Raw genomic sequence first — 144,179 nt, 5'->3', positions numbered from 1 at the left:
CGGCACCAGTGTTCTTAACCATTCTTCCTGGCCCTGCGGAATAAACATATGTGATCCTACCACAACTATGCTTGACAGTGAAAAGTATGTGATCAGTATCCCACCACACATTGAGGTTTTCATATATGTCACCTTCTGCTGTGTTCCTTGCATGATAAATTGAGACATGTGGCTTTCTTTCAACAGAAATTTACCTCCGTGGATTCTTCCACAAAGCCAGTACACAGCTAATAACTGTACTGTCAACGTTACCAACCACCTGAGCGTTGGGTCTTTGCAGCTCCCCAACAGTTGCCATGGCTGTTTTTCTGATTAATTCTCTTACTGTCTAGTCTGTCGGTTTTATTGGAAGAGCTGTGTTGTGGCAGGAATGTGCTTGTGGTCCTCAGTTCTCTGTTTTGGATGATGGAATGACCAACGCACTATGAGTTGTTGAAAACTTGGGATGTCTAATGACATCCAAGCTTATCGCTGCCCTGTCTGGTGTGTTCCTTGTCCTTCATGATGCTGTTTGTTCACTAATGTTCTCTAACCTTCTCAGATCAATTGTATTCATAGTGGGATTAAATTATGCCAAGGTGCAGTCTACTTACAGATTAGATGACTTCTAAAAGCAATGCATTGCACTGGACTTTATTAAAACAAAGGTCTGAATGCGGATGACACACATTTTAGCTTTTATTTGTAAAAAACAACAACCCAAAACCATGAATCATTCACCTTCCACTTCATATTTTGCTAAAGTATTTTCCTCCTTGGCTTTTTACCTATTTTGTTGCATTCCAACCTGTTTTTAAAATGTTTTTTAATCATATGTTATGTGATGGAGCTGAAAAACGTTAAGTGTAATAAGAGAATGTATATGTATGAAAAAAAAATGCCATGTGCATGTCTTCACCCCTTTTTCTATGAAGCCCCCCAAAAACTCTGGTGCAACCAATTACCTTCAAAAGTTACATAATTAGAGAAGTGTGAGTGACTTGATCTTCCTGTGTTTATACCTTTCCTTAGAGGCCCCCCCAGAGGCTGTAACAGCACTAAGCTAGAGGCATCACACCATCAATGGAGCTCTCCAAACAAGTCAGGGACAAAGTTGTTGAGAAGTACAAGTAACACTGAAGGTAACACAAGGTAACACTGAAGGAGTTGCAGGGTTCAACAGCAGAGACTGGAGCAGAGACTGGAGAATCTGTCTATAGGACCGCAACACGGCGCACACTTCACAGAGCAGCAAGAGTGGCCAGAAAAAAACAATTACCCTACTTGGTGTTAAAAACAAGAGGACACGTGATGGATTTGCCAAAATGCATATGTGGGCAACATTCCCAGATGTATGGAGAAAGTTGGTCTGGTCAGATAAGAAGAAAACTGAACTTTTTGTTCACCAAGGAAAACACATCCCATGACCCCAAGAACACAATCCCCACAGTGAAACATGTTGGGGGCAGTGTCGTGGGGATATTTTCCAGCTGCAGGGAATGGGAAACTGGTTCGAGTTGAGGGAAACATGGTGGGTGCTAAATACAAAGATACTTTTGAGCAAAACCTGAGTCAGCCTGCCAGTGAGAGACTGGGATCGAGGTTCACCTTGCTGCAGGACAATGACCCAAAGCATACTGCTAAAGCAACACTAGAATGCTTTAATGGGAAACATTTAAATCTGAAGGAATGGCCTAGTCAAAGTCCACACCTCAATCCAATAGAGAATCTGTAGCAAGACTTGAAGATCGCTGTTCACAAGTGAAAACCATGCAACAAGAAGGAGCTGAAAAGGAGCAAAAGGTGGCCCTACGTATGAAGTACTGACTGTGTGTGTGTGTGTGTGTGTGTGTGTGTGTGTGTGTGTGTGTGTGTGTGTGTGTGTGTGTGTGTGTGTGTGGGTGGATGAACAGTTTCGCATAATGAAGTTTTCTGTTATTTTGTCCTATTTGCATTTTGATTAACAAAAAGAAATAATACATCTTCAAAGTTGTCAACATCTACTGTAAATGAAATTGTGAAACCTGAAACACTTCATTTGAATTTCAGGATATGAGGCATCAAAACATGAAAAATGCCAGCGGGTGAATAATGATGCAAGGCATTGTGTTTTGTGCTGATCTAGATAATCCCAGCAGAGTGCATTGAAATGTTTGTTGGTATTTGACAAAATGTAGGAAACAAAAAAAAGTTCAAAAGATATAAATAGTTTTTTAGTGTGTTGCTCAGCACTTTGTGTTGCACCTGTTTAGAAAAATAGAAAAATAGTTAATAGTGTTTTACTGACAAAAGTTCGGCAATATTTTATTAGGAGTGAACTATGTGCGTTATACCTGAAACAATTTCAATGTGTTTAAGAATTATACATCTCATGTTTTTTTTCTGTTCCACTGACTCAAAATTATTTTTAGAATCTTTGCAAATGTAAGGGATCCAAACATGTTGCTCTTTAGTAATAGACTTTGGAGTTGGATTTCCCACACATATATCAAGAGGGCTACCCTGGGGGTCTTCTTGACTTGCACTCCCATGAAACTGCTGTTTCAACAGCTTGTTCTAATTCCCATTACTCCTCTTGGGGGGAAAAAGGGGAGGCGGAAGCACTGAAGGCCAACTTTGCAATAATAAGAGTAGCCTCGGGGGCACAAGGAGGAAAAGTGTCACAGTGAATCACAGTGGTGATAGAGGCACAGGAGAGAAGTCGCGAAAAAGAGAAGATGTCAGCTCACACCCTCATGTTGGGATTTTCTCATTTTAACAGGGAGCCTGGTCTTTTTCTCCTTTTACCCGAGCTGGCCCTCAGTCTCAGTAAGAGAGTTTTAAGCTCTTGTGAAATTAAAATCCTGGACTCTACTGAGTGCATGGGTCTTAACCTCAGATTTCCCTTGCTTTATGTTGGATCTCAGAGGCAATCAGTTGGGGTAATCTCGATAAAGCGGCGGGTTAGCCATCTAAAGCAGCGACACAAGAAAGAAACATCTATCTCTGAAGTCAAATTCTGGATTTGCTCCAATTCCTTAAAAAAACAAACCACTTCTCACAGGCCACAATCAGGCACCGCCACCCCTGTGGTTGCTGAAATCAAGGCAGCATGACTGAATGCAAAGCACAGTTTTTAAAAAAGGATCACATGTGATTCTCTGTACAGGGACATCAAAGAAGGGCAGAATGCAGCAAGTCCTTAGGAATCTTTTCATTTCCTTAAAAAAAAAAAAACAGAAGGTCTTTCCTTTGACACCACTGAAGGGGCTTGGGTGACTAATGCCTAGATTTCCTTTTCAGCACAAGCGGCACAGAGTACATTTTCCATCATGTCATGTCTTTCTCCAAGCAGGGCTGAGTGGATGGTTGAATCTACTGGATGATGGGGTTGGCCTGCACAGAAGAAGCACAGTTAGGAGAGTAGCTTTTGTGTGTGGAGAAGAAAAGGAAGTTTGACCTTGACAGAGATGAGTGAAACCTCTGGACAGGTGGCGGCTTTATTGTTAGACACACTGGGTTCGGACGTTCGGTCTTGCCTGCATGCATCTGTTGCTCTAAACCCGCTTTAATGAGGCTGAAAACCTTTTTTTCGTCTTTCTGTACCGATGAGGGCTGTGGCACAAACGCTGGCATGTTCAAAGCAACAAGAGCTCACAAACTGGCAGGAACACTGGACACACAATCCCGCTGATGACAGAAACACATGCTCTGTTTGGACCAGTCACTGGCTTCACGACGAAGGGTTCAGCCTGCTGCTTTGTGCACGGCAAACTGTTCCAACGCGCAGTCACCGGCAACATCCATCTCTCTCCGTCCTTCTGTAAGATGCCCTCTAGCTCTTCTTCGCAGAGGTCTCGGTAGCTCTGATGTCTCAGGGAGTGACCTCTCAGTGTGTCTCGTCTTGGACTCGCTGCTCCGCATCCAGATGGCGGGCTGTGTGTGTGTTTGTTTAGGCTGCTGGGTGCAGGGACTTCATGTGGGAAAAAACTGCTTTCTGCAACCGGATCGATGGCGAAGAGATAAGAATACTCATTGCCCTTGGGTCAACACGCAGAAAAATTCCTCTTTTGTGTGAGAACTTCTTTCCCTCATTGTGCTTTATCTCTTCTGATTATATAACGCAGCAAGGTCCTCATTCAAAGCCCCCATCAGAGCTGCGTGAAAAGTGGCGATTCAGATGCAAAAGAACACATATAAAAGATTTTTGCGCAGTTTCTTCTGTGGTTATGTTAGAGTCGCCATTTCACATATGGTTGTGTAACACGGAGCTAAAAACATAATTATTCTACAAGTCTCTTCCAGCTGTAACAGACTGGTTGCAAAAGTGCAAATCAAACCCATTATCCCTTTTGTATGTGTGAAATCTTTTTTTTTTTATAATTAGAGAGTTGCCAACACTACTTGACAGAAAAAAAAGAAATGGAAAAAGCAAGATTCAATGACACCGCATTACATTTTTCTTTCTCTGTGTGAATTAAAAATAGATTCTAAAACAGAAAATTAGCATTTGCAGTTTGTAATTGTGCCCATCTTTCTTTCCTTTGCGAAGCCGCAACTAATTTGTAAACGCCACAAGAATCCCGGAATTTGAGAGTGTCCCTGTATTTTTGGACCTTTCCCATCACCGCTGGTGCTCAGCGTGGGAATCAAGGGCAGAGATAGGAGAATGTGGGAGAAAAAGAACTCTCTGCTCTTCAAACATACTAACATTTAGAGGAAAGGGACACAGATTGGGGAAGGCACCCTAACCGTCTTTCTCTCCTCTAAGATCAAACCCTGTTCATAGTGCTAATAGGCCTCTGGGATCCCAACAGTCGATGTTACTGATAAGTTGCTAACCTGTCTATACGTGATCTTCCCCACAGTCCTATCAGGCAGATCACTATCTCTCGCCACACTTGAGTTCTCACAACACACTACGCTCTTCACGTGTGCTATCCCGCCGACTTGCTATTGCTAGATCACCCACAAGGACTGAAATTCTGAAAATGTGTTATTTCAGAACAGAGAGAAGAAGCTGCTGTATGGTGTCTTGTAAGCGCTGTTTTCCAACCTTGTTTTTTTTCCTCCTACATTCTGTCTGTATCAGTCAATAAGGATGGCCTTCTCATTCTGCCTAAAGGCAAAGATATATCATCTGAATGAGGCACGCCTTCCAGTATTACTATCGTGGAAAAACACAGAGGTGGTAGTCGCTGTTTTCAGGGAGCATAACAGCAGGGGGAAAAAAATATCAATCAAGACTAAAACCAATTAAGATATCACTACTAAGAGAAATAACCTTTAAAACAAAAGCACATTAAGACAATAACTGTTGTTTTAAATTACTATATTTACATTCTAAATAAGTAAAAAAAAAAAAAAAAAAACTCATAATGGGAGCATATGCAAAGTTTGTCAGCTGCTGTTCTGGTCCTCCTTTGTGGTGGTTGAAGAGGCCCTGTGTGTGGTCTGAGTGGCTCCCGTCTTTAAGGAGTGAGCCGATCCCTCAGACACTTCAGACTGCAGTCTCACACATGGCCACCGATCAGCGCAAAGAAGAAGAAGAAGTCCAATAAGCAGGGCCTGTTTGATCCGGCTGCAGCCAAGCAGCCTGCCAAGTTGCCTTTGTCTTAGAGAGCACACCGCAGACTGCTGTCTACCCGTTGCTCTCTGCTCCGGCGAGGGGCATCATTCACATGCTGCTGTGCCAAAGGCGGCCGGAGAGGGAAGGAGAAGAAAAAATAAAGCACAGAGAAGTTGGGAAGCAAAGACGACAATCGGGATTTGGATTGCATCATTATGTGGCCGAATGTAATTCTGTTTCTGCCCGATGCTCTCTGCGCAGTAACACAGAAACGGTTGTGCAACATGCAGGTGATTATATTGTCAAGCTTTTTCAGAGCTATTGCGCTTGGTCTGAGTCAAGCATGCTATTGAAACAGACCGTTGCTGTGTGGGAGACACTCGAGGGGGAATGAGTTTCTCTTGCAAAATACAAAGACATACAAAGCCAGATTCAGTAAATCTGATATATGACATAAGTGGAACCAGAATGTTTTGACCATTGTTCTCCTGGAAACAATACTGTAAAAATAAAAGTGATTCCTTTTGCTGCCATACTAAAAGAGACTAAGTTATATTATGGATAGCTGAATAAAATAGACACTCCGAGATTAAAAATACTCTGTGTTAAATGTTTTCTGTGCATGTGTGACTGGCTTCAGTTGACGGCGAGAGCACTGCTCTGCTCTCAAAGTTGGGTTAGATGTGTAAAACTATCCTGTTTCTGTTCAGACAACACAACACTCTAAAGAGAGTTTAGGATCAGGTGTAACAGCATGCCTATTTCCCACAGTCAAGACCCAGAATGCAACAGCTAGATATCTGACACTAATCACCCATTAAAACGAATACTGGTCCTGCCAGGCTAGAACGAGCGGCCCTGGCAGCTGTTGCTGCATCATCCAGCTAGGCAGAGAAAACACCTCCCTGGAAGATAAAGAATTAAGGATATTGCTTTTTTTTTTTTCATTTCCTAAAAATGTGACTCTACATTTCTGGTCAAGAATTTGAGTGTATGAGATTGATTTAAAAGGATAGAGTCATGGTTCTATGATGTACATTAAAATAGATCTTTAAGGTTCCAAAGGTTAAACAAACAAAATGAATTGTATGTTCATTGCTAAATCTTTGGCATTAGTTTGCTCTGTTTCCAGTCTGTTTTTTCTGTTGAAGCCGGATCCTCTGCCATCCTCCACTCTGGACACAGATGGTTGTTAGATTTTAACAACAAGCCTGCAGCAGTGCCATCAGACCAGTCTCTACAAGTAAAGATAAACTCTAAGACCGGGGTTTTAGGCACTTCTGGGGCACCTGTTGGGGCTCAGCTCAGACCCAGGATTCTGGCAGCCCATACCCATGCAGCTGTTGCCCCAATCTTGAACCTGAGCCAGGAACATCATCCTGGACCGGTCTTCTCTCCGCCGTCTGGCTCGTGATCTGAAAGCATGCACAACAATGAAGCTTCTCTGTGGGTGCTTTAACCTCAACAAGCCTGTAATCTCATGATATGGAATATGTCTGTGGTGATCTAGTGGGGTCTGGAATGCTTTCCAGCAAGGCCAGTGCAGTTTGAGACTGCAAGACAGCGACAAGCTCAGTATTTATCAGAACATTCTCACTGGGCTGTTTTCTTGCTATTTTTCTATCATTTCCTTCATTGTGTATACATAAATAAATATTAATGAAAACTTACTATCATAAGGATGTAAGCAGCTAAACAAGAGAAAAAAAACAAAACTGCTAAAGTTTACAAGCATATTAGACAATCTAAATCTGCATTGTAAACATCTCAAACATTCACATGGATTTTCTTCCCTTCCCTTCTCTCCTGAATGGAAAAATGTGTGGCCCCCAGCACCTCTCTGTCAGAACTCGGGTCTCTTGAGATGGGGGAATATTAAAGAGGCCAATGTGACTGGGCTGTCCTTTAAGGGCTGCCTTCTTGTGAATGTCCATTTATAACCAGATTGGTCCAAATAAGCAGAGGAAACGCTGCACTTTCCCACAGTACTGCAGGGGCACAACACGACTTCGCCTTTAGAGTTCATGGCTGCATGGAAACTGCACTCCCACTAAGCGCCCCCAGAATGGGCAAACTGGTGGAGCGTAGCAGCCAAGATAACTCGACTAACGCTGAATCTGATTAACCAACTCGCAATCAAGCATGCATTTTGTTCACAGCGCTGAATAAACTTACACATCAATGTGAAATTATATTCTATTTAAATGTCTCCTTTGTAAATCCTGCTTGTTGTAAACATCCATATTGCCTATCGTTAATTTCTAGTTTAGAACTCATCATATGCTACGGGATACAACAATGTAGTTTAACTTCCTCTAGAACCCTGATATTCGGGTCTGCTTAAAAGGTACAGGAAAACATGAAACATCTGTGCTGTGTTGAACCATGTGTTCTTTTTTTCAGCGACAGCTTCACTCCGCTACACTTTGAACTCATGAGTGCTCTGCAGGCCAGGTAACAGAATCTGACAGCCACCTGCTACCACCCACTTGATTCCTGCTTTGCTCTCTAAGACAAAGCCAGTGTGACCTCTACATTAGTCGATCCTCTGTTCTCTTCTCAACAAGACCCCTCATCTGCATGCCTGTGTATTTGACGAACCCTTTCTTCTTTTTTTTTTTTTTTTTTTCCAAGTCTGTTTTGTGGGTATCTGATTTCTAATGCTGCGCCTTGAGGCTTGCGGCTGGACCTCGACGTTTTCAAAAAACGTCTGCAGCAATACACTGGGGCAGGTCGCGACCTCTGCGTGCATGTGAGTGACAGGAAGGAACCGGGTCTTTTTAGGGGATTTACTGTGAATTAGCACGCTGATTTGATGCTCTTTTTCACTGAGCTGTCTTCCAGTCTGTGCCGGCCCCTGTACCGATGGGCAGATTTCCGTTTAACTAGCACATAAAAGTACGTGCAACTGAAAGCTCTGTTCTGTTCTGATCCCTGGTCTAAATTGACACGTTATCTGGATTTAATTGAGAACATTAGAGAAAAACGGTGAAAAACAGCACCAGAGCTGTGTTTTTCAGACTTTGCAGTAGCTGAGATTGGATGAAAGAGCACAATGGTGGCCGGTAAAGTGAGCCAGCTTGCTCTAATCAGTTCGGAGGGCAGCTGTGCAGCAAAGACTTTGACAGCAACCATCCAGCTGGCTCAGACTCTGGGAACCAGCAAGAAGAGCTAAGATGCACTTTATGTCATTACAGCAATGCATGGTCTCCATCTCTTAATTCTTTTTTTTCCTTCTTACTCTTTACTCACTAACTCACAGACATGCAAAGAACCCATCAGGATCACACCGTTTTTTTTTCTACACCGTTTTTTCTTCTCCTTTTACCCCCTGGTTAAACTGTAATCTGTGGTTCTCGTCCAGGCCTTCTTCCAGCATTTGCAACGTCATGTGGCTCGCGATTCCCACATTAGAGAGAGCTGCATGTGGTGTGGGATGCATGTTCCGCTTCCTGTAGATTAACTTTGTGAGGCTCTCTCCTCTCTTTACTGTGACAGACTGCATCAGGCTAATGTAAATAAGCATTCCCAACTTTCAACAAACCTATGGACCCCAAACCCCAGAAGCCCCTCATGGTTGAAAGTGGGAGAATTCCACCAGGAGACCTAAATTTCCCTCTTTCCCAGATCTCAAGCTTGCTCTTTTTCACTGACGCCTCAGGCTCAATGAGTTTGACTTCCCACATTCAAGAGTGCCTAAAAAAAGCATCCTCAAATTGCAACCATAAGTTGCCCCTCTAACCCTCCTCCCACACACACACACACACACGTTTCTACGATCCTGATGGGGGTCCTAAACACTTGGGAAATTCAATTCCCAAGTGAATAAATTAGTTGGATTTCCCATTTCGCCAGTCATTCCCAGCACAGTAACACTCTGAGAAAAGCCAGCAGTGTTGTTCTGTGGGATGCATACTGAGTTGGAGGCTCGAGGTAGAAAACAAAGGAGGAAGCTGTAGGCTCACTGCACAAAGGAGGCAGTGGTCCCCTTGCAGACATATAAGCCTGATTCCTCAGTAATACTGTATAAGGTCAATAAATTAATATAATCTTCTTTTAGTGCATTGTGAGGAGGAAGGAACATTTCAGAAGGTTAGTCTGCCACAGGATAAGCAATTAATCTGACAGTGAGAAATTATTTTGTGCATTTACTGTGAAGTCATATCCCTACCTTCTGTAAATGTATCTACACCGCAAGCTTCATCCTGCTCCAGTAGCCCTTTTTTTTTTTTTAGGTGTGCTATGGAACTTGATCTCTGTGAGACAGTTTGACAGTTTATCCTTCACACTCATTCCAGCAGAGAAAGAGGGGGAATCGAGTGTGTTAGGTGTGTTATTGTTGCACTTTCAGGAGAACTATGCTGGCTCATTCATGGGGCCTCTCAGATTAAGGTGGCACCAGACAAACGGTTCCACGTCCAAAGTCTTATCTCTCGTGCAATGACGTGGACCCACATCGGGGTTCATGAAAGTGCTTAAAAAAAGGCTTTTTTAAGCAAGAAAAGCTACTGACAGGAGAGAAGGGTGAAAATGCATCAGCGGTAGACGCTACACAGGATTGCGAAGGAGGTGGAAGACCACATGGTCAGCAAGAACAATATGCACCTGGACATTTGCAATGGAGTGGAACTCCACTCCTACTCCTGACAACTTTTGACCGATTTTCTGCTGTTTTCTATATTAAAACAGCAAAATATTTGCTTCCAGTTTAATTTCTTAGTGAAATATTAAAATGTGACTGAAATAACCACCTCCTTTTGCTAAAGTGTTAAGAAACAGGACTAAACAGGGCTGTATAAATGCTTTTATTTTTGCATGATTGAGCTGGCTATGGGAGAAAGCTAGAACATCAGGGGAGAACCGACACATGCACCAGATGACATGCACATTCCACACACAAAGTCCCCAGCCAGGATTTAAACTTCTTGTTCCAGTGAAACAACTGTAACGTCATGCTGCCAGAATATTTTTTATTTTCAAGCACCAAAGTCATCATGCACATGATTAAATGTTGCTTTAAAAACAGTTTCCTTCCTGTTTGTTAGTGTAAAACTGTGTAAAACAGAGTGCTGCATTTTGTTGCTTCACACTTGAAATGCTTATTATCAACGCATACATTTGTACAAAAGATGGTATCAGCATATTTTCCCTTGAGAAAAGTAAGACTGTAGCTCCTGGAAGTTGTAAATTATGCCTGAATTCATCTTTATAAATGTATTATTCTACAGCGTGAGTAGTCTATTTACTGTGTTTGTTTACTTATACATCCCCACACTGCAATGGGGCCCTTTGGTCGAAAAAAAAAAAAGCCTTTCAACTTTTTCTAAAGTTGGAAGCTGAGTATTTACAGTATATTGTAAATGTGGGTTACAGCTGAGAGTTTGAAGTCATGGTACAACTGTCAACAGCACCAAAAGCAATGTGTCACACATCACTGGTGCTGAAAGCCCCCCCTGTGTCCTCACGTTGAATGTTTCAAAAACACACAACTCGATGAGGGTCTTAGTCAAACAGAAATATTTAATAAAGTCTGTCATGGTCCATAACTCACAATCCAAATGACCCTCGGTGACCTTGTCTTCTTTGGAGCTCGGCGCATATAAACGTACTGCCCCAAAAACATCATTAGGCACTTGAAAGCAAAAGAATCATTGAGGTATAAAGCAGTTTCCTGCACACAACTTCAATTACGCAAGCAGCAGAGCGCATTTTCTGCCACAATAACCCCAAGCAACATACAAGCACCAAAAAAGATAAATACATTTCCTATTCTAGGAAATGATAAATACATATTTAGAGGTTGCTAGGCAGTGTCGACGGCAAAACAGCTTTGTGAGCTAGGAAGTAAACGAGCAGTATAAACAGAAAGAAAGATGCTTCTCAGGTTTTCTCTGCCCTACTGCTTTAATTCTTTTGTGCTTTTATGTGTGTGTATGAGGGGGGTGGGGTGGTCCAATGTTGTGTGTCAGACCTACGTTCAGACAAAGGAAATTGGAAAGGAAATATAGGTTATAACCTAATTTTTGGCCTTCTCTATCGAGGTTGTGAGAAAAGTTTCATTCCCGAGGGTCTCCCCTAGTTAACACCCCTGCCATACCTCCCATCCCTCTTCCTCTTCCATATATTTAAATGAAAATAAATAACAGACTTGTTACACTTCCAACATTTAACTCCTGTCATACGGCCTTGCTGCAGCGCAGAGAGCTTTGGAAGTTGGCGACGATTGTGAAAGTTGAGTCATGACTCTTTGGGTTGAGGCTTCAAATTTCCAAATGTAAAAATTGTTCAAGTAGTAGTCACAGCCTCAGACGTGCAGACACTCTCACACCCCTTCTCCTCCCCTTCTTTCTGACCGAAAGGCCAAAAACAACTAAAAGCCTCTCTTGGGCTTCATTAGACGGAAAAGCATAAAAGATAAATAAATGAACTAAAAGTCCAAAATTGTTGTGCTTGCGTGGGAGACTTCAGAATGGCCCAAAATAGCCTTTCGTAAGACAGGAGGAATGAGGGTCTGCGACTTTTCACCATACATGGGCCTGTTTTCTATACCACAGCCGAAACACTCCACCACCCTCACCACAGTGACCAGACTGCTGCCACAGGCCGCTGCGTCCTGCGCACATTTTCTTTGTGCTTTTGTTCCCGGAGCGTTGTCGTTTGTGTGAGCACACGGAGCCATATTTGATGGGGGCGTCCGTTTTTTTTGTTCCGCAGTATGTTCCTGGTTTCTATTGACTGGAGCGGCTCCTCGTCGGCTGGCTGTGTTGAAAGATGCTCCTGTCTCTGCACGCACATGCCGAGGCGCAAAACACAGAAACCGGGAGATGTGAGTCAGAAGGACGAATGGCGACAGGTTGCGCACGGCTCTTGAAGGGAGTGTGCGTTTAAAAAGCAAGCTGATGATTCGGTTGATTTGACACGAGCTGACGTGAGGAAGCCCTTTACTGCGTGGTAGCGGCCAAGCACTCCCGCAGTACTGACCTTTTACACAGAAAATTCATACAAGCATGCAACCCTCATCAGGTTCAGACAGCCTTTGTTTTGTTGCTTGAATCTGTCTGCAGAGACATTGCTCTGTGGGTATTTTAAGTGCGCCAGTGCCTTCGTGAAGCATCTGTCAGTCCTCTATTAAATATTTCAGTCAAAGCCTTTTTGCAAACATAATCAACCAACTATGATTGCTATGTTTATCTACCGATGACCCACAGATGGATCCCAGTGCTACAGAGGTACAGTTAGGGCCAACAGAAAAACATAGCGGGAGCAAGGGAGTCATGAAGGGGTAATCCTGTGTTCCTAGACCCTCTGACCTCCAGTTGTTTCGTAGTGTTGGCACGTAGCTGGAGCTGTCAGCCCACCATCTATGGGAGATCTGTGTTTAATTTGCAAAAGCGGACTTTGCCAGAATACTGAGAGAGAATAAAAAAAAAGAGGGAGCGGGTGGAGGGGGTAGGGGTGGAAGCCAGTACTTTTTCCTTTGTATTTGAGAGAACATTTCTCTGTTTCTGAATGCGCCTCGGAATGCTGATGAGGCTGAGGCTAGACATCTTTGGGTAATGCGACTGAGGTGTTTTGAGTCTTTATAGCAGCTCTTTGAATGTATTGTGCATGAAAGGGTTGTGTATGTTTTGTGCTAAGGTTTGTGTGTGTGTGTGTGTGTGTGTGTGTGTGTGTGTGTGAGAGAGAGAGAGAGCATGGGGAAAAGAGGTAGTTACAGCAAGCTGGTCTGTATTTTACTCCAAATTAATCTGCCGTGGGTCTGGGCCCACGCACAGCCGTTCACGATCAGCTTTGGGACGCCCTCACTGGATTATGTTTGTCACTAAACTGCATGTTGTGAACAAGACATGACGAATATTCCTCACAGAAAGTCAGATTTATTGTTTTAATCTCTGTCTCTTCGTTTATGTGTCCAGACTTGTGAAGAGGTGTGTTGGTGTATAGTAAGTCTTGGCATAAGAGTGACAAGTAACGGTGATTTCTGACAAGTTTTACTGGTTCTGGGTAGTGAATGAGGAGTCAAGCTGAGGCCTGTCCTCTTGCTTGGAGCCTGGGAACCAGAGCAGTGATTCCCGCTTGCCTAAGTGCGTGGATGCTCTCACTGGGAGCTGTTCCCATCCTACTCATCTGTTTATTATTTGCCTGTGAGGACTTGCGTTGTAAGAAGAGAAAGGAAGCGGGGTACGGGTGGTGGAGGTCAAGATGCAGGTTTCACCGACAGTCCTTCTGGAGAGTGGGATGATAGGCTTCGATTGTGAAGGAGTCATGAAACAAATGTCAAGCAAGTGTGAAAGATGTTATCCATGGAGCAAAACTCTTGTCACTGTTTGTTCCAAGAGCTCTGGATATTGGAGAGAGGGGTTTGGTGAGTTTGCCCAGTGATTGGATACAACATCATTCTCACACACAAGAAAGCTGCATTCAGCTAAATAAAAAGAGAATGGGAGGAAAACCAGAAGCAAAGATTTAAAGGGAACAACATACATTCAAGAATGCAACTGAGTCCATTTTACTCTTGTACTTTTAACTACTTTTACAGTTTGTTTAAACAACTACATCTGTAATAATAACAATAATAATAATAATAATAAGAAGAAGAAGATTAAAGAAGAAGAATTTGTTGCTGAAATCTAACTCCAACAATCAAGATGAGGGGCTTCAGGCTCTCTTTAACCTTCGCTGTAACATTCTCTCACAGATAAATCTGTTTTTGGTTGTTTTTTAGGCTGAGCACAGGAAGAATTGTATGGTATGCTGTCGCTTATTCCCACTCTTGCCCTCGGGGGTCTGTGGATGGAATTGCACCATCATCTGTGGGTTTTGTGCATTGCAGAGTGGGCACAGAGGACTTCTGACCCCTGACCTTCCCACAGCCTCAGGAGGAGAGGCTTTTTTCCTGAGAAAGGGAAGACCCTCTTACTGGTCCCACACAGTCCTCTCAAAGTCACATACCAGGGGATGCATTTCCCACCATGAACCGAACACATCACTCTGTTCTTTCCTGGTTTATAGCCAAGGGAGTGGGCGAGCTTATGAGTGGGGTCCTGCCCAGTGCTCATGGCAGACCTGACCTCCAGCAAATACCACAGTAAGGGCATTCTGTGTAGGTCAGGGGAAATATGGAGAGGGGAAAAGTCAAGTGCTGCTAAAAAGACAAAAACATTTTGTTCTTATTTCATCAAAAACGTTTTCATTTTCAAATGTTTTTATGACCCAATTTCAAGACATGAGATACCAACATTCGAAATGTATGATGAGCTTTATCATAAAAAACAAAACAAAAATGATGTGATAATACAGTTCATATTTTTCATTGTGGTTACAATTGAAGCAGCTTTTATAAACTTGGAGTAAGCAAAGAATAAACACAAGCAGCTGACATAGAGATTCCTTGACAAATTTCAGCTCAGGATCTATACATCCTTTGCGCACTTTAGAAAATATTGCCCCTCAATGACAAACATCCGCCATGGTTTAGATGCTTCCCTGGTTCAACACACATAAATCCAATGATGCTTCATTATTAGATTCATACAGAGATGGATTATATGCTGAGGATGATCCAGGCATTTGAATCAGCTGTGTTGGAGCACAGACACGTCTAAACCATGCAGGGCATTGGCCCTTGAACGGTCATTTGCCTCAACCAATTGGGGGTTAGAAAAGACAGAGCAGAGACACAAAAAGCACAGAAGCACACATTGATTCAGGAATCCTGAGTTTGGTAATAGCGGATGATCTGCCTTCCCTGGATGAAATCACAGCTAACGGAATGCCAGACCAGGTGTACTATGAAGAAGAAAATTAGAACAAAAAGTTAAAAGTTAAAATAACAACAAACAATGGCCCTTGGAGAACAGTAGGAGAACTCAGCCGAGTTAGAGAAATAGACCCTGATGTCCTCCAGCAGCCTAACCCCATAGCAGGATAACTACAGAGATAGCTGAGGGTAACCTAAGCCACTCTAACTGTAAGCTTTGTCAAAAAGGAAGGTTTTAAGCCTAGTCTTAAAAGTAGACAGGGTGTCTGCCCCACTCGACCAATACTGGGAGTTGGTTCCACAGGAGAGGAGCCTGATAGCTAAAGGATCTGCCTCCCATTCTACTTTTAAAGACTCTAGGAACCACCAGCAGACCTGCAGTCTGAGAGCGAAGTGCTCTGTTAGGAACATCCGGGGTAATCAGATCTCTGATGTATGATGGAGCTTGATTATTAAGGGCTTTATAAGTGAGAAGGAGCATTTTTAATTCTTGATTTATCAGGAAGCCAATGAAAGGAAGCTAAAGTAGGACAAATATGATTCCTGTCATGATTTGGGTTTTTGTTGATTTTTGCATTTGGGCTCTTCTAGACTTCTCTCATTTCGCCTGTCACCTCTCAGCCACCAGTCACTATCTAATCAGCTCAGTCTGCCTCCGGCCACCACCCTACTCTGGATCATCTCCACCTGTTGCCACTAATTAGATTCAACTCTGGTCACCTGTGCATCTGCTTACATATACCTGCCCCAGCCTACTCATCCTTGCCAGAACGTCTCACTCTCTTCACTCTTCTGGTATCGGATTATCCAGTGTGATGTGCCTTGCACTACCAGCTTATGTGTGCTCAGCCAGCTGGATTCTTCTGCTAAGGTTACCTGTGTCGCATGTTGCAGTTCTGCCTTTTTCCCAGTGAGCTCCAGCCGCTTGCTATGCTCGTTCTGATGGTTCCCTGGTTCACTTCGCCTGTTCAACTCTGCCTGCCTGCTCATTCAGCTAAATCAAGCCAAGCTAAGTTGCCAGTGTCTGCGTGCTGCAGCCCAGCCTGTTTCTCCGTAAGTCCCTGCCGCTTGGTTTCCTTGCATACACCACCTGTTCTGATTCCCTGCTCATCTCTGTTGGCCTGCTCATTCAGCTAAGACTCATCTGCCAAGACTGTTACTGCTTGCCTGCCTCATCCTCCATTATTCATCCTTTCAATAAACCTTTTAAACGCATCTCTGTTTCCAGCTGAGTATCGGGTTCACCTGCAGTAATTCATAACAAGCCCTCTTGTTGATTTTCATCAGAACTCTTGCTGCAGCATTTTGGATCAGCTGAAGGCTTCAAACAGCATTTTGTGGACTTCCTGATAGTAAAGAATTACAATAGTCCATGCCTAGAAGTAACAAATGCATGGACTAATTTTTCAGCATCAATCCTTGACAAAATATTTCTAATTTTGGCAATATTCCGGAGGTGAAAAAAGGAAACCCTGGAAACATGTTTAATATGGAATTTAAATGACATGTTTTGGTCAAAAATAACACCAAGGTTTTTTACTTTATTACCAGAAGCCAATTTAGTCCCATCCAGATTAAGTGATTGATTAAGAAGTTTATTTTTTGAGGACTCTGGTCCAAAGATTACAACTTCTGTCTTGTTAGAATTAAAAAGCAGGAAATTTAAAGTCATCCAGGTTTTGATGTCATCAAGACATGCCTGTAGTTGAAGTGATTGATTGGATTCATCAGGATTTATGGATAAATATAGCTGAGTGTCATCAGCAAAAGAGTGGAAATTAATCTGATGCTGTCAGGTAATTTTACCAATCGGCAGCATATATATAGTAAAGAGAATTGGTCCAAGGACTGAACCCTGTGGTACTCTACAGGTGACCCTAGAGTCTGAAGGAGATTTGTTATTAACATGAACAAACTGGAATCTGTCAGACAGATAAGATTTTAACCAGCCTAATGCTTTTCCTTTAAACTCTTCAACTCTTTCTAGGAGAATATTGTGATCAAAAGCAGCACTGAGATCTAACAGGACAAGTACAGACACAAGTCCATTATCTGAGGCCACGAGAATATCATTAGTGACCTTCACCAGAGCTGTTTCAGTGCTATGATGAGCTCTGAAGCCTGACTGAAACTCGTCAGATAGGTCATTACTTTATAAATGTTCACATACTTGATTAGCACCACTTTCTCAAGAATTTTAGATTAGAAAAGAAGATTAGATACAGGTCTGTAATTTATTAAGTAATCTTGATCAAGAGAGGGTTTCTTTAGTAAAGGTTTAATGACATCTACTATAAAAGCCTGTGGTACAAATCCATTTACTAATGATAGATTAATCATGTCTAAAATGGGGGCATTAATCAGAGGGAATACTTCCTTAAATAACTTGGTTGGGATTGAGTCTAACATACAAGTTGAAGGTTTAGATGAAGCTAAAATTCTAGATAACTCACAAAACTCTACTGCATCTAAACAGTTCAAACCCCGATAAGGTTTTAAATTATTAATCAGTAGGGGTGGAATTTACTAGCTTTATCAAAATGATGTTATATTGATTTGATAAGATGTGATATGGTATTTGCCGATATCACAAAGTCGGTTGCAATAGGATTTCCTTTAGATTGAATTCACAAGTCTGCTATCAATCGTTTGCCCACCTAACTCTATTATTTACATTGATATCAACTCACAAAACAACCAAACAAATGATCTGATTGATGAAATGATAATAATAATAACCTGTTCTCTATAGTCTCATGCCTTGCGAATTTTAAAATAAAGGTGATCAATCTTTTAATTTTACATAAATATAATTGGATCATTAATCAGTTATTTGATATATTGATGTGGGTCAATGTATTGTTACACTTCTATTTATCAGGTCAAAGCAAGGCCAGATAATTTGAATCCCTCTCCCAAGAGTGTGGTTAATCAGTCAATTCATCATTCAAAAAGATAAATAATTATATTTTCACATACATCCAACTTGGTTTGGTTAGGCCTTTCCCTTGTAAATAAAATCAACATCTGAATTTTGTATTTTATATTCATCCTGGCTATTTTTGTTGTAAACTAGAATATGTTTGATGAGCTAAAACATTTAGGTGTGACAAAAAAGTAAAAACAAAACTGTACAAGGGGCAAAAACTTTTTTAAGAAGACTATATCGCACAAGTAGAAGTTATCTCTCAAAGACAGGAGCAGCACAAACCACAGAACCTCAAAAAAAATCCCATTTTACACACACAGCTGAGGAGTAGACTGAATGGTGCTGACTCTGTGAAAGTGCTAATGTAATAGTTTGAACAAAGTTTCTTCCAAAATCACCAAAAGAAAATATACAATTTTTAATTTCCCCTACTGGATCGAGAAAGCTGTTTTAAAACCATTTTTCCGACATTTTCAAGACCGGATTCATTTGTTTTGCAAAACATAAAAATACAGCTGCACATCTATTATTATTAGTTTCACAGTAGGGCAGTTTGAAGCACTACTGCTTTGTAACAACAAGGTCCTTGGTTTGAATCATAGCCTGAGGTTTTCCTGCACGATGTTTACTTGTTTTCCCAGTTCAGGTACTCTGGCCTCCTTCCACAGTCCAACAACTTGACTCTAGCGTTAATTGATTCCTTAACGCCTTCCTTTTCACATTTGAATCACTTAGTTATGGTTTTTATAAAGCGGAACTGCAATGCTTTGGCATGAATTCCTCGTTTTGGATGCCCAACAGCCCCTCTTTTACTCCTGTTCTGAGGAGCGCCTGAGGCCACATCCACATGAGGCTGAACAAAGCCGTAATAGGCGTTGTAATATGCATGATACGCCAGTGGGTGGCGCAGTACCGTGGTAACCGAAGCAAAGGAAGTAAAGATAATTGCATTGCACATGTGCGGGGTAATTGCTGTAGGAATACCCAGTGTGTTCACCACCATCCAACCAGGACTCCTGAAAGACCAGCTGGAGCGGTCAGGGGTGGATCCCCAACTTCCGTGGTGGATCCTGGAATACTTTGCTGGTTGACTGCAGTATGTGAGGACACGGGGCTGTGTCTCTGACAGGCTGATCTGTAGCACGGGAGCACTGCAGGGAACTGTGCTGGCACCGCTTTTGTTCACCTTCTACACTGCAGACTTCTCCATCAACTCACCAGGCTGCCACCTGCAGATGTTCTCTGATGACTCTGCAATGGTCAGTCTCATCACAGATGAAGATGAGTCTGAGTACAGACAGGGGATCCAGAGCTTTGTAGACTGGTGCCAGCAGAACCATCTCATGTTAAATGCAGGGGAAACAAAGGAACTGGTGGTGCACTTTCGCAGGTGCAGACCCACCTCACTGACACAGGTGAACATCCAGGGAACCGATGTTGAGATAGTGGACTTTTATAAGTACCTCGGTGTTCACCAGAACCATAAACTGGACTGGACTCATAATACTGCAGTTATTTACAGGAAGGGTCAGAGCAGAATCTGCCTGCTGAGGAGGCTGAGGTCTTTTGGAGTGCAGTGGGTGCTCCTGAAGACCTTATTTAACTCTGTGGTGGCATCAGCCATCTACTATGGTTTGTTGGAGCAGCAACTTATCTGAAGCTGAGAGGAAGTGGCTGGATAAACTCATTAGGAGAGCCAGCCCTGTCCTAGGATACCCTTTTGGACCCAGTGCAGGTGTTGGGAGACCGAAGGACTGTAAGGAAAATTACATCTCTGATGGACAATGTCTCCCACCTTATGCATGAAGCTGTTGCAGAGCTGGAGAGCTCTTTCAGCGACAGACTGCTGCATCCCAGATGCTCAAAGGAGCATTTCCGCAGGTCGTTCCTCCCAGCTGCTGTTAGACTTTATAATCTTGGCTGCTCCCAACAGACATACTAATTGTTTACATCATACTAATAGTTGCACAGGTTCTGATTCAACCATTGATTGTTTACACTGTTAACAGATGCTAGGGAAACTTGCACATGCCTTAGCTAGTAATGCTGCTGCACTATTATGCATATTGCATATTATATTATCCTACGTTATGTAAATATTGCATATTCTACTATTGTGTGGTATGTCAATAGGCTGTATTTTTTTTTCCACGGTCAAATTGTTTTTCCTTTGTTCAATATTTACTCTGGTATTTACTCTTATCTTTTACTTTCTTTAGACCTAACTTTAGATTAGACTGGTTTGTGCTTTTTTTTCTTCTTCTCTTTTTTTCTCATTGTTAATAATTGTGTGTAATTATAATAATTGTCCCACTGCGGGACAATAAAGGAATTCTTATTCTTACATTAATTTCATGTAGCTGCACACTATAGTTGGTTTGATGGTGAGAAGTAGAGCCTTGATGTTTTCATTTTATTTTTTTGTCACAAGAAAACAACATGCTGACTATAACATACTTATGATTAAACCACGTTGCTTTTATCTAAAATACGGGACTTTACAGCTCTTCCCTCAAGCAACACAAACAAGGCAATGCACAAACAAGCAGAGTTGATGTATGTCACACCTTACTACACCTTACTATAGGGGAGACACCTATAATGTAGATGAGAACTTTAGATGGAAGTGAAAAAACTAAAGTACAAGAGAAAAACTAATTACAGCCTGGGGTGTGAGAAGAAGTTTGAAAAAAGCAAACATGCAATCTAAAAATTTCTTTTTTTGGGAGTGATTGCTGTACATGTTCAAATGCCCATAATCAAATGTCAGCATGTGAGGAAAACCTAAATTAAAATGAAGTGAGGAGGAGGAAAATCTTTTTGTTTGCAGTGTTGATAAATACAACATGAGGGAAAGGGGAAAATGTGGGGGTGGGAGGGACAGCAGCCAAATGACAGAGGCGTGTTTGTGTTCTGATTAGGCTGAGCCAAATGAAGGCGGCCCACCAATAGAGATAACAAACAAAGACATCCCTTTACATGGGACAAATCTGGAAACTTCTTTTAACAGTCAACAGAGGTGGGCACATTTGTATTTTCATGTAGAAAAATAAGAAAAGACAGCTTTTAGGGTTATTTCAGTCTGGTGTTCACGAGAACCATATACTTTATTCTTTATTTTAAAGCTGGCCCAAAAGATATGTTATTATGTTCTGATGAACTTCCACTCGGCATATCTATCCATTCTCACCCTGGCTGCCAAGATGAGATGCTCTCAAGCTGAATAAACAATGATGTGGGCTCTTTGAGCTAAGGCCGGCATCCTGGCATGGGTGTGCCTGCGCCCCGTTTGGTTTCTCATCTTTATGGTTTGGCGACAGTGAATAGATCAAATCAGTGTGGCTCTAATCCTGAGTGAAGTTTTCTCTCTGGCAGGGAAATGAGGCTGGGTATCAGCCAGGGTTGCCTTGCCTGGCAACCCTGGCTTGAATCCCAGGACACCACTGGTGTCTTGTCTTTTGAGTCTTGTCTGCCTGATTCATACACACATGCACACAAACACCCGGTAAGCTTAGGCTCACACAGCGAGAGGCATGATAGAAAAACAGTGCCATCCTTGGGAAACAAATTAATAGGATGATGTTCCCTTGGTTGAGAGTATTCCCCCATTGGTGTAGGTCAAACCAGAAAGGGAAGCATGTTGTAATTTGTCTGTAAATAAAAAAAAAAACCATCATATTCCCAGACATCTAATTATAACATTGAAAGAGAGAAACAACTGATCCGTGGTTGCAGAGGTTAAGAACCAAAAGAGAAATTATATGCTTGACAGAAAAATGTGAGGACAAATGTGAAAAGAGAGCATGCTTGTGCTCATGCTCACTTTATTCTTACTTTTCTTGTTTTCTATCTTGCTCTATTTTGTTTCATGTCGTTTAACTTAGTGAAGCATCTTGCCTTGTCTTGCAAAGAAACAGGAATATCAAGTTTTGAGCAATATCTCCACACAACAGCTTTGGTGTTCATTCAATGGAATATTACACCCATATGACCTCATAGAATAAAAAAAAAAAAAAAAACACACGATCAAGTTACCCCAACTCAGATTACATCATCTTTAAACCCCTGGACAATGAACCACTAAAGCTGTTCTTTTAAAATCTACTATGCATTTACCCAGGCTAAAACCTCTAATCACAGAGATTCACTCTGAATTGAACTGGTAGTTTTAAGAGAGTGAAAGGAGCGGGACAAAACAAGACGGACCCGAGGACGAACCCAAATCCCAGTCTGGAAATTCCTGTTGGATTGTTTATGTTCTGGAAAAGCAGTAGGGGAAAGAGAACAGCACTGATGTTGTAATGATTGTTACAATACAACCTCTGTGTCCTTAAAACAATGCGTATGGTTGGCCAGAGCGAGCCGAGATACTTCAGATTTACTTGTGCTCCAGTTGGCTCCCGGATGGCTTTACAAACAGGCAAATGGAGTCAGAATGAAAAATGATGACCACCCTATACATGTGTGAATTAACACAAGTGATCCACACTGGGTCTGGGAGAGGTTACTACGTGTGGAGTTATAGATGAAAAAGACGACAAATGGGCCTCAGAGAGAGTGAGGGTAAATGGGAAGAGAAATGGAGAGTAAGAAGGGACAGGGAAGAGACGAAGTTGTGTTTGTTTCTCCTTGTGGAGTCTGCTGTCACAGGGCAACCTGGGCTTCCCCCATTTTGACTGCATGAAGATTGATAGCCCCCGGTTAGGTCTGGGTTCAACTCTGTTGATAGTAATACGTCCCATGTGGCTACATTTGGAGACACATGCAGCCACGCTAAATGATGATTAACCCCCAATTTGTTTTTATTTTTTTTCCAGCGCTCATTTGTCTTTTCTTTGACATCAATTCTGTTACTGATTAAAACTACGATTTATTTAAACTGTTGGGTGAAAGCACCCAACAGAAACAGATAAGTAGGACATGATTTAGAAGCATTCCGACCTGGGAGCAGTCTGAAGCACGCTTGTCTAGACTCCAGCTCCACTTAACAGTAGCATTCAACCAACACTCTTATCTCTGGTGCCTCCTCTGTGAGATTTTCTCCTCTTCCACTTTGTCTTTTTAATGTTCGTTTCTTGCAATACTCTAACCTGGCATGGAAGAATACAAGCATGTTTTTAGTAGCTTGTCTTCTTTAGTAAAATGCATTATCCTTAAAAAAATGCAAATGACTCATTAGTGAGTACGGATGCAGACAACCCCAATGTCTGATAATCTACACAACTACATCAAGGTACCCCCATTATATTATAATGACATTCTTGATCGTAAAACAAAAGCACACAACAATGGTTTGATAAGACCTCTTGTTTGACGAGACTGCTGAAACTTCTGCATTTATTCAGCTTGGGAATAGGTCTTCCATTCATTTCCAGGCATCTCAGATCTCATTTTCCCAAGTTCAAAACAGCCTAGCCCTTGCAAACCAAAACTCTCTGCCCACCCCCTGCCAATAGCCTTCCATGTCCCACTTTGGGTCTTGGCACCCCTATGAACATTCAGGACATCAGGACTCCTCCCCCACCCTCCTCAGATTCCCATCCTCCTTCCTCACCAGTGTGCTCGCACACACACACACACACACACACACACACACACACACACACACACACGCACATTTGATTGTGATTGACAGTGTCTTTGTTCCATTGTGTGGAGCTGTCGCCTCTGATGAAGACACATGCTCAGAACCGAGGCACAGAATCCATTGTGCTCTACTCCAACACCACAGGTTTAGCACCAGTTGCACTATCCTCTTACAGTGAGCTCGGTGCATTCTCCCTGACTCAGTATAACTAACTTATTACTAAGGCATGAGTAGGAGTATGGCATGTTAAGTGAGTGTACGCTACACTGGACAGGCCACACGACTGCGGGGCCCATAGGAGTCCGGACCAGGACCCTGGGGTCCGGGCATGACGGGCTAAAGGGGCCAGCTGGAGAGGGAGGCTCAAGGGTGTGCAATGTGTCTGAGGTTGTCATTAGTTTTCACCCCTCCTCAGGGATGGGAACCAGGTCACATTCTCTCACACGGCACAAAACTGCGTGTGTGTGTGAGGGTTGGGGGTTCAAGGGAGGGATTCTGATGGGGTTGGGGACGTGTGGGGGGCAGGCCATGACCTCTTTATATCCATCAACAGATCACTAACTTGGCCCATAGGCATGCTCATACAACACATTCCCAAACACACACAGACACACACATTATCACGCATGCAAATGCATGCTAATATGTGCGCATGTGCACAACCAGGCACTCTCACAAAATGCATATGCAAAGACTAGAATGTGCTCTGCTGGTGGCCTAAAATGTGTGTTGTATGGAAATAAGTTCCAAACCTCTTTGTCTACTGAGATTTTTTTGTTTGTTGCTCAAATCTGCTCCTGACAAATATCGGTCTTCCAAAATGAATCAGTGAAAAAAAAAGTGGTGTATGTGTCCCTGCTTAGGGTGTATTGTTGAAAGAAGATTTGGTGAAAGACGAGTAAAATAATCCAGTCTGATTATGAACACATAATAGCTGCAACATATCGTAAAGACTGCACTTGTCTATTTCGGACAGCTAAACAGAGGACAGCAACACATCTACAGATTAAATGATAAACCAGACACAACATATACTAATGTCGCACGAAACTGTGTCCAGGAGTGCCAGTAATGAGCCATAAAAAAATGTAAGACTCTGAAACAAGTACATATAATTCAAACATATAATAAGACAATTGACAGTTTATAAATTCCGTCAGTGACAGTTAAACAGTAAAATACTGCCCCCTATTGGTACAACATATGTCCTTCAGCCTGAATTAAACACAGCTTTACCTTTTAGTTTGTAACCTAAAAAAAAAAAAAAAACCTAATGGGGTGAGTCAGAACACTGTTTATTTTAAAAATCAACCTTAAAATTAGAAAAAAAAGAATTCAGCTTAGACCTTTTTTGTACTTTTAAAACAGAACAAACAAAAAACAAACATTCAATTTACCAAAAAGATTAAAAACATGATCAAACAGCAGTTATGACCACAAGAACACTACAATAAAGCAAACATAGAATTACAGACACAATACATTAAAAGCATATTTGTTTATTCTGACTCTGTTAAAAACACAACAACTCTGAGTTTTAGCATAAAGTTATCCTGGCTGCAAGTTATCGCTAACCCGCTCTTTCTTATAATTTTATTGTTTCACATATTAACTGAGTTCAGTTTTTGTGCTTTTGCATTAGTCCATAAGATTTATACCTCATGTTTTTTTAATCATTTCCTCTGAGCTCCTCGTTTTAAGAAATCAGTAAAATATGGCTTTTTTCATGAAAATTTTTACAATAAGCCAATGTTTGTGTTGTTTGTATTGCTGTTGTGTGACATATGCCTTTCTACTTAGGGCGCCCTGGATTCGCCATCTCCTCAGAAGAAAACTTGTGCAATTGCGCGCATCGTCTGTCAAAGCTTATCATAGTAGTGTCTTAGAACTAAAAGTAGCCCCCTCACTTTGAGCTTCATGTTCTACATTACCTTCTCGGCACAGAAACTCAAATATAGACATCTAGGGGTGAGGGCAGAGGACACAACTGAACAGTGGATTCAGTTGGGAGAGATGGTGCGTCTGCGCAGGCAGCTACACGTCAGGCACTTCAGGATGCTCATGGTGATGTGCATGAGAGGGCCAAAATTGAAAAGCAGGTTGTAGAAGGTGTTCACAGACAGGCCGCCGGTCTCGTCTGCGTATTTTAAGGCCACAATGGGTGTGTAGAGGCTGTTGGTCAGATTCCTGAAGCGAGGCCTCTCCGACTCTATAACCATCTTAGTGCACTGGAGAAATAAAACAGTCAATTTTAGACGAGGATTATTCAGACTTCATATCAGTCAGTGCGCACGAAAGTTTAGCCAGACTCCCTCTAACTTACTTTAGCTATGTCCTCTGGAGTCTGGCCCATGGCTTCAAATATATCTATGGAAGATGGAAGGTAAACGTCTTTAAAATATCGAACTGTGTCTGCATCGACTCCCGGGAAATCCATCTTAGCCACGTCTTCCATCATTTTTGTCTCAAACTCAGTGTGCACAGGGCCAGGTTCAATCATGGACAACCTGAGGCAATCAGATACAGAGAGGAATAGAGAAAACACCAACAAAAACTCAGAACATAAATAAGCAAATATAGATAAACTTAGAAGATGGTAGAAAAAAAAAAGAGGTCAAGCTACCGGATATTGAACTTCATCAGCTGCACAGCCATACTCTCACAGAAGCCTTCCATTGCAAACTTCGAGGCTGTGTAAACATCATTGAACACCACTCCTGGTTTGAGAACAAGACACAAGGGAATAAAGGATATCAATTTATCATATTACTAAATCAGTAAAATACAGGTACATCTCAAAAAAATTAATATCACGAAAAAGTTCCAACATCTTTCCATACATATTTCAGAAAGTGAAACTCATCCAGTACGTATATTCTAGAGGTTTTTTATGCAGAGATTTAAATTTGTCAGGCCTTTATGTCTTGTAATTCTTATCATTATGGCTACAGATAATAAAACCACAAAATTCAGTGTCTCAGAAAAGTAGAATACTGTGAAAAACTAAAACATTGTCATACCTTAATGAGCTAATCAATTCTAAACATCTGCAAAGGTTCCCTGGACCTTTAATCGGTCTCTCAGGCTGGGAAGACAGTCAATGACAGTCTCCACAAGGAGGGCATGCCACAGTTGCTGAAGAAGTTAGTTGCTCACAGAGTGCTGTATCCAAGCATATTTATAGAAGGTCGAGTGGAAGGAAAAAGTGTGGTTGGACAAGATGCACCATCAACAGGGATAACCACATGTGCCCATGCTTTAACATCCAGGCTGATGTCTTCAGAATGTTGCTTCGATATATCCACACAACGATATTTCTTCACGATGGCATCTATTTTGTAAAGTACACAATTCATTCTTGCAACAGAACCCAAACTACAACAGGATGCTGCCAGTGCCACAATTTAAGGTTAAGCTTGTGTTGTCAGGCTTGCCAGCTTCCCCTGGCTGCGGATGGGAGACATTTACTAAAGGTGGAAATAGCCAGAGTGAATAGGAACGTGGGAGATTATGAAAATATGAAAAACGCAGATAGCATCATGCTGTAAGATCAGCAATAAAGTGCTAATAGTAAAATGACAGAACAGGGGAAATGAAGAGATAATGCTTTGCGTACCGACACGGCAGCCCCAGCAGGGGTCATCAGTCAATCGGCTGTCAGTTTTGTGCCTCCCCTGCCCACTTTTCCACAGAGACATCTGAAGAATACTTTTATGTTTGTCTAAGTCTAAATTGTTCAAGATAACCAGAAGAGCTGAGGTGAACAATGTCCCATGACCGGTCATCTCTCCAAAAAGTAAAATCTTTGCCCCTTTGTGGATTTGTTAACCGTAATCTGCCGTTGTTGTTGTTGTTGTTATTATTTTTTTGGAGTGCCATAATGGCGTAATTGCCTCAGTAGGTGACCTTTCAGCCAATATTGATTCAGAACTCATTTCACTGTGGAGGATGACTCTTTTACCAGCTTCAGCCAGCACACTGCAAAAATGGAACTAAAATTAAGTCAAATTTACTTGAAATAAGGGCATTTGTGCTTGATTTCAGCACACAAATAAGATGATCTGCCAATGGAATGAGTATTTTGATCCCTAAAATAAGATAATTGGATATAATGCACTCTAATTAAGACGATGGAGACGAAATGTTCCTATTTTAAGTGTAAAAATCTCATTCCATTGGCAGATCATCTTATTTATGAGCTCAAATCAAGGACAAATGCCCTAATTTCAAGATTTTACTTATTTTTAGTTCCATTTTTCCAGTGCAATCTTCACAAGGTCTTTTGCTTTTGTTCAGTGTTAATAAGCACCCTAATGCAGGTTCTTCTCTGGGACCTGAACGGAACGACGGCTGACCCTTCCCATGGGGTTTCTACTCATCTGTAATTGCTAGACCAGATGAATGTGGTGCCTTTGGGTATCATCGTGCTTTACCTGATTTCCACATGATGTCACACAAAAAGAACAAGCATTTCTGAAGTGTTACCCTGAAATGTATCCACAGGTGTATCTCCAATTCACTTAGGTGTTGTGAATTAACCTATAAGAAGCTTATGAAGCCATTTCAATACAAGTGTTATTCAAAAAAGATTTTGCACAAGCCTTTTTTCCCCCTGTTTGTAGAATCAACAACTACTTATTAAATAAAGAATGGAATTTAATCCCTGCCCCGTCACATAATCAATCTGTAAAAACTGTGTGCTACAAATGTGGCTTTAGCGTGTTCAACTACAATACAAAGTCTGATTAACAACAATCCGTATTTCAACCCCATTCTGTCACAGTAAGAATTGTGAGGTATGAACACCTCTTTCCGGGATTACGTTTGAGAACAAAGAGATTTTATTATACACGTTTGAGAGCTCATACCCTGGAGACCCATGACGCTGCTCATGACCACGATGTGTCCTGAACGCCTCTTCTTCATGTCTGGCATCACTTCTTTGATCATGCGTACCACACCAAAGAAGTTGGTGTCAAAAACTCCTTTCATCTCGTCGATGCTGATGCTCTCCACGGGTCCAAGCAAGCCCACGCCGGCATTGTTGACTGCAAACGACACGGACAGGACTCTCCTCATACAGGCAATACTCTAACAGTGTCAGCTTCTAAACAGTTGCAGTTTGTTTAGTCTGTCTCATAAGAATAAACACACATTAATCACAGAAGTCATTACTTGCTGGTGCCACCAGATGTCAGTGTGTGACAGTTTCAGGGAGGTGTGATGTAACAGAAGTCCTTGCTGAGGGGCCTCTGGGTTTTGAGTAATTATGTGAAGGGGGTGTAATAGGGGATGGGAACAGGTTTATAAATAGATGCTTTATCCAGACTAAAGGTTTTAACTACTACTGCAAAGAGGTTCTTGTTCAAGGGTCACTAATCTGAAAACATGCAACACACTGCTCATTAAAATCGATTAAAATGTGCCATTAACCAAACAAAACTTCTCAATTCTGTAAATATTTCCTGCTTAGCTTGTCCTTTAAGGTAACCAGTTAGGACAGTGAAGTTGCCTAAAGGCATGAAACTCTAGGATAGGTGTTTCTATCTATACGTGCGATGGTATGCAATAGCCTTTTTTGTCTGGGTGCAAAATCTATCTGGCCACTGGAATTTCAAGACTTCCATCCCCTCCTTCCACCCACTCAGCTGCAAAACCACAGTGAGTGAAACTGGGGCCTCAACGGTCCGAGACACTGCTGTTATAACACATTACAAGCTTTAATAGCAAGTCAATTATGAAAAGGTCGTGTCAAACAGTGAATATTCCTTTTTATATCATCTTCTACTGCCATCATACAGTTTATCCCGTGATCGTACAGCATTGTGTAGTCTGGTTTGTCCACCAAACAGGACAGGCCCAAACTGCCACAGACAATTAGATCTCCAGAGAGGAAAAAGGGCTACTAACAGATACCAAACAGCCTGATTAGGCAGCTACACTGCTGTGAACAACAATGTGCATACTCCCCTTTCAGACTTCAACACCTCCCCTTTTTCTTATGTCTACATAAAAAAAAAATAAAATACTGTTTTTATGTTGTATGCCAAAATGCTGTATGTTGTGAGCGCTGTAACCAAAGTCAAATTCCTTGACACAGTCATGGGCAAATAAAGATAATTCTGATTCTGACATAGCAGCAGGAAAGTGAGAGTATCTTCGCTATTGCTTATATGCGTTCGGAATAATACAGTACATCTATGTCCCGTTCTAAAATAAATAGCAAAAGACAAAACACATGTACAATAATATGTTTATACACACATGGATAGTAGATCTAAAAGGAAAGAGGTGGTGAGTCTTTGTTAGTGAATACCACTCACTCAGAATATCAATGTGGCGGTCCTTTACGTTGTTGATGCACTCCTTGACAGATTCCTCGCTGCACACATCTAGTGGCAGCAACATCAGGGTCTTCCCGTATGCATCTCCAGCTGCTTCCACAAGCTTATCCTTCTTCTTTAGGTCTCGCATGGTGGCGATGACTGGTTGACAAAGACAAAGGGTAATATATCAATAAAATGCCATAAAAACAATACAACTGAAAAGAAGGAATTGCATTTCATCTAGGGTTAATTGAAAATCATCCAACACTGTGCAAGATGGCTTTAACATGATTTCAAGTTGGAGGTTAGTCTGAGACCACTGTGGGACCACCACTAGTCAGGCTTTTTTTTTAGTCCCTTGTAAATGTTGACAAATGCAGCAATTTAGAGCCAGTGACTGTTCTGTTTAATCAGAATCAGAATCAGACATACTTTAATAATCCCAGAGGGAAATTGAGGCACCAACACAACTTGGGCCGGTCTGGGTTAAATAAAAGAACGAACCAAAATGATTTGGCATAAAAACTGAGAAAACTCTGGAAGTCTCTCAGTAATTTCCACTGAAACAACACCTGTTTCAATCACATGTCTTTTGTTTCCAAATGCGAATCTGTACCCCCCCCAGAGACTGTGCTGTTTCACCACAGCCTGCATCAGCAACTAACATGAATGGATATGCAGGACTCACTGATTTAGAAGATAATTACTTTCTGACGCCAGCAACGCTATTGATGAGTCACTGCAATTCGGACAGAGTGACACATAGGACTGCGCAAGCACCCGCGAATGAAACTTTCAGAATGGAAACATGAGCAAGAAAACGCTTGCATGCGGCGAGTGAGTGAGTGAGTGAAACAGCCGGGGGTTCAAAGTTCCTAACAGAGGGCCACACCTGCAGCAGGACACATAATTGATCTGCTCTGAACTTTAAACACAGGACAGGGCTAACCTAACACACTACGCAGAAATCTATCACAAATAGCAGTTATCAGCACAGTGCTGCCGGGGATTTGTTGGCTTCCTCCCCATCCTGTATTCTGATGTTGCCTAACAGGCGAAATGGGTGGCAGTGCTGTTGCACAACGACAATAAGCACAAGTAAGCAACTTTTTAATCCCACATTCATCGAAGTCTACCTGTTGTCCTTCGTAGATAAAAGCAAGGTCTAATCTGGTTCCTCTGTGAACATAACAGGTGAAAATGGGATTACTGGATACCAATTTTATGGCAATATCTCTTGAAGCATACCAACGAAGGTGGACCTGTATCTTCAAAATGATTTTCTGGTAAAAGTTGTATTATTTGTCTTCAAAGGCTGTTAAACATACACCATGTTCATTCAACATAAAGCTATTAAGCTTTATGTTGAATATTAAGAAGCAATCCTTGCTTCTTAATATTTAAGAAGCAAGGATCCGTGTAAGCAACAGAGGGATTTACGTGTTGAAAGAGAGGTAAACAAGGGATCCATTGTTCTTCTGGTTCCTGAAGGAAATAGTTCTGGGGTGCTCAAACAGTCTGGAAAGAGCCGCATTTAAGTGGGGGGGGAGAAAAAAAACAAAAACAAGAACAAAGGCTTTTCAGGGGCCTTCTTAAGAGTTTACTGCATGCCACTGCAGCTAATTGTTACTCACTGCACAATGCAATATCTAATCTCTGCTGGGCTTCCTAATGAACGGAGCAGATCAGTTCCATTTCTCAGATGAGGTTTTACTGAAAGCAGCTCACAGCGAGGAACACGCTCAGGCTGTGGTGGGAGGGTGGGAGCAGCGAGCTGTTTTTGTTTTGCTCATCCATTTCACAGCAATAAATTTCATCAGATCCCAACGGCTCAAAGAAGAAGAGGAGATCTAAAACCAAACGCCGCAGAGCTGTTCCAGCCTAAGCACTGGTAGCGACGGCTTCGTTCACCTATGATGGCAATTGCAGGACACGGGCGAGATGGATGGTTTCTCTGCCGGCACATTCATTGGAGAGCAACAAACAATATCGGTTCTGTGGAGATCCACAGCTAACGACAAAATCTTTTCACGTAGGATTTGAAGAAAACCTCCCACAGCGGGCTGGCACACTGAGCTGCTGCACAAAAGCAAAAAAAGAAAAAGAAGATTTTGAATTCAATTTAACGTCCTAAACTCAGATTAATGATGTCTACGGAGCTGAGATGAAACACACAGACAGACAATGTCAAAGTGGGACACCACAACTCCCCTGTGTACCAATGGAGACATCAAACGAGGCCCTTACTCCAGAGTGAACCCATACTTGTACAGGTCTCAAACTTTGTCCCCCCTTTTCACATTCGCTCCAGTGTGGGGACTATAGGCACATTAGACACGGCAGTAAACTGGAGCAGGCCCTCTACAATTCTCAGCAATAAAAGAGGGCTTTGTGCTGGAGAAGTCACTTGAAAGAGAACTGACAAGACTCCCTTTTTCTGAATCCTTGCCTGGCAAGCGGCATCCTTGCAGAGCCCTTACCCTGGAAGCAGCCCTTTCCGATGACAATAGGTGAGGCAAAGGGGCGACTGGATCTCAGCCCTGGCTAAACTGCATGATTCCCATGTTGGATTGGGCTCCACATAAAAATCACTTATGAGCGTGTGCAATCAAAACAAACTTAATAGGGGGTGAGACAGCAGAGTGTTGCAGGAAAGTAAACACGGACAAACTAGTCTTTCAAACCAACCACTATTAGAGCCCTGCTAAAGGTCCGATCAGATAAACAATAAAGAATAAGGCGTTTATTTTTTTTATTTTTTTTTTTTACCATGGTAACGCTTCTTTTCATCTTTGGCCAGCGTGACGGCGATTCGTAACCCGATGCCCGAGGAGCAGCCGGTGATCAGCACAACTTTCTGCCCGCTGTTCGCCATGATCCGTCCGGGTAGGCGCTGTGTTTTCCAGCGCTCCTCTGCCCCCGATGGTCGCCGAGCTGCTGCGGGAGCTACCGATCACCGGACTTTTAAAAAACTAAAGCGGATCATGAAGCAAGCCACTGCGGCCATGTGATTGCCCAGACCGGTCACATGTTCGTGTTGAGTGCAATCTGGAACCCAAAACGGCGTGACATAAGACCTGCTGCAGTTTACAGCTAAAATAGGTGTCTCTGGGCTGGAAAAGTGGAGCCTTGTTGATCCCGCAGAAAAGTGTGGACGTGCATGCGCGCAAGTGCGTGTATTTTTTTTTTTTTTTTGTGAGGGGGCAGAGCCTATTTGATTTGTGAGCTGTTGACCCCACCAACACATAACTGTAATGTTCACTCGGTATCCCCACACCATTTATCTAGTGTAAATACTGTATTTAATTAAAATGTGATGTCGATGTTTTAAACAAGAAGCTGAGGACATTTTTTAAGCAACATGTACTGATATATTTTTTATTTTTTTTCTCGAATCTGCAGTTTTGTTATTCCTATTTATAAAGTGTATTAGCAGCAATAATGGCTGCAATTATCTTTAGTTGTGTTTTTAATTCGCTTCAATGTGTTGTAGCTCATGACCTGTTGTTCTAAAGGTAGTGTAAAAATTTAACTATCTGTGCTGTACTGCCATCGTGTGTTTAGAAAGCGAGTTGCACCGTCAGGTCAGGTCTTCTCGATTAGCAAACTTTAGTTTAATAGTAGCCTAGGCTTTTAGAGGTCAAACTTGCCAAGATATGACTCCAGCCAAGTCTATCCTCCTTTTCTCCAGTGAAACCGTGAAGCCTCCTTAAGAAGCCTGTCTAGTCTGGGCTTGTTGCTAAATGTGATGCAATTGCATGCAAACTGCAGAATGCAGCTTCTGGTGTCCCGCTGATGAGATTTCAGTTGGGATCTTTGCTTCCCACAATCATAAATGAGCGAATGGTTTAAATAGCAGCCTTCTAATCTGCGCTGTTTGTAATTTATCATGACGCCAGCGTCATGTGTTTGTTAAGTCATTAAAAATCAGCAATTTACTTTCTGTCTCTCTGCGTTCATTTAGTGCTTTTTTTTTGCTTTCTTTCCTCGGGGTTAACTTTGTTCTAGCACACTGCTTATTGTACTCGTTTTCGGATGGTTTGGTTGCTTATAGACAAATTTCCTTCAACAAGAGAAAAAAGTTTGATCATGAAGTGCTGTTGTCATATGCCATGTATATGGTTAGAAAAAGGTAAAACCAAGGTCTTAATAATGAAAAAACAAAATAGAGCAAGGAACTTTACTGAATGAAAATCAGTATAGTTATATTGTGAGGAAAGAGTGGAAAATGACATTGGATTCAGGTGAGTTTATCAGGGGAACGTGGAACAGCCAAGGCAGAGAGAAAATCTGGAGGCCGAACGAAAGAGAGACTAATTCATACAGGAAGCTGAACTAGAAACAAAAAGTAGTTGCAAACCGAGGGGAAAAAAGCATTAATACTGACTTAAGAGAACACATTAAAATACATAAAGCAAAGAATACAAGAATTAAGTAAGAAACCAAACTTGAATACTGCAAGACCATCGTAATAATAAGAAAGAACCGAGAAGTGGACACCCATGGATCATGACACAGTCAAATTTATAAAATTAGAACATGTTTCTATGAAGCTTGTTTGTCACATTAAAAGTACCTTTTGATAATAACAACTCTTTAGCAAGCTTTGTATTAGGTCAAAATTTCTGTATTATAAATGCTTTTTATTAGTCTGATATAATACTGTAATATATTGAATAGGACTGTATATGTGAGTCTATGTGAGTTACCCTTTTGGTAACTATCTTATTAAAAAAAAAAACTCCCTTATTCAGGGGTCACCACAGCAAGTCATTGCAAGTTTCACACAAACTTGGCAGAGGTTTTCCACTGGATGTCTTTCCTGACGCAATCAGGAGTTGAGCCCAGGTCCCCGGTAAGATGTGGACTTTGCCCCCCACACCACCACAGAGGGAGGAGGGAGACTGTATGTGACACAGTGAATTATGCAACCTAATATACAGTACACAGTCTGGGATTTCAAATTAAGAATAATAAGGGTAGAAATATAACTAAACAATGTATTAACAATGCATAGTATTAGTATTGTATTTTGTCAACATCTGATATTTTTTTTTTTTTTTCTCCCCATTCTATTTTTGACTGATTCTTTGGCTGCTTATAACATGAAATGGATTGTTTTGTTTCATTTAAGGAGTCAATGTTTCTACAAAACACTACACTTTGATTAGAAAAACAAAAAACAAATTGGCATTTATAGTCAAAATTGATCAAAACTGACCTTAGCTGCAATATCTTCTCTCAGCCCCCATGCTGAAAATAGCCACAAACAAGTCAAAGCTGACCTTCACTGTTTCTTTCCGCTGATGCCAAAACCTAACATCCAAATGTTATGTCCTTATAGCTATGACATGCTGTTAATATCATGTAACCCTTATATATATATATATATATATATATATATATATATATATATATATATATATATATATATTGACAACACAATGCAGAGTATCACCAGACATAGTCCAGCATCCTTGAGCAAAGGAACCAACGTCTACCACTGGTAGACAGAAATGGGGGGAACAAAAATCTACTTTCACAGAGCCAGATAAACAAGATTTAAATTGAAACTGACAACATTCACTTCAAGGCAGCAAGAACATCATGAATCTATTTTTTCATTTATGAATGAAAAACTGAATGACAAATTCTGACAGGGGTTGTCACTTGCAAACAAATATTTCATGCATTGTAAGGTTTTATTTGAGGCGAGGCCTAATCTTGACACATCCTAAAGTAAGAGGAAGACTGAGGATTCTCCAGAAACATCTACTTCTGGATGAGGTGTGACAAAAGCCGCATTCTCCACTGGAACCATGTCCAGGGCATTCCTCTTAGGCTTTTCCTAGTGCCTCTACTTAAAGTGGACAAAAAGGAGAAAAGAAGGACTGCCAGACTGCTGATTGGTGTCCATCAGCCTTCGAGCTATTGCTGAGTAATTTTGGATGTTTAAGACACTGAATGAGATTGGAAAGACAGAACAAAGAAAAATCACACATGTCCACACATGCTTTTTAAAGCCACCTGCTGTTGCAGTCATTTTAAAACACACCATAAACTTTTGTTTCTCCACTTTCTCAGATGCACAATTATTTTAAAACTTGTGTAAGTTTTGCTACACTGCTTCAGAACTTTTCACATTCCCCCCGACGCTTCTGAACAAATTCCTGCATCGCCTTGAGCTCAGATCGTTTCTAAGTTCAATGGGAACTCAAACTCCCCCACAATAAATCCTCCAACAGTCTGAAAGTTTTTTTTTCTGTATAATTTAATAATCAATTTCCTGTATTCTGATTATTGGGATAAATGAACAGATGCTCCTGGAACTTGTACTGCTTTTTCAGCTGACTAGGTCAGATCTGGTTGCATTCAGCAATATTAAAATGCGATTAGACATGTTGTTCTGTATAAACAATGTAAGATGAATGGTAATCATGACCAATAATCCCCTTCAGCATCGGACTGTGTGCTTGTTTAGGTCTCCGTATTAATGAAATCTCTATGCTGTATGCAGGAAAAGAGACACACAGTGGGTGATGTGATGCCACTGAAAGGATAAGGGACTGGAATAGAGAGCTGGAATGTTTGCCACAGGTCAGGAGCGGCGCTTTCTGCTCCTTTGTCCAGTCTGCAGATGAGGTGTGGAATGCAAACTTCATGAGAATAAAGGGGAGGAAAGAAACCAAGAGAAAGAGTAGCTGGGGGTCATTCCATGAGAATGAAGCAGAAACAGGGGAGAAGAAGGAAATGTCAGAAATTGCTAAAAGACAAGAAGTAGCTGTTGCCACTTTGAGTAACACAGGTCGGCAAGGAGACTCAACCCAACTAAAAACTCTACGTGGATTAATTTTGCTATTCTATGGCGAATATGGCATTTTTAAACATTTGTTTCAAGCACATTTTACAATATAAGAAGACAAATTCAAACGTGTCCTGTAAGAGCAAACAGCTAACACAACTGGCACTCATAGGTTGTAAAAGCACTAAAAAAGAGAGAAAACAGATCAAAATGACAAAAGCTAAAAACAGCATATTAATGTAATGCAGTTAAATAAACCCCCATGATCCCCAAACACTATTTCTCTACTTCTTTAGTATATCAATTGAATTTGATCCCTTTTAGCAATAGGCTTCCAACCATGTTTGGCTCTGTTATCAAAATAAAAAAAGGCAAAGATAGTACTCTTTATCTGAATTCTGTCTGCAGCATGTTGTAAAACTGACCTAATTAAATCATTCAGTGCTTTAAAAGTCCTTGTACACCTTGAATGAATACAGCTTAATGCGTTAATGTACTTTGAGATTTGAAGAGGAAGGTAAGCCTGTGGTCACAGGTTAGCTCATTTCGTCTATTTCTTTTAGCATTTTCCTTTACCAGAGATGGTGCTCTGGTAAATGAGTTATTATTACATGCTACTGAATGTTTTGCTAACTCTGCAAGATACAAATACAAAAAAGATACACCTTCAATGCTTTTTGTGCATAGGGTCGGTGATAAAGGGTTGATGAAAAAAAGCACAATTTCTGCACACGTTTTCGATCACTTTGGGTTTGTGTTTGATAATTGATGTGCCTTTTTGTATTTTTGTTATTTTTACATTGTAAATAATGTAAATATAATGTATGAAATGAAATAATATAAAATGCAAAGTTAGTGTAGTATGATGGTTTGGAGCTAGAATGTGTAGTTTATCTAAGGTTAATGTGAACACAGGCACACCATATCTATACATACTATCACAGTACTCACCAGATGGCATAGTCTTAAGTTTTCTAACACAAGTTTTAAGGGCAAGGGTAATTGTAAACTGTAATAAAACGGATTGTGAGTCCCAGACTTGATTTTTAAACAAGAAGGCCCTTTTATTGAGGAAAATCAGCAACATAAATAGCATGTAGTGGATGTCAAGATTCAACACACACAGAGAAATACATGCTATTTTTAAAAGTCAATGTATCAAAAATACAAACAAGATGTATCTCATATTACAGGAATAAATGATTTACATAATCCATAATCATTGGGAAACTCTAATTTCCCAAGGATTTCTATAATATAAAAATAAACGTATGGCATATTTATGTGACAGATTAATCAGTTTATTGGCAAAATGAAAGCGTCAGTAGCATCTTCCCCTTTGAAATCGTACACACATTCTTTTTTACTGAGAGCTGCTCAATTGTCCTGTTAAGGCATGCTCTCCGGGCAATGAATAAACTCCAGGCAAACTCAAAAGAAAGCTTATATCATGGTCTCTAATCTTTGCTCATCTGCTGCTCTGCAGGAGGCTTGACAGAAGGCCTGAAGGGCAAGGTAATGACTGACAACTTCCATGCTATTACTAAAGCATATAAAAAGACAAAAAAAATAAAGGATTTTGCTTTAAAACACATTATCTCATAGCTGATAAATGTGTAACTTCATTACTGAATGCCTAATTTATCCACTTTCAAAATAAGGCAATAAATAATCAAAATTATACACAACTAAATAGAAATCACATGCTGGAACTTTTTTCCTCGTTGGAAGCCAGAGAATGATTTGCTTTCCCCAAACTTTGAAGTTTTCTCCCTCTAACAATAATGCATGAATACGTGCCAAAGCACATTTCAGGTATGAATTACTGCCCTGATGTTTCCTCCCGTATGTTAATTGGAGTAAAAATAAACACCTTTCCTTGTTGGTTTCTGCTGATTTGATTATCCTGATAAAAGGATTGCTAACAAGTCTGAGGTTATGCCGGCAGTCTTCCCATCAATGTGAACATGCTTTTAGTGACTTGACAAACATAATCTATTTACCTTCTATTATTCATTGTGATTAAATAAAACCTCTCAAATAACATAGGATGATGAAATACGGGTATGGGGAAACGAAGTCTATCTATTTATGACTGGAATGATCTTGTCAGATGTAATTAACACACAACATAGACACATCATTAATGTGGTAAAAAAAAAAAACAGCCAGATTTTTGGTGTGGTTAATGTTTTTAAACTGCTAAAAGATTGTTTGTCCTGGCATTAGTTATTTATTGTGTGTATGTGTGGTGTATGTGGCAAACATTGGACCTGTCCTGTAGTTAGGTAAAACTATGCAGCACATGCTCTACAAATATTTCTCACCAATACTTTAGATTAGCTGCTGGACTTCTGGTAACTATCTGCTAAAAGCTGCCAGGAATGTGGTCCTCACTCTAGTCTGGCTAAACCAGTGCTGAGAGGGGACACTGCAGGACGTCAGGGGCGTTTACACACAAGATTATCATCAGTTTGTCTAGTTAAAACTCTTTGCCAAGCCGCCTTTTATCTTTCACTTCCATCATTTACTTTTTAATCAGATCAGCATGCGTGTTTCTATATTTATTTTTTTCAATTTAAAACAATCTTTTGGTGTTTCTGTAAAAATATCGTTAGCGAAGAAATTTCAGAGCTTTTGAATGTTTGAAATTTCCTTACCATTGAAAAGGGGGTTAGTGATTTTCATATGAAATTACTATGACTTATCATTTGTTTTGGCTTGAAAACATATTTGTAGCGGTAATTGCAAACCTTCATGGATGTGTTTCCCTTTTCTGTGGTTTCTGAATCTTCTCCCTTGAGGTTTGGCTCCATTTTTCCGCTCTCTGGGGTTTCCTTGACAAAAAGTCCGTTGTTGCCTGGACTGCAAAAACATTATCTTTGGTTCTTTTCCAATTAGCTGAGGTTTTTACACGTCTTATCTCTGAGCATGTCTCTACTGAATAAAACTGTCTGAGAATCAATTAAATTTCTGGCAAGCTTAATTCAGTTCACATATATTGAGAATTATATCCTGTAGGTTCAAGCTTTCAGACAGATTTTAATGGATGTCACAGGTTTTATCAACCCATAAGTGGGCCAGGAAGTTATTTCTTTTTGTTAAATTTTCTTATTAAATTATTTTTGTTTCTCCCTTTACAGTTCAGATTTTCAAAATGGTAATTTAGAGATTTGTTTGAATCATCAGTTTCCCTACTTTTATGTAGTATATTTTGACAAAAACATGTTTACTGTTTTATTCACTTCACTCGTCTCTTTAATCTCACTGAATCATTTGAAAAATGGCACCAATGACAGTTGCAGCTTTGGCAGAGAACTATGTGTCTATTCTCAATAAATCTATAATTTCAGCTGTTCAGCAGTCTGTTGGTAATTTTTCCTTGTTCTCCACATGCTACAAAACCCATTTTCAGTAGGAACAGTTTGGGAATAGACATATGGACCGCAGGCAGGCAGGCAGGCCAGCCAGCCACCCAGCCAAACCCATACTCTCCGGTCTCCCCAGAGTTCCTATACATTTAGCATATATCAGATATTTTATACACACAGTGAACTTGTAAATATCAACCTTCTTTAATGTTTTGCATTGCATGATATTTAATTTAAAGCAACTGGTGATTCTCCAGAGCAGTGGTAGAGCCATGACCCAAAGCTGAGAACGTAGAGCAAAGTTGCAACAGATTGACAATGTTGAGTCTGGAAAGCTTTTCTTTATTATGTAACACGACGGCTACCAATATCAAAGTCTATAGGTAGAATTATGTTAATTAATTGAAGATTAAAATGCTGATATGGAGAAGAGATGTCTGTGGACAATAGCTTGGAAACCTTTTTTTTATTGTGCCCTGCCTGGGAGTGTAACATTAAGAATTGCTGTCTTAATGCCAAAGAGAGTCAAGCAGATTTTACTTTCTCAAGTGGAACATTGCTGCTTTCACTATAGTGCTCCGCTTGATCTATATATACATATGCATAAAGCTTTATTAGATTTTATCCTGGGACAATTTCATGTTCAATGGACACAAAGACAAAAAGGTAGAAGAGAAAAAACAAGAGAAAAAGATGAGATGAATTGCTATAAAAGAGAAAAGGTGAAAAAATAGAGGAGTGGAAAAGGAGAGAACAAGATAATATCCTCAAGGCCCAGGGGCACCCCGACCCTGATAGAGGCACAGGGCCTAGGCCCTGTGAAGCAGCCACCAAGGGTGAGCCAGCACACACCCGAGCACACAGCCCCGGACACCGAGGATCACCAGTGGGTCGAGGCCCAAGCTAACGGAGGTGAGCAGGACTGGGGGATGGGCTCCCCACCTAGAGGAGACCTAAGATGTCACAGAAGAGGGGACAGTCCAAACCCAACCTTACATAAAGAAAAACGGATGAACAGTTCCCCCCCCCCACCCCCAGTGCCCCCGCATGGATACACTGTTTTCCGGATGGTAATCAGAGCACGGGGGTGTGAGAAAGACCCTGCACCTACCTACGGCTGCTCAAATGTTGTGTTGTTGCATGTTGTTCTCAAGTGCATATAAAAATGGGAGGCCCAAAAGGGCGCACCCAACACAGCCTACCCCCCTTTCCGGAAGGCAGCCAGCGCACTCCCTACACACTCACCCCGCCCACCCCCACATGCACCCCACCTAAAACTCAATGTGTAAATGTGAATGGGGCAGAGGAAGCCACCAGAGGAGAAACTTACACAAGCAGCCCCATCCCTCAGATGCCTTTACCCCTCCCCCATATTACCCTACATATTTGTGTTGTGTGAATGTTAAGGAGTCTAAGTTAAGTTAAGTGTCTAAGATGTAGAATAAAATTGGGGCCAAGGATATCACAAGACAGTGGGGCTGGGAAATCCTCCCCGCTCCCCTGCAACGCCCCCCACCCCAAGGTCCTACATGTGTGGCAGCATGTTGGAGCAGGCAGAGGGAGGTGTCCAGGGATAAGGGGGGAAAGACTGGGGTGCAATATGCCCTCCCAGGAAGCCAGCTCCCCCGCTGGCTCCAATAGGCACCCCCATTCTCCAAAAACCTACCCGGAGAAGGAGGAACCAAAAGAATCGTGAAACAAGCAACCGAAATTAGATTTCTCCGTAGGGTGTCTGGGATCTCCCTTATCGATACAGTGAGAAGCTCGGTCATCCGGAGCCGCTATTTCTCCACGTTGAGAGGAGCCAGTTCAGGTGGCTTGTGCATCTGTTTAGGGTGGCTTATGAATGTCTCCCTCATGAGGTATTCTGGGCAGGTCCCACTGGGACGAGACCCAGGACACACTGGAGAGACTATGTTTCTCAGCTGGCTTGGGAGCGTCTTGGGATTTCCCTGTAGGAGCTGGCCCAAGTGGTTGGGGAGAGGGAAGTCTGGGCCGCCCTACTAAGGCTGCTACCCCCTTGACCTTACCCCTAATCAGCGCAAAAGAATGGATGAATGGATCTTTGAGTTTTCCCAGTCCAGAAAACACAGTTGGATGCAACGCTTTAAAGTCCATTGACTGCACTTGGACTACATTCACACGTTTAATGAGCTCAAGTGCTGTGATTGCAGGAAGACCAAGTAACGGCCTGTACAGATGTACAAATGTTAGTCTACCTTGAAAGCATCCCTTGACATCAAATTTTTTGCTTGACAGGGCCATACAGCTGTTTGCATGACGGTTGTGGAGTTCCATGTCTCCGTGGAGAGTAGATGCTGCTTGGAATCGCTGTGATAATGGCTCCTTTGTCTAGCTTGAAGACTGTTGTTTGTTCATTGAGGTGCACTGCTTCACTCCACTCATCTACCTCTATGCAGATCATTTTGCAAAGAAACGCACAATAATCTTCGTCTCCCCCTCTGTTGGGGATCTCAGTGATGTTATGGACACCTGCAGTAGACCTGCATTTCTTTGCAAAATGTCCTTTTTTGTGACACTTCCTGTAGTCCGCATCCTTTGCCAGGCACGCTATCCTGGCATGTTTTTTTTTTTAATAATCCACATCTACCACACTTATCTTTGTGTCTTTATTTTTTAGCAGCTTTAAAAGTCTTTGCATTATGTTTGTTTATTGCCTCCACTTGGACAGCCTGCTGTTCAGCTCCTCTGAGTAAAGACTGTTGCTTCTTTACTGCTTTGCTTTGTCTTACACGTGTCATAGCTCTATGCAGTGTTAAACCCCCAGCAACATATTCCATAGGACCCGAGCCCCGAAGCCGGGCCAGAACACCTGGCTGAGGGAGGCACACCCCATGAACCCCCAAGCTCAGGGATCCATCCCAAACCCACCCAGGAGCAGCATAGCTACCAGGTCAGTAACCCATGTCCGCCAGCGCAGAACCCCCCAAGACCATTGCAAGTAGCTGCCAGAGGTCGCCCTGAGGCCCCCCAAAGCCGGATCCACCAGACATCCCACTCCGGGCACCCCTCAGAACCCCAAGACTCAGGCACCCCCCAAATCAGCCACCAAGCCCCACAGCGTGCAAGCAAACTGAGGGGGAAGGGAACATTTTACATCTCAGACAAGACAAGTCTTCACATATCTGGCCCCAGAACCTCCGAACAGGTGCACATAACTATAGTGTATGTAATTGTCAGGATTATTGTCTGTGCAAATGTGAAAAGATATTAGATTGTGCAAAACCCACACTGAATAATCTTTGACCTGTATAGTGTACTCTATGAAGGATTTTGTATTGTATTAGTTGTAAAGCTGCTTTGGGTGGTCAGCATGACTGGAAAAGCGCTATATAAGTTCAGTCCATTTACCAGTCCATTTAAATTCGGGTTTCTAGTCATTTTGAAAGTTCTTAGACACATCTGAGCCCAGATGTTTTGTTCAAAGCTTACTGATAAATTCGCCTTCCATTTCATAATAGGAAGAGATATTTATTCATCTAGTTTTGTATAATTTAGACAATAATTTGGGGGAGTATAGATCAAGGAACTCTAATACATTTATTGGCATTTGTAAACCACCATTAGTGAGCTTCAATTGATTTTTTATTATAGATTTAATTTGTTGATATTCTAAGAATTTATTGTTGTCAATGCTGTATTGTATATGTAATCTATCAAATGTGATAAACTCAGTTCCTTCAAATATATGTTCCAAGTAATCAATACATTTACTCTTCTAGTAAGGAAAGTTTATCATATTATGTTTTTGTTGGATGTAAGGATTATTCCAGATTGGTGTACTTTGTCATTTTAAGAAACTTCCACCATGCTGTCAGAGAAGAGCTCATGTCCATATTTTTAAAACATGCATGCCAGGGCTCATTGTAGGGATTATGTTTTAACCATTTTGAGATGTATTGTAGCCTATTTGCCAAGAAGTAGTGATGTAAATTTGGCAGATTTAGACCTCCGTTAGCTTTAGTTCTGTAATTTTTTATGCTAATACAATATTTTGCATTACAATATTTTTGTTTAATTCTAATTTAGCTTTACGGATTTTACCCAGCTTTCCCTCTTCCTGGGAGGCTTCTAGTAACTTGATGGTTTCTTCTAATTCTGGAATCTTTTTGTTTTCTTCTTTTTATGAGATGAGAATGAAATTATTTTACCTCTCATCTCTGCTTTCCCTGGCTCCCATTTGATATATGCAGATGTCCCTGGTAGGTAATTGTAATCCAAGTATGAAGCCCGTTCTTTTTTTTGAATATTTGATAAATTCTTCATCTTTAAGCAACTATGTATTAAATCTCCAGCTTTTGTTTTGTGGGGTTATCTTTTTATTTATTAGGGTTAAAGAAACGGGAGCATGATCATCTACAGCAATATGAGTTATCACAGCATCTGAAATGTCAGACAGCAGTGAGCTGCTGATTAAGAAATAGTCCAGACGAGAGTAGAAATGATTGACATTTGAAGAAAAAAGTATATTCCTTGTTGTTAGGATGAAGAGATTGGCACGCATTGTAAAGACCATAATCACTCATGTATTGTTTGACTACATTTAATGATTGCCAAACTCCACTGAGTCCCTGTTGTATTAGATCTGTCTATTTATTAATTTAGACCAAAATATAAGTACTCTCCTGTCTCCCAACAACAGAGAGCAATCCAGGTGTTTTTAAAAGTGCATGGAATAGTTTATGAAAGAATGAGGGGTCATCAACACTTGGGCCATATATACAGACAATACATAACTTTTGATTGTAAATAGACATTCTTATTATTATAACTCTACCCTAAGGATTTATAATTTTGTCTAATATTGTGAAACTAATGTTTTTGTAGATTAAAATAAGAGCAGGACGAAGAGGCTACTCCTCTTTGTCCAGAGTTATAGCAGATGGTAAACACAGGGAACTCAGGTAAGTAAAGACCATTTACAGTTGTAACTGATTTATGAATTTCTTGTAATAAGACATCTGCCTTTAATCTTTTAGGCTGGTTAGAAATGTTCAACTTTTTCTCTCTGTTGCCAGCTCCATGCACATTCCATGTCACAAACTTTAGATTCACCATAAGGGAAGCAGAAGTTAGAAAGTGCATATAGCTTGGAAACCTACATGGACTGGGATCCTTCAGAGGGGGTTAAACTTGCTTTGTGGAGAGCACAGTCTACCGGTTATTCTCCACAGTGATGAATGAATGGACATCCAGGGCAGCATTCAGGTAAATGTTGAAATTTCAGCCCTGGTTCTGACCTCCACAATCACTAGATTAATTACTTCAGGGGTGAAAAGCGTTTCCAGTGGACAAACTGGTTCTGGTTAGTGAGGGGAAAATCACCCTCCTCACTACTTACATTTATGGAGCTATTGGCTATTCCTACATGTTATTTTTGTTGTAACTGTGCTTGCTTAGTCATTTTTCTTATTTGAGACATTTCTCTTTGAAAGGTGTTCTTGTCAAAAATAACATTGTGTTTTCTGTCTTCAGCAATTATGAATGACAAGTGCTGTTACAGAAGCTAGACATCATTTATGTGGAAGGACTTCCTATTTTAAAGGGCATGATTCAAAAGTGTCAAAAGAGGGACATTTAATATTACTTATCTGCTCTGAAGATCAATGGAAAGTCTGATTGTGATTTATTTCCGTTCTAAACTTTCAACAGTTCTGGCTTTCTGGCAGTAAAACAAAGATATTTGGCCTTTTCAGCATGAAAGTTACAACAACAAAGCTTTTTCGTCAGCTTTTTCCTGGCTCTCAGCATTAAACTTTTTGTAAAAGTGAATAAATATTAATGGTGAAAAATATGCTCGATGTGTCAAACAAAATAAAGGAAATAGGTATACCCAAAGACCCTTATAACGTTTGACACCCTCAGCTGTCACAAATGAGTCTATTGGAATATATAACATATCATTATATGTACATACATACAATATCTTTTTATCTTAATTCCCTTTGTACATTTCTTTGTTATGCAAAGGGTTGAATTAACTTGTACATTTTATAATTAGGCTGCTTCCTCACAATCTTTCCCACCTTATCTGGAAATTGGGGATAGTATTAAATTTTTTTCTCAATAACGCTTGTTTATTAGCAATTCTGTTTATTTTAAACTTAAACTTAAGTCTCACAGATGATGGATCTTTTGATTCTATTTAGAATACACTGCAAAAATAGAGCTAAAAATAAGAAAATATTTCTTGAAATGACAGTATTTTTCTTTGATTTGAGCAGGTAAATAAGATTATTTGCCAATGGAATAAGATCTTTACACTTAAAATAGGAACAATTCATCTCCATCATCTTATTTCAAGTGCAGTATATCTAATTATCTTATTTTAGGGGTAAAGATACGCACTCCATTGGCAAATAATCTTATTTACCTGCTCAAATCCAGGAGAAATACATTAATTTCAAGAAAGTTTTACTTATTTATAGTTCTCTTTTTTGCAGTGTACAATTTCTAAGCTATAGTGTCTAAACAGACTAGACATTTACAAGATATACGGTTAAGCATAATTAATATTTAAACGATGTTTTTTTCAGTCAGATGTGCTTGCAGCTGAAGTTGTCAAGCTGACTGACCGGAGGCTGTCCTGTTGGCAGTCAGTAACCTCTGACCTGCAGGTGGTTTAGCCTCCAGCTTCACAGTTGCAGTCTCCAACTTGAGTAAACATTACCGAGACCTGGATGCATGTGAGGCTATACGTACTGCCGGTGAAGATTTAAACAGTTTTTAAAAGAAAAATCTTAATCCTTGAACTGGCCTGGGGCGTTTAGACAAACCTGTTGGTTTCATCCTCCACCTTCTGATGTCTTGAGCAAAACTAATCCTCACTGCAGTTAAAGGGTAATCTAGGTCACATAAAGTCGACTGAGAATCTTTTATGTTGTCACCAACCCAAATATCTGTGTCATGACTCTTATATAATTGTAATTTTTTACCCCATGAAAAAACATCAGATGAAGAGTGTTGTGCATTGAAGTTGCCTCTGAATGAATTTGGATATCATTGAAATAATAATTTATTTCAATGATGAAATTCAAAAAGGGAAACTCGCCCATAGATTCAAGTGTTTTTTTTCTAAATGTTTTGACTTACAGCGAATGAAAGCACAAAATTTGGTTAATCAAAAAAGTGCTAATGTTATAGGGCTAGTAGAAAAAGCTTTTTAATCCAGAAATATCAGCATATTGAAATGCATGTTCATGTATACTGTGCAATATAAACTCAATAGTTTGCCGTGGCCTCTTCTTTATGATTACTGCATCAATACAGCCTGGCATGGAGTCCATTAGTCTGTGGTACTGCTGAGTTGGTGTGGAAAAAACAGATTGCTTTGGTAGTGGCATTAAACTCGTCTGTATTCTGAAATCTGGTGTCTCATCTTCCTCTGGATTGTATCCCATAGATTCTCTGTAAGGTTTAGGTCTGGCCGGTTTGCTGGTGAGTGAAACACAGAGATATCATAAACCCTAATGCAGTTATTGTTACTTTTAGTGGAGAGGTCCCAAGTGCGGTTGGAAAAAGGGAATCAAAATCTCCATAAAGCTTGTCTCAAGAGGGAAGCATGAAGTGCCTTTAAAATGTCCTGTAGGATGGTGGCACTGAACAAACTGGATCAACAGTAGTAGTTGGTTACGTGGCTGACTAAACATCAGGGACTGTAGAAACTCAATACTGGACCTCAAGCAACTTGGATTGTTCCTGTCTTCACGACCTTGTCAAGGCTGCTGTGATTCCTCTATGATACACACTTTTATAGTTCTAAATCTGTGCACATGTAGAACAATAATGGGTGGGCAAAAAGTCTTGTGGAGGTCTAATCTAAATCTGACTGGAAATCTGGCAGTTTGGATTAAAGTTGCTATTTTCAAGTTGTTTTATGCATGTTGTACATGAACACACTCCTCTTGGGGATTTCCACATATCACTTTGAACTCTGAACTGCCAGCTTAATTTTCATCCATCCATCCATTTTCTAACACATCTATCCCGTGTGGGGTCACGAGGGATGCTGGTGCCTATCTCCAGCTGTCAATGGGCGAGAGGCGGGGTACTCCCTGGACAGGTCGCCAGTCTATCGCAGGGCGCCAGCTTAATTTCTCAGTTTAAAATGATAGTTTTCTTTTATTGGACTCACCTAATGCTTTTTACATGTTTAATGTTTAGTGTAAGTCTACACATTTTTAAAATTTCAATGAATTCCATCCATCCAATGTCAATGCCTGCTTGTCCGTGCAAAGTCGTGGGTTGGTGCTTATCTCCATGGTGTCATTGGGTAAGAGGTGGGGTTCAGCCTGGACAGGTCGCCAGGTCTCCATCACAGGGCAGTAAAGACCACGCACACAGACGCTCACACCTAAGGGCAATTTTGAGAGACTAACCTAATAGTTTTGCTTTTGGCTTTGCTAGAAAGCTGGAGTACCCGGAGAGAACCCATGCACGCACAGGGAGAACATGCAGGGAGACATCCGACCCCATGCTGGGGTTCGAACCAAGACCTTGTTGTTGTAAGGCAACCATGGCACCAAATGCGCAGCCCTTTTTAAACTGCGGTCAATTTCATGCCTTACTACCGTAATGCATGGTGTTTGCATGGCCTACGAAAAACCAAGCGAGGGCTGGCTTGACTTTCGTTTTGGATCTGGCAGCTGGCCTGACTGCAGAATTTTTAATGTTATTGCCAAAGTAAAAACAAACACACAAAACAGTTTCGACAATATCCTAAATTATTTATGTGCAACCCTGATGGCAGGGCCACAATATGTGACACGTAACAAATGAGTGCGACTGATAAGCCTTTAAACGGTGGTGGTGGGGGGGGGGGGGGGGGGGGGGGGTTCTCGGCGCACCGCTCATCTGTGCGCCCTGTGGGAGGGAAGAGGTGGAGAGCGGAAGGTGGGAGCAATGATGAGAGGGAGAGATTGAATGAGAGGGTCACAGGGAAGCTGAGAAAACCCATCACAACAAATCTTCCCCAACAATCAAGGAAGTGGAAATACCGAACGCCTTTTTTTTTCTCCCTCCACGCATGGCTGCCTAGTTTCTAACAGACAGAAGTTCTGCAGCAGCCCACAAAGTTCTGGGCGCGGAGGCAGACGGGGGTCCTCGCTGAAAAAGGATGGACCACTTCATAAGGAGCAGGGCGCGCAGAAGAACAACGCTATTTATTTTTATCCTACTTCATCTAACAACGGCTCAAACGGGTAAAGTAACCACAAATCGAGGCGTAACAAAGAACCTCATTCAGATTTAATAATGTCATAGAAAAAGTTCAGTAGCTGTCTTGAATAAAGCACCGTCTCTCTAAGTTATCCAAGTTTCCCTGACTTTTCCCAGGCATCTCTTTGCTTCACTTTGCCCCGAAGCAACACTAGGTTTTAGCCCAACAGCATAGGCGTCACTTTTTTCTTCTCTGCTGCACTTTTTTTTTGGCTGATATGCAAAGCTTATTTTAATAGTTTGAGGCTGTGCAAACATTTTGGGAGGCTGCAGCTTGTTCTGCAGATTTGATTTAGGCTGCTGCTGAATTTGTGTTTGTCTCAGATTTCCCTCAAAGTTTCCTGGAACAGCGCAAATAAGTAATTCCCCTCAAAATTCTCGGGTCAACGAGCATATTGTGATTAAACGAGATTGTGTTGCGACATTTGCATATTAATGTATGGTTTCTAAGGCTTTGAATTAGAATGAGCCCTTTTGCGCGTCGGGTCAGGTTTCTGCGTCTTGGACTGCTGCAGGCTGTGATGTCATGTTCGAGTTTGCCTGTGACCGACGTCGGTTTACCGTGAAAAGGTTTAACGTCGGTCTGAGAAGGAGGTGAATGGCTGAACACTAAAAGGAACGGAGTAGATTAACATTCCTGGCATGGATCTGTTTAATGTATCCCCCCTCTTTGCAAAGGTCTTAACTTCAAGCGTTTAGCATTAACACTTAACTGCCATAGTCCTAATTATTCTGACAAACTGAAGTGGTTGGCGTGTTTTATGCAGCTATACCTCAAGTCATGTCCTGCACGTCTAGTTTCATTGCGTGTAAAGGCAGATTGAGTTGAATCTTCCTGACATGCACCTGCAAGGAAACAAAGCTGTGGCTTCCTCCATCACCGTGTCCTTTTAAACAAGTTCACCAGTTGGTGCTCATAATAAGTCTTTTGGCTCGCTGCTGTTCGTCGCTCCTATATGGCTGCTGCTGTTTGCTTTTAACAGGTGCAGACCACTTCCGTTACAGGTGCTGCTGTTAGGAGACCCCCGATGGAGCAACAGCAGGAGTGGTTATCACCGAAAGAGGGTTATGGCTGGAGGCATTTGTTGTTTTTGGCTGAAATGAAGTGATGGAAAGAAAGGAGCGAGCCAGCTGACCTAATCACATTCGAGTGGCACAGTGGCTGCTGTGTCCACAGCTAATGAGTGTTTGGTGCGCTCAGAGACCGGGATGATTTCAAAGCGCACAGCACAGCACATGTGGCTGTGCTGATATTGGGGCCTTACTTTTGTGCTTGCAGTTGATAATACGCTTGTGTCTTTGAATGTTCGGCATCGACATGTGTGTGTTACAGTGGGAGAGCACTTACCCATATTCCTTCTGTGTGCATTTAAGACAGATGAGAGAGGACTTTGTTGTCATGTTTACAGACAGGAAGTGAGACATTCTTGCACACGTGCATAGTTCACTTCATAATCCTCTGCTCTTTTGCTTCTGCACATTTGTGCTAGGTTTTTTCCCCCCCCTGTTCCATTCAAAGTCTTGGGATAGGGAGAATTTTTCTGGTTTTTTTTGCTATGCCTTATCTCCTTGTTTATGATTCCCTTCTCCTACTACTTATGCCTGTCTTGTCCTTTGCTAACAAGGAGAAACAGTGCATACAAGCCCCCCCCACGGTGTCCTGTTTGATCCTGTCTTCTTGGCAATATTGCATCCAGTTCCCAAAAGGATTCAGAGATACTGTTTTTTCTTTGATCCAAGAGCAAAGTAATGGCAAATGAAAACAAATAGTGCCTCGTTGTGTGACTACGTTATTCCACTGGAAACATTTAACATCGCAATATGTCAGATATGCTGAACTCTGTGCCTTGTTGCTGATTCCGCAAGAATCACATCAAACTGCTTCTCACTTTTTGATGAGCCAAACTATTTGGAACCCTCCCAAGTCTTTAATATGTGGAAGTGATGCTTAAACACGTTGTGGCGCCGGACTGCAATCTATAGTATTCCGTGCACATCTGGCTTCCAGAAATTTCCTTCCCTTCAGGGTTCTGCGACTCTGAGCTTCTGATCACTGAAAGCTCCAAGCAGCTTTCAGTGGGACTAGTTGGAGATGCTTCCTGTGGAATTGCAATGAGCAGACATCAGAGGATCTCTCTTCTTTGCAGTGTCCCTTCATGTCATCGGTAGTTTTCATCCAAGTTCATGAACCCAGAGCACATCACTGTCAAATTAGTAACACTTCTTTCAAAACCGTGAGCAAAAATTATGACAACGATAACGGGATCTGTATCATATATCTTTCTTCCATGGAGCCAGACATTATTGTAAACATTTCTAATCGGATTTATCATTTGCCAGGCTATTTAAAAAACATTGAAAGTTGTTATTTTTCTCTGGCCGATTTTACGCTCATTTTCAGTCTAGTATTTCTGCCTAATCATGTTGGCCTATTGTAGGAAAGCTAATGAGGAGAAGACAAAAAAGCTTATAAACAAAACTGAAAGTCTTGCCATTGTGAAATAATACTATTTAACGCAGAAGTCAGAACTCGGATCTGAGCATGAAATCAAACCTGACGTTGTTCCTGCTATAAGTCAGTATCACTGAGAATTGCTAATCTAAATAACTAACAGCTATGAACAATACAGAATCGTAGCAACCGGTTTTGTTGCAGAAAACCCAGTTGTATGATTTAAGGTGGCAGATGTGTTTTTTTTCTACAGAAGCTTTTTGGTTTATCTGTCACTGATTTAAGGAAATACAAAACGTTCTTGCTGTGAGGTACCATAGCTAGCCACGTCTAAAAGACAAATCTAGTTTAATTCTGCAGCTATTACCATTTATGCACAAGACAGTCATATTGATTTGCAAGGTTAAGAATGGTTAAAAGCCTTTGGCTTTACAAGTCACAATCCAAGTTCTCTTCTTTCAGTTGTTCATCTATGTCCTTTTAAAAATGTTCAGCTCTTTGAAAATCATGTTGCTGGTTCTGAAACATCCTTCCTTTAAATTGGTGTTTGGTATTTCTAAGTAACTGAGCAAAAATAACTAACAAACTACTGGTGACAGAATGACTAAAGACCATGTTTAAGCATGTTTCTGTAATGTGTATTATCCCTTGGGTTTAGGGGTGTGTTTTTTTTTTTTTTTTTACCCATGAATGATTCACAGGTCAGAGTTTAACAAACAACAGTATTTTCCTCAGGAAATGCTCAGAAATTATACTTAAAAGCAGGCAGGCTTCTTGGCCGAACTGGGATTTGAGTCCAAGACCTTCTTGTTATGAGGTACTTTTGCGACCCACTGCTCCTTCACAACACACTGTATTAATGAATAAATAAATAAATAGATAACCGTGACAACAATAACAAACCAACAGTGAATGACAGAGTTGTTAAATCTCGCTGGTATTTTTTTTCTGGGTGTAGTTTCCTCCCTCCTTAGTTTCCTCCCTGTGCATGCATGGATTTTCTCCCAGTATCCCACAGTCTAAAGATATATATTTTAGTTAGGGCTACATATTGTAATACAAATGTATTATTATCACAATTCCACTTTGTTAATATACATATCAGAAATAACTGCTTAGACTGGATGAAAGGCTAACTGTTATTGTTATTATTATAAGTACCAGGCTCTCTGTGGCAGTAATATATTTGGTGAAACAATTTCTTTGGCGCAGCATAAGATTTTTAAGATAGAAATAGGGATTTCTTTCCCCCTATTCCAGCATCTGGATAGACAAATACCTATGTTGGTATAAATTCAAAACATAAAACATTAATACCCTATATTTGGGTTTTTTGTCATCACAAATTATGTCTTTATTGTGACACTAACCAATATTATTGCAAGCTTTCCTGATATTGCACATCCCAAATGTTAGGTTAATAATTGGTTCCTCTAAAACGCCCTAAATTACATGTTTTTGTTTGTGTTTTTGTCCTGTGTGTTTCAATGTGGTCCTGTAATTGCCTGGCCAAAGCAGTAACATTACCAACAAATAAATATCGCTCTTTATTGCTTGAAATGGCTTAAAAAAAGTCAGGCTCTGTGGAAGGGTAGAATGATATTATAAAGAAATTAAATATGACTTAGGATCTTTCATCTGTTTTGTATTAAACTCTGGGTAATCACTTATTTATTATTTATGTTAGATTTCCTGTTAGTGATAGTGGATCCCTTTTAAGCTTTTTAGAGCAGTATGAACTCTTGTGAGGCATTTCTAACATTAAGCATGCTAAAAAAAAAAGTATGCAGAAAGATGTACACTGGTTCAAGAAAGTCCGCAAATGTCCAGAAGTTTAAATCTGTATTTTTCTGAGTAGCGGCTGTTGAACTCAGGGCCTTGAGGGGCAGGTGTTTTCTCTGTGGGCCAAGTAACTATTGGCAAGTTGACTCATCATGTGGTGAAAAAAACAGGACCATGGAAAACTGTGGAGATTCAAGAATGTGGTGATGATGTGAACTGGCAGGAATCATGAAACCAGATTCCTCCCAAATCTTCCTGCATCAACACCAAAAGAGTAACTGATGTGGGTCTGGAGCTGGTAGCTCCAACAGCAGTACACACCAGTCCCACATGACCCACATTTGACCCACATTCAGTAGAGCACTCTAAGAAAGGCACATTATTTTGATACATGATCTTTATGGCTCTAATTGTAAGCATTCATGTATGTTTTCCCTTATGCAAGAGCAACATTTCAAGGGACTCATTCCTCAGAGTTTAAACAAAGCCCAAACATTTGAAATAGTCAAAGCTCTAAATGCTAATGTTTTTATACAGGAGTCATTTTACTACACCGTTGAACATGTTATTAGATTTTTTTCTTTTTCTTTGTTTTTTTGTTGATCATTGATTACAAGAGCTCATGTGTAACAGAGTATAGTGTTGTATTTGTCCTGGCCACCCTTCTAAAGGAGATTTTGAACCTCAATGGGCAAATAAAGTAATACTAGTACTACTGGTAAAAAAAAAGGAATAATAATATCTATATCTATCTATCTATATCTATCTATCTATATATATATATATATATATATATATATATATATATATATATATATATATATATATATATCAAGCTCTCTCTCTCTCTCTCTCTCTCTCTCTCTCTCTCTCTATATATATATATATATATATATATATATATATATATATATATATATATATATAGATAGATAGATAGATAGATAGATAGATAGATAGATAGATAGATAGATAGACAGATAGTTAGATAGATAGATAGACTGGGAAAAATATTGGACCGTCCTTTTTTTCTTTAATTTCTTGGCTGCAGTCATCAGTAACAATCATGTGACTAAGATCGACAGAAAAGAGAACACGGACTGCCAAAAACCACTGTTTTTGGTTGTTTAATGCCACAAGTACTTAATTGATTTTGTATATTATCAAGAAAACCATGGAAATGGCTAGATATCAGCTCTTAGATTATACTCTTATGAGGTATCTTTGTTGTTATCATTATTTTTAACCAAAATAAAATGTACCTTTAGTTGTGCCACATATTAAAATGAACAATAAATTGAAGAAAACAAGGGTGGTCTACTATTATTTTGTTCATGACTGTTTATTCTTCTACCACGTAAATACTGATATTTATGGGGCATTTAATGGCATTTTAGTTGCGATGTGTCACCTCATTCAAATGCACAACATTCAAAACAGAAGAATATGGATTAACTTTATATTTTTCATATTTACAGTTGACATTTGTTAAATGAGTCCTCAGTTTATTGTACAAAACAGTACAGGGATTCAGAAAGGGGTTTCACAAAGATAAAATGCCAAGAATGTTATTTTGCCTCCTGCAAATCTGTTAACTGAGCTAGATATAAACAGTAAATGCAGATCATGAGCTCAGTTTGTCGATCTTATTTGTGTTTAACCCATGTTACAAGCATTACTTCCTCATAACTGGCAGTGTTCTTGTCTGCACACAGATGTGACCCAGACAAAGGGTCACATCCTCTTCTAATTAAATTATCTCTTCCCAGTGCCTGAGAGAAAATGTGTCTGGATTTATTCAACCACTTGCACTAGATCTTTCATCAATTTTTCATTATTAATCACCATCTTTTAGAGCTTGATGCCCTTGAACCGCCTTTGAATAAATTCTCTTTCTGCTGTGCTTTTTACAGAGTTTCATTTCTCTGAGCAGATGTTTATGTCTTCTTGATCCAAGCATGCATTTTTTATAGCAAATCTAAGATATCTTCGCATCTCAAGTAATTTAAAGTGTAAATGTCAGTTCTTTCCCCTCCTCTCATTCCAGGGTGTGGCCTAAGATACGATGGGAATATATAAGTGCACAGATTTCCCTTTGGCTTCATTTTTGTTAAAATCCCTCCCCAGTTCCCAGATGGAATCGCTTTTGACAGTGTAGTACTGTCTCTGTGTGAGAGGGGTCTTCTCAGGCAGGGCCTGGAGTGTAGGTGGTGTGAGTCATAAAGAATGTCTTCAGAGACTTTTGCTTTAGAATCACAAGCAACACATTATGTCCATGAGTAACTGAAATGCTGCTGAGTTGTGTTGTGTTGTGTTGTGTTGCTGCAGGGCAGACAGAGAATGGGAAAGAGCCAGAAGCTATACAGTACACATAGAGACTGTTTAGTATCAGTTATTGGGGACGGGGCTCAAGAACATCTCAATCTAAGATGGAGTGCTCAAAAATGCAGTGTCTAATAAGGCTTGCCCGTCAATGTTTCTTGTCAGTTGTGGTTCTCTTCTAGATATAAAAAGACAACGTGAGGAAAAAGATTGCCAAGGGAAAGTAATAATCTCCACATTTATTTTGGCTTTAGTTGAGCATTTTCTGCATCCTCACAATATTCTTCTCACTGCATATTAATATCTGACTGTTTTACTAGACATCAATGAACATGCTGGATATTTTAGCCCTTTCCTAAGTACTTCGACATTTGATGTAGTTGGAAAAGCGCCCCGATCCTTGGAGATCTTGTGAAATTTAAATTACGTACTGCCATGGCTTCATGCACAGCTGGCTTATCAGTAGAATTCCTGTATTTTTGAAGATTTGGATCTCTCTTATCCCTATTCAACATTCCCAACTTTCTCCAAAGTAATACATTTTAAAACGAGCGGTAAGGACATTGCAACAAAGAATAATGAGATGCAAGTGAAACTTGTTCAGACAGTCAGTGCTGCAGGAAAGGTAAAGAAGCTGCTAGAATTTTTATAATTCACAGTGACTTAATAGATCCTAAGAACAGGAAAAATAATTAAATTATTTCACTGATAGCTGCATCTACCAAAACTTTAAAAGGCAGCCTTGCATTGCTGTGGACCTTTCTTGTTGATACTTGCATGGGATAGGCTATAGTATTTTACAAGGGTAAAAAGTCTTTAATAAGCTTTTCACATTGCACCAACAGCTTAGTGACTTCTCAATTTCTCCTCAGGTTGGAGGAGATTTGGTTTCCATGTCCTCTGCATCACCTAAACCCTCATTAAGTCTTTTTCCACATTGGTGTGTTGGATTTGACCAATTCCATGCTCATCTAATTACAGATGCTAGTCAAAGTAGTCCCTGTGACTATCTAAAACAAGCACTGTCTGCTGCTTTTTTTTGCTGCTGTGTCTGCTGTCTTTTATTACCCTTAACCTCAAACCTACTCACAGACATCAGTCACTCTGTATTATTTAAAGCTTAAATGATACAGCAGTTGCACTGTAATATCATCACTGGATGGTTCTAATAGATAATTCTGTTAGCTTGGATTAAAGTAATTTTTGATGCTGCTACAGATGGGTGCCCAAATTCTCGTAAATTCTGTGTAATTAACCTCATGCTGCTTCTGTTTAGGGCCACCATTACGCAGCAATGTTCCAAATATTGCCTTGTGACCTTTCTTCCTCTCTGTCAATTATGTGTCTGTTGGATTCAGACTTTGGAGCAAAGGAAAAGCTAACTTTTAGCTTAGCTAAAATGGCATATATTATAGAGCAACTCTGAGATTATAATAAATATATTAACTATCATCATAATGTAGTGGACACAGTATATTTAAAGGGACAGTGTGTAACAAATTTGGCTTTTAATTAGCAAAAATCAAATAATGCTTATATAAATACATTCTGGCAAAGTCTAATAACATAATAATAATAATAACGAAAGTGTTCTCATGACTTAGAATTTGCAGTTTATAAATACATAGGTGTCCGTGAACCCACTGGGAGGCACCGTGTTGCGTCACTATTTCAAACTTGTCAGCCATACGTGTTTTCCTTGTCTGTCTCCTATATGAAGACGTGCTGTCGGTGGAGGAGGAGTATAAACAAGCAAAGACGACCGTAGATCATGTCGTTTTCTGTTCAAATGGAGGACCATCTTTGCCCAGCGAGAGGGAAGATAAACTAACCAAGAAAAGAAAAAGAAGTAATAACCATGAGAAAACAAGAGTCTATATCGGCTATTATTACCAGCTGGAGATAATTCTTGAGGGAGCGGGGATTTAAAATGGATGTGGAAGTTGCGCGCTTTCTGCTGGACAGATAAGTTAATTCAATATAACAGTGAAGTCTATTCTGTCCTCTCGGTAGAGACGGCTTGTTTGTTCATCTCTCTCTCCCTCTCAGGGAGTATGTGGGCGAAGTGATATCAACGTACCGTTTACTGTCTGTACGTGCAACAGCAGAAGTGGATCTCTTTACTGGTTTTTATAGTCACTTATGCAAATAAGTGACGGCAGAAACAAGCCCAAAAACCACACCTCACGGAATTTACAAAGCGACTTTAGAAAAAAAAAAGTGGACTTGGCAACAGTGCCAAAAACCATTTCACACGATCACCGAAGCTATTAGCAATTAGCAGTAGCTTGATACCAGATATATTGAGGACATGTTTATATTGTCACATTTATGACATTCCATGGCTTCTGTAATAGTTATTAGGCACTTAACAGGGAGGTCGTTTGTAATTCTTTTAGCACATCACTAGATGGTGTGCCAGTATGAACATTTTATACACTGGGGCTTTAAGGTGCTTTCACAGCAATACAGATGATTAGTTATCATAATAAACTTCCATGTTTGAAGCAAAAACAATTTAATACAGTGTCTTGCAAAAGTATTCATACTCCTTGAATTTTATAACATGTGGCTCTATGTATTTTGTTTTGATTATATATGATAAGATAGCATAAAATATAGCACAATGTAAAGTGAAAGGAAAATTATACATTTATTTCAGTCTATTGTTGTATAAAAAGACCCTAGGAATATTCCTAGGTTTTTTCTTAGAACAATTACCAAACTTACACAGTCACAGTTATTCCATCCATTCCCTCAACTTTCCGCAGTAATAACTTTATGCGATTCTTTATAAATAAAATTGACTGCATTAAAATTGAAATCATTGGCATCCTCCCAAACACTATTATTTTGCCCTCAGTGAGTGAGACAACATTGTAGGTATCTTTAGAACCCGATCTGTGCTTGGACTGTTTTGATCCAGTTGAGCTTTCTGAGTTATCTAAAACATTAGTTTCATCTAATCCTTCAATTTATATGTTATACCCAATTCCAACCAAATTATTTTACAAAGTATTTCCTTTGATAACTGCCACGCCCCACCCCCCATTTTAGATAGAATTACATTTTCTGCTTTTAAAGTCAGACAAGACAGAAGTTGTCATCTTTGGACCAGAGTCCAAATAAGCTTATTAATCTGGATGGCATTAAATTGGCCTATGATCTGCCCCCCATAGGCCTATCGGGGACAGATCAGCTGTGCTACTTCTGCCAATTACTTCATAATATAAATGATACAGCTGGCCCTTTCTGTCAGTCTAACTGTGTTTTTCTCCTAGACACACTGATGCTATTTGCTGAGCTTTTACTGCAAATAACTGCATTTGCTCTTTTTCATCTTCTTGGCAAGAAAACTGTCATAGAACCTATCTGATTGGCTGTGTTTTTTCCCTAGACACAGCCACCTATAGAGCCAGTCGCCTATTACCCTTTCCAACATAGAAATTATTCCTGGATCAGTGCTCCTGTGCTCTTTTTGTGTCTCTGCTCTGTCTTCTCTAACCCCCAGTTGGTCCTGGCAGATGGTTGTTCACACTGAGCCTGGTTCTGCTGGAGGCTTCTTCCTGTTAAAGGGCAGTTTTCCTCTTCACTGTTGCTACATGCATGATCGGTATGAGGGATTGCTGCAAAGTCATCAACACAATGCAGGCAACGTTGTACTGTCATTACATATTCATCCAGGAGGATTGAATGCTGAAAGGCAATGACCCAATGTAATCTCTTGAGTTTCTTCAGATAGAAAGTGTTTTAACCACTGCTGTATGATTGAATTGACTTTAAGTGCCTTGAAATGGATATGTTGTGCATTGGTGCTATATAAATAAAATTGAATTGAATTTTCAAAGGCTTGTACAATAATGTTTGAAAAAACTGTGACAAGGATTTGTATTCAGCCTCATTAGCTCCCATTCCCCAAAGAAAACCCTAGTGCAACCAATTGCATTCAGAAGTAATTTTATTAGTAAATAGAGCGTTAACTGGGTAGAATTTATTCTCAGTATAAATACAGATGTTCTGTAAGGGCCTCAGAGGTTTGTTAGAGAACATCAGCAAACAAACAGCATCATGAAGCTCAAGCAGCACTACAGACAAACACAAAATACTGAACATTTCACAGTGTCGTTCAACCCTAACCTGGTCAGCCAGATTGACAATGTGTAGTACTCAACATTCTTTACACTTTCAATCTGGGACTGCTCCTATCAAATCCATTTGGGGAGAGGAGCAGAACTCTCTAAGCTGATTAGGTGAAGTGATACCTAGTGCCCGCTTACCAAAGGTTGGTTTTAGCCAGCCATGGTATCAAATTCAAACGTGAGCAGCAGCTCACATGAAGGTAAGCTAGTCAAGGTACTTTTTGCAGTTTTCTTACAAAGAAGAAATCCTGGATTCTTACAATCAGATGTGATAGCAGCAACTACTCATTCGTCCTCCAGTGCCGCCATGTTTATGTTGGTTCAGCTGTGGGCTCGTCAGCTTTTTCTTTTGTCGTACCGATACGTCCTGCCTCAAATCCCAATACTGCAACGAGATTGGTCTAAACCGTTTTTGGTTCGGACACAAACGATTGAAGCCGGAGTGGTACAAGATGGATTCTGGAGTGAATGGACAAAGTTATAGGGCACACTTGGAAGAGGACCTGTTTTTGAGGGCTGCAAAAAATTGAGGCTGGGCTGGAGGTTCACCTTTCATACCGCCAAAGCTACAATTCAGAGGTTTTGATCAGCATATTCACATTTTAGAATGGCCCACTCAATGTCCAAACCTAAATGCAACAGAGAAGTTGTGGCAAGACTTTAAACTTGATGACCACAGATGATGTGTATCTAACCTTCAGCGAAAAGTGAAAAGCGTTGACACAGCGGGAATAAATATGAGTGTACACCATTTTTCATGTAGAGATCATTGAATTACAAGTCTATTTTTCTTTATGACTTGCTTAAATAAACAGTTTGGAAGTTACGACGATTTAGCAAAACATAAACTCAAAATCCCAAAGTAATAAATTTGATATTATCAGTTTTTTTTTGTATTTGCAACGCTCATCTATTTAAGTATGTATGGACAACAATTAACTTTCTCTTCCATTAATTCAAACAAACTCCAGCTGCTCTTGGTTTGTTGGGCATAACTTACTTTATAACTGCAATTAAAATGATTGGTCCATTTGGTAGTATAGTATCAGCATTCTTCCAACTTGCCTGTATATTTATAGGTACATACAATATTTAATCACTGCTGAATTAGCACTTTACCCCTGGTAGGTGACAGCAAAAGGAAATTTCTGAAAGTCCAAGCTGTCTCTTTTTCTGCTGTACTAGCAGTTTTTTTTTGGCCCATCACAGTTCTGCTGCATGGCTGCAAACAGTACTCCACACAATATATTTCATTCATTGTCAATAAATTTGCCAGTGCCACCAAAATGCTGACTGCTGGCAGAAACATATTATATAAACAGAAAAATTCTGCTGTGTATCACACTGCAACCTCTAGATTTTGATTCAAGTTTGCTGGAGAAGATGCTACACAGGTTGATTGTGCACAATGGCATGATGTAGATATGTATAGACTATAAGGTTACTTAGAAATTATGTTACCTGGGTGGATTATTGTGCACTTGGTTGCTCAAACACATTGCAAACTGTGTTATTTTTACTTTTTGCCATTTTATGCAGTTTTTATAGAGATTTGAATGGCTTATGATTCAACATGTCCAAAATGTTCCCCATCAGATTTTAAATTATTTTTGTATTTCAATTTAAGATCTGATGGGGGCACATATCTGTACCACATGTTTTCTATTGTTGAAACAGAGTTATAATTTATAGCCAAATCTACCCAAAGTCTCTTATCTGAGGGCAGTTGAGCTGGTAAAAAAAAAAGTGTGGGGAAAAGAAAGAAAGACAGAGTCTGCTTTGCAAATAAATAAAGCCATAAAATGTAATGCTGTGTTTTTCTCCAAGTGGTGTCTGGGCAATAGTAAACTCTCCCCACATGTTTAATTAACGAGCAGAATAAAAGGCAAACTCTGTGCAGCAAGAGTTTCAGGAGGCAATTTGGGTTTAGGATCCTCATTTCAGATGCTTGGAATGCAAAGTGCTGAGCAGCTCTCTGTAGCAGCTGGTGGGAGACTGGCTGCACACAAAGCTCTGATCCTGGCTAATGCTCACGGCAGCACTTTATCAGCAGACATCTAATAACATGAGCAGCGGATTGCAAATAAAGCACAGGCTCATTGGAAGGAGGGGCACTGTCGTCTTGGAGGAAGCCCTTATCTACAGGGGCAACAGTTGCTGCAATAAACATTATTTGATAATCCACACCTCAGAAATAAAGATCTAAACTGTTGCTATACACTTGTTGTCAAGCTTGCAAAAAATGCATAGTTGTTAATTATTATTCAGCAGGTCTAATGAAAAGTATATCTATCTATCTATCTATCTATCTATCTATCTATCTATCTATCTATCTATGCATATATATATATATATATATATATATATATATATATATATATATATACAGAGAGAGAGCGAGAGAGAGAGAATCACGCTCAAACTGTTTAAAAGCCCTACTTGGTCTGTTTGTTGCATATAAAACTTCAAATAACAATTTCAGACTCTTCTAAATGGAATCCAGATGTGTTATTGGTTGCTACTGCGGTGTGATCTGTGCAGGTGTCAGCTGTCAGGTGTACTGCTGCAGGATTACAGGTTAGATTGTGTACCACCCCCCTATGCTCTAATAACATCCACAGAAGCCCGGCCACCTGCCGCCTCAGAGGAGCTCGTCTTTTTTCGACTCACAGGAAGCAGGAAGGCACCAGCTACCAGCCACACCAAATCCTACTCCTAGGATCGGTGACAACTAGTATTTTACTGAGCCAGACAGAAAAGCGAGTTGTCACACTTGCAGAATTTGAGTTTTAAATGCACAAGAGTGAAATCCTGCTGCTGTGTGTGACAAGTTTCCTTCCATCTAGGTTTTTTTTCTTCAGTTTTTGTCATGCAGTGTTAGATAGAGGGACGAACAGAAAGCAAGATACAACCTATTAAAGTGCATTAACGTGTTTGAAAAGGCTGAATTTGCCTCGGTTTGTGAGCATGAAATAACAGAGCCCCATGCTTCCTCAGTCTGCTCCATTGCCATGGACAGATGGTTCATTTTCTTTTCGTTTCCATTCCCAGCTGATCCTGTTGATGTTTTGCGAGCGCTCGGGCTGTCAGAGAACATGGAGGGGGTTTCCTTGGAGGCTGGTTTCTGCACCAGCAGGAGGGGCACAGAGGAGACAGACCTGGCTTACAACATCAAAAAGATCCAGCTCAGCGTTCCCACTAAACAGCTATTCCCTGGTAGTGTCTAGACTTTTTTTTTTTCTTTCTACATGACAACATACAGAAAATCCTCTTAATCCACTACAGCCATGGAATTCTAAATGATTTCTTTTGGTGTCTGAAAACATTAAAATGTGCAGAATTTGTGTGCGGTTGTTGTCTCAGTAAAGGATAATACATGTGACAGAACCCCACCTACATTCCCACTTCTACACCCTGCCCTTTCATGGTTAATATTTTTCATCATTATCCTAACCCAGGTCTCTGGCAGCATGTGATGAAATGTATGCCCCCTGCTGTGCCCTGCTCTTCATTTCTTAACAACTCTCCTCTCTGCTCCTCCACCTCCAGATTCCAGATTTCCTGAGAATTTCTCCCTGATGGCTACCATAAGAGCTAAAAAGGGCTCCCAGTTCTTCCTTTTTTCAGTGTACGATGACCAGGGGGTGCAACAGGTCGGACTCGAGGTGGGCCGGTCCCCTGTCTTTGTGTATGAAGACCAGCACGGCCAGCCCATTCCACAAATGTATCCTATTTTCAGGAAGATCAACATGGCGGATGGAAAGTGGGTAGTATGAGGGTTAGGGTTCTCATCCTCTTTGTTATATCTGACAGAACTTGGTTGTTAATTTGATTTCATGTGATATTTACATAAATCTTAACAGCCTTCTAGGATTGTGTTTCTGTTCTACCCTGCTTACTCGATTAGCTGGACCTGAGCTTTGCAGAACTGTCTTTTTGTCTGCTTGCTTAGCAAAATGCTTATGCGATAGAACTTGGAATAATGCTTATTTTAGGTACAGACAGAACAGTATACTCCCCATCTAAGACTAAACTGTTTGTTAATTCTTTCTGGGTGCTGTTTCAGATGGCACAGGATAGCCTACAGCGTGATCAACAAGACTGTGACCCTTTACCTGGACTGCCAGAAGGTGCAAACTCTGGATCTGCTTCGGGGGGACAATGCTGTGGTCAGCACCGATGGGGTCATTGTTTTTGGAACACGGCTCCTGGATGAAGAGATTTTTGAGGTACGGGATTATGAAAGTCCTTTGTACCACAAAACAGATGAAAACACTTTGTTTCTGAGTCACACTCATGGTTACTCAGTTGTTTATTTTATCATGTTTAGATTTTTTTTCAGCAGATCTGGTTTGGCAGATACTCACAATAAACAATGTGACGGTGGTGTGTATTGTGACCATCTATGCAACAGCAGTTCTGTGTTCTGAGTGAGTTTTTGTGATGGTTTAAACAAATGAAAATGTCAAAGACTTTGTGTCTAAGATCTTTTTTGTTTGTTTTGTATGTGTGTGGGAAGTATATTCTACTGGGGTACTGGGGACTCTATATTAGAGGACAAGGCTCAGTAGGAGACTTCCTGGTGATCATTTATGATCTGTTTTTATTCTTTAATTTGGAAACTTCATAGGATAATTTTAAATATAGCCATATGGGATCTAAAAATGCATTTGTTTACTTTATATAGTTTATATAGTTTAAACAACACATATTTGTACTAATTATTAATCCAGTTAGATAATGTCTTCACCCCAATTCAACTACATTATATTTTATTTGTATAGCACCAATTCATGAAACATGTCATCTCAAGGAACTTTACAAAATCAAATTCAATCATATTATACAGATTGGTAAAAAAATTTCCTATATAAGGGAACCAGTTGATTGCGTCAAAGTCCCGACAAGCAGCATTCACTCCTGGAGAAGCGTAGAGCCACAGGGAGAGTCGTCTGCATTGTCCATGGCTTTGCAGCAATCCCTCATACTGAGCAAGCATGAAGCGACAGTGGAAAGAAAAACTCCCTATTAACGGGAAGGAAAAACCTCCAGCAGAAACGGGCTCAGTATGAACGGTCATCTGCCTCGACCGACTGGGGGTTAGAGAAGACAGAACAGAGACACAACAAGAGAGACAAAAAGCACAGAAGCACACATTGATCCAGTAATCTGTTCTACATTAGATGGTAGTAGCGGTTGATCTGTCTTCCCTGGATGATGTCACAGCTAACAGAACGCTAGACCAGGTGTACCTATTATGAAGAAAAAAAGAGAGAGCAAAAAGTTAAAAGCTGATATGACGACAGGCAATGCCAAACTGGAGAACAGTAGAAGAACTCAGTAGAGTGAGAAAAATAGACCCTGATGTTCTCCAGTAGCCTAAGCCTATAGCAGCATAACTATAGAGGTAGCTCAGGGTAACATGAGCCACTATAACTATAAGCCTTGTCAAAAAGAAAAGTTTTAAGATTAGTCTTAGAAGTAGACAGGGTGTCTGCCTCATGGACCAAAACTGGGAGTTGGTTCCACAGGAGAGGAGCCTGATAGCTAAAGGATCTGCCTCCCATTCTACTTTTAGAGACTCTAGGAACCACCAGCAGACCTGCAGTCTGAGAGCGAAGTGCTCTGTTAGGAACATACGGGGTAATCAGAGCTCTGATATATGATGGAGCTTGATTATTAAGGGGTTTATACGTTAAAAGAAGAATTTTAAATTCTATTCTTGATTTAACACGAAGCCAAGAATATTACCCAGGAATATTTTAATTATCTTGAAATTATTATGTCTAAACAGTTCCAGTTTAACGATGGCAAAATTAGGATTGATTGCATAGACACCCTTGTAAATGATGTACTATGCTTTGCAAAAGTATTTTTGGCAAAGGTAGCCTTTATTTGACAGAAAGCTGACAGGAAATAGAATGAGAGAGAGGGGGAAGACACATGGCAAAGGTTCATGGACTGGGACTCAAACCTGGGACGGCTGGGTTGAGTACTGGGTGTCACAGGTTCTATCCTTGCGCCACCGTCATGGCCCCTCTTGATCTTTTTTACGTTTTGTCACATTAAATCCACAAACTTCCATTTTTAATTTATAAGATTGTCTGAAATATCAGCACAAGGTAGTGCACACATTTGATTATTATCCCTGAGTGAAGTTCAGTGCAACCAGTTACCTTCAGAAGTTACTAATTAAATATAGACCATATGCATGTGACGTTATGCTAGTTTGTTCTACGAAATATCAGATTAGTGACCAAAAAGAAGATCAAGGAGCTGTCACAAAAGTGATGGTGGCTGTGGAGGACCCAAATGTAGGTAAAAGGGAGGGAGAGGTGAAGCAAGAATAAAAATGTTTAATAATGCAAACATAAACTTTTGAAAACAAAACCCAAGTCCCAAAAAATCCAATACATGAGCTATAAATAAACTGAATAAATCCAAACACAACCCATAATCATAGAGGGATGATGACTGAGGGCAGAATTACACAGAACCAACTAAAGTAGTACAGAACAAATGAAACAACCAAGAACAATGATAAGTGAGCTTTAATACTGAGGGAAGAGTGGAGAATGACACCGAAAGCAGGTGAGCCAATCAGGGGATAGAAGAAAGCAAACAAACAGATTGAGGAAAGGTGAATATTTAACACAAAGGAAGCTGAACTAGTCACTAAGAAACTACAAACCAAGGAAAAATCATTTTAAACAGTAATGAGTAACGCAACCAAAATCCAAAGATCCATGGGAGCCCAGTAGATATCTCAATTATTTGGAATTTACAAAGGATTTTACTACATCAGCACCACAGATTGATGTAGTCAAATAAAGGGCAACCCTTCTAAAAAGCCCACAAACATACAAAGAAAAAAAAGGAACATTTGAGACTGTTGCAGAGGTTCACCTTCCAGCAGGGCCATAAGCCTAAACATACCGCCAAAGCTACAATAGAATAGTTTCGATTGGATCAAAGCATATTCATCATTTTAGGACAGTCCATTCAAAGTTCAAACCTTAATTTAATTGGGAATCTGTGTTAAGACTTCTCAGATGCTCTCCATCCAGTGTGAATGAGCCTAACCTTTTTTTGGATTTAAAATGGACAAAAACATCAGACAATACATTTTCAAAAGTGGGGAGAGATACCTTACAAGACTTATAGCTGTAATATTACAGAAAGGTGGTTCTACAAAGGAATGACTAAAGGATATGATCGCATGCTTGTGACACTTTGTATATCAAATTAAACCCATGTATCCTTTTCCATCCATGATACAATCACACCCTACTTCGCATTAATCCATCACATAAAATCCCCATAAAATACACTGAGGTTTGTGGTTGTAAAATGACAAAATGTAAACAAGATTAAGGGTGTGAATAAATTTGCCAGGCGTTGCAAGCACAGATGTGCGGACATTTGGTAACCTTGGCAGGAGAGCTGAGAGAATCCTAAGCTCAGACTCTTAGGCTTAAAAAAAAACTTTTTGAAGAACATTTTGTGTGTGGGTTGTAGCGTGGGGGATTCACGTTAGTTGTTAGTCAAGTGTTAGAGGAGCAACTGCTGTGAGGAGAATATGTTTTAAAGGGAGCAGGGAGAAGGGAAAACTACTGTTCAGACTTGCCCAGTTTAACTTTCGTTACAAAGACAGCCAGAAAAAAAACCATTAAAATTCTGGCTTTAATTCAAAGATCTGACTTTGCACACGGGTGAGTCTGGGTAATGTGACTTCAAGAGCAAAAAAAGAATAAATCTTCACTATTCAAGGGGTTTCTGCATAGTTTAAAAAAAATTAAGCAAACAGACGTTTTTAAATTTAGATGAATGCCCACATATACATTAACATGCAGCAAAGCTCACTGTGGGAGTATCAAATCAAACTATGAGAGTTCCCTTTTTCACCGCTGTAACCTTTACTGCCAGTCATTCTCTATACTTCCCATGATAATACTCAACCTTCTCCATTGTCATTCCCAATGAGGCCCAACTAAATCTCTAACAGCATGAAATTGAGATCAGCTCAAGCCCCTTCCCCTTCCATGTCCTCGGGGCTCGGAGTCCTCCTAATGGAGTACAGAATAAAAATGGAAAATAAAAAGACAAAAAGATAAGCTTTTGTAGCTGTGGGAAGGTTTTGAGAATGTGTACGGGGAGTTTTTCATTCTTACTTGCAATGACAGAAAACTAGTAGCAGCTCTGCTAAAACCTTATAGATCGTGTTTACTTTACTAAAATATTATTCTTTGCTTTAAATATGTTTTTAATTATCTATCTCTATATTTTGTCCTGCTATGAACACATTGCTTTTGAGTTTTTTGTGTGTAGTCAACACCTACCCCCCATAACCTTGCCCACAAATTAACATGTTATCATTTGTGCCCTTGCCTAACCTCAGCAGCCTTCACACATCATGCTGTTCCCCTCCACCCTTCCCCTCCCTTGCAGACAGTGACTGTGGCTTTCCAGTTAATGTAATTACTTTAAATCCCACTCGAGAAATGTGTCTCTATGTGGGCAGTATAAATTTCCCTTTTCAAAAGGGACCAAGGCCTCTTAACGTTTGGCCCGTGTCCAAGAACACTGTGATGCCCTAATTTATCGTCTTATCCAAAGAGTCATGATGATGATCACATCTGATCCGTGGTAATGACTAATACGTTAAAGTCAATCTGTATGATGTGTCACCAGAATTATTCTTTATATCAGTCAATAAACGTTTTGAGGTCAAATGTTTAGAAGAAAAAAAACATTACAAATTGCTACATATTTATGTGCAGTATTTTAGCAACAGAATCCTGCATTTTGGGTGAAGCTGGTACCACAGGGAGAGAAGTTAAGCAGGCTGACCTTTGGGCCTCTGTTCCCAGGCCCTGGTTCTGGGGAGGTGGCCAATGTTGTGGCCCAGTTCTCCCATCATGGGACCTTAGCGTGGGAGCACAGGGACTGTGGTCAGCCAGTAATGTGCCTATTGCTTCCAGATTCCCTACATATGACTCCAGAAACTCAGTACCATTGCTTGGAGTTTAAGTAAAGTAAATATCAACTTCATCCCGTTGTGCTTTATTTTTGGCTGCTGTGTTCCTCCAGTAAATGGACTGTGGAGATAAGATCCAAACCGAGAATGAAATGTTAGGAAATTTTGATCCCTTCTGTCTCAATCAGTACGAGGAATAAGAAATAGTTCTTGCTGGGAATGCGGAAACAGCTATTACACAGCACATCAGTGTGTAACAAATGTGATGTTTGCCCCATCGAAAACTTATTTGAAATGGCGGTCAGCTTGTAATGGGTAGTAACAGTTGCAATTCATGCAAAAAAGGTTGTTGTTGTTTTTTTTACCCGCTTATGATACAGGAAAAGATTACTACCAGTAATGGCATGTCAGAAGAGTATACTGCACATCCTCAGTGAAGGTTCAGCTTGATGTGACATGGGTGAATATTATTACAGGGTGGCAGTAGAAAAGAAGGCAGCACTTATCTAAAAACAGCAATGAGTGTTTGCCAAGAAAAGTATGCATAAATTGAAAACGTTGATTCAGGTGAAGTGTTTTCATTTTCTGCATGTCGTTCTTTCGTCTTTAGATGTTCTTGCCTTATCCTAAACAGTTTTACAGGTTTACAACTTGTGCTTTTCATGTGGGGTAAAAAAAAATAAAAAAATCAAGAAAAGTACAGATGAGAATTCCCTTTGATTTCAGAATAAATGGATTAGTTTGGATTAGCTCCCATTTGCTTTTCTTTCTTCTTTGTCTCTCACCTCAGACTACAATCATTGTGTTTGTGGCATGTGGCCAAAAACAGGAGGAGTAGCTGGATAAGTACTCCAGTTATGTTTGATGCTTTGAAAGCATAAAGCACAGTTTGAACTCTCAGTCCTAGGCTTACCTTTTTTGCTCTGTGGTTCAGACCTGATCATGTACTGCTGAGAAAGCTTTGCTTGAACTGCACAAGATGTTAGAAAAACAGAGAGGGGATTCCTTCAGATTTATTTGACCTGTAGCTGCTAAATCCAATAAAAGAGATTACAATGGGACGTTAATCACAACAACATCAAACTGTTAATCAAACATAATTTATCCCACATGGCTGCCCATCTGTCCCTGTTTAACATTTCACCTGGCAATATGTTTACAAAGGGCTGCTTACTGACTCTCTTTTTTTTCACAAATTGAAATAAAACCTCGTCAAAAAGGTTGCAATGAGACTCTTTTTATAGTGTCACATGCATTATTTGTGAATGAAACAAATTCACAATTTCGTAATAAAATTTATTTTAGCCAAAATTGTTTCACTTTTATTATTGTCATCATAGTACACTGCTTTCAAAAAAGTATTTACCCCCCTGGCTAATTTCTTGTCTTTTTGATTTTTTTTTTTTTTGTCACACTTGTGAAGTAATATTTTAGGTCATCAGAAATTTTTTTAATGTCAGACAAAGATAATATGACTAAAGTTTAAAGTGATGATTTCATTATTAAAGTGCAAAAAGGTATCCAAACTAACATGGCCCTTTGTAAAACGTTCATTGGGCTCTAAACCTAGTCTCTGCTTTTGCTATTCTTAGTACCAACAACTGGCATCAATCATTATGGGATGATTGAATTAGTTATGACACGTTGTGCAGGTCTCAAAGGAGCAATGGAGCCACTATTACCGACCGTCAGTATAATGTTCTTTTGTAAAATGTTGTTAGTTTTATGCTAAAAGATGCACAACTTCCTGTAAGTCCACCGAATGTATTGTATTGTAGACGATCAAGATGTTTTTTTGGCAAATGGAGCTCCCATTGGTGCCAGTTCTGTCTCAGTCCATTTTCCAGTGCTGAATCCTGAACACTGAGCTAAACTGAGGCGATTGATCCCTGCAGTGCCCTAGATCTTGTTCTGGCTTCTTATGTGACCTCCTGGACGAGTGGTCAATGTGCATTTTGGAGTAAATTTGGTTCTTTGGCCACTCCTGGTCAGGTTTAACAATGTTGTATGTTTTCTCCATTTATGGATAATGGACTTCCGTGTGGTTCATCCTGAAGTATTAAAAATGATTTTGTAACCATTTTCCAGACTGATAAATATCAACGACTGTTCCTCATCTGTTCTTGAATGTCATTAGATCTGGGCATTATTCAATTCATTTCAAATATACTTTATTGACCCCAAAGGGAAACTAAATGTTGTTGTAACTCCTATATTGCATGAAATTTGCATCAAATTTGAAGAAGCCTCTGACGGAAGACACTCTGTTTTCCCAAGACAGTCTCATGAAGAGGATGGTCAGGGTTGTCCATAATCTTCTTGGTTTTATAAAGAATCATTCTTTGCATTATCATCTCCAGAGGTTTCACAGTCGTCCCGAGAACTTTTTTATATCAGATTGTTGAGCCTTTTTAGGTTCCTGGCTCTGATGCTGCTGCCCTATGTGTTGCTTTTTGAGAACTTTTAGTCAACTTCTACATTTTTCAAACTGGGATACAAGTATCACTGATAGTATATAAGTTGGCTTTTGAGTTACTCACACAATATTTGTGTATCAATTATTTGTAAGGCATAAAACAAATGAATTGCCAGTGGTGCAGTAGACTATAGTACAACAGGAACAGGTGGCTACTGATGCTGTGTTTAGTGTAGGTATGAAGTTAGAGTTTGGATATGGAGACGATACCAAATCCAAATAAACCATTTTCCAGTTCCTAATTTAAAAACTGGTATAATTTGTTAATGCCTGTACTCAGTGAAAAGGCTAACTGCTGTTAGCAACATGTAACTATGCATTTCTCAGCATTTTTCATAACCCATGTAGGTGTACGTTTACTATAGCGGGTTGTTTTTTACTGCGTAAACAACTGAATGACATACAAATCATCAGCATTACAAATGGACAGTTTTCTATGAAAAATATTTCTAGGTTTTTAAAAGCAGATCAATAATATTGAATGTTCTGGCTGTGGTTGTTGAGAAAATACAAAATTTACCTGACTCAGAACTGCAATTAGTTAATTGTTCCCAATTCAGACCTGGACCTTTTTACTTTTTAACTTAAAATTTGGAACGAATAATTGCACTGCATCTGTTAAATAAATAAATAAAATTAAAATCAAGCTGTACTAATGTATAGGAATGTCTTTTTCCTCTTTTTTCGACAAAACAGAAAGACAACATGTCCAAAAACTTGAGGTGGTAGATGTAATAAAAAGGTTGAGAACCACTGGCCTACTTCATGTTGTCTGACAGGTTCAAATCTGATATATGACTCGTAAAATTTAACTCAGCTTTCCATAAGAGCTTGTTAATCAAAGTTATATCATGATTTAACTGGAGGAAATTATCTTTTTTATGACCTAGGGCAAGGTTTGTTTGAATTTTTGTCCCCTTAAATAAATGCACCCATCGTTTGAATTTTGTTGTACATTAAAATGCATTTGATGATATAAAACATTTAAGTGTGACAAAAAAACATTAAAACAGAACAAATCTGGAAGGAAGTGAATACCCTTTTTTAAAAACATTGCTATGTGAAGCAGTGTGTTGAGTACTTTCCTAGATCAATTATTCTTTTATATGTAATCTAATTTTCTTTCAAGCTTCAGCAGGAGTCAAGAATTCCTCTAGTCCTTTAAATGCCACAGAGGATTCTGTAATGTTATGGGGAGATGTTGAGCTTGCAGATGCTAAAGCGAGTGGAGCCTGGGGGCTCGGAGCTGCAGGGTGCAGCATTGCTGTCTCTGTCCATGTTTGTAAATATGCTCTGGCTGTGCCTGGAGGGCACTATGGGAAATTAAAGGTCCTGACAGTGGGGCAAGAGAAAGCTTTTTGACTTCTTGCACACACATAAAAAAAGAAACCCCTCCTGGTGTTATAGGAGCACTGTGAGCAACTGCCTGTATATGTGACACTGATTTACATCTATCTCTTCAGCCCGGTGATCACAGGCTCGGTTTTGTGGTCCTTCTAAAATGTCTGTTCACTGTGCAGCAGTTCTTTAATGGGATCATGTTTTTTTCTTTTCTTTTTGATTTCTTGATTTCAGGGAGACATTCAGCAACTGATGATTGCGGATGACCCCCAGGCTGCTGCCAACTACTGTGTAAACTTCATACCAGATTGTGACTCGGCTTTACCGTACAGCAGTCAGACTCTGGACCAGCAGGAGGTGGGTACTGCAAGGGACAAGTCAATGCTCATAAGAAGCAATATGTATATATTTGCACAGTGCTTTAACTGTTTATACATTGCAGCACATTCCAGTGAGTTATGCAACGTTTGTGTTTTACTTAATTTGGCCTATCTTCCCATTGTTTTACTGGATATTTGGAGGCCATCATTTATATAATATGGTTTAGGAAACACTGCAAGCTTGTTTATTGCTGCTGAGTCCAAGTCCCCCCGGCTATTAAAGGGGGCTTGGTAGATCCTGCATCCCATGAAACTACTCAAAGAAGTATTAGCTTTCCAGTAGACACAGTTATGTGTTGCAAAGTGTGTCTGCAGAGAGACATTATTGAGATAAAGAGGGAATAGGCCAGCCGTTGAAGCTTTTTTTGAAATGCAGCCAGTATGGAAGCATTTCTAATATCAGGTGCTCTTTTGGCAGCTTACACTCTCACACTATAACAAAAAAACAGGAAAGGAAAGCCAAAAATGACACACATCCGTGCACACACATCTATACAGCAAGCCAGAAGCATATGAATCAACAGCTCATTCTTTCCTTGAGGCATGCATAAAAATGATTCTATCAGGGATAAAGATGATTATATATGGTTTCTGGTGATGAATGAAAGAGATAAGGAGAAAGGACGCAGCTGTGTATGTGGATGCGTTTCAGGAAGAAGTTTTAACTCAGCCCATGTCTTGTGCATAGAAATTATTAAATAAACGAACAGCACACAATGCAGTCGGTCATTGATGGAAGAATGAAGTATGAGGCCATCTTGGTAGTCACACAGCTGCCCTTCATACAAACCCAGCTGAATGAGAAGCTCTTAATCCAGAGCGTGTCGACAACTCTCACCAAACTGACCTACTTCCCATCATACTCCCACTCACTGACCATGTTTGCAAATGAATCTAAATTGTGTCACCTGTCACATTTGGCAGGTTTTGCCTTCAGCATTATTTTTAGGCCATTCAGATAACTGACCTGCAGTGTACAACTCTTATGGAGGGGACAATAGGGTTCATACACAAAACTGATGAAAGCAAAGCAATATAAATGATTACGATAAATACTAGAACCTTAGTACATCTTTTTCACACTACAAACACAAACGTCAGTGTACTCCAATAAACATTTTTTAATGGAGAAACACAAGAGAATAGTGATTTTAAGAAAGACAGATAAAATTGTTGTTATGCACTTGTATTTCGAGGCCCTCAGTCAGTAACTTGCAGAACAATGTTTTGCTGTCGACATTTAATCACTAGCTTTGCACATCTGGAGACTGAAAGTTTTGCCCTTTATTTTGGAATGTAGCTCAGACTCAGTATAGTTGAAAGAAAAGGATCTGTGAACATCAATGTTAAAGTATTGCCACAGATTCCCAGTTGAATTCAGGTCTAGGTTATAACTGGGCAATTCCAAAACAGTATTATGTTTTCATCTAAACCATTCCCTTGTTTGGTGTCATTGTCCTACTGGAAGGAGAAGAACCATTAACATGAGCCCTGATCAGGAAATCATTCACTCAGTATACTTGCTGCCACCACCATCATGTTTCACAGTGGGAATGGTGATGTGCAGCCTAGGTTTTCTGTCACAAAAAGCTCTGTCATGGAAATCTAAAAGTTGAAAATTGGTCTCATTTGACTCCTTTCTCCCCTGTATGGCTTGTGGCAAACTGCAAGCAGGACAGCTCTAGGCTTTCTTTAAATTTCTTGCAACTTTTTGTTTTTAATAAAGGTCATAATTGTAGAGTGCATGGCTAATAGTTTCCCCATGAACCAATTCTCCTACCTGAGCTTTAGATCTAGGCAGCTTTTTCATAGTTATCTTAGGTTGATGCTCTTCTGCCCTGGTTTGTCAACTTAGGTGGAGAGCCCTTGTCTTAGAAAGTTTCCGCTTTTCCATATCCTTTTCTTTACCAGATATGATGAAATGCCCAATGCTTCTTGTATTGTTTTATAACACAACCCTACTTTAAACTTCTCCCCAACTTTATCTATGAACTGTCTGGCGGGGTCCAAAATGTTTTTTAACTTTTGTTCTTCAACAAACCTTTGAGGCCTTCATAGAACTGCTGGATTTATACTAGATAAAATTGCACATAGATGGACTCCTTTCACTTGTAGGTGAGTTTTAAGCAATTTATTCCACTGGATTTTATTAGTGGTTATCAGAGTTAAGAGGGCTGAACACTCTAGGATGCAATTCTTTAAAAAATGTTTTTGTTTGAAAAATTTAAAACCATTTGTGTTTGTCTATCAAATAAGTTCCACATATGACATTTCTGGTTATGACGTGAAAAATTTTGAAAAAGTTCAAGGGATGTGAATAGTTTTAAAAAGCAGCGTGTAAAGTAATCTCTGAAAATCTTCTAACATTTATAAGAAGGGATAGTTTTAGTGGGGTGAACTACAATAATTCAATTTCAATTCAATAAAAAAATGTATATAGCTCTAAGCTCCAATTCACAACATATGTTATATCAAGGCACTTTACAAAGTCAATTCAATCAAAGCATTCAGACAGATTGTTCAAAAAGTTTTCTATCTAACCAAACCCAGTCATCAGGTCATTGACTGGCAGCATTCACTCCTGAAAGAAGAACGTGTAACCACAGTGGAGAGTCGTCTACACTGTTGTTGGCTTTGCAGCAATCGCTCATATCGAGCATGCATGTAGTGACCGTGGGGAGGAAAACTCCCCTTTAACGAGAAGAAACCTCCAGCAGAACCAGGTTCAGTGTGAACGTCCATCTGTCACGACTGACTGGGGGTTTGAGAAGACAGAGCAGAGACACAAAAATTACACAGAAGCACTGATCCAAGAATACTTTCTTGTAGAGGGTAATGGCAGACGATCTGCCCCCTAGGATGGCATGGCAGCTAAACAGAATGCCAGGCCAGATGTACCTTCTATGAAGAGAATAAAAGCTGAGACAAAATAAAGTTAGAAGTTGAAATAACAACATATAATGCAAACTGGAGTATTGTCTGAGAATTCAGCAGAGTAAGTGTAATATATCTTGATGTCCTCCAGCAACCTAAGCCTATAGCAGCAAAGCTACAGAGATAGCTTAGGATAACCTTAGCCACTCTAATTATAAGCTTTATCAAAAATGAAAGTTTTAAGCTTGGTCTTAAAAGTAGATAGGGTGTCGGCCTCATGGACTAAAGCTGGGAGTTGCTTCCACAACAGAGAAGTTTGATAACTAAAAGATCTGCCTCTCATTCTACTTTTAGAGACTCAAGGAACCACTAGTAGGCCTGCAAGACAATCATGTAATCAGGCCTTTATTTTTTTGCTTTAGCTATTTCCAAAATTGAATTTTTATTCGGAGTGTTATTTCTTTTCTTTTTTTTTTACATCTTACAATTTTGTATCTGCTTTGAACTCTCAAATGTTATAATGGAACTCCCATCTTGCGTTGATGCAGAGTGACCAACCAGCTGAACCAAATAACCTCTCTAAAAAGGACAGGAGAGGAAAAAAAGACAAAAGGAAGAGGGACAAAAGCTCTAAAGGAAAACGTAAAGGCAAGGGAAAGGGCAAGAAGGGGTCCAGAAAGAAGAAACATGAAGAGGAGGTTCCAGAAGAAGGCTTCCACAGAGCAACCACAACACTGGCTCAGTTTCAGTCACAGGAACCTTTCCAGCCCACAGAACTACCACAAACTCAGGTCGACCTTGGAACTGTTCTCCCAACTGACATGTTCTACAAGACAACAATGGTGATGTCCACATATAAACCTGACCTCACCTCAGAGGCCCCCACCGCAGTGGCCAGTACACTGCCTGTCTCGGTTACCAGAGAGGTAGACAAATTTATCAGTAGACGTGGTCCATCCTTAACCCCTCCCATCCTTGGTAGTTCTAACCAGCCACCGCCCTTCTAACTGTAGCGAGCACCTCTTCCTCTTCTCACCACTGTAGTCGCTGATCACAACTAACCAGCACCACCCTAATCATCACCTCATTTTCCTCTCCGTCCGGCAAATTTTGATGCCACAGCTTAATTAACCCAAAAAAAATAAAATGTGTTCCGTTTTTACTGAATGTTTATTTGTTATCTTGGAAAACATGCAAAAGCCAAATCTAAACAGGCTTCTCAGTAATTATTTGTTTTAAAGTTCACTCAAAATGTATCTTGTGCTTGGATGGCGGCTAATTAAGGACATGCCACACCGACTCATGATAAAGCTACCAGTTTTTAACTTCTCTCGCTAATACATTTCATTTGACTCCTCCAGGTTTGTGATTTGCCAGTTTGTCAAGTAAAAAAAAATGTGTCCTCTTCACATTGTTTTCTCTCAGTCTCGCCCGCTTTGTCACACAAACTTGATCGAGTCTATCAGCTTCTGCATTGTATATAACTACACTAACATTCGTTGTTGTTAAAAAGAAATGTGCTATCACAGGGAGTCAATATTTCTCTGGTCTACCTTAATGATGATTAATTTGAAACTGTGCATTGACCAGCAGGAATCTGCACCAGCGAGCACACCGCTGGTGGCGGAGTATGAAGATGACATTTATGGAGATTTGCATGAAGACCTCTTAATTTCTACAGTGACTGTGGGTCCAAATACTACTGATTATATGGTAGGATAAGTCGAATAAAATGCAATAAAATAGGTGACTTACTGATGAATTCATTCACTAACAACTTTCTCACATTCCAACAGATTCTTCACTATGAAGATTTTTTAAATGAGACTCAGTATGAAGAATATGAAACATATGAGGATGACTTTGACTTTGCAGAGCGGGAAAGAGCGGAGACGCTGGATGTCGAGGTAAATCCGCTGCTTCAGTTGGGAAGCTTCTTTCGAGTGATCTTTGAGAAGCCATATCTATTTTTTTCTTTTTTTTAATCTTCACTACAGGCTACACTCAGAGCAGAGAAAGGCCAGAAGGGAGAACAAGCTATCATTGAACCGGTGAGCTGTTTGCATGTTTTAATTAATAGTTTAGCAGTTCCATTAATATGTGCAGGGCAAGGATTTTATATTCTCTGGATCTACATCACATGCAGTTTGTACTTGTTTCCAGGGTTTATTAGTGGAAGGACCCCCAGGCCTACCAGGGCCAGAGGTAAGACAATAATATCAAACATCTTCATCACAATTATGACAATTTAATGACAGATTAAAAATTGTATACATACTAATGCATCTCAGTAAATTAAAATGTTGTCCTAAACTTCAATTATTTTTGTAATTTAGTTCAAGAAGTTAAACTCTATTATACAGACTCATTACACACAGATTGATATATTTCAATCATTTTTTTTAATTAATATTGATGATTATGGGTTACTCTGTAATAAAAACAATCAGTTTATCAGAAAATTATAAATTAATATAAATGTATTTTAACACAGTAAATCCATTCTTTCTAAGAGGTATGTCCATGCAGTGTATACATTCAACACTTGATCAGAACCCATTTTGCATGAATTAGTGCATTAATGCTGCCTGCGTGGCACAGATACATTTAGCTAAGTTATGCTGAGGTGTTAAAGAATCGCCACATACCTTGTTATTGGCCTTCAGTTTATCTGCATTGTTTGTTCTAGTGTCTTCCATCTTCCTCTGAGCAATATCCTACAGGTTATCTATGGGGTTTAGGTCATACCAGCTTGTTGGACATTCATACACAGTGATACTGTCATAATATGTGGTAGAGGTTGACCAAAAATCCAGTGACGACAGCAGGAGGGAGTATGGAGGAGAGCAAAATTTAATATTTAAACAAACGCAGATTCACAGGTATGGCACAATGAGACCAGGCACAGAACTGGGGTAAGCTCGACAGAACAGTCCGGCTGTGGGACATTTAAACCAGAACTTTAAATACTGAAGAGATGTGATTAGTGACATAGGAGGCAGGGGATTATATTCAGGGAAATGCAGAACAGGGTAAGTCTGAGCAGAGGACTGAGAAAAGGTGACGATAAAACACAGAATTAGCACAGGACACCTAAGATACTAACAGTGTAATATGAGAGTAAACACAAGAAATACAAAAAAAAAACTTAAGGAATGAACTGACATAGCAAGACTTTAATAACAATATTAAAGAGCTCAGAATTATCAAGATACAAACACAAGGGAGGAACAAAAACACAGAAAGCTTTGAGTTATGAAAGAAACCATGATTATGTAACCAGGTATTGGTAATTTTGGCAGTGTGGTCAGATACCAAGCTGTGCTGTAAGATGATATCAGCATCTCCATAAAGCTTGTCAACAGAAGCATGAGGTGCTCTAAGATTTTCTGTTAGAGGGCCATGCTGACTTCAGACTTGATAAAACGTTGTGGACCAACACCAGAGGAAGACAGCTAGCTCCACAAATCATCACAGACTGTGGAAATTACACCTAAACCCACTTGGATTCTGTGCCGCTCCACTCTCCTTCCATACCCTGGGACCTTGATTTCCAAATTAAATGCACAATTTACTTTTATCTCAAAAGGGAACGTTGGACCACTGAGCACTATTTCCTAAATGCCAGACAAATTAGCAATCATCCTTATGCTTGGGTAGGCTATAATAAAGCAATGGTATTTATTTATCAAATATTTTTTTGTTGTTCTTATGTGATATTCTAATATGCACAAATGCTGGATTTGGGATTTTCATGAATTGTGAGATAAAATCATTGGAGATAAATACAGGAATGTGTAATGAATCTATGAACTACTCAAATAAATTACCTTTAATTCAATGAGATGCACATGTACCGGTTATAAGGATATCAGTGTATCATTATAAACTAGCAGATCAGGAGAATTTAACTGATTATTGTGAACCATTTGGAGAGTCAGAAAATGTGTCTTGTTCAACTAGAGCTTGTGTTACAATGTAGACATGTTCTTTAGGTTTTGGCTGAGTACTGTTTTGTTTACAGGGGCTTCCTGGGCCAGCTGGACCAACAGGCCCTCCAGGACCCAGGGGAGATCCAGGTGATCTGGTGAGTGTGGCTCACAGCTCTGCACCTGATCAGAGATTGGAAACTCTGTGGTTTATTGTGATTGGAGATTGACCTTTGAATAATAAGCTGAACTTGACTACATTGTTTCGTAACTAGTATGTAGTTGAGTATAAGTCTGTCTGTATGACTGAATTTAGTTTAGTATATATTTCTGTACATGGAATAAGACTTTATGTTTTGCAGAAAGCGCCAGGTCTAAACTGAAATTAACACAAGGATCACTTCAGCTTGACCATACTGTCCTTTCTACGAGGATTTAGGAATACTAATACTAGGAGAACTAGTCTTATATTTTGTGTTATAAGACAAACGTTATGGGAGTATACAATTATTTGAGACACACAAATAACGACTTCTGTTTTAATTGAAAGTCTACATTTGGCTTTCCAAATATGAAGATGATGACACATTACAGTTAACATGGAGTTCCATCCATCCATCCATCCATCCATCCATCCATCCATCCATCCATCCATCCATCCATCCATCCATCCATCCATCCATCCATCCATCCATCCATCCATCCATCCATCCATCCATTGAAGCCTTCAAAGGAGGGCAACCAGTATCAATCCTAATAAGATGTCCGAACCTCAACTGACTCTACTCCGAGCTTCCACTAGAGGACAAGGCTCCTTCCCCTATCTCTAAGGTTGAATCCCAGATTCACAAAATGCATGTAGACCTGACCATGGCCATGGCCCCTGGTTTCCCTTATTAACTCCCCAGACAGTTTTTCAGAACTTCCTTAAGTTCAAAAATGAGTCCTTCCCCATAGCCATATTCCATATTCCTCCCATGCCTGAGTTTTTGCTTCAGCAACCACAGAGGCCACAGTCTTTTGGGCCATCTGACACCTGTCAGCAGTTTCAGGCCTGGTTTGGTCTGAACCAACCAAGCCCCGAAGACTTCTTTCTTCAACTTGTCAGCTTCCATCGACACTTGTGCCTTGCAACATGTTGTTTGTTATGGACATTCCTTGACAAAAACAGAAGTCCCACAACAGAAACCACAGATTCGAATTGGGTAGGCCATTCTTCCCAATCACACCAATCCAGGCAACAACATCACTGCCTAAATGGGTGTAAGTGCCCACGAGGACAACATAATCCCGAGGTGGCACCTCCGCCCCAACACCAGCTGAGACCCCCAATAATGGCAAGTAATCTAAACTTCTTTAGCACATAAGTACACATGAGTCAGAACCTTCCTTTTTGCAACACAGTGACAAAGAGGCAGTCCTCTAGCTTACTAGAGAGAACTCCCACACTAGGGGTTCAGCTTCTGAATGGTCACCCACCAAGCATCTCTTTACTTAACTCTGTTGCATGTAGTACAGATCTTCTCCAGTAGGTGGATTCCAGAGCCCAGACCATGTGAGGCGATGAGTTAATTTTTTTAGCTGGTAAAGCTAAACCTCAACTCCAGCTCTTTACCAGCAAATCAAGTGACATACTGCAATTCGAAAGCCAAACTAGGACACTAAATCAGCGTGCCACCATGCTCACATTCCACCTGATCTTGGTTCTTTTCTTCACAGGTACCCTGTTGCCTTTCAGGGCTGATGCAAATCTTTGAATCGTTCTTAGTCTGACCCTGACCCTTAGGCCAATTCGCCATGGATGAGCCTACCAAGGGCTGAAGCCCCACACAGTGCACCCTTTAGCAATACTCAAACCATTTTGTCAATGGTGATTCTATATATGAGATGGGGCTTGTGTTTACAAATCTTTCTGTGTAAATATAACATCAAGAGGAATTTATCCATGGTTTAGAGAAGAAACAACTAATTTAATTATATCTAAATTAAATTATTATCAGCGATTATGGCTTTTTCTAAATTTTTTTATAAAGAGGTAGCTGAATGTGAACGAGTCCTATTAATCATTGCAATTATTATTTTTGCTCATAATCATTTACGCCATTTACATGACGCCATTTTCCCCTTAGAGGTCAAAAGAGCTTTTGTCCATGGATTGTTTTTAAGGAAAGAAAAGAAAATCCTCCAACAGAGAAATAGCTGCACCGCAACATGTTACATTATTTTCCTTTTCTTCCACACCAGCTCCTATACATGAATACAAATGAGCAGTCCCTGATAGTTAGGCTGTTCTGATCTGCACTGGCAGATGGAACAAAACATCTGCCAAAGTGAACTCGTCTCCAACCATGTCCTTACATTCATTTCCTGGAGATTTACCCTATCTGTAAGCACTACTTGCAGAAATCTACCCCTAATCTTAGAAAAGCATTTCCCTGAAAACGGTATCACATTCTTATCACATTCGTGATTGCTTTCTGTTTTCAAAAGATAGTCGGATCCCCACAACAGGAGGCACCGTTACTGATGCCTCTACCCTTTTCCTGTCCTCTTGTTTTAGGGTCCCCAGGGACGCCCTGGTCTTCCCGGGGTTGATGGGATCCCAGGTCCTCCAGGAACCCTGCTGATGCTACCAGTAAGACCTTGCAGCACACCAAAATGCGCAAGAAAACACACACATCAGTTTTTTTTTTTTTTCCTTTCATGTTTTGTGTTGTCATGACCACAAGGGGGGGCTGTGTGACTGAACTTCATTTACATTTGGGAATCCAGCGTTGGGGACTTTACTTCTCCTTTTCACTGCTAACAGTTCCAGTATGGAGGCGATTCACAGAAGGGGCCGGTGGTGTCTCCCCTAGAGGCACAAGCGCAAGCTATCCTGCAACAGACCAAGGTTTGCTTCACAGGTGTCAGAGTAAAACATCAGGGATGATCTCATAGTCATCATTTGATATATGCTGACAGTTTCCTTCCGTATAAAATGTAAGGTACTTAGTTTGATTTAGTATGACATAAACACGTTTTTTTCTTTCAGCTGTCACTTAAGGGGCCTCCAGGTCCGTTGGGTCTGACAGGGCGACCCGGCCCAATGGTAGGTAACTCCTCTGATTCAGACCAAATTTAAACCCAACTCCAACTCCAACATTATGGCAGCCAGTTTTTTTTTTCCTCCAACCTCAAACTCTAGAATCCTTTCCCCCCCTCTGTGTCATTTTATCTCCAACCCCATAAATGTGCATGCTCACTGTTTGAGGATTGCTTATCTTTATTACTGAAAAAGCTTCAGGAATAAAAGCCAAGAAGTTTTGAACAGGGCTTGCATCTGTATTTCGATTGCACTGTGTTTGCTCTGTCAAGTAAAATTACACGTATGTCTCATTTTGTAGGGTCTTCCAGGTCCATCTGGCCTCAAAGGAGATCGTGGAGACAACGGCCCCACTGTACTGTAATTTCTACCGCTCTCTGAGCTTCCATTATACCATTTTTGTCGGAATATTGATTTACTTTTGTCCACTCGCCTCCCTTTTTGCACCCTTTTCCTTTTTTTTTTTTCATCCCCGGCATCTTTTACATAGGGACCCCGTGGGTTTCCAGGACGCCCCGGAATGATTGGAAAGTCAGGCAAGAGGGTGAGATATCCAGAGTACTGAAGGAAGCTCCAAGCTGGAACATTTTCTATGTGGAGATCGTGATAAAAGCATTCAGTGCCAAATGTGTAACGCAGAACCTGTATTAACTGAACTGAGTATCTTATAGGGACGTGCAGGCGTGGATGGAGGTCGTGGATCGCCAGGTGAAACTGGTGCAAAGGTAAATCTCACCGCATTGCAATAGTAGGCGATAACACTTAAATGAGGTGGACAGTTAAGTCACTAATTAATGTTAATTATTTAGGTCCTTTTGAGCCTTGAACTGAGCAAAAGCACTCGTTTGTGCTATACGGCATTGTAACAGCAGCCAACCATTTCCACTTGCAACTGTAAGCCTTTAAGTATCGACCAGCCCCGAGCCTATTATATGTTATTGACAACCGGGCAACTCAATACATAACAGCTGCAGGAAGAGCTTAGTAAATAAATCAGCCTCCCTAGATGCTGGTTCTGACTGAACGAGGTCTTTATCAGTCAAAGCAGCATTTTAGCTGACCTGCAGCTAATCTGAAAGCTCCCTCTCCCTGTTTGACACGCTCTCCAAGCAGATGGCAGGGTCTGCCAGGGGAGACTTTTAAGACAATTCGCCTAATGTTTACACATTACCGCATGTGTGTGTGTGTGTATCTGTGTGTGTGTGTGTCTTCCAGGATTTAATGCACCTCTTTCTTTTTAACATCTCAGGGTGATAGGGGCTTTGACGGCCTGCCAGGTCTCCCAGGAGACAAGGGACACATAGTGAGTTTTTTATTTTTTTGGTAATCTGACAATTTATTTAGTCTTTCAAATGTTAACACCCAAACATGAAATACTTCATAAATCTAATGGTAACTGTTTACTTAATAACCACGATGACCGTTGTTTCCGCACTAAAAGGAAACATCCTGGTCTTGCTCTCCTAAAGCAAAAAAAACTAATGCTTTTATCTTGTAGGGGGACAGAGGAAGGTCTGGTCCTCAAGGGCCTGTTGGAGAGCCAGGAGAGAAGGTGAGTGCACTCCCTTTTTTTAAAATGTACTCGCAACAAACAAAATTCAGAAAACAGAACCCGAAGCAGTTTTTTTTTTTTTTTTAATTCTTCCCCGTCGCCTTTTCATCGCAACATCCAAATGGAAATCCTTTTCAGATCAATAAGCCAATTTCATAAACCATTTAGACGGAAAAGCATCACGGATCTAAGCAGGCTTAAATTAAATATAGTCATAAACTCCTGCATTATTAATTCGGCTATGCTGGCTGGGGTTCATTTAGCACAAAGGTTTGCAAAACACATAAAAGCGGGCTGCCGCATCCCCGATATGAAAGCTAGCAGCTCGGTAAGCACAGTGCCAATCTGTGATGAGTGCAGGGGAAGATTGAGAGGACGGATAGTCTTTGCTCGAAGACCGTTATCTGTCAGACAGTAAATTTTTTTAATGAACTGTTTCCCTGGATATAAATCCTCTCAAAGTAGAGGCAGAACTGAAGCGTTGCATGTGATCTGATCATTTAGTTGTCCTTTCCATTGTAGGGTTCTGATGGACCTGTGGGGCCAAGAGGTCAACCAGGTGAACCAGTGAGTATTCAGATCTAGAAAAAGGATTTTAAGTCTGCTTGTGTAGACAGCTCGCCCTGCAGCACACCCTCTCATGTGATTGTTGTTCTACTTGATAGGGAGAGTGCTGTGAAAAAAATGTTTTTTCTCCACATAAAGATTTCTTCACTTTTTATTTTCTATTGTGACATGGAAATGTTTCAGATCATCAAAGAAATCTTAATATCAAATAAATATGACTTGACACAAAGAAAGTCGCTTTCAAAAGATAACGTCATTTGTTAAAGGGGGAGGGGGATAAATAATTCACAACGAGTCTTTTATATTGCTGGGAAGGATTTTTGGCTTAACCGTCTTTGCAGAATTGTTTTAGTTCAGCCACTTTGGAGGGTTTTTCAAAAGCAAATATATTCCTCGGTAACTCTATCAGATCGGTGTCTGAAAGTGGACCAGGTCACTTTAAAACCTTCTTTTTTGTTTTTACTAAGCCATTTGAAGGTAGACTTGCTTTTGTGCTTTGGAACATTGTCCTGCTTCATAACCCAAGTGCACTTAAGCGTGAAGGTTAAGTACCATATTAGTACTACGGACTATCCATTTGCCATGAAATATTAGCTGTTTTCTGGTGCTATTTTTACAACATGGTAGAAATACGCTTGCTATCGCTGCAAAGCCACTTCCCCCCGTGTGGTTGCCGCCCATTTCATGAGGCGGCAACCACACGGGGAGCCCTAAGGCGGCTGCAGCATGATATCAAAAAAAGAGCAGTTGCTGTCGCTGTGAAGATCTGATCATATTCTAATTTATTGAATGTGATTATTATTTTGACCATCTGAAACATTTATTCAGTGAGTGACAAATAAAAGGAACAGGAAAAACCTTTAAGCTGCAAATAATTGTTTCCAGCACACAGCACAAGTGTAATTTCTTGAACAAACACGAACGTAGTTGTGGTTAATATTTAAGTTAAACTCCTACTTATATTTTCAGCAAAATTCATACAAATTGCTTACAATTAAATCTTATTGCAGCGACAGGTAGCTTGCAAAGAAATGACAAACTCATTAGCATCACAGCTGTTGGTACCCATAATAATTCCTGTAACATAACTATAGAGTAAGTGAAGCTACTTTTTAAAATGTATGCTTAAGTTTAGAAGTTCATTTTAGTAAATTTTTAATTAATAATTCCTGACTCATGGTTGGGGAAGTGTACATTCAGCCTCTGTTTGTAATGAAAACACAAGAGAACTGTCCTATTAAGTAAGACAGATGCATGTTGACTGACTTCGTAAGTCAAAGTATAGTCATAGGAAATGACTATAACAAGTAGTGACTCACCTATACCTGCTGAGATAGTTGAAACGTTCAAAATAAAAGGTCCAGCGTTTTTTGCATTGTTTTTTATTTTGTTACTGTTGCCATCACACACATTGTGCAGGATGTTATCATGCTACAAATCTCCAAAAACCGACTGCTGTAACCCTGCAGGGAAACGTTGCATATTGAGGTCACTAGTTCTCCAGAACAGCTGTTTATTGGAGGCTTGTCTTTTATAAATCTTTACAAGTGGTGCCGATCATTTTGGAGGCGACTGTGTCAAAAAGCTAAAGAAAGAAATGGGTAAAACAACTTCCACAGCGCTCCACTGTGAAGACCGTTACTATCAAGAGACATCCACTTTGTTTCGTCCTGCACTACAGTTCAGCACCTGTCACCTAGATTCTCGCTGTTTTCAGCGAGCAATCAAGAAAACTGACAGCTCTCCGGCAAACCAAAAGTTCACAACTCTGTTGTAGAAGCTGTCGTTGTTTGGTGCATCTGCTGTGAAAACTGGTTAATTGGTTATGACTCACTTCTATCTTTCTCTCAGTAGGTGAGGTTAGGGCTCAGCAGGGCTTTGTCTCTCGAAATGGATCTCTCAGTGCTTGAGGAAATAGAGCTGCCATGTACCATGTAAAGGAAAAGTCTGATAAACCACCAACACATTGGGAAGGAATGGTTTTAGCTGTTTTAAAGAGAGACAGGGAGTGATGGGGAAAAGAATAACAGCAGGAGACAAACACAAGACAGAAACGTGGTCGGCGGTGAATGAGATGAGATAGATCGAGCGAGCGAGCGGGCATAGAGGGAAGAGCATTTCGGCAAGGTAAGAGACAAAATCCTGGCCCGAATGATTATATTTCCATATCAATCACTTCCCAGGAGATCACAGATGTGGCTTTTGGAACAGGTGGCTTGGCCAGCCTACAAAGAGGAAGGCCGACAAAAACATATCACACAAGCAGAAGCCGCCGAGCGCGGTCTTCATGGCAGACACATAAAAACTGACATGTTCAGTCACTGAAATATATTGTCAATGTCTTGCTGTTTCCACCCCCCCCCCTCCTTAGGTTTGATTTATGGTTTAGTATTCAACTCTCACTCTGCCACGTAATGAATCTAGGTTAGCTGCTGAATGTTTCCTGTGTTTCATCTCCAGGGTCCCCGAGGTCTTGTTGGGCCAAGGGGGACACCTGGCCAACCTGGGCAACCGGTAAGTCAAATCTGTCTCTACAAAAAACTGGAATCACAAATATTCTTTTAAAGCGAACAACAATATTACTGGACACTCTCGTATCTTTAATTAAAATCGGATTTTGAATCTGTTTCTATTTTCTCAGGGGATTAATGGAGTTGATGGAGTGCAAGGATCAAAAGGCAACCAGGTCAGTCTTTTTTGCTTTTATCAGTCATCTGTGGTTAAATATGAAATCACCTATGAGATCCTTTTTTAACAGTTAATACAAATGCGAAAACATGTGCCAAAGTGTAAACCATCGATGAAACTGAAAGGCTTTTATTTAATATTGCTGCTATTTTTTTCCCCCAGTGTCCTGTCTAGCAATGTGGCAATAAGAATTGATGTCTTAATGCCAAATAGATTTTACTTTCACAAGTTTAGCAATCAGCTTTCACCATACTGCTCCGCTTGATTTATGCATAGTTTTATTGTGATTCCTGCGGGGAGAATTTAAAAATTATGTGGACACTACAATGGGAAAGTAGGAGAGTAAAGGAAGAACAAAAAGAGAAAAAAAAGAAAGAGAAGAGGTGAAAGAAAGAAGCGATAAAAGGGAAAGAATGATAAAACGTCTTCCGTCTGCTTCATCACCTGAAAAGAGAGATGTAAAAATAATAGCACAACCAACAGACAATATAATATATAGCTGCTAACAAAAACTGTTTTACCCATTTCTAGGGTCCAGCTGGAGAAATAGGGCCTCCGGGTCAACAAGGAAATCCAGGAGTTCAGGTACAAACAAATAAACTTACTGTCAGACCTAATCCACTCATTGCATGTTTTATACCTCCACTGAAGTAACACAACATAGGTAAAAGATACAGCTGAAATAAGACATTTAAATAGATTGTATGAAATGGCAAAAAACATATATTTTTTCAGTATCTGACAGAAAATTGGAGTAAACATCTTCTGTTTTAGGTCAGTAAGGATTACAGAAATTATTTATATTTTCTGAACATATTTTGACATATTTTTTCATTACTTTGTTCAAATTCTGAAGTGTATACAATCTTATTAATATGCCTAGATATTGATTTTTGGCTTTTTAAGTTCCTGAAAGGTTAAATGGAGGTAAAGCTGAGTTAAATGGAGGCGCACGTGTGCATGTATTTTTAAACAACACTTCAAACACACCACTTGTGTGATATCATAGGAAAATAAAATAACAGGAACACACCTCCACAAGCCTGCTCCACCCTTGGTACAATTTACAGAAGCATGAAAATGTTAATTTTATCTTTTGAATCCGTTAGAAACAGGTATAAACACCACAGGAATGGAAAGCCAATATGGCGCTCATGAAAGATACGTGTTTTGAGTCTCCAGAGATTGTCATCTTTTGGTATGACTTGCGCTTATCAACTCCAGAAGCAAAACAAAATACCATGTAAAGAAGCTGTCTGAAGCTAAAGAGAGAACCATTATCTACACTAAAGCAAGACAATCAGTATACAAGGGCTGGAAGGCCACTCGGCATGGAAGAAGCGACTACTGCAAAAGCAGCATCAGAAAGCCAGATTGCTGTTTGCAGATACGCTCAGTTTCTGTCGTGTCATGTTCTAGCTTCAGGAAGTTAAAGTTTCCACAAAAGTGAGTCTAGAAAATGGAAAATTACAATGGTCACAGCAGAATTTCTTACAAAATGGACTTAAGGACAACAACAAAGCCCTCATTGGAAATGTGTCTGCAGACCTTAAAAGATGTGTGTTAGCAAGGTGGCCTACAAACCTGATGTAGTTACACCAATAATTTGATGAGGAATGGACCAAAGCCTCAGAAAACTACTGTGAGAAGCTTGTGGAGGGATGCCCTAAACAGTTAAAGCAGGCCATGTAGTTTAAAAGACAATTCTACCTAATATTAAAGGAATGTTTTGGCTCTGGTATTTAGGAAATAGAAAAGATTTGAACAATCCTAAAAGACCTAAAACAGGACAGGTTTTGTGTAATTTACTGTGAGAGTGAAAAAGGTTTGTGTCTGTTTATACAGTGTATGAATATACCTCAACACTAATTATTGGCAACATTTCTTTCAGATACCGTTCACAGCTGTGTTTTTACTCAGAAGTGTACTTTCACGAAAGGCTCACTTCCTCTGGAAGCTGAAAACATTGTTTTGGCCTTAAGGCCATTGAACATTTAAATGATCCAAACAAAGCTTACTGAATAGTTTCTTATGCACATGTTAATAAACACTGTCAGACATACCTTGTGCACACAATTACATAGTAACGATTTAAGCGGTATCTTGACCATTTTCAAGTCAACTATCACCTGATGTGATTGATACTTTGCTTGGCTTCAGGGGTTTCCTGGTCCTCAGGGTCCTATTGGATTGCCAGGAGAAAAGGTAGGTAACATGTCTCCAAGTTAATCTATGAAATGAAGCCGTGACCCCTTGACCCCTGTCATTGCACACCCAGGGGAGGCAGGCCAAGCTGGACAGTATGACCCAACCACTTCTGGCTACAATTCTGAAAAAGCGAGTCAAGACAGGAAATCAATACTCAGCAGGCAGACAAAGACATTTAGGACTGTAGCGAGCCTGTGTTAGTGCCTATCACGAAGCAGGAAGCAGAAAAGACATAAAATATACTATTAAGTATGATATGTGACCTGCCCCCTGACAAATTTGTCTGTTAAGTAAATCTCAACCGGCTTTGTATTTTTCACTGTTCATGTTCCTTACAGGGTCCCCAGGGTAAACAGGGCCTGCAGGGACTACCAGGCACTGATGGTCCTCCTGTAAGTAAGCTTTGGTAGAAAAACACAGATTCACATACTAACCCCAATAAACACAAAAGGCAGTTTTTCAGTGATGATTTCAGGTAAGACTGGGTGATATAGAAAAAAGCATACTGATAAAATAGAAATCATATTGATCGATATCGATATTTATCAACAAATTCAAAACATATATTTTAAGTGCAGCCTTGGCCATGTTATAATGTTGCTTGGTGACCTATTTTTAGATACAGAACTCACAAACACTGATTTCAAACTCAACCCTTTATTCAACCAACTTTTTACCAGAGCTACAAGTTTTTAACAAAAAAAAAAGAACACGTGCTCTCTGAACTCTTTGAAGGGGGCGGAGCTTGGTGACAGAGCGTTCCTGGATCTGCGTATGTGATTGGATGGGAGGACGTAATGACTGTAATTTTAACCAACATGGCTACAATGCAATAGGAAGGAAAACAGTTCTATTGAACTTTTTATTGATCCTTTTTTTTTCTATCATCGATATATGTCTATCAATCAATATATATTGTTATTGAATTACCATCCAGGCCTAATTTTAGGCTAATATTTTCTCACAGCACTGTGTTAACACTAACTAAACAAGCTTTCCAGGTCAAAAGTCGTATTTTGAAACATTTTGAAACAAATTCAGATCTAACATCAGATCTTTTTTTAGAGCCAATGGCCACTCTATACAATTTAGCATGCCGTATAGAGCAACACTGATCCAAACACCATAAGATGTATGCTCTGTATGCTTAGTAGCAAATGTTGTGAGTTGATCCAGTGCAGCATGACATTTAGAATGAGGACTACAGATCTCCTTACAGAGAGGCTTTTCTAATCACAAGGAATTAATTTTCCACTGCAGTCAAACACATTTGTATGAGCTTCACATATTGCCCCTTTTTCATTGTTCCTGCAGAGCTTTGTGACACAATGATACTTCATAATGATTTCTTACTCTTAGCGACACCTTCTCATTTGTTGGTTGCTTTCAGGAAATTCTGTTAAGAAGAGATATGAAACGATGCATTTGTACCAGCGCTAGTAGAATGTAAAGTCTGGCCTTTTTTTTTTTGCTTTAGGGTCACCCAGGAAGAGAGGGCCCCCCAGGAGAAAAAGGCATCCAAGTGGGTAACTGCATGTCTGAGGCTCAGCTGATGTGTTGTTATAGTGAGATTTTAAAGCTACCAAATTATTCCTTTTTTTTTTTCCTGCCCTGCTGTAACAGTGCAGTCACTCACAATGAGACTTGTCATTACGAACACTCTGTTCCAGTAATGTCATCATCTATATTAAAGTATTAGCCCATTAGAAGCAGCGCCATGCACTCAGAAACATTAGCATTTTCTCTGACCTTAAAAAATGGAACACAACGACTTTATAACAGCATTTCTTTTTTTATTTTTTATTTTTTCAAACCGGAAACAAGATTTGGTTTTTTTTGTGTGTGTTTTTTTAAGGGTTTACCTGGCACTCAGGGACCCGTTGGATACCCAGGCAGTCGTGGAGTCAAGGTGAGGCATCAATGCTCCATGATCTCTGGTGTTCCCTAATATATTTATTCCCTCGGCTGCTTCTTCTGGCCCCATGTCTACCATTGACGGACAAGCTGTTAGAGTCCATGACTGACAGGTGACTGGTGGACAGGGAGTTCCCCGGTCCTCAAGGGGACTTTTACAGCGGAGTGAGGGACACTGGACGTTTAGGAGAAACAACCGCAGCTTCTCTGGCAGCAGAACAAATAAACAAAAATACATTTATTGTCCTAGTGTTTGATTTTTGAGTTTGGCTTTATGTTCTTTTCCTTTAAGGGAGGCTGAAAATTGGTTGTGGTAAATAAATATTAGGGATAATAAAGATTAAAAAAGCAGCCCAGTGTTATGTCAAGAGAAAATTAATTGATTCTATTTTGCTTTAAATGAGCTCCTTTGTAAATACAAGCTAAACAGATATTGTTCAGAAATTGCTTGTGATTTTTAGGCCCGAGCAGCGAAGCGCTGCGAAGGCCTATTGTTTCTGTGTTGTTTCTTATTATTATTATTATTATTTTTATTCTGCCCCCCTAAAGAGGGGCCTTTTTGGGGGCTTTATCATATTCAAAAACTCACCAAACTTTGCAGATGCATGGTGACTGTTTAAAAATTTTGTATTTTAAGGTCGTCACAAAAATCTAAAGAAAAATGCCTCAACGGCGCCACCTAGAAATTTTCAAAGGACCCTTTGCTATTCACTTACTTCATCGTAGATTAAGGAAATTTTGTACAGTTGTAGATCTAAGCAAGACGCTCAGAATTTACAATAAACGTCATAGTGCAAATATCACAGGAAGTCGGCCATTTTAGATTGAAGGTCGTAATTTTACCTCATTTTTTACGTTTACAGCATTGGTATTTGATCGAACTCGTCCTAGGGATTTCGAGCGAGCGGCTTGAAACTCGGTCAGTCTGATCATAAGGCATGGCCAATTAAAAGTTATCAAAACGGTGAGTTTTTGAGCATGTTGAAGGGGCGTTAGCAGGGGTCAAAGTTCACCTACTCGCCACAAAACAGAAAACTGTTATATCTCCTACACAGAAACACACAGAGGCACCAAACTTTCTGTGATTGATCATCATCGGGTCTTCTACAATATCCAATAGTCAAATGATGACATCACTTAGGCCACGCCCCCTGACAACAGGAAAAACTGCTATATCTCCTACACAGAAACACACAGAGGCACCAAACTTTCTGTGATTGATCATCATCGGGTCTTCTACAGTATCCAATGGTCAAATGATGACATCACTTAGGCCACGCCCCCTGACAACAGGAAAAACTGTTTTATCTCCTACACAGAAACACACAGAGGCACCAAACTTTCTGTGATTGATCATCATCGGGTCTTCTACAATATCCAATAGTCAAATGATGACATCACTTAGGCCACGCCCCCTGACAACAGGAAAAACTGTTATATCTCCTACACAGAAACACACAGAGGCACCAAACTTTCTGTGATTGATCATCATCGGGTCTTCTACAATATCCAATGGACAAATGATGACATCACTTAGGCCACGCCCCCTGACAACAGGAAAAACTGCTATATCTCCTACACAGAAACACACAGAGGCACCAAACTTTCTGTGATTGATCATCATCGGGTCTTCTACAATATCCAATGGTCAAATGATGACATCACTTAGGCCACGCCCCCTGACAACAGGAAAAACTGCTATATCTCCTACACAGAAACACACAGAGGCACCAAACTTTCTGTGATTGATAATTCTTAGTCAGAGGAAATCCAAGGCAAAAACAGTTAGAAAAGTTTTGGGTTCATATTTAATCAGAGTGAGACATCACAACTTTGTTAGATCTCTATGTGAATTACGTGAGATAGTGAGTGCTCTCACCTTAAAAAAAGATCTTTGACGTATTTTGCTCCGGTTAAAAGCTGCTTTTCAGCGATGAAGCTAGGGAAACTGCTAATGTTGAAGTTGAATTTGTTCTACACGCTTCTGCCTTGGAAAAATATTCGTCTTTTTACAAAAAGAATGTTTAAAGCCAGATTTGGGAACAAAGGTTATTCAGAGAATGCAAGAAAAGGAAGCTTTTGTGGGGAACTTTTGTCCTAGCTGTCTAGCTGCATATGGCCCCAGGACAGCACAATAGTTTTCTTGAAGTTTAATTTTGGAGAAGTAGAAACAAGTATTAATTTCAAAAGGTAGGTAAAAAAGGAAAAAAGTTTTTACAAAATCTTAAAATGTTGGATAGTTGTTATTTCCATCTTGCTGTGAAAATTGGTGAAATATTATCATTTTTAATGCTTAGATATAAAATCGCAAGGCCATTACTAAAATTGCCTTTTGTTGAAAATGTTTTTTGGCATACCATACTTTATATTTATAGGTAGCCTAGATGTGCATAATAAAAGAGTGGAACTAAAACCTGGTCTAAAATTATTATGGAGCTTTAACTTGCTAAGAGTAATACTGTTAGATGATTATATCTTTAAAATGAGATAACTGTCTCAAAAAATGTGATAGTTTATTTGGTCTGAAGAGATGATGCAATTCAATGTTATTTATATAGCGACAATTCATGAAATATGTCATCTCAAGGCACTTTACAACGTCAAAATCAATCAGATTATACAGATTGGGTCAGATTATACACAAAAATTCCTATATAAGGGAACCAGTTCATTGCATCAAAGTCTTGACAAGTAGCATTCTCTCTTGAAGAAGCGTAGAGCCACAGGGAGAGTCGTCTGCATTGTTGATGGCTTTGCAGCAATCCTACCTACTGAGCAAGCATGAAGCGACAGCAGGAAAAAAAACTCCCCATTAACGGGAAGGAAAAACCTCCAGCAGAACCGGGCTCAGTATGAACGGTCATCTGCCTCGACAGACTGGGGGTTACAGAAGACAGAGCAGAGACACAACAAGAGAGACAAAAAAAGCACAGAAGTTCTACATTAGATGGTAGTAGCGGGTGATCTGTCTTCCCTGGATGAAGCCACAGCTAACAGAACGCCAGACCAGGTGTGCCTACTATGAAGAAAAAAGAAAAATCAAAAAGTTAAAAGCTGAAATTACAACAGTCATTCAAAATTGAAGAACAATAGACCCTGATGTCCTGCAGTAGCCTAAACCTATAGCAGCATAACTATAGAGGTAGCTCAGGGTAACATGAGCCACTCTAACTATAAGCTTTTAAAAAAAGGAAAGTCCCAAGGGCCAGCTTCTAGTGGAGAAGTTCAAGTATCTTGGGGTCTTGTTCACGAATGAGGGGAAGATGGAGCGGGAGATCGACAGGCGGATTGGTGCGGCGTCTGCTGTGAAGCGGGCGCTATACCGGTCCGTTGTGGTGAATCTGCACCAGATTTTTTGTGAGTCGTGGGGGAGCGCTGCCGAACACGTTCGTGTAAATCGCCCAGTGGACGGGCGGGCAAAATGCGTGACAGCATCTGCGGTGGCGGGCGGCCGGCGGTGCGCAAATCCCAGCGGTGGCCAAGGCCGGAGCGGCGCTTTGCTGCGAGGGCCGCTCATCACCGCTTGCGGTTTTAATTTTTTTTTTTTTTTTGTGTGTGTGTCATTTTCTAAATTAATTCTTTGTCTTTTTCACAGGGAGCAGATGGGATTAGAGGTCTAAAGGGGAGCAAAGGCGAAAAAGTGAGAGAAACCAATACGTTGTTTTTATTCTGCCAGTTATGACATTGTAAATTGTAACTGCTTTCTCAAACTTCATTGCAATAATAAAATGCGAAAGCAGTCGCTAGTCGTCACCTCTCCTTGCTGAATGTTAGGGAGAAGATGGCTTTCCAGGAGTGAAGGGTGACATGGGTGTTAAAGGAGACAGGGTGAGGATCCTATTTATTCACAACATTTGTTGTTGCTATTCAGCAGTTATTTGCAGAGAAAACATGGACATGCTGTGTTCTTCCGTTCATTTTAACTTTAGGGTGATAATGGTGCTCCTGGTCCTCGAGGAGAAGACGGGCCAGAAGGACCAAAAGGTCAGACTGGACTGCTTGGAGATCCAGGAACCCTTGGTATAGCAGGGGAGAAGGTATGTTTTTTTTGTTTGTTTGTTTGTTTTACATTTATGCAAGATTAAATTGTGTAGTACAAGCTGTGGATATAAGGATCAAGCAGCCTAAAAAGTCAGGATACTGTTTAAACCTCTACTTACCTTCTAACGTTATAGAAATATAGATGTAAAAAGCTTAATTTTATGTGTGGTAAACCACCTATGTGTAAATTTAGCTGCATATCTTTTATTATTACACTGCTGAAAGTATACTCTTGTACACTTTATCCAGTGTGCTGTGGGTGTTCCACAAAGATCAATATTTGTCCCTTCATTTAGTCTCCATATTATTGATATAAATGAGCACAGTCTTGATTTAGATCTGCAAATGTATGCAGATGACACTGCTGTACATGTACATGCTGTATAAATTGAAGTTACATCCGCCAAGCTAACAAATGTGTAACAAAAAAAATAGCACTTTTTCTTGATTAATCATGTTTGAGTTAACAAAATGGAATGTCTTCTTCTAAAACTGTTGTAAAACTACTGTTAATATTGTTTTAAACATTGAACAAATAAAATAGTTAAGAATTTAAATTTCTTTGTGTAACTCCACATCCAAATTTGAACTGGAAGAAATATTTTGAACATCAAAACACAATTTAATCAACGTTTCACTCAATAGGAACTGTCTTTCCTTGGATGCAGCCAAATACTTATGGATGCCATCGTTCTTTCCTAACTGTCCTATTATGTTACAAGTTGGGGGCTGACTGGTAATAATAATAATAATAATAATAATAATAATAATAATAATAATAATAATAATATTAATAATATTAATAAAAAATAATAATATTGTAACCGTAGGACCTACTTCATCTTTATACTAAAAAAGTCTTAAATCTCTGTACATAAAGTTATTGCACTACCTTCATAGGTAAAAAAACTGGATAAGACTTTTGAGAATATCATAATTTAAGTCTTTTTTATGAAATGTTAAATAATCTGGCCCATTTTTTCCTCTACTTGGCTTAGTCCCTAGTTGCTCATTGAACTCTGATCTTTCATAATGTCCTCAAGTAGAGACAGCGCCATGTCATTCCACCATATTATTTTGGGGTTTCATATTTTTTATATAAAAGCTACAAATCAATGGAAAACCTTACCTGACCATATGAAGAGCTGCAGCTGTAATAGCTCGTTTAAATCTAAAACATCTGTTAAAGACTGCTCATCTTTCTAGTTGCTAATTATTATGATCTTACACTGATGTGTGGGTATAAGTTGAGCTGAGTGTGTGCGATATCTTGTTATTTGTCTATGTTTCTATTTGCATGCATTTTTTTTGCTTTAAATCTTAACCGTTCTTTAGTTTTCCTTGTTTTTCAACCTGCCAAGGAACTGCGGATGTGAATTAGCTTAAGGCTATAATCTGGGATGGCTCATCAAATAGCGGCATATATGTTTGAGCTGTACATTTTCACAGTATAGACAGAGTAAAGTATTTTACTGGCAGAGCTCTATGATCTATGTTTTAAAGAGATCATGACACATTGCATTTTAAAAGGCTTTCCATGAACACTGAGACAAGAACAGGCTCACAGCATCACAGATTCTTCAGATTCTTCACCATGCGTTTTAATGAGATGCTTTTCCTCGTATTCATTTTTTATTTTGTTTTATGCCAGATCCATCTGGTTGGTTTACTGCAGAGATGCTCAAATATCATCTGACCAAAGCACACGGCTCCAGTTAAAGTCCCAGTAGTGTATAGCAAACTTCACAAACTGAGGTCCCTGATGGTGGAACAGAAAAGGCGTTCTTCCTGTCATGACTATGAAAAGACCGATAGCTGTGCAGATTTTGCTTTATGGATGAGATGAAGACTTTGGGACCCTTAGGTGCCAATCTTAGCTGCCGTTTTCCAAATGGGAATTTTCTTTTTTTTTCGTACCCACTTTCGTACAATCCTTCTCACTGTACATGGTTGCAGAACAAACGCAGGTTTATTTGTCAGGATTCTGGTTGTTTTAAACATTTCATATTATTGCTCTGACTAGATCCACAAGTTATGGAGCAGCTATTTCTGACACATTTCTTGACCTAAAGATCAAACAATCACTTTAGCTGGTTTTCTCATACTCTGTTTTAAATTTTGAATTTTTTTTTTTTTTGTAAAAGAAAAGAGATGAAGTGACACATTAGATTTAAACCCAATATAAAGTTGTTAGTTAGGTCTCCTTGAAGAGGAGTTTATGTTTTTGTGATCTTAATGTGGTGGAAGATGAGTATCGCTTTGTTTTGGTTTTTTTACTGTCCTATATACTCTGATTTAAGACTTTCTGTATTTGAATGCATAAATAGAGGTAACGCAGATGTTTTTTTCTTACCCGTAGACAAAATCTTAAGATGGATGTATGAAAGGAAATCTTTTTGCGTTTGTTGCTTTTATTTGTAAAGCTGGGGAAAGAAGACAGCGAATGTTGTATCCTGTTTGAATTTTGGTATGATGATGATCATCATCATCAGTTAATGATTACTAGCTAAAGGTTTATGAACACCCTGTTTAATTGAAGTAAAGTATAAACGACAAAAAAAGCTTCAGCTACATCTGCTTACACAAACTGCTAGAGGTGCTTAAGGGTGTTGCTGTTGAGATTTTATCACAAATATGGACATTACTTTTCTTTTAATCCTCCTGTTTATCTCTCATCCTTCTCTCTATGCAGGGTAAACTCGGGGTGCCCGGCCTGCCCGGTTACCCTGGACGACAAGGCCCTAAGGTGATTTTCCATCGGGGAGCTATTAACCATCAGTGAACATATTCTCATGTGTCTTTATCAGAGCTTTGGGCTGCTAGATATGTGCCTTTGCTGGGCTGTTTCCTGTCTTATTAAAAATAAAGTATGATAAATGACATATTCAGAAAGACTATTTTATTTATAGTTCATTAATGACATCAATTCATTACGTGTTGATGAATGATGTATTTAAGGCTCATGGATTAGATTTTGCTTTAATTCGATACAGTGGTTAATTATAAGTTAACGAGACATTGGGGATGACGTATGATAAATGAAGCACCGGGGCTGATTAACCTCCACTTGTGTCTTCAGGGATCACTTGGCTTCCCTGGCGGGGCCGGATCCATAGGAGAAAAAGGAAGAAGGGTAAATACGCTGCCGTTTTTTTTGTCCGCATCGCTTCGCGTACAGATCAGCGTAGGTGAAATCCTCGAGCGTCTAAGTGACAAACAACTGTTGACCTTTACAATGCAGGGTCCTGCCGGCCAGCCAGGTTCTGGGGGTCAAAGAGGTCCTAATGTAAGTATGCCAAGCTTATGCACAATATTTCTGTTCAATTAGGCACCGCACGGTAATAATAACTTGTCATCACCGGCGTGTGAGCAGATGTCTGCTCGGTTTTCGGATCATCAGATATTTATCTTCCACCTCTAGACATACATGTGCTAATCAGACAGATGCTTGTATTCCAAAGGGATCCCGTGGGGGGAGAGGAGCGAGGGGGCCGACTGGAAAGCCTGGAGAAAAGGTGAGCTTTGTGGCATAAGCAGAGACGGGCACATGCAGTCATACATACATAAACACACCTGGCTGCCTCATAAAGTATGGATGAGTGCACCGACTGAGATGGAGCGGGTTGTTGCGTTTCACTTCTGGATGACAGACCATCTGGCGTAGTGAAAACATGCTGTCTGTCAGGGGGTGTCTCGCTTTGCCTTCTCGCCAACAAAGACTAACTTGGGAGCATTAAACAGAGACATGATATTTAGGCCAATGGTGTTAAGCAGAGTCACTAATTGTCTTTTGCCTTTTTTTACCCCCCCCTGGCAGGGATCAGCCGGACAAGATGGACCTCCAGGATCTCCTGGAGAACAGGTGACAATTTTGTTGCTGCAGGGATGTCCGTCTCCTGTCCGCAGGGGCCGATGTACTGCATGTTTTAGACGTGTCCCTGCTCCAACGCAACCGATTGAAATACCTCCTAAGCATGTAATCAAGCTCCTTAGAGGCTCGATGATGACTCATCGTTGGGTTTAGGTGTGTTGAACTGGGGGGGACATCTAAACCATGAAGGATGACGGTCCATTAGGACTGACTTTGGACAGGGAACTGGCTGCAAATCATCTGAAGGGAGGGCTGGGGGGGGGGCATTTGGAGTGGGAATTTGACAAACTGTGCTGTCATTTTTTAGGGTCCTCAAGGGCCACAGGGTCAAAATGGAGAAACAGGACCTAAAGGACCCAATGTGAGTAGGTTAAATGGTTGATTTAACGTTACCCGTTTTCCCCTGTGTGCATTTCATCAAAAGCATTTCAGGTTATTATAGGTTGATGTGAGGAAAAAAAAACAACAACTTTATTTTCAGGGTCTACCAGGAAAGGATGGATTACCAGGTCATCCAGGTCAGAGAGGAGAACCAGTGAGTCATTTTTCTATCTAAAAGTGCCTCAAGGAGAGGATAAAAATGTTATTAGGAATGTATTTATTGAGTAGATCTTGCTGAGATTAAACATGATCTATTGATTCTAATAAAACATGCCCCGATTTCTTGTACTTATTCTGATTTATCTCAACTGATGTCCAGCAGACTAACTAATTTATCTTTTCTTCAGGGTTTCCAAGGCAAGACCGGACCTCCTGGCCCCCCGGGAGTGGTTGGGCCACAGGTAAACAAATTAATCAATGGCGTTTTTACAGCTGTTGAATTTATTTATTTATTTTTCCTTTTGCGTAAGCTGCAAGATGTTTTTGATCAGCGGTTACATAGTGTGCCTTATCTTCAGGGGAAATCTGGTGAGACAGGGCCAGCTGGAGATAGAGGTCATCCAGGTTCACCAGGACCACCAGGTGAGCATGGTTTACCAGGAACTGCTGGAAAGGAGGGAGCCAAGGTGAGTGCTATTCATCATATTGTCAGGTCACCTACCACCATGAATAATAATGTTAGATAAAGCCCAAGTACTCTCTTTAGCACTGCCTGAATATCTTATCTTCTCAGTCTAATCCTGACTTCTAATTAACTGATAATTTATGGAGGCACGGTTAAGGCGTCGAGCATATTACAAACCATAAAAGACGGACACACTTTCTCAGTATTACTCGCTGTTTTTAAGTGATTTGCGATCGCTCGGATCTGCTGGCCACCTCGCCATTGTGTCTAATCCCAAGCGTGTGCATTTGCGGGCATTAGGGAGATCCAGGCCTGTCAGGAGTCCTGGGGAAGAGTGGCCCTGCTGGACTTAAAGGCTTCAGGGGAAGCAGAGGGACCCCCGGTGCAATGGTAACGCAAACTTCCAGATTTTTATCGTGACTTTTAACAGCAGACACGCTTAAAGTGTGCAGCTTTAATTTAAATTACAGGTGAACTACCAGGTTGGGGGTTTTTAGATGAATAAACTTCTCCAAACTGATTGGATGGTGATTATTTTTTTTTAACAGGGCCCTGCTGGTCTTAAGGGTGGAGAAGGCCTACCTGGTGTTGCAGGGCTTACGGTAAGTTTCATTCTGGGCATATTGCTTTTCATACCATTTATCGACTTGTTTTGATGCCATATACAACGGTAAGACTCATAAAGCAGTAGGCCGTCCCCACGCTGACATGCTGATTCATGTGATATTCTCACTTCAGCTCATCTAAGCACTTTTTTTATTTTCAGGGTGCTACAGGAGAGAGGGGTCCCGCTGGGCCTGCTGGAGCGATTGGCCCACCAGGACGACCAGGCAGTGTGGGCCCTGCTGGGCCAAGCGGGGAGAAAGGCACGCCAGTAAGAGCTGGAAAAGTGCTACTTTTTTTTTTTTTTCTCTCTCTCTCTGTCTACGCTCACCTCCTACCACTAGGTATAAAAAAGTGTCATTATGGGAAAGAGGGCGAAGACAGTTTGAGCGACAAAATGCAAACTCAATCTTGGCAGCGATTTTCCTGCCGTATGTGACACATTAATCAACGTGTCAAGCTGCAATACGTGAGCAATAGGTACCACTAGAGCGATGGCCAGATTGTGTGCTGTTTTCTTATCTGTTCATTAGGGAGAGAAGGGAGCCATTGGGCCTGCTGGGCGAGATGGGCAACCAGGACCTGCAGGGTTGCCTGGGGTTGCAGGATCCCCTGGGCCTCCTGGGGAGGACGGAGACAAGGTAGTTGCAGTAGACAGTAAGTCTAGACTGCACGTCTGTTGTGAAGTTAATGCTCAGTTATGACTTGGTTATTCACAAGGTATTTTTGTACATTTGAATCTGTAGGGAGAGACGGGTGGACCGGGCCAAAAGGGCAGCAAAGGAGACAAAGGAGAATCTGTAAGTTATGTTTTTTTTTTTTTAATATACCTTTCATTGTGTTTGAGGCTATGCTAGAGCTGTTAGCTACAGCTGACAGTGGCTCTTCGGCAGAACAATTGTTGAATGTTAAGTTTCTTACAGTTGTTCCGTAATGTTTGCGGTAATTTTTCATTAAGAAAATGTGTTGTTGATTTTTTAGTTTGTTTTCTTTTTTCTTTTTTTGCATTCATATATAACTTTTCAACATGGTGTTTTTATTCACAATGAGAAAGATTTCCGAGTAACTTTTTGTGTTTTGGTTAATTTTGGTGGAATGTCTGAAATAAAAAAAAAATGCATTGATTCTCAAAGATCTAAGATGGCATTTTCAAATAAGACTTTGTCTAACCAGCATTCCTGATTATCTACCATTCAGCCATTCATCCTTTGACTTTCTAAACTAATTTGAGATGCAGTAATACTGATGCAACCTTTTGAATTCTCTGCTGTTGCTCTGGTGAAATTTGGTAGTAGTGGTTTAGTGCTAAGGACCACTTCACCCTTGGTCTATTGTATAGTATTTTACAAAATCTGTAACAGAGCCAAGCAAGCCAATGAATAGGCATACTAAAACACTATTAATGACAGATAAACCTAATATTATACAAGAAAGAAAGAAATACTCCCTGATACTAATTAATATCGAACCAAAAGCTCATCTGTCTCCATCGGCATTATAACTTCAAAGCAAATCATTCTTTCACCCTGTGCTGATCTAAACTGTGTTGCCTCACCTTAATTGATCAATTGAATGTGTCCAAATTCTCTTAAAAACAGAACATATCTCCGGAAATGTAAAATAAGTCATTTGTGCGTCAGCTTTTTCCCATGTCTTATTATATAAGTGGCATCACAGTGTTACAGCACAGGGATCCAATTTATTGTTATCAAATAAAGATGTGCTATTAGGCAGACAACCAACCACAATCAAGTCTAGAAAAAAAGTGATGTGGGATACCGGACAAAGGAGCTGAATTCAACTATTTGAAATTCAAATTCAAAATTTATCTGCTGCTGGCAACTGCAAGAGCTGATGTTCAGATTTTTGGTATGGTAGGTGCAGGCTAAAGAGAAAAGACTTTACGGGTATACACCTTCTTTAAAGCACGTTCAGTCAACCTACTTAGGTGTAGATATTTTAATACATTTTTAGTGGCCATAAATATATAAGTTTGAGTTTTGCTCTGAACTTGTCACTTCATGGAGACGTCGGGCACGATGAGTACACTCCCTTGAATATGTCCTCCGCATGCCAGGAAGTGAGGAAAGGGTCTCTGACCTTGGTTCCTAATGAGACGGAGGGTAGAAGAGAACCAAACAGTAGCTGGCACCCGCAGCAGAATGCAGGTGGTCAGCGACAGACAGGCATGCAGGAGCAGCGCAAAAATCCAGACCGCAGCTGGAGGTTTAGCTGTTTAAATAGTCCACCCATTAAACAGTTGAAGGTCATACAAACACATGTTCCTATTCCATCAAAATGATCCTTCTACTTTGATGCAAGATGTTGTGTTGATGTAATAAAGTCAGTCAGACAATTAGGAGACCCTCTTGAGATTAAATTTTGCAGAGCAAAAGTGCCCTGAAACATGCATGTAGGCAACTACCTTCACTATTTGGTACGCTTTAAATGCCAAGACAAAACGTGAAAAAAAAATTAATAGATTGCCCAAATCATTAGGGTACACTTGAAATGTTGTGTGTGAGAAAGATCACGAATAAAGCAACAGTACAGCTCGAGTTGTCTGCCTGAACTGGGTCGCAGGCGTCGCCTCATGTTTGGTAAACCCAATAACACTGGGATAATGCTGCCTTTATATTTATGGGTGCTGAGTGAAGTTCGCTAATGCCTGATGCTAAAGCCTAAAATCGCCACTGCCTGACATCCTAACCAACAATCTCCATGAGCTCAGAAACAATATAGTTCATAATCTTCTTGGTTTTCTTGACAGCTCATCCTGTGCTGTGATTCACAAACAGCATTCCACGTCTTAGTGAATCTGTGTTGAATTGGCTTTCAGGGACCTCCTGGACCTGTTGGGATTCAAGGACCTGTGGGCCAACCAGGACCTTCTGTATGAACCGTAACTGAAATCATACGCTTAGTGTTTTGAAGTCTTTCTGCAGTGCTAAGCATTTCTGGATATTTCAAGGGGGCGGATGGCGAGCCAGGTTCTCGAGGTCAAATGGGCCTAAATGGACCAAAAGGCGATGAAGGATCTAGGGGCTTTAAGGGACCACCCGGCCCCTCTGGATTACAGGTAAAAACAATTACCTCAGCCTCACAGCTGATGGCTAAATAACCTTTGTGCATTACCAATGAAAATTTGTACTCCATGTCTTGCTTGTCGCTGTGTAGGGGATGCCAGGACCCCCAGGGGAGAAAGGAGAGACTGGACATGTTGGTTCAATGGTGAGTTTAGCTCTCAGTAACCTCTGCACATGTTCCACACAGGCAAACTTATGGAACTTAGGCAAACTCAAAATACGAACACATCTGAATACAACATTTTCCGAATGCAAATGGTGCATGAATTTCCCAAACACCATTTTTTTCTTTCTCTCTCTCGCTCTCTCTCTGCCAACGCGTGTGCAGGGAGCTCATGAAAAGTGCATGGGCCATCCTGCTGCGCACATCTTGCCATTTCCAAGCGTGCTCCAGGTGTTGCTACTATTTGCATGCTATCCCCTCTTCTCCTCTGCTTGCCATGACATCTTTAGAGAAGCTGACTGCGGTTAACAGGCACTCTTTTCCAGAGCTCCAAACGGAGGAATGTGGGACAAAATGCAAAGCTTTGGTCGTCTGTATCACCTAAACAAAGCTGTTGTATTGCAAACCCATAAAGCTGTATAACAGCAATATTTGGCACTTTTCCTGACAGTTCTAAAAAAGCAGACTGACAGTCTTTGAGCAGGAATCTATTGACTGATTTATTAAACGCAAGCCTTGAGACTGTGACGCAAATGCCTCCATCTCTTCAAAAGATAATGATCTGGGGGGGGGCGCAGGTGCCGCTGAAAATGTTTGGGTGTTGGGGATTGGATCCAGTGCGAAATGCTCTAAAACAGAAAGGTGCCTCTGATGTCTGCCTTGAAATTGTAATGTAAGAGCTTTCTCGTTAAACCTGAGTTTACACTGTGGGGTTACCGGCCTTTTTAGCAGAAATCTTTTGTGTAAAGAAAAACCGCTGGCTGCGAGTTTGAATCAATGGTCTGTCGTCCTTCAGCGGGACAACTCCGCCGACCGTTGAGCTGGCCCTCCGATGACCAAAGGCGACTTGCGCCAAAATAGCAGTGTCAGATATTTTCTGGGGAATTTGTGCATGTTTCCACGCCTCTGCACTGGCTCCTTTTTTTTCTCCCTCCTCTCTCTCTCTCTGTCAGCATCAGAATCTAATAAAAAGCACATTACCAGCAATAACCTACTCCTCGTTTATTGATTGCCTGGTATATTTGTCGGACATTTATTGTTATATGAAATGTTGAGCATGTCTTTCAGGGACTCAGATAGGGGACTGGAGAAAATATTATTTTACATTTGTTTATTTTTAATGGGGGAGGAAAACTGTTGCACATGCACATTTCCAAGATCCCAAACTGCCTGTCTGAGTGAATCAAATTTCTATTCAGAGGTACGACTGCATTCAGATATTATAACCTTGTACTCATATAGACTCATGAGGAGAGTGCGTGACAGGGACCTATATCCAGGCAAGGCACAAATGTGTTTAGTTTGTTTCTCAAAACAGAGATGTTTTGGACAAAATATACTGTAACGTATAAACATTTATGCACATGTAATTCTGTCATTCGTTTCGTTTTGGAGCTCAGTCATAAATCTGTAAATGTTATCCTATTTTGATCCTGGCCTGAACCACAGGATTTGGGGTTTTCAGCTGCCATTGCAACACGGTCATGAACATAAACCACCTTCCTGACAAACCCATAAGTTATCTCATTAAGTCACAAAGAATCCTCCCACTTTAGGCTCTGGTTACCTTAGTTTAGGTGTCAGATTAGTTTTCTGTTATCTTGTGGTTTTTGCTTTGCATGCATCATGTCCATGCTGTTGAGAGCCTAACTCTTAGAACCGGCAACCTCCATTTTATCCCCCTTTGTTGGGTCCAGTGACCTTTGCGTTGTACAACCCAAACAACAAAGAGTTTGTTGTTTGGGTTGAGCTCTTGGCTTTTTACTCTGAGACGTCTTTCTTTACTCCGAAACATCTTGGAACCCTGGGAGTTTTATTTTTATTTTACTTTATTTTTTTGGCCAGCTCAGTTGTCAGATTTTGCCTAATGTTAGTCTTGGGTTCAGTGTTTAGTACATCTTCTTTCCCTTCAGTTATTCGTTAAAATATCCAAGGGCGTCCTGACTTTGCCTGCATCTTTTGTACATCCCAAATCGTGACTCTACTCCTTGCTTGCCGTACCTGTTGTTTAAAATGTGTGTGTTGAAAAACAAGTCTCAGTTGTGTGTGAGCTCCGTGTAGCGCGCGGGCAATCTACCTGAGCTTATTAAACTTTGATTGGTTACGGCCGTTTAGGTAATTAGCAACAGCTGTGCTGATTGTGTTGCCGCATGTCATACTCCGGCGATAATCGTTGACAGCGGCTTCCTCCAGTCTGAAATGGTTTCTAGCGGCGGGAATGAGTTTGCGCTGATCAATAGCAAGTCCTGTTATCGCCAAGCTAGTTTCTTTAGACTTATCTTTAAAGATCAGGCTATCTGGGCTTTGCATCTTAACTGGTAAACTGAGGCAACTACACGCAAATTAGGTGGAAATGTATGCTCCCTGCATCGGGCTTTCACGCGTTGAGCTTCTTCCCCAGTTCAATAGCTTTGGCAATGTTGAGCATTTCATCTAAATTTGCGTTTTACCTTGAAAAAACGCCTCTGTGAGTGCAGATAATTAGATTTGCTGTTACAGAAATAAACACAGGTGGAACTAATAATGCTAATTATGCTCCAGCTTCTGGTAATAATTGTTGTAATCCATGCCAGGAAGCCATCGTAAGCAGTGACAAATGGGGAGACTGGAGAAGGGATTTATCACAATCATAGCACAACAGTACCATTAACAACTAAATGAGTCTTAAGTATAAGAGCAGGGATCCTTAAAAGTCTGCTTTGCACTAACTACCCATATGTCTTTTTGCAGTCCTTATGTTATTTCATTGCACTGGGTATATTCTGGTAGATTATATGAAAAATAACGATGACAAGGCAAAAAAAATTTTTATTTACATGTAAACTTTGAATCAGTTTGCTTTGGGCTGCAATTTTCCTTTACTTTATGGGGGGAAAAGGATGAGCCGAAAAGAACGAACATGGTGGCTCTGCGTGCAAAAGGAAGGATGAGCATAAGAGAGAAAAGTAGTGACAAAGAGGAGCATCGGAGTGGAAGGAAGAGGCGGGGCGTTCATTGTGAGCAGGAAGACGGTGTGACAGCTGCTAATCAGATTAGCCTCAGCCTTGGCTGTCTAATGAGCATCCTCCTTTGTGACAGTCATCTTGCAACGCTGTCAGCCATGAACACACGCTCAACGAGATTCTCTATAGCTCGCCTTCTCCGCAGTCAGATTAGGGAGGGGATGCATTAAAACGGAGCCAAAACAAGAGAGCGAGATCGACAAGAGGAGAGACGCTGAGGACTCAGTGGGAAAGTTTTATTCCTGTGTCAGTGTTGCGGATCACAGAGTTCTCCCCTATAACGCTGAAATGTTTCTGTGCCAGAAGGATATGTGTTTCCTCCAGTCCCGCGCGGTCTCTCCCCGGGCAGATTGTCTGTCACTCTGTTTCAGTGTCTTTGCAACACAAGGTTCCCCCTTATACTTCGGAGTGATTCAGAGCACAGCTCAACATCAACTCAACTAAAACCGAAGCCAAGGACTGTTAAGATTAATTGCTCGGTGCTCTCTTAAGCTGCACAGACAACTCAAATCACATGCTGTCGCTGGCTGAGAGAATATGCTCGAGCATATTGCGGGCTAGAGGTTTCTTATTAATAAGGGGGAATAAGAGAGAGGCGGTGGGAGGCGAAACGGGAAAGAGTCTGAGCTTTTGTCATATTGAGGGTAATGGCCTGTCTGGACGTCTTCATCATGTCGGTGTAATAATAATCCGAGATACAGGGGCCATTGCATGAGCAATCTAGCATGGGCTGAAATCTAACTCTTATTTAATTTAGGAGGCACCAGCTCACATTCACTTTGTAACGCTGCATTTTTCATGTGATCCACATAAAAATGTTTCTTTTCTTTTCTTTTCTTTCAGGGGCCTCCAGGACAGCATGGCCCACGTGGCCCTCAGGGATCCCCTGGAGCTGAGGTTTCTTTTTTTAATCAAATATCTACATTGGGGTTGGGCCATTTGCTGGTTTACACACACATTTTCAGCTCATGGAACATGATGACGACCCACCCTGGTGAAGAAAGACTTCCTTCTCAGGGTTTATTTTAGTTTATAGTATCTTACATGACAGTAGCGTGTGTATAGCACAGATGTTGTTTATTCTCCACATGGTCCTATCATGAAAACATGCCATTGGACCATATGCAGATAATTTAGATTCAGTTAGACAAACCAGGAAACGCAACAAAAAGCTTAATTTCATTTGGTGATGTGATGTGTTTTCAAACTAGCCCGTTTATCACGTATAAATGTGAAAAACGCTTTAGACAATTTTTGTCATTCCATAGTTTCTAATATTTGAAAAGACAACTCAATGCGGTTTGAAAATAGCAACATTTCATTTTGAATTTGCTCAATAAAGACGTTAAAGTGGACTTATCATGCAGTATCCACTCTTTCAGCCCTTTAATAAATATTGTGGTGTACTTGAACGTTTGAACGTAGTCTGTCCAGGAGCTGCGTAGATATCTTTATATTCGTTTCGGCTCATAGATTTCAAGCTATTTACTTTTCACTGATTTCTATTACATGTTTTTGAACAAGTGTGTCACAGTAATGGCTGCAGAACTGCTACAGCTACTACAGCTTACCAATTTTTGCGACTCCACCATTTTATATTTCCTGGAGCGATTTTGTAGTCCAAGCTGAAGAATGCCAAAACTACAACCGGTTAAGTCAAATTGTTTGGTTGTTCGTTACGTCGTCCCCCAGTGTACTACAGAAATGGCCGACAGGGTTGAAGTGGAAACGCTCAGCAAAACGGAAGGAGGCGGGGTGTGAAGTGCCTCCTTGAGATGTAAAGAGACAGCGCCAAAACGAGTTGCTCTCAGACGCACCTCAGAACAGGATTAAAATGGAGGAACTTGGCAGTAAATTGACCAGAAATACAGACAGAAGCATTGACCACAACTCAATGATTTCAATCTTAAAAGGAATAACCGAAAAGCATGATGTGTCCCCTTTAAATGTCATCCCAATATTTCATAATTTGTAATCTGTAATGACAACCACGTTGTTGTTTTTCTCAAACATCAGCAGTGTAGGCCTCCAAGATGTTGAGCCAAAGAAGGCTCCCTTTCAAAAAGGCTGCACGTCTTTATACATGCTTTCCACAGTTTCGAAAGTTCAATTATTAAAATGTGTTAGAGTATTATCCCTGTGAAAGAGTTATATTTACTGCAACATGAATCATTAAGAGGCATAAGACTATTATCTTGGAGAGGCAGTTATATTTACCTCTAGTAACGGCTGTCCCTCTGCAGTCTCTTATATTGCTCAATTATTCAGCAGTCAGCGGCGGAGAGCTGTGAGACTCACGCTAGTGCTTTATCACCAGAAACATGGACATGCAGCACTCCAGAGATAGTTCACCCTATAAATAGACTGATACAGAAAAGATAGGAAAGAATGAAACATAGTTAGGTTTGAGGAAAACTTGTGACAGCGGGGGTTCAGTTGCTCAGTGCGGTTGCCCATGCCTGTGAAACCCCTTACCCAGTCTAGCATGTGCATGCATAAGCAAAAAATAAATAAATAATAAAATAAAAAAAAACTGATAAAAAGATGGGGACTCGGATTTTTTTTTTTTTTATGTTTTAAACATTATCCACAGACAATACTATAACAACAGTTGACTCTCTGCGTATTCTTTGTGCGCTGTCACATTTTTGTGCCAGTTTCAGCACTGGAAGAGCAAAGATGCTGACGCGCAAACAAAAAAAATACCGCAGAATCACATTTTCAGAAATCAAATGAATATTTAAAATCTGCCCTTGTTTCAGGTTAAGCTTTCCCTTTTCCTCACACGCAGGGCCCACCTGGCTTGCCTGGAGGAGTTGGTCAGCCTGGTCTTGTTGGAGAGAAGGTTAGCAAACCCTGTCAGCGAAGAAACACACACACACACACACATGTGGATATTAAGTAGGGCTGCATTAATCGATAGACTGGAGCGGCGGTCTGTGTGATTGTTTCATCAGTCAGAATCTTCTCTCTTTGTCAGGGTGAGGATGGAGAAGCCGGTGACCCGGGGGTGGTTGGGGAGCCCGGCCCTCCAGTGAGTGACTTTGCCTTTATGTCTGGGTTTTTTATTTGCTCAAATGCCAAAAACGATCACTTTGTACTATCTTCGACATTGTGACATTTTTATTTGCTGCCGCTCCAGGGTGCTAAAGGCGATGTGGGCGAGAAGGGGGACGCTGGTCCTCCCGGTGCAGCGGGGCCTCCCGGTCCCAGAGGAACACCAGGAGAAGATGGATCTAAAGGCAACCTTGTGAGCAGATGTGTCCTGTCCTGACAGCTCTTATAAAGTCAATCAATCTGCCTTTAAAGGTGAATCAAGATGTTTTCTCGATGCAACGTTTTTGCTCATAGGGCCCACTTGGATTTCCTGGAGATTCGGGGCCCCCTGGTGAACCTGGTGTCAATGTAAGATTTAATGTTCTAATTCTTTGATTCAGAATGTTCTGCACTCTAGTATTGGTATGTCATTAATTTAATGTTAAATATGTTTTTCTAATTATAATTATAATTATAATTCTTCGCTCAGGGGATTGATGGTTCACCTGGACCTAAAGGAGACAACGGAGAAATAGGAAAAACAGTAAGAAGTCCTTTTTTTTAAGTAGTCTGGAACCACATTTCAACTAAGGGACCTGGAACGCTTTTTCCTTTAGACCAGTGTTTGCTCAGTGTTTACTCTCTCCATCTCCACATATATTGAAATTTAAGAAAAATGCCCATGAAGACTATCGGACAGTCTTATTTGGATGTAGGCACTGTAAAGCACTGAAAGCCGTTGTGAGTAGACTGGATTTGAAACTTGTGTTTATCAGAAATCCACTACAAACTTTAGAGGAGTTTACATTGGAAGGCGACAGAAACAAAATGTTGAGAATACTCAACAAGAAATGTTTAGCAGCCTCCCATCACGCCACTGGACCTATAGTTCTGGGTCCAACCAAAACCTGCTAACTTCTTAGGACCCTCTTCTGGTGTAGATTTCTTAATAAATGCACCCTAGGGGAAATCTGATTCATAATGAATTATCAGAAAGGATTCCTCTTGTTTGTCACGGTATGAGATGCTTCTATTTTAACTTGATTTTATGCAGGGGCCACCAGGAGCCTCTGGAGAGCCTGGCCCTCCTGGACCCCCTGGTCGGAGGGTGAGATTATTTATTGTGTTAATATATATATACATATATATATATATATATATATATATATATATATATATATATATATATATATATATATATATATATATATATATGGTTTTAGCCATATTATAAGCTTATTCACAACTAACATCTTCCACCACTGTCTCGACGACATGAATTTTAATCTCTGCCAGGGTCATGTTGGTGCTGCAGGAGAGGAGGGGAAACAAGGCATGAAAGGAGTCAAAGTGAGGAATACGACATTAAGCTCAGCGACTGTATGCTTCTCTTTCAGTGCATTTTTCTTCTCAGCACTCAGTATTGTTCCTCTCTGTGCTTTTGCCCCAAAGGGAGCTTCAGGAACTCTGGGTCCAGTGGGAAAGACAGGACCAGTAGGACCCCAAGGCCATCCAGGGAGGCCTGGTCCAGAAGGCCTTCGGGGCATTCCGGGTCCTGCGGTTAGTATGGGTGGACCACGGTAGCAAAATGTTGCTTATCCGTTGGATTTCTGTTTTTGTCTCACCTTGATTATGTTTTTTGGAGAAACGTTTTGTTCCAGTATTATTGCCACTATAGAACATGTTTCAAAAATGGAACATCTTAATAAAAAAAACATTTTGAGAACAATTTAAACGTATATGCAAATGTTGAAGCTACATTTTTGTAGTTTTGCTGCTGCAACCCGTAAAAACTTTTTTTTTCTTGTCTCCACGCTTCGGGGGCGGGGTTTCCTCTAAAGAGTGGAGTGAAGACACTTTTCTATTGGTCAGGGTGAACGTTAGCAACTGCGTTTCTATTTGTCAGTGCGCCGCAAGTGCATGCGTTTCCATTGGTCAGCATGGACACAAACTGAGAAGCATTTCTATTGGTCTGCACCTGCACCCACCTAAACAACAAAAGGGCAATAGGTTCAGAGGCGGCATACTGACCAATAGAAATGCATTGTTGGTCCACCCTTCAGAGGAAGCCCCTCCCCCAGATGTCTGGAGAAAAGAACATGGAGAATCTGTAAAAAGTGATTCGAAAAGAATGTAATTTGTAAAACTCAGTCTCCAAAACGTATTTAAAAGCAGTTGGAAAAAAACTGCAATGACATTTTTGAAAAGCATTATTTGCTTGCAGTAATATTGGGACTCATTTCTCTCCGTAATATTTACCCCACTTTACTGTTTTAAAGGGTGAACAAGGTTTAAATGGACCGCCAGGACAGACTGGACCACCTGGACCAATAGTAAGATCACAGCAAATATTAATAAATGAGAAAGTGGATTTTCCATTGTGATAATAATTTACATTCTGCTATAAAATTAAATGTACAGAATTTACCGAACTGCTGTTGCTGACCAAATATTTACTACTTCTACTTCAGGGTCCACCAGGACTACCGGGATTAAAAGGGGACTCGGGGAGAAAAGGAGAAAAAGTGACTCCATAGCTATTAATGGATCAAAATACTATATGCGCCAATCAGAAGCCAGAGAACATTGATGATGACACATTTCTCTGTCTGCAGGGCCATGGAGGCTTGATTGGTTTAATTGGCCCCCCAGGAGAGCCTGGAGAGAAAGGTGACAGGGGCCTGCGAGGGAATCAAGGTTTGCCAGGGTCTAAAGGAGATGAGGTAACCAGTCGTATTATGATGGACTAGGTGCATCTACATCCCTACAAATAAAGATAGGTTCTCTGGCAATAAGGGATTGTTTTCACTCCTAGGGTGTGGTCGGCCCAGCTGGTCCTATTGGCCCCCCAGGTGTACCCGGACTGGCTGTAAGTGGCTTAACTTTTACAATTGCTCCCTGTCCTTCATAACTAAATGTAAAATTGTCAATTTTCTGCACACAATTTGTCCTTTGAATACCAAAAAAAAAAGAAAACACAGACATGTAGATTTCCTTTCACACTTTGTTTTTGCTTCAAGGACCATTGACAACCAGGTTATATACCATTGTTGTAAAACAGCAAGTCTCTTGGATATTTAGCAGCACTAGAATAATTCCATATTCTAAACTTCAGTAGCTTTTATTCTTTTAATTGTGCTTATCTCAACTCCTAGGGAGCAGCTGGTGAGAAGGGATCTAAGGGGGAGACGGTAAGTATTGTAATCTGTCTTATTTATGCATTCACACCTCTTTTTGGAAACCAGCTGTTAGGAACACGTGCGGGGGACAAAGGAGAACGTACATTTGTTGGCCTAAATGTTCGACGCATCCTAATCACTGCACACCTCTGTGTTTACAACAAACAGTATGTTTGGAACAAAAAGCTTGTCGTACAGCTTTGCTTGCCCTCCATTTTTTTGTTTTTTTGTGTGTTTTCTTTTTTCCATTAGGGCCTTTTAATAGGATTTGGGTCTGCCGTATACGATATTGTTAAAAAAAAACAAAAAAAACAACATTTCCTGACAGTGAGTGTGTCACGGCTTTGACCACAGAGTGCTGATGCACACAGCTGGAAAAGCCTATAAGCAGCAGCCATACAGTATCTGCTGGGATAAATTCAGGATTTAGACAAAAGGTGTGAGAGAACGAGATAAAATGAGGCTGACCCAGTCTCCTGTCCCTGTCTTTATTCCAGGGGTTTGTTGGTCCCAGAGGAGATCCAGGGCCTGCTGGTCCTCCAGGACCCGCGGTGAGTACCACGGGCGAACCACTTCGGGGCATGTTGATTCCGTCTAATTCATCCTTTTAGAATTCCCCTCCACCACTTTTCTAACCTTGTGTCCAACCTTCAGGGACCCCCTGCAACATTTGTTCAACCACTGCCAATTCGCGAGAGGAGGAGGAAAAGACGAAGGCACTTAGATGAGGCAGGAGGAGCAACTCCGTTGACGGAGGAGGATGTCTATTTTAACACAGAGGAGTTCCTCCAGGGGGATGAGCCTCTGGAAGACGTTGAGGGAATGGAGGAGGTCTTTGCCACCCTCTCTTCCATGAAGAATGAAGTGGAGCTCATGAGAAAGCCTCTGGGAACCTTTGAAAGCCCAGCCAGGACCTGCAAAGAGCTCATGATGGTTCAGCCGGACTACAAAGATGGTGAGAAAATAAAGGGTTATATCTGACAACATTTTAATACAGAAGCTTGATCTGAAGAACAACATTCATTCAAAAATGAAAAACCTTCAGGTACTGGTTTCATACTTGTGATTGTGCCGTTTCAGGAGAGTACTGGATCGATCCTAATCAGGGTTGTCACAGAGACTCTATTAAGGTCTTCTGTAACTTTACAGCCTTCGGAGAGACCTGTCTCCAACCTGACAAAAGGATCGAGATGGTGAGCTTTCAGTCTGTCTCTTGTTATAAAGTAGATGTTGCAGTATTAAGCACAAATAAATTGTCACTTGATCCCCAAAACTTAATTGAACATCCTTAAATTCTGTGCCCAGGTTAAATTATCACCATGGAACAAGGAGACACCAGGAAGCTGGTTCAGCCAATACAGGAGGGGCAAACAGGTAAAATAACCACACAAACACAAACAAACTTAATATATGTATGTGTGAAGAAAAATGCATTGGTACCCTTTCTGGTCTTTAAACCAATTCTTCATTTTACCCTGAAAAGTAATTCCTATAAAACAAATGCCTTTCATTTATGAATGATTAAAATAATTAAAATTGATTAGCTGTTTGTTCTGCAAAGATATACTAAACTATTATTGATAGATGTGGTAGTGCACCTACAGTAAGGCTGCACGATATATCAGGAATTTAAACAGTGGTGTATGCTGCTCGCAATGTCCTAATTACCAAGCATTCTGAAACCTAATGCAGAAAGTTTATATTTATAAGGGGATGAATATATTCTGGTAAATTAATTAACAAACTAAAATGACTTTTTGTTCTATTTTCTTTTCCGTTTTTGTTGCAAAAACAGCGAATGTGGTCAGGTGCCTTTTTTTTTTTTTTTTTACTAAACCTTTATCTTACTAAATTAAAGACCCACTGAGATCAGATCTTTGATGTGGAGATCAAATGTTCATTATTCATCTTAAAAGAAAGCTCAGCACCAATAAAAAAAAAACAGGTACTTGTAACTTGTGACTAGCTCGAGATTTTTACCTTGAGCAGCTTTATTTAAGACTATATTCCCCGAGTAAACAGGTGAATTTAAAAGAAAAGCACAAATGGCTGAATTATCACATCAGCATGTCATTCTGCAATGCTGAGCCATGGCAATGACCCAATCGAGTTGACTGAGGTGTATTGGTGAGGGATGCATCCAAAAGTTGCAGGATAGTAGCTGTTGAGGTCTGGACCTGGGAACCCTGGGGTAAGGTGTCTCACCAAAGTACAGTTTGACATACATTGAGGCTAAAGCTTGATTCTACCTACAACTACAAAAAGCCTCAGCTGTCCCCATGCTGTTGGATAGTCTGGTGTTTCTCTGTCCATCACATTGAGCGCGGTCCTGCAGATGGAGAGACAAGAGCTGTTCGAGGAGCTCAGAAAGAAGATGGTAGATATATCATCCATCTATCCATCTACAAGCAGCTTCATGGTTCCTTCGACCACAGCTCTTAATAATATAAAACATATAGCGTTCAAGTGGCTGCAGCCAACCTCACATTTTGAATCACACTGGGCTCCATGGAAGAAGACATTGGACTTTTCAACCACTGGCTCCACCAGACCCACAAGAAAGCTAAACTGAAATTTGCCAAAATGTATATTTACAAGATCCAAAGTTTATTGGAGAATACCATTTAAAATGATGAGACAAAACTAGTTCTTTTCAGCAGTCACATTAGCTCTATGTTAACAGAACGCCATACCATGAAACGTAGAGGGTGTTTGGTTTTGTTTTAAGGCAAAGCTGCAACATAGGGCCAGGAAATTTGTGCATGGCTAAATTAGGCCTCGGGATTGCCACGATATCATGGAGCAAGACAAGCTGCGTAGAGTCAGAAAGCTCAGGCTCGGTGAGCGATCCTTCAACAGCACAGTAGACCCAAAACATACAACTTAAAGTGCTCAGAAATGATCTTTCCATCGGTGGAAAGATCTGAAGATTTTAATGTCGACACGTCACACTTCAAACCCGGAGAGCAGTTTTCTTCGAAGGAGCGGGGGAAAAAAAACGACATGTTGGCAAATGCAGACGTCTCATTGTGAAGTAGAAGTTGGCTGTGACTGCTGCTAAAGGTGTTGCTACAAAATGTAAAATTAAGCTCACTATGCCATTTTCCTTTGTTTAAGCATTATAACTATTCCGCTGAATCAATTAATATCTGACTGTATTTAAACATGGAATCAAAAAAAGGAATTTTCATCACATCTCTTTAAAATTCAAGTAGTTTCAAAGATATTTGTGTTTTTTTTTTTTTTAGATGTTTTGTTATTGTGGGTTACCAACAAATATCTTGCCATCTGTACATGTGTATGCATCTTTGATTCCATATATGGACCCCATATATACTGCATGTACTTCTTAGTTCATACATTTGCTCCCTGTGTAATTTAGCTTGATTTGAAAGATCATGTTTCACGCAGCAGCTGATCGGACACTGGAAGCGGTTGATTTCAGCTGTCAGAATGATTCACACAACGACCCAGCGCAGCTGTGCCCCATTGACAAGCATTCATGGCTTCTCGTGTGCAGCTGCTTGGAGGTCTCATAACCCTCCCACTGTTTTGGGATCTAATTTCTGACAGAAAACCAGCTTTGTGTTTGTGTTTATTGCTTTTCCATCGAAATTAATCAAGCGCACGTTTTATTTCTCCTCCACTTCATTACACTAATGCTGACTTTTGTGCGCCGTTCAGTTCTCTTACACTGACAGGGATGGGAACCCCGTGCATGTAGTTCAGCTGACCTTCCTGAAGCTGCTAAGTGCCACAGCCAAGCAGAGCTTCACCTATACCTGTCAGAACTCAGCTGGCTGGTTTGACAGCACCTCCCGCTCCTACCAGCATGCTCTCCGCTTCCGGGGCAGCAATGGCGAGGAGCTGACACAAGCCAAGAGCCCCTTCGTTACAGCAGTGCACGATGGATGCCAGGTCAGTGCTGGCACGTGTCGGAGGAAAAAGACAGGCCGCTCAGAGTGGAATTAGCATTAATGAGAGTAATGTGCATGTCGGCAGTGTTGCTGTTGTCAGCTGGATTGAATACATTTGTAACCATTAAATCCCCTAACATGATTAGTGATTCGAGCTAAAGGTGGACGGAACTGGTTAGTGAAATTAACCAAAACAGATGCTAATCATGATTTTGATTTTTTTTCCTTTAGACTCGTAAAGGCCAGGAAAGAACCATTTTAGAGATTGTCTCCCCCACTGCAGAGCCGCTCCCCATCATAGATGTTGCTCCGGCAGACTTTGGCGGCAAAAACCAGAAGTTTGGATTCCAAGTCGGACAAGTATGCTTCAATGGCTAACGCACCAGCAACAGCAAGCACCTAAGACCTTCACTGTATGATTTTAACAAAAGAGCCTGGACTGACCATAGAGTGTCAGGTTTTTCGTTGTGGGATTCTGGTATATTATTTAAGACTCTTCAACACACTTTGCAATATTTTTTTGTGGATTTCTAACATTCAGAAGAATAGCAAGAAATAAGATATGCAACAGTGGGGACGAAGCACATGTACTAAAGGGAATTATTACAGTTAGAACTATTTAATTTCTTTTAATCTTTTCATCTGGGATATTAATGACTCTGCATTTAGAAGGACTACTCCACTCCACAGTACAGAAGCAGTAGCAGTCATAGACAACATGGATCTGTCCAGACAGGGTCTTTTTTTTTTTTACTGCTGCGTGGGATGGTTAGGCTAGACTTTTCGCCTTCTAGCTTCTTACAAAATCCAAGATTTAATAAATCTGAATTGCAATACTCATTTGCATGTTTGACTTTCTCAATAATGACAATTTCGGAGCAGTTGTGAACCAGCAGAGCATATTAATTCCACAACAGCACTGTAATTAAATTTCTATGTGCAGGGATGATAAATTGTCCTTTTTACCCTTCAACTGCAGTTCGCTCAATGAATTACTACGTTGTGTATTCATTAGGTGTAGTGAGCTATTGAACCCAACACTTACTTGAACGAATATGGCTGTTTGCTTTTATGGACTGCTTCCCTCCATAGCCTTCCTAATAAGGTTTACAAGCCCTTTCGTGTTTCTGCCGACCAGATTTTGGTTTGTATCAGAGCAACATCAAGTCATCAGAGGTAAATAATCACTTGGGGGTGGGCAACATTTCAACAGATGAATTAAGAACATGACAATTAAAACATTATTTAGTCTAAAGTTTTGGGAGCAAATTTGTTGACCACCTTTTGAATTTGAATTTCCTGACTCAGGCTTTTGTGTGTGCACATCTGTTTTTTTTTTTTTTTTTTTTTTTGTCTTTCTTTTCTAAGTTCACATGCTGAATTTTGGACAGACAGCATTGTTATTCAGGCACGATTTTCCTCCTCTGTGGTGCTTCAGATGATTCTGTTATTTTTGTGTAACTATGTTTGCGTGCCTCCGTGGGCTGGATCGTGGGACTGGAGAGTGAGAGGGTTATTGCTTTTTCAGCAGCACAAGACACTCGAACAGGGTTGGGAATTGCGCTACGGATTTCTTTTTTATTTGCACATCCTCTGGCTGATTGCATCATTTCAACAAAGCCAGCAAAGGGAGACTTTAAAAAGTTCAGGTTGATTGCTCTTAAGGGGAAAATCCGCTTGTAAGCCAATTTTAGATTCTGATTTTCCAGGGATTTCCAGGATTTCCAGTATCTTGAAACAGAGACTACAATCTCTTTGAAATAGAACTTATAGAACGGATGAATTGATGATTTGGAAGTTATTACGTTCTTATAAAATCCCCATAAAAGGTGATTAGATCAAGGTAATGGACAGTAGCTTTCAAAGAGTAGACCTCCCTGTTGAAATGACAGGTTTTTGTGACGTAAGAAATGAGACCAGATAGGTAAACCTTTTCCACATATAATGTAGTACTCATCGTGTTTGATGAAATTTAAAAAATAAAATAGTTGATCCAGGTTGTATGAGTAGTGGAAAGTTGTTTGCACTGTTGTCTTGTAGCAAAAATAAAGTCCTAAATACAGGTTTGATTCCAGGACTTGAGCTTTTCTGAATAGAATTTGGATATTCTCCCCATGCATGTGTGGATTCTCTTCCTGTACTCTGGCTTCCTTTCTAAGGCCAAAAATATGCATGTTTACGTTAAGAAGCCGAGGGCATGTTTATGTTCAAAGATTGTTCTAGACTCCTGCAAACCCATTCAGAAACTTTAAATAAATCCCCATTAAGTCATTCCTTTTTTTTATTTGGATACATACTTGCAGTTAGTCTGATGCTAAAAACAAATTGTTATCTTATTCCTTACCAACTAGCTGAGACCTGAAGGGTTTGGGCCTTCATTTGAAACTGGTAATAAATCTTCATCCACCCAAACCAAAACCTCACATCCATCTGAAGAGAAGTAACCCCAGAGTATCGTGTTGCTAGCACCATATATTGTTCTTTTCATCAGATCATAATACATTCTCCCACAAGTTTCTGGTGGAGAAAAGTCTGTCTTCAACCCTACTCCTTTGGAGGAAGAGGAAATTACTGTCACATCCAGAACACAACCTTGTTGGAAATTCTTTCAGCTCCTTCAGTGTTGCTTTTGGCCTTGTGGCAGCTTGAATGTCCAGTTTCAGTCTCGTCTTTTCATCAGGTTTAGAGTCATGTTCAGCTTTTGAAATGTTTCCTGTTGTCCCATGTTTTTTTTCTATTTTTGTTTACCGCCTTCAATGTGGCATGGTATAGATAATGCTCTTTCTTGCATGTTTCTTTATATTGTTGCCTTTTTACAAATATAGCTCCTTTTTAGATTTTTTGCAACCTGCCAAATATGGCTTTATTTTAAGGATTCAAATGATCTGATGTAGGAAAAATCGTGTTCCGTTAAATTGTATTTAAGACATACTTCTTAAATTGAATCACATGCTTCAACAAGGTGTTTGCTCAATATTATATTCTTTCCCACTGCAATTTATAGGTTTACATGATACACTATATGTGGGAAAAAACTTCTTGATTTATCAAAGTCAATTTTTTTTACATCTCCCAATTCTTGTATGTTTACCTTTTGAGAGCCATTGCAATCCACAGACTCTGTTTCTATGTACTGGATTGGATATTGTTCCTTGAATTGGTAAAAGGAGCCGTGAGATAATGTAGAAATGACACACGCCTGTGAATTCATTTTGATGGCTGATTTTATCTCAAGCTTAACTAACAAGTGCTTAACTACCTCCTCTGACTCAAAAAGTAGAGTGCGTAAACGGCATGTATAATTATACTATTCAGTCCTGCTGTTCCTTTCGTTTAATAGCATTTATGCAGTCCAGTTGTTTCCCTCCTCTTCCCCTGTCACGCACTGCCCCTTTTGTGTATAGTGTTTATTGTACTAAATTTATAAACTGTACAGTTCTTCCTTAGACTTTAAGACCAATAGCCTGTTGCCTGCAATAAAAATGAAATGTATTTTACAAAAGTTGATGTGAAAATAAAGACTCTACAAGATTTTTTTTTTTTCTGTTTTCCTTTTTCTTTTAATCTAATAACTCGGGTGGGAAAAAAACAGTCTGTCAGATTCTGACTGGCTGCAATTTGCTGTGACAGTGTAGTTCTTCATTACCAATGAGCTCAGTAACATTCACTCAACAAGCTGCAATCAGAAACCCCACACAATCGATGTAATGAAGTCTGATTTGCTCCCCAGTTCATTTATTTCAATTAGCTTTGTTTCAGTCCTCAAGAGGAAAGGCGGTAAGAAGACAGATGCGAGGGACATATTTGAAGATGAATGCTGAGAACAAACAACCATGTCTGTAATGAAATGACTGAAGATAAGAAATGCTGTAGTGGCCTTGCCAGTGGAGATAGCAAGAGCTTTTACAGATGGATCCTTATTTGAAGTAGACAAAAACACTCTTGCCGATGCACAACACATGCCTGTTTGGATGTACACAAGCACGCGCTGCCCCAAATCCTGGTACAAGTCAGGGCTTTCATCTCCTTTAGGGACCACTCTTCAAGGTTAGCATCACATGCAAAGTCAAGGTTACCACGTTTTCCTCTTCTTTTTTTTTCCACTCTCTTTGACTAAATAGATTTTTAACTAGAGTAAGCTCTTGGCCAGGATAGGTCATCTGTTTTTCAGCACCTTTGAATTATAACAGCAGAAACACAGAGTGACTGACCGTATATTTCAGCCGTAAAATTACCCTTTTCTTTGTCCCAAAACATTGCTCCACCATTCAGGTGACATCGCAAATCCACAGATTTTTATGTATTCTATCCCTGTCAGGATCACTGCAGTGCTACGTAGTAAAATTATTTTCGAGAGCTGGGAAACTAAAAAAAAAAAAAAAAAGATTTTACAATTAAGTTTTGCATTTCAAAAATGTGCAGGCTGAGAGGAGCCTGTCTATCTGATCTGAGGGTTCATTTCTGTGAAAGCTTTTAGGAGCTTCGTGAAATTGCTCTCTCATTTGAGGGAATAAGCTTTTTGGACTAACACTTACTAAATAAACAACATTACAGCAGAAAACACTGGATGAATAAAGATCTATACTTGCTGTTCAATCTGTCTTAAAAAAACAATGGGAAGTGTTGCATTTTTAAACTATTTTTCTTAATTTTTATGGCAGTAGTGGCTTTTTTTGTTTTTTTTTTACAAAGTAGGCAGACAGGAAAGGGGGTTTGAGAGGGGGGGGGGAAACATGTGGTAAAGGACCTAATACCGGAATCAAACCTGGGTCTACCGCAACAAGGTCTAAGGCCTCCGTATAACTTTCTTATTGATTGCTGAATTTCTTTGGATCTTGGCTTGATGTATAGCTTTTGAGGATCTTTTGGTGTACTTCACTTTGTCAGGCAAGTCCAATATAAGTGATTTCTTGATTGAGAACAAGTGTGGCAGTAGTCAGGTCTGGGTGTGGCTAAAGAAGGTGAACCCAGGTGTGATAAACCACAGTTAATTTATGTTTTAGCGGGGTTCTGTTTTAACAGGGGGATCACTTTTTCACACAGGGCATTCGTATTTTGTGTTTATCTGGGTTTTCTGCCTAGCTGTGTCCACATGATACATTTGTGTTTTGCTAAATATTCTGCATGCTTTTATTGTTTATCATGTTGCTGCAGCAATTGAACTCCAATTACCTGTGGTTTGCCTTGTAGGAGGAACTTCCAGTATAAAGCCTAAAGTAGAAGCACCCACACCAGGGTTGTGCCGTTTGAGCCTCAGAAGGCATAGAGTACTAGAGCTTCATACCCAGGGCTGTACTGCTGTCTTGTCATTTTGATATGGATTAAGTTTGACTAATTTGGAGATTTTTTTTTACCCCCTCAGATTTATTTTTGTTTTGTAAATATTTATGTTCTCCGTAAACCATTCTCTGCACAATGCACATTCACCTGTAGGAGAAAAACGAGAGTTAGCACCGGTTAGGTCACAACGTCTTTTAGTCCTCCTTTTATGGCAGACTGACAGGAACCGTCCAATCGGTGCCACTGGGCCCTCTGACCGCCATCATCAGGCAAAGCGGGTTAAAGACAAGGACAACTGAGACAACTGAGACGACTGGAGCAGAGATTCATACCAGCAACCCACCAGTTACAGGATGCACGCCCAGCACATGAGCCACTGTCAACCCTTCTAAGGATTGGCCAAATCCTACAAGTGAACCTTCCAAGGAAATGCTGCATATCAAAATTGCTTTGAAAACACATCAAAGATTCATCCAGAACAACATCTAAAGCAATGTTGACCAAATAAAAGTATTGACAATTGTTAATTTAAATCAAAACACTATGATCACCAGCAACCTCTTCTCCACAAGCAGTTTGTGTTTGAGAAATAGACATGGCATAGGGATCAATAATGTGTCTATCTGACCAAAGATTATAGCACCAGAAACAACAAGAAACAACTTCAATAAACAGGCAAGACACACAATGTGGTCTTGTAAAGAAAAAGTAGCAACATTTCAGTTTACAAAAGTGTAAAGGCCAAGCAACGTTATTCACAAGATGCAATGATGAGTACACAACACTGGAATGAGATGCAAATCTTAATGCTGCATAATACACCCAGCCTAACATTTTCACACAACATAAACTTGCATTCATAAAATGTTTCCCGTGTCCTGTACTGGTAAAAATGTTTCACCAACAAAGACACATTTATTTTTAGAGTAGAAATTGGATTTAACAACTGGGACCTGTTCTATCAGCGTATCATTCAGTAAAAAAAAAAAATGTTAAAAGCATTATCTTTTGTACTCTGTGATTATGAGAAGTGTATCATCTTGGCTTTGTCAGAAATGTAAATGAGTTTCAATGAATGGAGATTTTGCTGGACATTATCAAAGACCGATTGCAGAGGTCCTGGGGTAGATGCTCCTGATGGCGGCGAACTAAATAGAATAGTATAATCAGGATTAACGTGACTCTTCGTGACTCACATCATAACACAAGTTATTGATGTAAACAGTAAATGAAATGGGAAACAGAATGGACCCCTGGAGGGTGAATAATCAAGGAGTTGAAGGACACACCATCAAGTAGAAAATGTTGTGTTTTGTCTTTTACCCAAATATTTTCCAGACCAGTTAACAGCTTTTTCAAGACATTTCAATATCTACCAACCTCCAAGACAAAACCAAGTGGTCGATTAAGTCAAAAGCATTCGATGCATTTAAAAACAGAGTAATATTCTTTGGAATCGAAGGACTTATAAAAATGATTTAAAGCTTTCATGGAGGCAGTGACATTGCTATGTGTACTTTTTTTCAAAACAAACTGAAATCTATGTAGAATATTATTTATTCCCCCAAAAAATAAATTGTAGGTCACTTAGCTTTTCTAAAACCTTGGGTAGAAGAGCTCATTTAGATCACAGTCTGTCATGATTCAGCCTTGGTGGGACGCAACCCTTTAATAGAGGCATGACATGGCCTGTCTTCCTTACACTGGGTATGACTTCTGTTTCTTTCTGTCAAATTAAAACCATGTTTTAAAGGTTCTGCAATGTGATCCGTTGAAATTTAAAACAAGCAAGATCCAACTCATGCAGGCCGGAGGATTCTTTGGTGTTAATCCATAAAAAAGCATAGTATAACTCATGTGTATTAACAGAAACAAGATCAAATGACACATTATGCATGAACAAAGCATAATCCTCTTGACTCATCCCTTGTTGTGCTTTAAGCTCAAACAACAAACCAGAAGATATGAAAGATATGAAGTGCTGCTTCAAGGAATCTGATCACGTAGTAATAATGCATCAGGCAGCAAGCACAGTGTTCCTTGGACCATGTGCTCCAGAAAAGTAGATTCTATACCAACAGTCTAATATGATGGTGGTGAGATGGTTGGAGGCTGATGTGTTTCTTTAGGATCTGGAATTCATTCATGAAACCATGTAATTGAGAATTTTCATTCATCAGTTTGTGACCTTAAGGTCTAGCAAGTCCATCAGCGATTGGCTCAGAAAAACAACTTGAAGGTTCTTGTAGAAGCCCAGTCAGAGTCTCATCATAAAATATACATTTCTATTAAACGATTAAGAATTAATTACTAGATAAATGCTGAACTGATAAGTGCTTCCCTGATAATAATTCTCACTGGAAGTATAATTAGACTGTGATTCATTTCTAAAGAACAGACTGTGGAATGTTTTATGAATAAATCATTGCACAAAAATTAGTTCAATACCTTGGAATCACTTAATGTACAATCTTTTAATAAATGGTTAATGAACAGCTCTGTACCAAACAGTGATAACACGCAAATTATTAATCACACATCAAGGATATTTTACTGAATTAAAAAAAAACAAACATTGTCCCTCATGAGTTCAGCATTGAATTGCTTGTGATTGCAGTGGAAATGCTGTGAAAGGCAGAAGTCAAATGAGGCTTAAATAAGGGTCATGTAACCATTCTGTGCTGCACTTCAGTGAGATTTTAACTAAATTTACTTCCAGTCTGTTAAAAAAAAAAAACATTGATATTTCAATTTTGTGTTTGTCTTCATTTTGGGTGGCAGCCTGTAAGCAAAGGTGCAGAGGCTCACATAATAAAAGGATTCATTTGGATTCAGTTATTAGTAATCGTTTGGTTATAATGCCCCTTTAGGAAAGAAATGTTAAGGAAAATGTGTTTTATAAGGCCTCCATAAATGTCACAACATAGTACAAAGCCATAGATAATATTAAATGGTAACAATAAATGATTACTATTGCTTAGTCCTTTAGGTTAATGGGTTCAGGGTTAAGCATTAAGCACTCGATTTGAAGTGGTCAAACTCATTAACAATGGATTAAAGTGATGAAAAAAATCACTTCACAATCCCTTGGTGTGTTCCACAACATCACATCATTTCTGGCTAATGCTTAATTATGAGTTAAAGAAAATTATTTGAAATAATTTATCAGTTACCAATTTCACACTTGTTTTGTCAATGTATTTTTAACACACTTAACACAGCTTAATAACTATTTCTTCAATTGTTCATCATTGAAATTTTTTTAGGACTGCATAACGTCAATTTTTTTTTTATTAACATTCTTTTCTTTTTTTAATTACTTTCTGTCTTAGCAACTAAGGCAAACATTATAGTGGACCTGGTTGCCTTGGAGAATCAGATTTACATTATTATATTTTCCCCAAAACTGAATTTATTAAATTGAAGGCCCAGTAGGTAACATCTGCTTCAGGCAAGAAAGTGGACATGGTATGACAACTGCAAGGGAACAGAGATGACGAGGGAGGAGAAAGGAATGGAGAAAAAAATGGAAGCATCAATGACATTAAAACAATACCTTTAATATACATGGCAACCATATCGCAAAAGATATTGTCTGCATTTACACAGATATTAACTTGATTAAAAACCCATTATTAACCCATGCTGTTTAATTATGGAAGACCACCCTTTGTAGTAACTACATCAGAGTCTATCTGATTGGCTCTATTTCCCTTCTATTTCTATTTGCCTGTATGATTTAATAATAAAATCTTTGTAATGTGCATTGAGATGACATGTTGTGAAATGGAGCTCAAGCGGAAATTAAATTGAAGAAACTCTATTGCCTACCTCCATCAATTAGAGACTCATCCGCCACAAGCCAATCAGCTTTGAACTGCTCCTCCACGAAGCCAATCAGCATCCTAGGTTCATCTTAAAAGAACTTCAAATCCACGTCTTAGCCTTCTACTCAGCAAACAAGCAGTGGCTGTGAAATGTCTGATTTGGACTCTGATGACTTGATTCAACCCACCTCCATCCCCTTCTCCACCATCGTAGCAAGCTTCGCCTGGCTTCCTATGATCCCCCTTCAACATCGTCCCTATCAGAGTGTAGTTCCTCCCGGACTCTTACGGAATTCCCTGTCACATCTCAATCGTTCCGGCAGAAGACCGCCATGTTGAGCCTGGTTCTGCCAGAGGTTTTTTCCCCAAAGGGGAGTTTTTCCTCTCCACAGTCGCTTCATGCTAGTGTTGCGCCGATGCCATTTTTGGCCCCAATACCAATACCCGATACCTGGCTGTGCAGTATTGGCCGATACCGATACCATCAGTTTGAAATTGATGTGTGTGTGTATATGAAGAACTGCATACTACTTAGGGTAGTAGAACTTTTTATTACCTACCTAAAATGGGTGACAGTAGTTGAATAAACTTTTGGCTCTCAAAGGCAAAAATAGTGCAACATTCGTGAAATTATAACATGTATAATAGTAGTGCAACAGTAAAATTACATTAATAATTGAATAATCTCTGTTAAACCCTGAGTTTTGGCTCTCAAATGCCAAAATAGTGCAACTTTCTGAACTTATATAACATGTATAATACTAGTCGGGAGAGAGAAGGCTGCGTTCAAGTGACATACAAACATCAAAATGGTATCGGTGCCCTATTTGTTGGTACTCGCCGATACCGATACCACCAATTTAGTGCTGGATCGGGGCCCCGTCTGATACTGGTATCGGTATCGGTGCAACACTACTTCATGCTTGCTCATCATGGACAGTTCATGCAAACCTATGTTTATCCAAGCTGGACAACTATCTTCAGGGTCCCCGGGTGAAGCATTGGTATCAGCTCACACAGTCTACTGGATCCACCAATTCAGTTCAAGTAGATCATCTCGCAAACCAGCCTCTATGGTCTAAACCAACTTTACCAATCTACACTCCACCACCAGTTTCAGGCCTGGGGGGGGGGGAGGGGGGGGCATCCCTATTCTCATACACCTGCTTATGCATATTGAAGTATAATCCAGCATGAATGCTTCCTGCCGAGGTCTGGGCGCCAAAGTCTTAGAATATTGTATCAATAAATTATTCTAATTGTCTCTTCTTTCCGTGTGAGTTTTTCAGATTGAATTGCCACTACATAAACTGAATTGAATTTATTTGTAGCTCTAACAGCTTTAACTCTTCTACAAAGGCTTACCACGAGATTTAGGAGTGTGATTATAAAAATGTTTCATAAATTTTCCACTAGCACACCAGTGAGGTCAGACATTAATGATGGACAATAAGGCCTGGCTAACGTTCTCTTCACTATATAGACAACCCAAACATGTTGTTCTGGGTTGAAACAAGAACACTGTGCAGGCCAGTTAAGTTGTTATGTTACTTTATGAACCTTGCTTTGTGCACCGGTGAAAAATCATATTGGAAGAGGCAGGCCACCCCCAAACTGCTTCCATAAGTTTGGGAGCATGGCAATATTAAGAATTCCTCTCTTAGGAACTAAGGGGGCAACCCCAGTGTCTGACAAGCAGCCCCACACAATAATTTCCTCTGTTCCAAACTTTTCACTTGACACAATGCAGTCAAGCAAGTGGGAACCACAAAACCCAGATTTGTCCTTTGTGACTGCATGGCAGACAGCCATGATTTGTCACTCCAGAGAACACGTCTCCATTGCTAGTGTTGTTGCTTTTTACACTACTGCATCTGACACTTTGCCTTGAACATGGTGATGAAAGGCTTGGATGCAGCTGCTCTGCCAGGGAAACCCATTCCATGAAGTTTTCTATGCACCCATTCTTGAGCTAATCTGAAGGCCACATGGAGTTTGGAGGTCTGTAGCTTCACTCTACACCTCGGCATATGTATGTGAACTTTCACTTGTACCACTATGCCAATACCACTAACACTTGATTGGGCAACCTTTTTTTTTTTTTGCTAGCAGACAAATTTTATGTCTGGATTAACACATTTGGGCTCCTATCCTGGTACCATTCTGGAATTCACTGAGCTCTTGACGAGACCAATTCTTTCAAAAGGGTTTGTAGAAGCACTCTGTGTAGATCCTTGAATGTATACACCCGTGGCAATGAAAGTGATTGAAATACTTTAATTCAGTAATTTAGAAAGATGAGTGAATACTTTTATCAGTACAAGATATCTCGGGGTGGCCAACTTTAGTCTTCAAGAGCCTGTATGTTTTATATTTTTCCCTGTTTCATGCTTTAAAGTCATCATGTTGACGACCTCCTTAGGAGGCAATTTGGCCATTATTTCAGCTGTCTTGGAGTAGGGTTGTAAAACATGCAGGACACCAGTCCTCCAGAGGACTGGAGGAATGGAGCTGGCCTCCCTGGGCCGACCCACACTGCTCTAGCCATTGCGTTTTGTATAGATTTCTGTGACTTTTCAATCAGATTTGATTTAGTTGGACCTCAAATAAGTACTGTGATTAAATGCAACTAAATGCAAGTTCTGAACCCGTCACGGCTGTAAAGTTGTATTTTACAAATGCAATTCGGAAAAATATTCAATCTCTTCCCATGTATCTATCAGGTGAGACACACTTACCTTAATATGCTCTGACCTGCTACAATCATGTGTTTGATTTATAACATTCTGTTACCTTCTCTTTTTTACCATTTGATAGTGAGAGGGATACGTTTGAGCAACGCGTTCAACCAGCCCTGCTCTGCTGTTCAGTGTCCCATTAATGATTCGAACAGAGCTGTGAGTCTATAGTTGGCACTGATGAGCTACTTTCAGGCCCAGGAGTACATTAGTGCAACCCAGAGGCAGCAAGATCCATAGTTGCTGTGTACTGGACTGACAGATGATTGGAAGATTGTGTCTCTCATTCCATCTTTTGTCGCCCTTCTTCCCATCACTCCCTCCAACTCTCTTTCCATGTGCTGGAATTCAAAATATTAGATTTTTTTTTTCTACTTTTCATGTTCTCCGTCTTGTTCTGCAGCTCCTGTGACTTTGATTTCACCCAAGCTGAACACATCATGAAGTCACAATGAGATATAAACAAATTAAACAGATGCTCAGATTAATTAGAGCCACTCAGCACGAATTGCTATATTTCAGGGTGAACAGTGGCATTCCCTGGGTCTCAACATGTCCACCCAATTCCAAATGTTCTGCCACAGCTTGATATCTACAGACATTATTTTCCAAACCACTGATGTGTGCATAAGCGTGCATACTGTTCACATTTTGCATCTTGCACAGTGCAAGAGGTGACGAATAACTTGGATTATCTTTATCACGGCCAGTGTTGGAACGATGCGCTTGTGTGGCAAAGGGAAATCATGAGCAATTGCGGGTGAGCAAGGGGTTCCTTTTTATTAGTGTGCGTGCCTGCACAGCTCCTGCCAGGTCCCATCCTCAGCTCCTTTATCTCAGAAAAGGTGGGGGAAATCATTTCCACGGGTGCCGCTCTCATCAGAAGCGCTTATCAACAAAGCTAACATTAGTAAAGCACTTAAAAAAATGGCCTGAAGGCGAGGGAGGGAAAAAAAAGAAATCCTTGGGCAATTGGACAAGCAGCTCATAGTGATTTGGAAGCCCAAGGCCCCGTGTGTCTGAGAGTGTCAGATGATTATCTTGCAGACGGAGAGCCCGGATTTAAACATGCAGCTTGTGAACGCCCCCTCCACCTACAACACAAGGATGCAATTTGCCGTCTGCTCCAGCTTTTAGCATTCACCGCCACGGCTACCACCACACACACACTACAACGGCCATGCCATCCTCCCTCATCTCAGCCTTCGCTAAAAGGGAGACCAGGTTGTGTGAAGGCTCTCCAGCCAGTCAAATCTATCAGTGGTGTCTATTTTTTTTTTTTTTTTACACCACTGCAAAAGCGATAGGAAGCATAGAGGATCAGAAACAGACACATAAATACATACTCATTCACCAGTATTAAGCTGTTATGAATGATGCAGTCTGTGATAACCAAACACAGCATTTCTTAATGAACAGTCTCAGCCCAGATCAGGAAAACAGGGAGCAGATCTGTATTCAGCTGTGTGGTTTGGTGTGATTTGTCTGGGAGCGAGAGTGCCAGTGAGAGAAAGCAGTGTAGCTGCATGACCCCATCACTCAATAGAAATGATTTTTTCCCATAAATCAGACAAGGCAGAGAGGGAAAGAGAGCAAGCAAAAGACAGAGACTGAGTGATTCAGCTCTGGGATTACACTGGCTCAGACTTTAGCTGAAAAGGGAGGGAAACTAATCGTTTCCATTCACATCAATGAGTCTGGCTGCTCCCGCCTGTATTCCTGAATGCGTTGAAAAACCCATATTCTCTCCACCTCTCACTTCATCGTTCTCTTTTTCCATCATTCTCCCTCCCCTTTCGCCCTAATTTTTTCCTCTCTCTCTCTCTCTCTCTCTCTCTCTCTTTCTCTCTCTCTCTCTCTCTCTCTCTCTCTCTCTCTCTCGTTCTTGGTGAATGATCTATGCAAACTGTCATGTCTCAGTGATAAAATTGATATGGTATTTATTCTGTCACGGAGAATCAGAAGTGACAGCATTTCATGGGCACCTGGACGCTTTTCATAAATTCTCCCAAGCAGGAGTGAACTGCATAGACAAAATGCTTCGCCTGAGGTGTAAATGTGTTAACATTAATATAACGAATGACAGAACAATATATTTTCTGCCTCTTGTACAAATTCTCGGTCATGTAATTTGAGTATTTCCGGCAATAAAAACAATAGGGTCTAGTAATCTGTACATTTTCTGCAGAGACACAACCCACACTTTTTTTCTTGGGGGAGAGTGCAACTGGAAGAATTTAAAATATATGTCTTAACAGCATTGTGCATACAATTGACTTCAACCATGCTACTGATATATATATATTTTTAAATTAACCAAATATTTTTAAACTGCAGCTCAGGACATCACCATTTTTTGTGTTGATTTGTTTTGGTGTTTTGTAGTAGCTTTGGGTCTTCTACTGAACTGTTGTCTTTTCTTTTCGCAATTGTAAATTACACTTCAAGTATGAGAAAAACCTGAATTCAGTTAAGGTGGGGCAACCTAATAAATGCAAATAACTGTTTTTACTGTCTGTCAGTAAATTAGACTAACGTTTCCTGTTTTAGGTCCGTTAGGACAGAGAAAGAGAGACATTGGGTGCAAACCTGTGACTGTACTTAAAGGCAGCAACTCGGAAACACTGGAACTTTTTTTTTTTTTTTTTTTTTTTTTTTTTTTTTTTTTTTTTTCCCAGTGTCCTGTCTAGCAATATGGCAATAGGAATTGATGTCTCAATGCCAGATAGAGCTCGACAGATTTTGCTTTTACAAGTGGAGCAAACAGCTTTCGCCATAGTGCTCCACTTGAATTATGCTGGAACTTTTTGTAACATCTTTGAAAAATCAAAGGAAAACAGGTAAGACATTCCTGAAAGAGACATATTCATCTGCTCAAAAGGCACGTGCAAGTATAAAAATCATGGAAATATCTATCCATTGTAACATTCCCAAACAAAAATGTCATTGAAAGAGAAAGAAGCCATTACTCCAAAACCAACATACAAAGCCAGATCACACTTTGAACTCAGAGACAAAGACCTTCATTTTTGGAGTCATGTCCTGCAGATTAAACTAAAATGGAGGTGTTTGGCTATGATAACCATCATCGCATTTAGAGAAAAAAGTGGAAGCTTCTAAGCACAAGAACACTACATTACACTGTGATGAATGAGGTACATCATGTTGTTTGGGTCTTTTGCTGCCCAAGAGATTCTGGTCCTTCTGCAGCAAAGCATCCCCAAACTATGGCACTTCTAACTCCATACTTCACTGTTAGTATGAAGTTATTTATCTGAAATGCAGCCAATGCCACACAAATCCTCTTTTCTGGTGTCCGAAAATATTTAATTTTATACTTATCTGTCGAAAGAACATTCTTCCAGATGGCCTAGTCTTTGTCTACATTCTCTGTGTCAGACTTTAGTCTGGTCTTTAGAATGTTTTAAGGAGTATTCCTCCTTGCACACCTCCCATACAAGTTAAACTTGTGCAGAAACTTTCTGATTCTAGAGAGATGCACTTTCCTATGAACAGACATGAGCCTACTGTAGGTCATGAGATACAATTTTACAGGTTTTAGAGAGTTCATTCACCTTTTCACAATCTGCTTTCAGGGTAAACTCGGTTTAATGGCAAGACCTGGGTATGTTGGTAGTAGTCTTGCTGTAGACTGTTTTCCTTAAAACAGAAAGGTGGATTTAAAATTATTCGAAGTCCTCTTTTTATACTTTATGTACACGATATATAAACTCCTTCAACCTTCTTTCTGAAAGGCCTAAAACAGCACTTTCAAATTTACCATCTTGTTCACTTTTGCTTCAAGAGCTAGAAGCACACCTTACTAAATGTGTGTGGTTTAATTAGGGCAAACCTGCAACATGCTAGGTGATAATAGTATGTACCTGATTGGATACGGGAAATGCATCCATTTTCAGAGTGAAAAAATCTGGGGGTGTCTTAATTTATTCATCACCAGGAAATATTAAAGAGGCCTTTAATCAGTTTGTATTATTTATTTGTCTTACTTTAGTTTCTCAGAATTGTTACAATTGTTATGGAATATCCATACATCTAGATATTGTAAAACAAAACAAAGAAGTCTCACAGACTGCCTTGGGATATTCTACTAGCCTTTTCACCTCACTGTATCTAATTTCAGCAGGATGAAAGTTTAAGTAGTATGAATTCATTTGTAAGGGAATAAATCATTTTCCTTTAGATCTAGCAGACTTGTATTAAAATGGCTTAGTCATGCAATGTGACTTTACAAATTTCTACACCAATAGCCCTCTATGGTAGCATGCAAAGGTTTTCTCATACAATTATTGTATATTTTATTTCTGTTTTACACTTTGTTTTTGCTCCATTGGCTAGCAATCAAAGCTCTTGATGTTGCACTAAAAGTGCAGATGCGCAGCCAGCAAGCGGAAACTAGGAAGGAACAAGTATAGACACTGGTGTTACGTGAGCGTGTCAGAATGATTGGCATGTGGGACAACCAATAGTTAAGGTAATTCCCTCGTATCTGGAGGGACAGAAGGTGGTGAGTATATAACGTCAATGGGTTGAGAGCAGGAACAAAACTATGACAAATCCCTGCCCTTCGGACCGAACAGCACAGATTTGTTAGAATTTTTATAGGCCTGCAGCTTCCACAGAGAATTATTTTTTAACCTCCCTTTTTGTGAATGCATAATATATTGACTACTTTCAGGATGGAAGGGCGAGTTTACTCAGCATAACAAAAAGTGTTTCTAAACAGGATTACCAACTATAGCTTTAAGATGACAAACAACATACATTTGTTTCTGATAGTACTGACGGCAGAAAGATGGCACAATAATATGTATGTTTATGTATAGTGATCATGTAAATTTATTTTCAGGCTCAATAAGGTGCTGAAGTAAGAACTATCAGGACGAACGCTTGAAGTATATCATTTTATTTGAAGATGAATATATGTTTTTTTTTTGTGTTTCCTTTTTATGATCAAAATACATGACAAGGCTCCTTTAAGACAAGAGAGAGAAGTAAGGTTATTTAAACTTCTGACATTCAGAAAATCTTTCATGTTTGTTTCAAAATCAATTACTGTTCAACACAGAGGAGCAAAAAGTGAGGTATTCAGGCATACCTGCTGTTCTTCCTCCATTTCCTCCAGAAGACATCAAACAGTCATTTCTGCTAAAGCTCCATCTGTGTGCCTTTTTTCAGCATCAGATGAAAGAGCACGGGGCTGCTGATTGAATACTTTGCTACCCGAATGAACCTGCCGAGCTCAAAACACAGTGGTTCTATTTGAATTCAATCACAGATCGCGCCTCTGCTGATCCTCACTATTTTTAACATCGTTACATGCGGGTTTTCATGTTGTGGAATGAACGTGGATAGGATAAAGGCTGCACATAAAGGTGTGTGTTTCTTTGCTGCAGCGCTAATGAGTGGCGGGGCTTCAGGTGCCTGTGCTCTAAGAGTGACAGGGCTCATGAATAGTGATGGTCGACAGCTGCTCATTAACCAAGAGACTGTCTGTCAGCCAGCAGACTCGAATGCCAGCCCTTCCCTTATGTTTACACACACGGATCTGAGAACTTACAGACGTATAGGCCTACACAGGCTCGCGTAGATTTGCACACACGTACGCACAAACAGGGACTTCATATCCCCTTCATCTGGGCCCCCTGTGCCTGCTGTCGAGAGAATACCAATCATGCCGTTTCCCCAGACAGCCTGAGTGCAGCATGTCTTTTTACCTGTGTGCTCACACCACTCCCACTGGGGCAAGTGCCACAATGAATATGGAAACACCTACTCAATGTAAATTCTGAATGGGGCTCAGAGAGCAAAAGGTGCACAAGGTTGAGGTTTAGCAGTAGCACTAGAGAAAGCGATATTCATTATTTAAGTATTTTATACGCTGTAAAAGTTTTTTTTTCTTTTCTTCGTTTAAGAAATATTGTAATAAAGAAATTAAAAGCTCAAGGTGACCTGGATTTTCTGCATGAGTGTTTTAGTTCTTTTATAATTTTTTGCTGCAAAAGTAAATTCTATCCAATGTGGAGTGCAGAATTTGTTTGAGCACATGTTGTTCTGGAAAAGTAAGAAAGGAAGCTTCTTAAAGTTGAAGGATGTTTTAGTACTGTGTTGTAGGTGTCTTTTTTCTGTAAAAAAAAAAAAAAAACTAGCACAGACAAATGGTTTGACCAGACAATGTAACAAAGGACATTTAGAGAGGGACAATGACATGACAAGACCAGTGTCTTAGTAAGGCATCAATTGAGATAATTTTGTAGTTCTATTTGAAAGAGTATTTAGCATATTAGGAATATTATATATATATAGTATATATATATATAGATATATATATTATAGTATATATATATATAGTATATATATATATATATATATACATACATAGATATATATATATATATATATATACATACATATATATATATATATATATATATATATATATATATATATACATACATATATATATATATATATATATATATATATAGATAGATCGATAGATAGATAGATAGATAGATAGATAGATAGATAGATAGACAGTATCCAGCAACCGCCTGCCAGTCTCAGCCTCTGTGACTGTGTTCATCCATCCAGGACCCTCGTCAGCCTTCCACTGTAATCCCGTGTTTTCCAATTCAACATAACCAACCTGTTCCTCCACTAACAGTCTCTCCTCATCAGCATCCGAGCATAAAACCCAGAAGACTCACCACAAATAAATAGATTTAAATAAAACTCTCCAAGATCCAGCTTGTTGTCTGTAATTGTCCTCTGTCCTCACCAGTAAAATCATGATATATACTGTATATATATATATATATATATATATATATATATATATATATATATATATATATATATATATATATATATATATATATATATATATATATGTATGTATATAGTGCTTCACTAGCATGCAGTATCTTCTTTGTGACCTCCCATGAAGTCTTAAAAGAGTTTTTAGTAATCATTTGCATACCCAACTATTAAATTTTCTTGTAAAAAAAAATAAAAAAATATTTATACACCATAAACCTTTCTACAATTTTCCATGTGACAAACAACAAACTTCAAGTTATTGTTTATGATAGACTAGTGATAATCAAAGCTTTAAATATTGTTTTGGAAGCTAACTGTGTTCTAACCTTCTCTACAACTTTGTGCCTGATTTGTCTGGTGCCTTGGTTTTCATCATGCTGTTTGCTCTTCTGAAGTCTTCACAAAACAGTGGTTTTTAAACAGAGTTTGTTAAGCACAAGTGGAATCTAGTAACTAATTATTTGTCTCCTAAAGCCAATCAGTTGCATTAGGTTTTATTTAGGCTTATCACTGGAAGGGGAGCTAAATACAAATGGATTGTATCTTCTTTGAAGTTGTATTTATTTTGTAAAAATGCTTTGTGTTTTGGTTTTGTGTTTATGTTTCAAGTTAAATGTCTTTCATTTATCAATTATGTCTTAATCTGTGTTGATCTATCAAAAAATAAATAATGATTATTCATTAGTTCTATTTCCGTGGATTGTGCATCTTTTCTGTTATATTTAGGTTTCGTGTTTAGCTCACTTCTGCCCTCCTCAGTTTCCCAGCCTAGTCTCCTCCCCTGCTGTGTGTATTTCTGTTGATTGTTTCTCACCTGTTCGTGATCCCATTGATTATTTCCCAGCGTATTTAAGTTCCTGTTTCCTGTTCACTCATTGCTGGATTCTTTATTTATCTCCCCCATTACAGCCACAGTGTCTCCACGGTTTTGGTTTATTATTAACAAAAAACACTTTCGTGATGGCTTCTCGTTGCTCCTGCTACACTTTGGGTCCTACACCACCGCAAACCATGACGAATGCATTAAAGTTTGACCTAAGTTGACAGAGTCAAAAAGTTCAAGGAGTCGAAATACTTTTGCAAGACAAAGCTGAAACACTTAGCTCAAATTTGCATAATATCACCTAACATCAACATCCATGCATGCCCTTACATATGCATCCATGTAATTGATCACATCCTCAAACATGATGAGGATGTGCGCAATTAATCTCTATCTGCAACTCCTTATTCTTATATTAATGTTTTTTAATCTTTGACTTACTTACAGTCCTTTGTTATTATTTAGTCTTTGTTATTTGCTGCAGACATTTTTTTTTGATTGCACAATCATGCATATTGCATATTTTTCTCACATTGTTGTGTAAATCGGCTGCTGTGTTTCATATGTTTAACACAAAATTGCATTTCTTATCTGATTATCGATAGTCTCTCAGAATCTAAGGTACACTTGCACATGCTGTAGCTACTTTTATTCTGTTATTGTGTTAGAATTAACTTTATATCAGATTAGCAATTTTTTTTTTTCCATTTGTGGATTAGTGTGTAACCCTGTCTTAATTTATGTGTGTCATGGCCGAATTACCCCAATGCAGGCCAGTAAAGGAATTTCTTATGTTATCATTTCTTGGTCCGGGAACCGACACAATTTTGTTGTAAAGCTGACAACAGTGTGTTATGACAAAAACCATTTAATCTTATGAAGTAAACCATAAATCAGCAATTTCCTGTCAGAATTTGAGGGGGGGTATTTGTTGAGTAGACATCTGTTATTTTTTTCCAGCCATCAGGCTTGCACTTGAAATTTGACAAAGGAAAGCATTTGGTATTGTTTTTATCAAATCAAAGGAAATATTGTGTTCAGTGATCTGGCATGGCTTGACATTTCATGCAAGGTAAACTTGGCATGGCCTTCCCAGAATATGAACTGAGTGGCATGATCCAGGACCTTGTTCCAGACCAGAAGCAGGTGGTAGGAGTTTGGGTATTTGCAAATTTTGGCAGAGGAAGAACACAAAATAATATGTAATTATGCACTAGACAAAAGCCACAGAGTATGGTTCTATGTTGAGAACCAAGGAATCTCAGAGTGGATGAATGCAGGGCCAGGTACTTGTGAAAAGGGAGAGTAATGAGTTGCAGCTGTGGCCTGAATTCACATAAGAAAGCAACACTTTAGTTATTAAAGACACACAAGGCAAGAAAGGGGGGCGGAGAGAGGGGAAGACAGCTTTAGAAGATAAACCCCATGGTTAAATCCTGTGATGGAATCTACTTTTGTTTCAAATCAATTACAAGAGAAAGGCATGCACCGTGTAATTGTAGCCTCATTTGATCTCAAATAAGCCATGCTGTCCTAAACAAGGGGGAGACAAGAGCACGGATGAGCTGAAAACACCTTCATCTTTATTACACCAAACACACACTTCAGTACACCTTCCCTCCTCACAAACACTCATTTGCAAGCTGCTGTAAGAGGAATTTGCCCTCTCACCGCAAGTCTGCTGTTTTTGCTTCAGCTTTCATTCACGCCTTAAGTCATCCTCAACACACAGCTACTCAAACACGCGCGCACACACATGCACGTCTTCACTCTTTCTGCCTATCTTGAAATGAGCCAGAGATTGATTCTAGTCACACTAGAGTGGGGCGAAATGAGCAGTCACTCTGAATAGGCAAAGGCGTCAAATAATACAGATATGAATGTCGGAGGAATAATTGAAGAAAGTGTTTTATATGTAAAAGACAGAGGGAGATGGAGTGGAATTGAATCTCAGAGAAAATGAGGAGCGGTCTGGGTCCCAGAGGCCCGACTTACAATAACTCTGACCATTTTGGAGGAAAATAGATGATAATTGGAGTGGTCACTGGGTTCCACAAAGCCCAATACTGTTCATTTTCTCTCTTCTTCTGCCTTTCATCCGTTCACTAATACTGTTAGCCTCATTTTAGCACACCCTAATCCTCCATCAGTATATTGTCATAGCTTTTTTTGTCTTTTTTGCACGTTTTGCATTGTACTCTATTGGATCCAGGGCTGGTCGGAGTAGATGATGCCATCATTTATCTCCTGCACTGAACACTGACACACCTGAAGAAGCATTGGGGCACTGTGAGGATTTTGGCAAAATAACACCACTGCTGGACAGAGTCTCCCACTCCATTCAAGAGCCTTTGCTGAGCTGGAGAGCTCCTTCAGTGACAGAATGCTGCATCCTGAATGCACAAAAGAGCTTCACTGCAGATCCTTCCTTCAGTAGCTATTAGACTTTACAACCATCATTGCTGCCAATAAACCCAATAGGGTGTATATATCTCTGCTGGTATTGCACAGCCTTTTTCATTCATGTAAGTAAATAGTCTGTGGTGTTTTATTTTACATTACATTTACATTTATCCATGAATATACTGTACATGCATGTTCTGCACATTTCTTAAAATCACCGTACTGAGATGCAAATTTGACCATACTGCACAGAATGGACTCTTTTTATTTTTTGCTTTTGTTTTTTACACTTTGTGTCTAGCTGCATATGCTTCCATTTGTGTTTCAATATGCTGCTGGGACGTGTGAATTTCCCCGCTCAGGAACAATAAAGTTAATTTCTATTCGGTTCTATTGTCTCTGTCATCCACTCCCTACCTCTATGTACTTGCATTCTCTCATCTCGATTTCCTCCATCCCTCAATCTCTTCCACAGCCTGCAGGCATAATACATCAATGGGATTTGATCAGACATTCCAGGCACATCTGGACATCACCCAACAGTCTTTTTTTTTTTTTTTTTTGCCCAACCAGGGTTCCAGGGTCTGTTTATGCAGACCGGGAAATGCACAGTAGAGTTTTAGTTTCATTTTCTAGCCAAATCCCTCTTAGTTTTTAATAAAACTTTTTCCTGCAAAAGTTTTGATATTCTTTATTTTAGTAGCTTTAACCTTGAGCTAGCTAAGTTATTACATGTATAAACTATAAAACTTAAGCTCTGAGCTCACAGTCCAAGCAACAAGTGATTTACAAAATAACCACCACCTCGCTACTCCACAACAAAGTTTGGGCTTTTTTTGGTTTGCTCCGCTGACCTTAACTTTTGTTTTTTTTTTTTGCATTTCACTTTGGCTACCTTGTTGGCATGACAACATGTCCCCATGGCAACGGCCTAACCGGAAAATACTTTCTTTTTTTTTTTTTTCCAGAGAAGGACTGTTTCTTATTGTGTTGCAAAACCATGCGGGACAGCAGCTTATGCACAGTGTCTTTCCTTAGCCACAAAGGGTTACAATCCTTCATTGGGAGCAACAAAACAATTCCTTCTATACAAATTACAATGGCCTCAAGTTGCTGGCCATGCATCATGACACTGAATGATGTGGTTAAATTAGAAATAAAGTCAAGCCCCAACTCCCAAAATGTACACAAGTTTCTTTGTTCTGATTCTGATCAGTTTTGCGATCATACAGTAAAATTGCTTCTGACAAATAAAATAAAGTCAGAGTTGTACAGAAATGAAAATCATTACAAAATCAATCGACACTGTTCATAATCACCCAGGAGGTTCCTGAAGCTTCCCATAAACATTTGTCTCCCTGTGTGTGGCCACGAACCAGCAGGCAGCACAAATAAATTTCCACACTCTGGCTCTGTCCTTGCACTTCCTCCCCCACTGCCTCATTCTAGATGACTGGCCCTGTGTCTCCCTCCCTCGCTCCAGGTCCCCAGTTATTGATTGGGAGCCCACTGGAGGGTGCGGGATAAGATAAATAAGGAGTCAGTGGCCGAGAACAGCTCTCTCACTCAGCATACCATGAAGGAGGGGGATAATCATCTGCCCGTCCTGTGGGAGAGGCCATGTATTTCTCAGACAACTTTCATATAAATCCCCTAACCCGTCACCTTCACAACAAGGACCCAACTCTCGCAGAGCTCCAAAATCTGATTTAATTAACATTTTAATGGATTTCACGAGGAACGTGCAGTACTGTTACTCATTTCTTTAATTAAAAAAGCAAAAAATAAAAAGATATACATATGTATACAGCTTTAAAGATTGCCCGTGTGGAAGTCTAGTGGGCGTTAGATCCCTGCTGTATGAAGGACCGTCCCGTTAACAGCCTGTTTTCACTGACAAGTTTCTCACAGTGTAAAACATATGAGGTTCTTTTATTCAAATCATGCCACTCCACTGGTCTCCAGACCTGTGTCGATCAAGCCACGATTTCTGAGTTAAAGCCACATATTGTTATTTACACCATATCTACCCCCTTTCTGCAGACAAATGCACAACACACAGGTATGTATAAAGTAGCTGACGTGCAGACACAAGCGCCAACAGTGTTGGAAAATAACTGTTGGTATCTCTTGCAGCGTTGGGAGCAGCGGCGCGAGGCTTCCCCTCAGATTTTGAAAGCTCTATCTGTATCAGGAACAACAAACAGAAAAAAGCAATTTGCTTTGTCACACAGAGACATGCTTGACTACGCTGAATAATTGCGCTGCAGCTCTGGAAAGAGCTGTTTTCCTTTTATCTAATGAAGGCCTTCAGGGGAAGGAGCACCGGTACGTGTGCTTCGTTTGCTTTGTACGTGTATGTGTGTTTTATCTGTATGGACGTGCACGTATTGGTGTAATAATTAATATCCAGTATGCGAGTTTCTGTCTGTGGGTGTCAAGATCAATAGCGTTGCCCTAAAGATACAAGAAAACGAGACACTATGAAGGCACTCACAGTGTCGTTTCTATCGGATCCATTTGTGCAAGTGTCCCTCGCCTCCAAAGAGCCTCACTTCAACATATTGATTCATCAAATCTGCATGTTGTCTTTCAGCCGTGTGCAGGTCCGGGCTCTAGGAAGTCGGCTGATTCAATAATGCAGAAGGAGAAAAAGGAATTAAAAACTCCCAGGAACTGCTGAGTCCACACACAGATGCCTGCTGGCCCACCTCCGTGGAGCCTGTGAAAGCCTGGGGGACAAGCTCAGCCTCCGACAACCACACAGCTAGGAGCCCTGCAAAACACTTATGAAAGCATGTCAAGTCTAAGGGGACATGTTGCAAGTTTATTGGGAATTTCTACATCTACCCCCCCTCCCCCTTCTTTCTGTAATATTGTTCACGGCAGTCGCTGAGGTACGTTATGAGGGAGTCTGTGATCAGTAGAAGAAGTCTGGAGCCTTTTTTATGGTAAAAACGAAGAAAAAAAGCGAAGATAAAAGAGAAATTAGGGAGGAAAGAAAGCACACCATTTGATGACTGTGATCAGGAAAAGGTTTTGAATTGCCTTAATGGCTCTAGCATTTGTTCCACGGTGAAACTGTAATTAAGTCATCAGCAACAGTTTGGAGTCTTTGACTTCATAATGAGGCTGAATATGCACAGTTCGTGCTTTATGGATAAGCCGCTGTAATCACTTCTATCTGCTTAATTATGTAAAACCATTCTTTTATCCCACTAGTGTCTAGCTCTTTATCTAGGCCTCGCTTCTTTTTGGTGTTGCCAGTATAAAACTGTAGGATGGAGCCCACAGTCTAGGAGATACCGGCCTCAGACTTACAGTACGTGGTGATAGTAAGTGTCAGTTCAAATGGCTACTGGGAGGTAAGGTACAGCTAGAGGTGAGAGTTAATAAAGAAAACTGTCATGGAAAAAGTGTGCCAGCTGTAGCTACTGTAAGAGTAGGCACAAGACTGTTATACCTCTGAGGAGTTACTTCCTTCGCCCTATAGAACCCGACGGAGGACGCTGCAGCTATAAGATAATGCATAGTACATTACAACAAGAACTACAACAAACAATTATGTCTGAAAAGATCATCAGGGCTAACCTCTCTGGGGTCCGGGGTCAGGAAAAGGCCAGCTAACATATACACAGGAGTGAATGCTGCTTGTCGGGACTTTGATTCAATCAATTGGTTCCCTTATATAGGACATTTTTGACCATATATAATATGGTTGAATTTGACTTTGTAAAGTGCCTTGAGATGACATGTTTCATGGATTGGCGCTATATAAATAAAATTGAATTGAATTGAATTGCTCATCACACAAACATTATATAGGGATCTAGGTACACACCCATGCAAGGGCTGTACACATCCAAACTGTGACATCAGCAGAGAAACTGTGTCACCTCCGGGGTGGTATCTGATAGATATGTGCCAATCTTTGGGTCAGTCTCCGGGATAAACAGCTCGTTCCACTTCACCTCGTTGATATTCTAACACAGACCACAAACAACCAGGACGCAAACTGTTTCACCTTTTACCTTCAGATCGGCTCAACAGAGCGCTTTTTTGCAAAAATGAGCCGCCACAGAGAATATTTTCCAAAAATATTTTCCTTTTTATATATTTTAATTTAAAATGTTTTCAAC

General features: G+C 40.1%; 2 protein-coding genes across 2 annotated transcripts; one reads left to right on the top strand and one right to left on the bottom strand.

Moving 5' to 3' along the window:
- Nucleotides 1-24,900: 24,900 nt before the first annotated feature.
- rdh8a (retinol dehydrogenase 8a) lies at nucleotides 24,901-33,293 on the bottom strand. Its single transcript, XM_012878621.3, has 6 exons — nucleotides 32,899-33,293; nucleotides 30,127-30,288; nucleotides 28,672-28,851; nucleotides 26,427-26,520; nucleotides 26,127-26,310; nucleotides 24,901-26,031 (listed from the first exon to the last, which is right to left on the bottom strand). The coding sequence occupies exons 1-6, from the start codon at nucleotides 33,002-33,004 to the stop codon at nucleotides 25,804-25,806; spliced, it is 954 nt and encodes a 317-aa protein (XP_012734075.2). The 5' UTR covers nucleotides 33,005-33,293; the 3' UTR covers nucleotides 24,901-25,803.
- A 15,930-nt stretch (nucleotides 33,294-49,223) lies between these two features.
- Nucleotides 49,224-121,662, top strand: col5a3a (collagen, type V, alpha 3a). Its single transcript, XM_036148333.1, has 66 exons — nucleotides 49,224-49,523; nucleotides 63,286-63,450; nucleotides 63,784-63,997; nucleotides 64,301-64,463; nucleotides 73,263-73,385; nucleotides 77,876-77,995; nucleotides 78,079-78,189; nucleotides 78,280-78,333; nucleotides 78,446-78,487; nucleotides 80,307-80,369; nucleotides 82,772-82,846; nucleotides 83,021-83,104; nucleotides 83,246-83,302; nucleotides 83,598-83,651; nucleotides 83,787-83,840; nucleotides 83,968-84,021; nucleotides 84,546-84,599; nucleotides 84,795-84,848; nucleotides 85,371-85,415; nucleotides 87,876-87,929; nucleotides 88,057-88,101; nucleotides 88,635-88,688; nucleotides 90,264-90,308; nucleotides 90,650-90,703; nucleotides 91,789-91,833; nucleotides 92,167-92,220; nucleotides 95,821-95,865; nucleotides 96,000-96,053; nucleotides 96,155-96,262; nucleotides 98,959-99,012; nucleotides 99,346-99,399; nucleotides 99,508-99,552; nucleotides 99,728-99,781; nucleotides 100,084-100,128; nucleotides 100,445-100,498; nucleotides 100,619-100,672; nucleotides 100,866-100,919; nucleotides 101,037-101,144; nucleotides 101,444-101,533; nucleotides 101,692-101,745; nucleotides 101,910-102,017; nucleotides 102,280-102,387; nucleotides 102,493-102,546; nucleotides 104,586-104,639; nucleotides 104,718-104,825; nucleotides 104,924-104,977; nucleotides 108,841-108,894; nucleotides 110,789-110,842; nucleotides 110,978-111,031; nucleotides 111,140-111,247; nucleotides 111,349-111,402; nucleotides 111,524-111,577; nucleotides 112,088-112,141; nucleotides 112,330-112,383; nucleotides 112,486-112,593; nucleotides 113,313-113,366; nucleotides 113,505-113,558; nucleotides 113,649-113,756; nucleotides 113,849-113,902; nucleotides 114,189-114,224; nucleotides 114,710-114,763; nucleotides 114,867-115,167; nucleotides 115,293-115,405; nucleotides 115,518-115,586; nucleotides 117,897-118,130; nucleotides 118,361-121,662. Exons 1-66 carry the CDS (start codon nucleotides 49,439-49,441, stop codon nucleotides 118,505-118,507), a joined length of 5,199 nt encoding a protein of 1,732 aa, XP_036004226.1. The 5' UTR covers nucleotides 49,224-49,438; the 3' UTR covers nucleotides 118,508-121,662.
- The last annotated feature ends 22,517 nt before the right edge of the window (nucleotides 121,663-144,179 follow it).

This window comes from Fundulus heteroclitus, chromosome 16, assembly GCF_011125445.2.
Source record: "Fundulus heteroclitus isolate FHET01 chromosome 16, MU-UCD_Fhet_4.1, whole genome shotgun sequence".
Taxonomy (NCBI): domain Eukaryota; kingdom Metazoa; phylum Chordata; class Actinopteri; order Cyprinodontiformes; family Fundulidae; genus Fundulus; species Fundulus heteroclitus.
The sequence above is the reverse complement of the archived record's forward strand: the minus strand, read 5'-3'. Positions and strand labels throughout refer to the sequence as shown.

What these genes read in the sequence shown, in the direction of transcription:
- col5a3a (XM_036148333.1), top strand. Translation starts at nt 49,439, where the DNA reads ATGGACCACTTCATAAGGAGCAGGGCGCGCAGAAGAACAACGCTATTT. An exon ending in TTGGAGAGCCAGGAGAGAAG is followed by an intron (nt 84,849 to 85,370) that starts GTGAGTGCACTC and finishes TTTCCATTGTAG; the next exon opens with GGTTCTGATGGACCTGTGGG. An exon ending in CTGGGGAGGACGGAGACAAG is followed by an intron (nt 102,388 to 102,492) that starts GTAGTTGCAGTA and finishes TTGAATCTGTAG; the next exon opens with GGAGAGACGGGTGGACCGGG.
- rdh8a (XM_012878621.3), bottom strand. Translation starts at nt 33,004, where the DNA reads ATGGCGAACAGCGGGCAGAAAGTTGTGCTGATCACCGGCTGCTCCTCG. An exon ending in CAGCGTCATGGGTCTCCAGG is followed by an intron (nt 26,521 to 28,671) that starts GTATGAGCTCTC and finishes TTCTCAAACCAG; the next exon opens with GAGTGGTGTTCAATGATGTT. An exon ending in CTCCAGAGGACATAGCTAAA is followed by an intron (nt 26,032 to 26,126) that starts GTAAGTTAGAGG and finishes TTATTTCTCCAG; the next exon opens with TGCACTAAGATGGTTATAGA.